Below are 144,179 nucleotides of genomic sequence, written 5' to 3'. Positions count from 1 at the left end.
CCAACTAGTCCACCAGGTCCCTCCAGTAAGTGCCACAGAGCTGTGTGGCAGAAAGGTGGTCTGAGGACATGCCTCTTTTTACACGTCTCTGCGTGCCCCCCCCACAAAATATAAAAATGGCCCGGGGAGGCAGCAGTATCTGGGGCTGCAGGGGCCCCCGTGATCCCCGTGGGCCCCCACTATTACTTTTGCGCATGCCTCTGGGACTTGGCCCACCCGGGGGCTCAATAATAACCAAGCACAAAGCCCGCGCTTCATTTAAAAAAAAATATTATCTGCAAGATTCGCGCACCAAGCGTAAATTCTGCCGTTTAAAACAAAAATGTTTTTTTGGGCCCTGGGTGTCCTTGTGGTACCCCCTGTGCAGGACTCGGGGGTCAGGGTGTTTCTACCCTGGCCCCTTTTCTTGTTTTTTAACGTTTGTTTTACTGTTTTCTTGTGACTCGGTTCTACTGAGTCACAAGATGGCTACCAACACTTTCTGGTTTGGAGTGTTAGCAGCCAATCAGAGTGAAGCTCGTGCCTGGGAGGGTTCCCGATCCCTCCGCTGCGCCAGATATCTAAACTTTTTCTTTTTCTAATTTCTCAGGAACTACTAAACGGATTTACACCATTTAACAAAAAGGGCTCTTTCTGAACGAAGGGCTACCTTTTTGCCAAATTTGCTGTAATTCCGTTCAGCAGTTCAGGCTGTAGCTTTGTCTAAAACGTTCTATGGAAAATAACATTGGGAAAATGCGTTTTGGACCCCCCTTTTTTCTTGGCTGGCGCTTGACGATTCACCCCGAAACTTTCAAGACAGGAGCTGACCGGAGCGCCTCACTAGTTTAGAAAATTTGACGAAGATTCGTCAACCGGCATCAAAGTTATTGGGAAAAGCAAAAACACTTTTTGAATAGGAACAAGGTCCTAACTATAACTACCTACTGGCAACAGCTAATATATATATATATATATATATATATATATTTATACACACACATTTAGACTTACCTTAATCTTAACTAGACTTACCATATGTGGTAAAGGCCTGCGTGGTAAAGGCATATGCGTGGTAAATGTTGCATGGTAAAGGCAGTGTGTGCTAATTTCTGCATTGTAAAGCCTGTTTCTTCTCTGATACTACTCTGGCACCCTGGAAAGGAATCTTGCATGCTGAAGCATGTCTCATCAAAAACCTGACATAATTTCTTTTCTGATAGCCTTGTATGAGGAACAGCTGGTTTTGACAGTGAAGAAGGCTTAGACAGGGGAATCAGTGTTAATGAAGAGACTCCAACCTTTAGAGTAGGGAGAGCTATTTCGGATCTTTGAAAACCATCTTGAGGTACTGCCTTATACATGGATTAGATAACAGCACATAAAGGGCGTGCCAATTAAACACTGCCCCTAGAGCACCGAGTCTTGCTGTAGTCAGCACACACCATAGCAGAAGACCTGTATTGGGCAAGGTTCACTTGTGTGGTCCCCTAGGACTAGTTATGTTCCTTTACACTTCTTTATGACACCTGTGAGATTCATATGTCTTACCGGTTTTGCGTGCTCTTGATCATACAATACATGAGATGACACTCTCATTATGAGAGCTAAGCCCAATACACTTTGATTATCTGGCCAATTGCCTTAAAGTCTATTGTTGATGTTCAGAAATTTCCCTCTGCCTTATTGATCAAGATTAAGAATAGGTGAATGCAGACGGTGAATGCAGACCTCATAGCAGTCTACCAGTAAACATATCACTGCAGCCACCCCAATACTAGCAAGTATATCTCTGAGACCAATATGAAACACACAGTAACCAATAAAGATATTGCTTTAAAAAGTTACGAATCTTTAAATAACAAAAGATAGAAGAAGAAGGAAGGAAAGAGGAACAAAATAAAAATAAAAAAAGAAGAAAGAAAAAGGGAAGGAAGAAAAGAAGGAGAAAGAAGAAAAGAAAGACGAATGATTAAGAAAATAAAAGAAAGAAAATGGAACCAAAGAGAGATGAGAGAAGGAAAAACAGAGAGGAAACAACAAGAGAGGGAAGAAGGAACAGTGGGAGCGAAAATGAGAGGGGCAAAAGAGAGGAAAAAAGATGGAAGGTGAAGAAGATATCAAGAAAAGAGAGGAAAAGGAGGGGATGGAAGGAGAAAGAATGGAAAGAAGGAAAAAGAGAAAAACGGAATGAAGAAATGAAGAAATGAAGGAAAGGTAAAATGTAATTTAGAAACCCATGATTGGAAGCAAATAACAAAGTAGAGAACAAAAGGAAAGGACAAACAAAGCAAGAAAAAGAAAGAAAAGAAAGAACATAGGTGAGATGGAGACAAATAGAGAAGAGGAAGACCAAAAGAAAGAAAGACACAGGAAAGGAGCAAGTATTAGAGCAAGTGAGAGAAAGAAATAGAAGGTGAGCATTAAAACATAATGAAAGAGAAAGAAGAAAAACATAAACAAAGATAAAGAGAAAAATACAGAGAAAGAAAGAAGAAAGATTTAAATGTAATGTAACTCTCTACCAAATATATTGCTGTCATTGGCAACAGCCTTTTCACCTTTCTGGGCCTCACAGCGACCTATTCTAAACCAGCCTGACAGGCAGACGAGCTACTCTAAGACAGTCTGCGAGCTACTGGCAGCTCTCAAGTGACCTATTGGAGACTCCTCATGTAGATCCGTAAAAGTTGGCAAGAATTGATCCGATTTTTTCAGGCCTTTGACAAGCCGTGGTGTACTATGAAGTATTTCTTTTATTAGGTTCAGTGTTACAGTGGGGAGGATATAGAGCAAGGCATTGCCGTTATCATGGTGCAAGAGGATGAGGGCTTGGATTGTTGTTCTGAAGTTGATTTCAGGTAGAAATCGTGCAAAGTGTTTCAATTTCATCAGGAGAGGGAAATGGTTTAATGCTGTCTTTCCTTTCCTAGTTATGTGTGCTTTGAAAGAGAGGTCAATACTGAGGATTCATACATATATTTTAAATTGGATATCAGTTTTGGGGTTTTTATTTTTTATTTTTTATTTACTTTATGCGTTTTTTTATACTGCTGACTTTACCCGAAGGTGTCAGAGCGCTTTACAATAGGAACAGAACTGATACATGAGGAGAACATTAAAAGTGAACAAATTACAAAAGCAAACGTTAAGTTACATGAGGCAAAAGTGACAATTGTGAGCAAACAAAATACAAGAGGTAGGAAACGGTGCATTACAGGAGGAAAAAGTTACATGTGTGCAGGTTACAAAAGCGTACAAAGTACAAGTAGAGGTATAGTACTGCAATATATGGCAAACACTCAAACACAAGAACAAACGTTAACTAGGCAATGGTGGCACTTGTGCAAGTATCTAAAGCAAACAAAATGTGAGAGGTAGCAAACAGTGTGTTACAAGAGAAAAGTGACATGTGCATGTTACAAAAGAGTACCAAACACAGGTAGAAGGATAATACTGCAATAAATGGCAGAACACACTGGGAAAGCACTTCCAAAGTCATGGAGAAAAGGATTCTCTATAATGGAAGGTCTTCCCTCAGATAATAGAGAGGGTGTGAATTAAATTTGGAAGTGTCTTTGAAGGAGGAGAACTTTATAAATGCTTTAGAAATAACAAGGTCCAGGATTGAGCCCATAGAGTGTGTTGATTCTGTGCAGTGTTGGATAAGATCGTTTGCAGAGAGGAAGGTGGCCAGCAAATTCGTGGAAGAGTCTTGCGGTAAGCCCCAGTGGAGATTGAAGTCACCCATGAAGGTCTGATAGTCACTTTGCGAGTATTGGTCGCTGATGAAGTCAGTGAGTTCCTCCATAAACGAAGGGCCGCTGCCAGGCGGGCGGTAAATGGCTTGGAATGAGATGTGAGCGGTGGTGTAGTTGAAGCTCAAGAGATAGGCATTCAAAAGTGTGGAAGGAGCTGATAGGAAAAGCCTTAAGTTGAAGGGAGTTTCTAAAGATGACTGCAACACCTCCCCCAACTTTGTCAGTTCTGACATTCCTAAAAATAGAATAGCATGTGGGTAATAGGAGATCAAACATAGAGTGAGAGGTATCGTTGAACCAGGTCTCTGTGAGGAAGAGCATGTCAAATTGTGAAGGGTGATGGTATCGGAGATTTCAAGTTTGTGTTTTATTGCAGATCTGCAGTTGTGGAGCAGACAGCGCAGCTCTGTCAAGGCTGTTTTGGTGACGGGGGCACTTGGACTATGAAGGGTGATAGGGATATTGTACTTATACGGGGGTGCACGGTAGGGTTTAGTTGGATGCTTGGTTCTGACAGAGGAAATGGTCGGAATAGTGTAGATAGTTGGGTTACTCGGAGATGGAAGTTGAAGAAGGGTGGCGTTCAAGGGCTTGTGTGAGTTAACGATGTTTGCAGATGACTGGTTATGCTTGGCTATACTGGGGTGGGGTTGGGGGGCGAGGTGCATCTCGTGGGAAGGTGAGAGTTTTCCAGAGGGGCTGAGGTGTAAGGAAAAGTCGATATCTTGGAGCTTAAAAGTGAAATGGTAGCTACAAGCTGGGAGATGGAGGTGATAAGAGAGCCTAGCTTATTTTCCATGGAGAGTAGGGCAGAGCACGGAAGGTTGGGTGGCTCGATGGAAACAGGAGGGGGTGAAATTGGTGGTGAAGGGCGGGGAGAGGTTGGGGGACAGGAGGAGAGTTGGGGTATGGGGTTCATTGGTGGGGAAAAGTTGAGATTGAGAGCGGGAGTTGGTGTATCAGAGGTGAAGGGCGGGTTGTCTTTGTTGGCGTTGCAAGTAGGAAAGGAATTAAGGACATATTTAGGGGGAGATGGGTGCAGATCAAGGCAGTGGGGTAGAAGGAGAGGAGAGGACTGTGTGAAATCATAGGGATGTAGGAGATTAGGCCAGAAAAGAGGGGAGGTGGTTGGCGAGGTCCTGTCAGCTAGGAAAGGTGGATGTGAGCGGAATCCCTATGCCATACAGTAGCAGTCGCTGGTGTCGTGGGGCATGAGGGCCAGGTCCCCCCAGGGTACGGCCCACCCCGTAGAGGCTTCTCAATCGGGGGCTATTCGGGGCTGACTGCAGGTTGCTGTCAGCAATACAGAAGGAACACAGTCCTAACCCGGGGGCCAACCGGGAAGCAGGTGAAAAAATTAGTGGGGGAGACAGCAGGTCCCGCGGGAGGCCGAGGCAGGTCTCAAGCAGGCCTCGCGCGGCCTGGGTTTGAGGGTGTTTAAGGCTATTGGTAAACAGCAGGAACTCAGTCTTAGTAAGTTTCACTTTGGGACTGGACATGCAATAATGAATGAGATTCAGGCTTGATTTGACCCGCTGACTGTTCCAACCAGTGGGATTTTCAGGTATACTCAGACAACTGGGCCAGGGTTACCCTTGTGTGTAACAAGGCTTTAACATCTAGAATCCCGATAGACAGAGGAATAAAACAAGGGGGCATGTTGATCCCGACTTTATTTAATCCATGCCTAGGAGACTCGAGTGCACAACTGGAGTACACCCGCTTCCATCAACCAAAGTTAGGCCAACAACTAATAACTATACTCAGATAATATTGTTTTACTGAATCTTTCAGGCATAGGTTAGCAAACTTTGTTAACCTCTTTGCATTAATACTGCTCAACCAACAACTTGACCAGAAACCTTGACAAAACAAAATTAGTCGTCTTTGGTAAAAGGAAAATCAAGAAGAAGCCCTGGTACCCTGGAGGAAGCCAAATGGGTAGAAACAGGAACTACAAGTACCTAGGTAGGCTGCAAGAATGCTTGTCCCATCACCTGCACATAAACACACTAAAAGTGTGGGTGGCATCACAAATTGCAGCACTTTAGTCCCTGGCAACTAAATTGCAAAGTACAACTTGGCATGCGCAGCTAACAGGAATAAGGGCAAAGTTTTTACCAATGCTGACATATGGACTAGAAATGTGCCTTCAGAGATAAGAATGAATGCAAGAAGGGTCTTTCCTTAAATACGCATCGTTACTGGGGCAGGAAAAACTAAACACACTAAGGGCCAGATGTATGAAAGCATTTTGCTTTCACAAACGGTGGGAATCGCTAAATTCTGCTGTTTTCAAATGCAAAATGGTCTTTCCTTATGTATGAAATGCTTTTGGTTTTTGTAAATTTAAGTAATCACATTTTTTAGTGATTGCAATGCACATGTAAGAAGCCTTTCCTAAATGCGAACTGTGCATTTAGGAAACACTATTGCCATCAACTTCAAGTTGATGGTAACCATGTGCAAACTTTGAAAAATACACAAAACATAATTTTTCAAAGTGCCATGTTGCGTACACATGCGCTTCACAACAGCCCTTTAAGGCACAGGGGCACTTCAGGCCTTAGGTCCCTGGGCACCATTGCCTTTGTATTACCTAATTTGCGATTACCAACTAGGTAATTACAATTTAGGGAACACAAGACCATTCTCACCTATCGGCCTTGAGGCCCCAATGAACAAATGGAGTCGCAATTACAAATAGTGGTTCACTAATTGCGTTTGCGATTTTTAAGAAATCGCAATTAGGGAATTGCTATTTCCTGTCTGTTTTGTTACATCGCCTTTTGCGATTACCAAATAGCAATTTCTTACATTGGCAAGAAATAGTATCAAACAAGCCCCCAAATCTAAACCTTAGGTCAGGAAAAATAATAGCATCAATTAACATCTGGAAGCAGAATAGCTCTGGCACTAACCTCACTAGTTTATAAAGCTAGTGCGAAACAAACAAATGAAGCAGATCTCCTGGTGAGGAGACAACGGCAAATTCAGGTTGCACAATCATGCATCGATGACTATAAATACTTAGAAGGCACTGATTGCACTAGTGTACATGTACGTTACTTTAAGAGATTATATCAAAATAAAAGTGCTACAAGGTGAATTTCCAGGTCGGTGGCAGCGCCTGAGATTGGCTGGGGGATCCTGTGTTAGTGTGAGCTGATCCTTCATCTACGAGCTCGCTATTTACATTTAAAAGCTTGTCAGGCTACTCAGTGAGCGCAGGCATGATTTAGATGCTGGCGCCAAACACCTTTTTAAAAATTGTCACTTACTATGTTTGAGCACTGATTTTAATACTGGTATCTTCAACTGCATTTTTTGCACATTCTCGCTCCTTCTGCGGCCTCCCTCGCCCCGTTCCACCGCAGCTGACTGTGCTGTTTGAGTAGAGGGCGAGACGCCATCTTGGGCTGTGTTGTTCCTGAATCCTGGCCGGAGTTAGCGGTCTAGCGCTTTTGGGGAGGCAGGGCATAAAATGACAAGCAGCGCAGGGCTCACGGTGAATTTCCAGGTCGGTGGCAGTGCCTGAGATTCGCTGGGGGGATCCTGTGTTAGTGTGAGCTGATCCTTCATGTACGAGCTCGCTATTTACATTTAAAAGCTTGTCAGGCTACTCAGTGAGCGCAGGCATGATTTAGATGCTGGCGCCAAACACCTTTTTAAAAATTGTCACTTACTATGTTTGAGCACTGATTTTAATACTGGTATCTTCAACTGCATTTTTTGCACATTCTCGCTCCTTCTGCGGCCTCCCTCGCCCGTTCCACCGCAGCTGACTGTGCTGTTTGAGTGGAGGGCGAGTCGCCATCTTGGGCTGTGTTGTTCCTGAAGCCTGGCCGGAGTTAGCGGTCTAGCGCTTTTGGGGAGGCAGGGCATAAAAAGACAAGCAGCGCAGGGCTCACGGTGAATTTCCAGGTCGGTGGCAGCGCCTGAGATTGGCTGGGGGGATCCTGTGTTAGTGTGAGCTGATCCTTCATCTACGAGCTCGCTATTTACATTTAAAAGCTTGTCAGGCTACTCAGTGAGCGCAGGCAGGATTTAGATGCTGGCGCCAAACACCTTTTTAAAAATTGTCACTTACTATGTTTGAGCACTGATTTTAATCCTGGTATCTTCAACTGCATTTTTTGCACATTCTCGCTCCTTCTGCGGCCTCCCACGCCCCGTTCCACCGCAGCTGACTGTGCTGTTTGAGTGGAGGGCGAGGCGCCATCTTGGGCTGTGTTGTTCCTGAAGCCTGGCCGGAGTTAGCGGTCTAGCGCTTTTGGGGAGGCAGGGCATAAAAAGCATATGTGTTTCCGGGAGCGCAGCAGACGGGCGCAGCGGGCGCGACGATGGCGCGCCAAAGGTGCGCCTAAGGTAAGCCCGTCTGCGCCCGTCCGCGCCCCCACAGCACACAGGGCCAGAAACGCTGCGCGTATAGGGTACCACCATTCAGACTCTCCTATTACATACAGTCGAGAGCTACTTTACTCTCTTAATAAATATCCGTGTGGCAACTGTACGACATGGAAGGTTTCATACTCCATAGATAGGGTATGCCCGGTTTGTCAGTTTCAATTTAGTACATCTGCCCCCACTCCTACCTCGCCAGTTAACGGTGATTCTTGTTCCAGAATTCGCGCTGCTCTCATTAATTTGCGCTCTTTAGTTAAGCATACAGAGGAGATCCGCGAGCTGATAATTGATAACTCGCTTGACCTCTTGTTCGTCACAGAGACATGGCTACATACCTTCTGTGCTCCGACGATTGAGCTAGCTATACCCAGGGGCTTTAAGATAGCAAGGTTAGATCGTAGTTCGGGCAAAGGGGCTATAATTTATAGGGACAAATGGTCCCTGATGAAGCAATGCTCAGGTGCCATTGAGGACGGGGAAGCACTGGAATTTTCGATTGCTCTCTCTTCGCAGTTCACCTTGGGTGGGTTGCTGATCTACCGTCCCCCAGGTCCTTTGGGCTCCTTTATCAAATCTCTGGAGGAGGTAGTCGCCCAGGGAGCATTGAGGTTCCCCAAATTTCTGCTCTTGGGGATCTTAATAGTCATATGGATGTTCCTACAGCCCAGGGGGTTAGGGATCTGGGCGAGCTTTGCGACCTGGCTCAGCTTAGGAAACAGTGCCAGGACATTACTCATATTGGAGGGCACTGCCTTGATCTTGTCTATGCCAATTTCAATATCAAGTCTGATGTCCCTCGCCCATTTACGTGGTCGGACCATTTCTTGGTGGGCTTCTCCTGGGAGATGGACGGTGCCGCGCCTTAGCTAAAGAGCATCAGGTCCCCCTTCCCCAAAAAATTTGTATTCCAGCTTTAGCAGTAGCCCTGACCCATTCTCTTCCGGCCAAGTCTGATAATCTAGAAGAAGCCGTTGAGAACTTCTCGACATGGATTAGCGCCTCGGTTAGCCTGCCACCACAGCTCAAAGGTACAAAGCGGCCTAGAGCCTCCCCTTCCTCTCCTTGGTATACGGAACGACGCCTTAAAAACTTAAAAATTGGCTGTAAAGAGCGGGAAAAGATTTGGAGGCAAGAGTACTGCCCAGTAGCTAAGGCGGAACTCCGAGCAGTGCAAAACGACTACTATGCTGCAATTAAAAAGGCAAAGGGAGACCACTATGCAGACAGGATTCGTAGGGCCAAAAACAACAGCAGAGAAATTTTCTCTATTGTCAAAAGTTTTACGTCTCCAGTAGCAGAAACTTTGTCAGCCCCTATATCTGAGGGCTGGTGTGAGAAACTGTCCACCTACTTTATAGAAAAAATTTAAAAAATTCAAGAGAGTCTTAATCCTTCTGATTCAGGCTCCTCCCTATCTGCTCTGGGGGCCCGAGATCAAGAAGATTCTCCTGTCTCTTTTAACTGTATAGAGTCGAAAGACGGGATGTGCTCTTTTAAAAAAGCTGAAGAGAAGGATGTTTTTGCCATCCTAAAAGCTCTGAAGTCCGGGTCTCCAGTCGACCCTTGCCCTGCTAGAGTTTTGAGTGGTGTGGCAGAGGTTATTGCTCCTATAGTAACTGACTTTGTTAATGAGTCTTTACAAACAGGCGTGGTACCCCCTCAGTGGAAACAAGCAAAACTTCTCCCACTGATCAAAAAACCTTCAGTGGACCCCCTGATTATTTCTAATTATAGATCTATCTCCTTGCTCCCGGCTTTAGCCAAGGGCTGTGGAAAGGCTGCCTTTTGGCAGCTGGAGAAGTTTGTGGAATCATCGGGGGCTCTACATCCTGCCCAGTCCGGGTTCCGCACCTCCTTTAGCACTGTGACCGCGCTCGTGGAGGTCACCGAGGCCATTAGAGACTGTCTGGACAGGGGCGGCAGAGCGGCTCTAATTCTATTGGACCTCTCGGCCGCGTTTGATACGGTTCCCCACGTCCAGCTTCTCTCTAGCCTGGAGGATATTGGCATCACGGGCGCGGCTCTCAGCTGGGTCAAATCTTTTCTCACAGACAGGTTCCAACAAGTATGGCTGCCCCCCTACCACTCATCGAACAGCAGGGTAGATACAGGAGTTCCACAAGGGTCGACACTGAGTCCCCTGCTTTTTAATGTTTATTTGACTCTCCTTGTCTACTTGGCTGAGAGCTTGGGTGCGAAAATAATGGCTTATGCCGATGACAACCAACTTCTCTTCATTTGGGACAACAATAATCTCTGTACCGATGGTGTCCGGCAGTGCCTGTCCTCAGTGTTTGCCTGGCTTGCCCGGGCCTGCCTCAAGTGCAATGAGGACAAGTCAGAGATTCTTCTGTACGGTCACTTCCCGGTGGCTTTTAAGGAATCCATTTGGCCTAGTGGATTGCCTTGCCCAACTGGGGGCTGTGGGGTTGCAAAAAACTTGGGGATTTGGTTCGGAGCTGATTTATGCTTCCGGGAACAAATCATGCGACTGGCGGGTACTTGTTTTGGGACCCTAACCACTCTCCGGAAGTTTTTTCCTCTCCTTCCCCAAGAGGCAAAAGAAACAGTGGCCAGAGCACTCATTCTCTCACGTCTGGATTACGCCAACGCCCTCTACATCGGTGCACCTGACTTTTTGCTTCGCAAATTGCAGGTGGTCCAGAACGCGGCAGTGAAGCTCCTCTTTGACATTCCTAGGAGACTCAGCGTACGCAAGCAGCTCTCACAGCTACATTGGCTTCCAGTTGCTCTAAGAGTGCGCTTTAAGATCTTGGTTTTGGCCTTCAAAGCCTTACATGGCCCATGTCCTTCCTACCTAAAGGACAGATTTGCTTTCTACCTCCTCGTCAATTGCGATCTGCCACCCTTAGATATCTGGTCACTCCCAGATTTAAGAGAGATCGTCTAGGGGGACAATCCTTGACGGTTAGAGCTGCTCAGCTGTGGAATAACCTTCCCGATGCCCTCAGGCATACGACAAACTTCACATATTTTAAAAAACATCTGAAAACTCACTTATTCAGGCAAGCCTTGTAGACTATCTGCTTTTATTTTAGCTGGCACCTTGATCCTCTCCCGTGCCAGGACAGTTTCGACTAATAGTGCGCATTACAAGCAACTATATAACATAACATAACATAACAAGACATATTTGGGTTTCTACCATCAAGTGATGCTCTTCCAAAATGGCACAAGCCACTGGTAAACAAAGAGTGTAGCATTTATCACTATCCACCGGAAGACTTTCTTCATGTTCTATGCATTCACCCTGTTTTACTGTCTTGGCGCAAAATATATCTTGGAAACATTTTTCTTTTAGATAGCATTAGATATTGTCGCCAAGCAATCCTGTTCTGCATGAAAGGTTTGCCACCACAAACCATGGCATGTTTTGCAAAATGTATTTTAAAGCGGAGTTACTCAATAAACAGTATACAAATTAAACTTGCAGAACCATGAAGGAGTCAGCATATAAGCTACCTTCATGATTTACTTTTATTTGAGTTTTATATAGTGCAGGCTACACCCGGAGGTATCAGAGGGCATTACATGAATATCCACATTGTTACAAAGTTACATCAGTTACAAGTTACATCTGTTGCAAGAAAACATTTAAGGAGCATAGAAGACGAAATAATGGAGCGTAGAAGGGTAGGGGAGTAAGGTAAAAGGGTATGAGGGAGATTCAGTGGAGATACGAAGGAGAGTCTGTCCAAAATCTTGGCATTACTTGTTTCCTGAAAAGGAAGATGCAAAACCTGCCGGTAGGTTGACACAACTCAACTTGCCATCACTCGAGCAGTTCAGACTTTGCGTTTTACATAGATATCTGCTGCAATCTGTTATGACCATAGAGTTTTCATGCTTTTAACTTTAGCAGACACCCATGCGACCTTATTGTTAAACATATCTCTCATGTTTTTTCAGATCCACGCACAAGTAGAAAATCCAGTTAAGGTTTTTAGTATACATTACGGGAAGTGCAGTCCTGATTTTATACTGGGAGAAGCAGGGCCACAAATCCCAGAATGCAAACCAAAAACCTAGACTGGATGACATGCTGCTAATGCGTTGACCTGGGAACCTTTAGCACTGTTTGAGTGGCTCCCTTGGATATGAAAATTGATGGCTAAGTGCCATTAGTAGTTTCTTGCTTGTACCTTTGTTCATAATTAATGCGCCTGAATAATCTTCCTAGTAAATGAAATTGAATTGTTATTGTGTTAAGATTAGGTTCCATTAAGAATTGTACCTATTGCTGAGGACAGAAATCCAATATGGCAAGTCTGAGGCCATCTTGGATGGGGTGTGGCACTGGTAATGAAGCTGATTTCCGAAGGCCTGCTCTAATATTGATTGGTCTTCCTAAGAAAACAGTAAGGAGACTGTAGACAACAGCTGTACGCTTGTAACAACAGTGTGTTGTCACCTAAGGAACTCATTTAAGTGCTGCTTTCTTTTTGGAGTCATTCTGGCTTTGTGTCAAGTAATTTGGTACAAGGATGTGATGCTTGCATCTGGCTTGTTTCTTACTTCTCTATTATTCACCATTACTTCTCTTAAAAAATAATTAAACCAGTTGAATAGGGTTTCTTTTGCAATTATTAGGTGAGTGGGATTCTGACATGTGTACTAATCGCTCCCCAAAAAAATAGTTGTCTTCTCTTGCAGGTATTGCAGGCGTGTCTTGGGTACACGGATAGGGTTTGATCATGTCTGCCACGTATGGTTGTCTGAAAGTCGTTCCTGTACAGGACGTTGTCCTGTCATGCACATCAATGTTCATAAGTCAGAACGGTCACGGCATTGCCATACCTTCAAAAAGGTATTCATTCTTGCGGTCTATTACCTATGGTTTCATCTCTCTAGGTAACCGCTTCATCTTTCTTTTCCTGCCATCAACAAGGCTGACTCAAATGGGAACTATTCCCACAGTTCAAGTAAGTGATAGGTTCCTTTGCTTCGTTACCTTACTAAATTGACCCTTTATTGTTTTTGCCTCTTAAAACGTCTAGACAGAAGGCACATGAAGTATTTTACTATTCTTTGCATAGCATGGAAGGCAGAGTCCAGTTTTTAAGGATTGATCATTTTAGTGCTGTGTGACAATGCCTGTAGGTGCTCTTCTTGTTTTTGTGTCTATGGTATGTGTTTGTTGACCTCTCTCTCTTGATACAGCAGATGGAGACCAGTGCTCATTTTACTTCCTTCTGAGGTTCCTGCATGTTCCTAGCTTTGATGATAGATCCCACATCAGATGTTAGCAGTTTGGTTTTGTCACAGGTGTCCGGTTGTGTGCTTTCCAGAGGATCCGAAAGGCTAATACAAGGGCAGCTCTATATCTAAACCAAGGTTGTCAGGATTACTAATGCCTTGTCAGTCCCTTGAAAGCCAAGACCATGTCTTGGGTTGGCTCTTTGTTGCCAAGCAGGAATCAGTAATGGGTCTTTTTGAAACCTGTATCCATAGTGAGGTGCTTTGAGTAGTAGAATGCTGTTGTACAGTTAAGTCAGGATCCTGTCCTCTATGCCATTTTAGTGTAGTGTGGTACTGGTGTCACCAAGTGGTCTAAGGTCCATTGAGAACTTTGTTCTTTAACATGAGTGCACTCCCTTTTTATGCTTGATTTTTTAGATCTTTTCTACAGTCACTGACACCTTTGCTGTCCTTGGTGCTTCTTCAAAAAAAAGGACTGTAACAATGAGGAAGACAGGCATGGCGGTAATGGTCCAATTACTTACTGGTAATATCCATTACCAGAGTCCACCCCTTCAATGTCACAGTCCTTCGTTTCATCCCTTCCATAAGGGTGAGTTCAGCCTCCTCGTGAGCGGTACTGGAAACATATATAGTACAGCTAGCGAACCCTGACGATTCCTAGATGGACCGAAATGAAGGCACATATGGGCATATTTACAAGATAATAACGGAGTGCAGAATTGCGGCAAATTTTGCTGTGCCACGCAACGCCATTTCCAAATCACAGGAATGTTCAGTATTTACAACAACACGGCACACCACTGCGTTTTCCCGAGTGCTGGTGTTAAAAATAGCTGCCTAGCGCCAATGCAGACACCCTTGCGCCATAGTGCAAGGGTGTCTGCGTTGCAGTGAATGGTTGTTTATGTGCAGGAAGGTGTCCCTTCAAGCACATAAACAATTCATAATGGAGATAAATTACGTCTATGTATTCTTTAGCACACATAGAAGTACCAAATTGCTATTATTTGATGATTATTTATGTGCAGAATAATACACCTTCCTGCACAGAAACAATACTTAATGGCACTTTGCTCTTTTTATGTGGGCTGCACACATAAAAAAATCAAAAACGGAGAGAAATAAAAGTATTTCTCCTCGTTGCATCATTCTAACATCTACTATTGCATGGCGTTAGGTTTTGGCACTGCCTCAGATTCACACATCCTTGTAAATCTGGGGCAGCGTCAAAAAGCAATGGGTATTGCGGTGGAATACCCACAGCAACACCCATTGCACACCCCTTTCACGCAGATACATTAGTAAAAGGGTACCATATTTACAAAGCTGCTTTAAGCCACCAAAAGTGGCTTAACATCACTTTGTAACTATGGAACAGGGCACTGAGCCCCGGATGGTAAAAAAAAATGACATTCCGGTGGCACAATCCCCTTGTAGATATGCCTCTTAGTTTAAGAACAACTTCGGAAATTTGCAGGAAACATTTTTTAAGAAGAATGGGAAGTTGATTTTCTGTCTATGGGGTGAGGACTCGCCTCGTGAGTAAGGACACAAAGGAGTAGCTCTGATAAGAGGCCCTAAGTATATCTATAGGACAAAAACACTATTCCACGTGCCATTAGGGAGATGACAATGATCTCTGTGCATCGCAAACATATGTTTTTGCGACATCAAGCAAAGCAAGCAAACTATAGAGACATTGGCCGCACAGATGCACTTTATGTAATGAGCTAAAATGTCCTTTCCTGTGCTTGTATCATAGCTCTCCTCAACAAACGACCCTCTGCTTTCAAGGCTCGGAAACAACGCTGTTTGAGGAAAAAACATTGCATTTGGACAACGCACATTTTTAATGGTGTGACTACTTGGAAAATTCCTTAGTGAAGTCGTGAAGAGAGCCCGCAGAAGCACGAGCTGAAAAGGGATTTGTGTGATTGATGTTTCATGATTATATGTTATTACACCTATTAACTTGCGTTTAAATGCGCACCGAGGATTCGAATCGTGTCAGACGTGTGTGTTCTTTTAAAAACAGCCTGCTGTACCTAGTGCTGCTCGACGCCCGAGGTGGGAGCAAGGGTGACAGGAGCGCGTGGGCGGGATGAGGGTTTACTCGTGTGCGTGCGTGGGCGACTCCCTCCAGTACGTGCGTGCAAGAAGTGTAGGTGTGGCGTCGCATATGTCACTGTGGCTGCCTGGTGTGTGTGCGTGTGGGTTGGTGCTGTTAATGGCACTGCCTGCCTGACCGCGTCTTTTTCGCAAGGGGGACTTGAGTGTGAGAATTATTACAATATTCAAACACTCTTCGACACGCGGCTTGGTCGCAGAGGCATGCTGTTGTGACACACGTTTTTATTTATTTGCATCAAATTTGTTGTCAGGTTTTGGTAGCTTTCTAACTAAAATATAGCTTAACCGAATCTTGCTTTGTTTGTGCCGCACATGTGTGCTGAAAGTGCTGCCCTTCCTGTCATACTTTCCCGTTCTACCTGTCCTTCTTTTTTCTGTTTTTTTCATTAATTTTCTCTAATTTATAATAACCTATCATACAAATTTGAGGTAATTGAGAAACAAAATAAAATGAAAGATAAAACATCACACTTTTTAATAGACAGGGAGAAAACTGTTCATGTTGAAGGTCAAAAGATGTCTTATTGCTTTGTGGACTTCAATATGCCTTTGATTCTGATACATTCTCTTGGGGTACCCGCTTCCACCAGCCCCCAGAGCCACTGATGTTAGAAGATTTCTAACGTCTTGGCGCAAGGAAAAAGTCAATGTGCCAATACGAATTAGAAATCCAGTTGGACTGCAACTCAGTCAGTCAGTCAAAAAGGCTTTATTTCGATAAAATTTATCATAAAAGCTTCATAAGAAGTACACAAATTCATTAGAATATAGTAAAATATACAACAATTTAGTTATATCAGGCTTAAAAATTTTAGTGTTCCAGTAAAATAAGCATATCAAAGATATTTAGTTTAAAAAAGAATTAAACATTTTCATTAAGCCTTTTGCATCTAATGCACCAAGCTCAAGATAAAAATTTTGAAAGGGTGCAAGCATACAATGGACGTGAATCTGATATTAGAATGCGCAATGCCTCGGCATGGTGTCTAGTCCCCAGCAAACAGCACAGTTGTTTAAGCCATGTTCGTCTTGGACGGGCATACTCCTGACACTCAAACATGAAATGTGCCACTGTCTCCTGTTTGAGTGGGCATGAGGGGCGCAACTCAGTAGTCTGAGCCAGCGGTTTCCACCGAGATGTAAAGGTACGCAGAGGAAGAGTTCCAGTTCTAAATTTAAAATACAAGGACCTGTCAAATGGTTTCTCAATGATCTCTAAATATAGTTCCCGAATTGGCAAGTCCTTGAATCTCAAGAAGTCCTCCGTCAATCTGCCCAGTGTGCAATTGTTACTTCTTTTGCTCATAATCCAGTTCCAGTACAGGGTCTTGAGTGTTGCCTTTGGTGGAGATGTCTTGTTAATCCAGGCTTCACTCAAACCCAAATCATATAGGAGGGATTTCATATCTCTTAACCACTTGATTTTATGCCATCCTGGTAGAGACATTATTTCAGAAAGGCCTTTCGCATAGTTAGCAAGCTCCGGGACTCGCCACAACCGGGCCCATAGAAGAAGGGGCCGGAACTTTGCTAGGTCTTCGATAGATCAGCAGCCAAGATCGAGCATTAATGGGGTCATGGGAGTGCCTTGGGGAAGTGACATAATTGCTCTGCAAAACTTCCTCTCGGATCTTGTCAATTCATTAATTTTTCATGAGCCCCATAGCTCTGCCCCATACAGAGCAGAGCTAACTCCCCTTGCTGTATAGATGTCGAGGACAGGGGCTATAGGTCTTATGGCCCAAGATCGTTGTTCCTTCAAGAGGGCCCCAGTTACCCTCTTATGGGCTAACAGCATTTTATCTAGGTGGGGAGCCCAGTGCATATTGTGTGACAAATGGATGCCTAGGTAATCAAATACATCAACCCTCCCCAAAGGTATACCATTCAACTTAGGGGGGCGTACAGTCTTTTTGGGGGGATTCATTACAAGATATTTAGTTTTATCGGTATAGATTACCAGGCCCCGTTCTACACAAAAGGTCTGGAAGTTGTTAAGCAGTTTTTGGAGGCCCATTGGGGATTTGGACAGGAGGAGCGTATCATCAGCAAAGAGGGGGGTGGGGATACGCTCCCCCGCCAGGGATGGTTCATCAGAAGGGTCTTTCAACAGGTGCTCAACCACTCCATTGATGTACAGGGAAAAGAGGGTGGGAGCTAGAACACATCCCTGGCGAACCCCTCTCTCCACTGGAATGCTGCTGGTTTTTCCCCCCCTGTACCCCATCTGATTTGGGCAAAGCTGTTGTCGTGGAGCCTAACAAGTAGTGATAGAATATAAGGCGGTATCCCCAAATCGACAAGAACTCTCCAAAGGGTCTCTCTAGGTACAAGGTCAAAGGCAGTCTTTAAATCGATGAATGCGAGATAAAGACTGCCCTTGCCTAAAACCACCACCTTCCAGTACACTAGCATCAATCTAAATACTTGCTCAATTGTGCCAGTACCAGCTCTAAAACCTGCCTGATAATCAGAGAGGATATTGTTGTCAATAATCCAGTCCAATATTCTAAACAGCAGTACCTTTCCGACCACCTTTTGGCTTATATCCAACAAGCTTATAGGCCTATAGTTGGACGGGTCGTCCCTAGCGCCCTTTTTAAATATAGGGACGACCTCCGCCCCTTTCCAAGATGTGGGAATTGGTGCACCTCTACAGATGGCAATAAGTAGGCAGTGAATAAATTTCCCCCATAACGGGATGTCTGATCGCAAGAGATCCCCTGGAATGCCATCAGGACCAGGTGCCTTTTGGGGCAAGATGGTACTAATGGCATACTCTACTTCTTTTATCGAGAAGTCTGAGTCTATTGGATCTGCATCCCAGGCCTTTTGGGTCTCAATAGAAGCCACTTCCCGTTTCTGGACCTCCTTGGGAATGTCTAAAGTGTTATCTCCAGGTTGACGGGTGTATAGTTTGGAAAAGTGGTTGACCCATGCTTGGCTGGTGATATTACATGTTATAAGGTCACTATCTGGTCTGTTTCTGGTTCTGATTGTATCCCAGAAGCACCTTGGATCTTTCTTAACACTTGCCTCTTTTAAGGTGCACCAGAACACTTCTTCCCACTCCTTTTTTGCTCTGGTCAATGTTCGCTTGTGCTCTTTCCTGGCTTCCTGTATCTTAGGTTGGGATTTGCCTTTGAGGGCCTCAATCAATAGGGATTTGGCATGTCTGCATGCAGGTGTATACCAATCATGCTTACCCCTAGAGCTACGGGATACTATGTTCCTCCCCTCACACCCCTTTTTTAAGAATATATCCCCTATGGACCTAAGAGTGTTTTCAAAAATAGATGTCGCCCTTCCTGTTACCTGGGTTGGATCAATAGTATCCAGTTCCATTTGAGAAGTCACAAGTAGTTCGTTTATTATTTTAAGTTTGACTTCATCGGTGGAGATTTTGTTCCACTTTAAACGTCTCCCACAGGTAGAAACAGAAGTTTTGTAAGGATGTTTAAAGGGATTTTCAGCTGGTTCATTGGGCCAGGGGTTTGTTAGCGATAGAGAAAGCGAATTGTGATCGCTTTTTACCGTGGGTAAGACTACCATGTCTTGAACTAGTCCCCATAGCTTGAGATCTAACAGGATGTAGTCGATCCTTGAGGTATGGTTGACTTTATTATATGTAACCGCACCCAGGAGATCTGATGGTGTGCGGCCATTTGCAGCTCTTAGCCCAAACTCCAATGTCAGAGCGTTTAACTGGATCGCACTGTGAGACCATCTTTTGATCTGGGGAATAGTTAGGGCTGGAATGCCCCTTCTGATGTCATCCTCACCCAAATCCAGAATGTCGTCTGATGAGAGTGGCTCATAGGTGCAGTTGAAGTCTCCTGCAACTAAGGTTTGAGCAACCTTGGTGTTTTCTCTTAGTTCTGTTTCGAAGATGGTTACAATCGGGGACATAGACCCATGCTTAGTACCTCTGACATAAATATTGAACAAATCAAGTGTTGGCCCCCTGCGCAAACCTTTTAAGGATAGTCCTAAAATATCTGGACAGTTAATCTGCTTAGATTTTATACAGCAATTGAGGGAGATGCTTACCCAGGTAAGCAAACCCCCTGAAGGGCGTCCCTTACCATTTTTATGTTTTTCCGCGGGCACAAAATATGTGACATAGCCGACACGATGGAGTGGCTCTAGGCTCCAGGTCTCTTGGAACAAGCAGATTTTATGCGCCTCCACCAAAGAGTTCCACTCTGGTGACCCCAATTTCCGATGGATACCTGCTAGGTTCCAGCTAAGGATCATTAGTGCACCCTTAGGATCATAGCTATTGTTATTGTTATTCCGGTGGTCCAGAGCTTCACTTGGAGGCTTGGTCACTGGAAAAGATTTAGCCAGGGCATTATTAGATTCTAATGTGGGAATAGAGGGGGGTGCATACAGTTATATTTTCCGTTGGAAAATTCCCTTCCATATCCAGCCTCTGGTCCAATGGCGGGGTATTGGTTCCCTCAAATTTGAGTCAGTCCACCTCATCTAGTGTGCAGAACCTATTCCAGTGTGCGTACTGTGTTAGAAAGGGATCATAATTGTGGATACCTTGCCAAGGGGGTTGCCATTGGGGGAGCCTTTGTTGGGATACTTGCTGGTATCCTCTGCTCATGGGAATTCGATTTCTTGGTATTTGCCTTTGGTGTATAGTTGGATAAAAGTATGAAAGGTGTAGAGGGTAGATCTGCGTATTAGTTCCAGAAGAGGGTGCATTGCATATATATTCCACCGCAGCCATGTCTCTAAAATTAACAGTTATTACATCCCCTGCTATAGTTTAATACTTCTGCCTATCCAATCCCCTCGTCTGACCGTAAGTATTTCTCCAGAGATATTAGGGGGTAGGGGTCTATTTAGCTGTAACCATTGGACACATGTGTTCCTTAATTCAGTTTGTGTTTCCTTTTTATCCTCCCTCATGGATGGCACACCGGCTAGTACAACCACAAAGGGAAGGGCTTCAGGCGGAAGATTAATTGTCCTAAAGCATGCCAATTTTGCCTTCTCTGCTTGATTGTCTATTTGTGCAGTATCTATGATTGTATTTTTCTTGAGATGTTGGCCAGTTTTATCAGCTAGGGGTGTAGCATTTCCCAATCCAAGGCCTTGCTGCGGTTGGGCCTGTAAAATGGAAGTAGGAGCACTAGGGTTCGGGGGCGCGGGGACTTTCTTCCCAGTCATAGTGTTAACTTTTTTTGCATCCTTAGGTTTACTAGCTTGGGGTTGATTAGCTGTTGTGACCTTATCATTTGAGGTGTTATTAACCATGCCCCCTTGTGATCCCCCTTTGGTTAGTAAACCCTCATTTGCAGCTTGCCTAATAGGACCCATCCCTTTGTTATTTATTAGTGACGTCAATCTGTCAATTTTTGACATGAGTGGCTTAATATGGGCTATGATCGTATCTTCAAGGTCTGCCTTGAGGTCAGCTACCATATTTGTTACCCAGCAAGGTATTCCTGATGTCGAATTGGGGATTGGAGCAACTAAATTGTGGTTTGTCAAAGTGTTCGGTCCCCCTTTTTTTTTCTTTTTCTTATGTGCGGAGACATCACTAGTTTTTTTTTACATTAAGCTGCTTAAGTTTAAGTTCAGCCTCTCCCCATCCCGTAAAGTACTCAAGTTAGACTGGGAGATTTCCATATCCCCTATTAGCTCAGTCGGAGCCTGGGCACAAGGGAGCTCAGCAAAGGAAGAGGTGACACCAAGGCTTAGGTCTAAGTCATCAGTGACATTTAAGGTGGTTACCAAATGATTAGTGGCTACATCTTGCAAGTCTGGGGCAAGTATTGTCGGTGGTAGGGACATTCTCCTTTCTGTGTTGGCTATTGCAGTTGAGACTGCCCCTATGGTCTGCTGCAACATTATATCAATTGCAGTGAGTGTAGGGACAGATTGAGGGGCAGCCGCCTTCGATTTAGAGTTTGACCATAAATTGGGCATCCTGGTCGTTTTGGTGACCTTTCTCATGTTACCCAAAATCAAACACAAAGAGTGGATTGCCCCTGGAAGATAGGTAATTTTTGGTTGATGCTGAGGACGGACCGCCCACGTACAGTAGATAATAATTAGAATGTCAAATTGCTTCAGGTAAATACCTTCTTCGTTGTAGTGGTGCAGTTAGGGGGGTAGCCCAGCCCAGCCTCTTCTGGCCGCTGAGGGCCGTAGAGGGCCCGCCCTTTGCCCGGGCTTAGCGGGGCGCTCCCGCGCGCTCCCGCAACGCGGGTGTAGAGGCTTGTTCTTAAGCGCCGCCTGGCGCACTGGTTCTCTGACACCCTTCCGGTCCCGGTGCAAGGGCAGCTGGGAGATGTGGTTTCACGCCCTCTCGCTCTCCCTCACTCAGCGGCTGCTAATGGGCTGCAGCGGCGGAGGGGGAGCGGAATAGCGCACACAGGTCCGGGGTCGAGATTCAAGTTCTACAGGGCAGGGCAGTGCAGCAATACGGTGAGTCCAAGTAACGATATGGCCAGAATGCGTCCCTCGCTCCACCGGTGTGGAGGCTTGTTCTTAAGCGCCGCCTGGCGCGCTGGTTCTCTGACACCCTTCCGGTCCCGGTGCAAGGGCAGCTGGGAGATGTGGTTTCGCGCCCTCTTGCTCTCCCTCACTCAGCGGCTGCTGATGGGCTGCAGCGGCGGAGGGGGAGCGGAATAGCGCACAAGGTCCGGGGTCGAGATTCAAGTTCTACAGGGCAGGGCAGTGCAGCAATACGGTGAGTCCAAGTAACGATATGGCCAGAATGTGTCCCTCGCTCCACCGGTGTGGAGGCTTGTTCTTAAGCGCCGCCTGGCGCGCTGGTACTCTGCCACCCTTCCGGTCCCGGTGCAAGGGCAGCTGGGAGATGTGGTTTCGTGCCCTCTCGCTCTCCCTCACTCAGCGGCTGCTGATGGGCTGCAGCGGCGGAGGGGGAGCGGAATAGCGCACACAGGTCCGGGGTCAAGATTCAAGTTCTACTGGGCAGGGCAGTGCAGCAATACGGTGAGTCCAAGTAACGATATGGTCAGAATGCGCCCCTCGCTCCACCGGTGTGGAGGCTTGTTCTTAAGCGCCGCCTGGCGCGCTGGTTCTCTGACACCCTTCCGGTCCCGGTGCAAGGGCAGCTGGGAGATGTGGTTTCGCGCCCTCTCGCTCTCCCTCACTCAGCGGCTGCTGATGGGCTGCAGCGGCGGAGGGGGAGCGGAATAGCGCACACAGGTCCGGGGTCGAGATATGGCCAGAATGCCAGACTGCAACTCATACACAACCGTCTAAGAAATACTATGAGGGAAGTCCTGGTAACAATCAGATCCACAAAATGAGTTTAGGGTCCCAGTAAAACTCCAATTGCTCTTTCATTAGTGAATAACACACTCAATTACATCACTGATGACATTATCTACAGAACCACTCAAACACCCACTTACACCACATACATCTCAAACACCCACTCCTCTCCCACACAACCACTACTATACCCTTTCACAGACCCATACAAACACTCACACATCACCTCACCGATCCATAGAGCCAATCGCACATCAACTCACCCATACAGCCACTAACACAAGCAGTAACTCACATATACAGCTACGTATGCAACCACTTATTGACCAGTACACCCACTCACACATCCAGTAATACAGACATACAAACACTTACACACCCACTCATATTCCCATACAGCACTCACACACTGAATCGGTCATCCATACAACTACATAAACACCTACTCGTTCACCCGTACAATCAGTTACTAACACACCCATTCACTTACTAATACATATACTAATGCATATACTCACTCATCTATACCGTCACAGAGACAAGCACAAATGGTCCCATACAACCTCTTTCACACTCACTTACTCACCCATACAGCCACTCACACACATCCACTTGCACTTACAGCCATGCATACACCCACTTACACGCCCATTATTGCACCCATACAGCCACTCATTTACCCTCTCTCACCCATAATCCATGCACTTGTGTACCTGCTCAGTCACCCATATAGCCAATCATTCACCCTTTCATTCACCATTACAGCTACCTACACAGCCACTCACTCACCCATACAAATACTCACACAGCCACTCACTCATACACCCACTGACTCACCCTCTCATTCACCTATACAAAACTCACACACCCACTCTTCTATACACCACTTACACATTCACCCATACAAACACTTACACAGCCTCTTACCTTAGTATATATGTTTAACACTCAGTGACTTTTAGAAAACACACACAATCACTGGATGAGTTCATCAGTGATGTCATAAAAGTAATGTCATTTGAGATGTCACCAGGATGTCATCAGTGATGCCACTGACCATGTCATGAGTGATGTAATATGTGAGGTCATTAGCAGTGCATTGTGTGGTCTGAAATTCATAGTTAGCTCAGCTAGCTATAACTGCTAATGTCTCTGGTTTTGTATGAGTTAAATGTGAGCCTAATTATAAGGTGTCTGTAACCTTTGTTTTTTCAGTGAATATATATATATATATATTTATACATATACACACATTAAAGGTATTTAGAGTTTAGCTGCAAAGTTAAGAATCTAGGTCCCCTGCTCACGGTGCCTTAGGACTCAAACTGAACATCACTGACAAAGCCTACGTTAGTGAAACCGCTCTGGTTATGTTCCAATCTTTTTGTGTCTCCTTCTTTTTACCAATAGGAACTAAATTTTTCCTTATAATTCTGTCCCGTTACAATGTACTATATATGATTTTTTTTAACTATATTCAATTTTAATGTATTATGACATGTTTTTTTGATATGGACCATATTGGTCTTCTTTAATGTCTGCTGTATTTAATAAATTTGTGATATGTATTCAGTATATTTAGAATTGTTGCATTGCCTTCTATGATTACTACATATATACCTAGCATAGTGTGACTTGTAATTTGATGTGAGTAGTTTTACTCAAATTTATGTACCCAAGGGGACCTCTACTTTTTGACGTTTGTCCAATCTGTAGGTGACCTGGCCTGGCAGGTCAGGCTGGACTGTTCCTATTGAATCAGGACCAATATTTAGCTGCATATGATTAATCTATGTATAGAGTGGCATATTGAGAGACAAACTGTGGCCTGGAATGCGGCATGAGGGATCGCCAGTGACTGAGATTAAATTAAGCATTCCTATCAATGCTTTGCTGTTTTTGTAGTAGACCTCCAAAGTGTGACGTGTATGTCTAGATCCAGGTCCTTTGCTCACTCTGCCTCAAGACTCAAGATATACCTCAATGATGAGACCAAAGTAGGTAAAACAGGTCTGGAGTTGCTTGTATTTGGTCTCTCTCTAGATAGGCATAGTGGGTGAAAATGATAGACATGAATGTGACATGTGTGATAATGAGAACATTAAACCATTGCTTCCATCTGTTTGCTGCAATGGCTGCACAAATCGCACCTTCAAGCTCTATGTATTAAAGGCAGTTAGAAAGAGTCTGATTATGCAATTTCAGAAGTCTATTGTTTATGAAAATATATTTAGCAACTTCCTTCAGTTTATTTTTCCATTCCGCTGCTTTCAGGTAGATTCTGAGAAGGGCAGAGTGGAAGAGTTAAAAGTTATATAAATCTCATAATCACATGCTGCGAGCGACAGCAGTGTGTGATAAATCCTGCAGGTTCACAGAGCAATGCGACTGATGAATTGCACAGAGCTTACAAAATCAGCGAGCAGACATGTTACACCAATTTTACCTGTGCATGCCAATGAAAGCAACAGTAATAGAGCGTAGACACCTTTTGTCCCAATAGACATCATGACGAAATGCTTTCACACGAGTCCTGAAACAGCAGTTTTGACAGTAAATGATAGTAAAATCAGCAGTAAGACTGTTGAGCTCTGGATGATCTGTCCTAAAATACCAGCTTTAATTACAATTCTGAACTATCCCTCTGGAATGCAAGGATGTTTTCTATCAACATCAGTTTGCCAGTTTATTAAAATACGGGCAATTCATTGTGAAACACAGATATTGCGTTTTGGATAAATAATTACAACCCTCCACCTAAAAACTGCATTTTTGTCCCGAAATCCCAGATCTTCATTTTTAGCCAATTCATGTTTGGTATTCAAACAACAGCTTATTTTCTGCAGGCACTCACATGTGCTGTTATCGCACAGGTACAGTTTCTGCCTATCTTGCCCATTTGTCATCATCATTATCATAAAATACCAAGGAATATCCATGTAATATCAATAGGAATTTTCACCACCATTACACCTGGGATAGCCACAATCATCTTAGGAATGGCGACCATGAATGAAGGATGAGCACCTTTCTGAAAGTGCCCCCACTACGTAATGTATAGACACAGTTATGCCAAAAATATTGGCAACATGGCATGGATGAGCACTGAAATTAACAGGGATAACCAGAATGTTGCCAAGCATGCCCGATAGGGCACATCGCCATAGATGTGCCACCAGTATGCCAAGGATAGGCAGTAGCCTGCCAGGATGCCCACCATGTCAAGGTTGGCCCAGTATTAGGCAATGGAAGGAGTACCAAATTTGTTGCAAGGAAGGTGCACTGCATAATTCCAGTGGTCCTGCGTATATGTATGGCAGATGCAGTTGTAGAGGTAGGCAGGCTAGGCGAGGCCAAGCAGGTAGGAATTAGGAGGTAGGCTAGCAGTAGTGTATATGGAGGTAGCAGTCACCCAATATCATATATGAGTGAAAAGGACCCATTACCATTCATTACGTGATTATTGCAGGTCACGGAGGAGTTCAGTGACTAGATAGGAGCATGAGGCAGAAGATAAAACTGCAGAACACCGAGGGCATTTGTAATATCTGTGTAAGATGTTGTGAACTCGAGTAGTGCAATAAACAAGCATACTACAATAAATGTCTCCTTGTAATATGTCAAATCTCAGGAGAAAATATTCAATAAAAAAAGAAGAGAAAAGCTAAGTCTTTCATTGTTCGAACAAAATATTCACTTCTGCTCAGTGACCTACCTTTCACAGTATCAATGGCATTGTTTTATTACTTTTGAGCAGGAAAGTCACATGTAGACTGCAATAAGAAAAATCGAGGCATATTTAACACAGTTTGACAGGGTTTCATGCATTATGTATGATCTAACATGAATAAATAATTAAGCATACACACATGTCTATTTCTAATAAGTTATTTGTTAGATCTAATAGAATTGCCACAGATGTATTTCTCTCTCCAGTGATTTACTGTTTTGTTTGTATGTATGAAGCAGTCAAATACATAATTATGTCCTTGTGGAACAGATGAAACGTAGGGAGAAGGTTCATAGTGGTCTTGCAGGTAGAAGGAGGGTGGGGAACACCAGGGATCTTTCAGGACAGGCAGCGGGGAGGGGGAGTTAGAGAAGAGGATAAGCTACTTGAGGGCCATGAGGCAGCAAGCAGTGCCCTGGCCTGAAGTGGATTTTAGGGAAGTATACAGCCAGTGGATGGCTGCGAGTAATGGAGAGTTAGGGGGTAGGCGGGGGGCGGGTGGGGGGTTCAGCAGGTACAGGGCTAAGGTTCTGGGGAGGGGGAGGGCCAGGATATCAACTGGGGCATTGACACCTGGCTGGACAGGGCTCGGTAGGGGCCAGGGATAGGCTGCACAAGAGGTTTATGGTGGGAACCTGGGGAGGACTAGTTGGCTCAGAGGGGGAAGGGGTCTTGGTCGGAGGCTTAAATAAACCGGCGATGGGATTGAACAGCCTGGAGTGGAGTGAAGAGGAGGATCAAGAGGGGGGGATTTAGAGGGTAGGCACAGATCAGAGACCTTGGTCAGCCTGTGGGAGGTAAAGCCACTGGGTAGGGTCTATGGCAATTCCTGGCACAGGGGAGCGCAGCAGGGCCTGTTGGATGAGACTCTGGTAGGGGGGCGGCAGGTACACATGGTGTGCTCGGCCACGGGGCGCTAGTGTCGCTCTGGACAGCTGCACGCGTGAGAGGTTAGGGGAGCCCTTAGTGAGGTGGTGTAATCTGACCACACACTGGACCATGTTTCTCTTTTGCAGTGTGAATTGCAAATGGGCGGCCAGACTCGGATGAGCCACATGCGGCTCAGTGGCCCGAGAGTCAGTGAAGCCCCTTGCGGCTAGCTGGCATTCACCACTGGACCCCAAGGTCACTGCCACACGTGGGTACAGTGCGACCCCGGCGGTGCGATAGGTAGAAGGATTTGGAGCACACTCCACCACCACAGATACCGTGACTATGCGTCCTGCAGTGGTAAGAAGGTGGGGAGGGCAAGGCACAGCCCCTCCCGATACATGTACCAGCGACATTGTTACATTGTCTCACACCCCCTTGAGGGGTTATTGTGACAGTAGCAGGTGCGGGCAGTCTGGGGTAGATTTTGCACTGGTAGTGCTGTATTATGATGAAGTGATGAAGATAGTCTATAGGAAGGGGAGCTGTGGGATGAAACTGAATCTCAATGGTGGGAGGAGGAAGCGGTGGGTGGGTCGTCTAATGTTTATGCAACCAGTGTATTTCAGAATATGAGGGACCATCAGTGGGGCAAGACAGACCCAGTCAACAGATTGCGGTGAAGCAGCAGGCCACTGAGCAGGCACCAAACTTGTTGCCAGGTACGAGGAAAAAACAGGAGGTGCATGAGGTTACCTATGGTCATGAAGGATCCAGCGAGAGAGAGCGCCAACCCGGCGGGGAGGCCCGCATATGGACAGTCTAGTGGGGGGTGAGGCCAGGAAGCCTCTGACCAGTAGGGAGGCACACTTAAAAATGGTGTCAGTAGGGGTGGAGGCTGGAAAGCCCCATGCTAGCAGGGAGGCCCGCTTAAGAAAAATACACCACATGCGGTACACTGGTGTTGGGATGAAAGACCATCTGGTGCGACAAAGAGGAGCCAGCACACAAGAAGATAAAAGAAAAAGTGGGAAGTCAGGGGGAGGACAGGAGGTAGGGTAACAGGGCGACCAGCAGGACATGGGAGACAAAAATAACCAGTAAGGAAGTGAAATTCAAGAAGTTACCATACATGGGGATATTGAAACCTTTGGGGGCACACCTGATGCTGTGGACAAACTAAAGGATCTGTAAAGGGGAGTATGTTGAGATATTAAAACTATTAAATAGGGAGCTCAGGTCCAAAGAGGGTTCCAAAGAGGAGGAGTTAGAACTGTCTAAGCACCCAAAGGTGCCGGTGACGATTGAAAATTGGACTGCTGTATTTCTCATCTACGCTAGTGTCTCCTGTAAAAAGTTCCAAGAGAGTGAAATTGCAATATTTAAATACATAGATGTTATCAGGAAGATACGCCCCCATATCTTTGGGGCATATGCTTGGGCCCAGTACGGTGAGGAATTTCAGGCTCCATTAGCAGTGGACCTGGATGCCCAATGGGGAGAGCAAGACATTAACTTATGGCTGCATACAATGGGTCCTGCGAATTTCGGCACACCCATATTCACAGCTAGTGGTTTGCCAATAGTGTATAATCCGTTGGCCCTTTCAGGGGTGCCGGGTGGGAGGTGACAGCAGGAGCCAGGGGACACAGAATGGGGCGTGCTGGGACTAAAGCAAAAGCATGTGTATGAGTAAACTCTGCAAATTCTGGCATGACTGCTCAAAGTTTTCGGGCACTGAACGCCTGCTTTAGCATGGGCAGTACCAATTCTGCCTTGGGATATGAGCAACAGCAAGGTAACACGGTTGTTTAGCCAGGCACAGTTCAGGTGAAACAGGACGGGCAGGCAGGGTGCTTCAGGTCTGGTAGGGGGGCACAAGATTCTGGCAGGAAAGGCTTACACAGCCATTAACCGGGACAAACTCTCATTTTGGCTTTCTTTTTATGACAGAACTGACAATGCTAGTGTATTGCTGCAAGGCTTCAGGGAGGATTTCAGGCTTGGGTGTGATGACCGAGATTACGTTGTTGGGCTCCCAATCTTATATCTGCAACAGAACTTTCACAGGTGGTTCAGGGAGAAATTCGTCAAAAAAATACATGAGGGAAGGATGTCCAGTCTATTTGATGCATGGCTAATGGACCAGTTCATCGTGTCCCCCGTTGGGGTATTGCCTAAGAAAGAACCAGGGCAGTATCGATTGAGTCAACACTTGTCTTTGCTGGAAGGTTAGTCAGTGAACAACTTTATTCCAACTAAGCAGGTAACAGTGATGTACTTGTTAGTGGACATGGCATTAGTATTAGTGGAAAAGGTCAGACAGAGCGACATCAGGTCAGTCTTCTGTTTGTTGCCGGTACCCCCTGCCAATTTTCAATTGTCAGGCATTCAGTTGGAGGGCCAATGGCTTATGGACAAGTCACTTCCAATGGGTTGTTCCATTTTGTGCGCTCCGTTTGAATGTTTTAGTACATTTCTGCAGTGGCTATTTACCTAGCACACAGGGATTGAACACATGAGTACTTGGATGTCTTTTTTTTGTTGAGTCAGCAAGAGCAAAAAATGCCAGCGATTGCTGGACAAATTTCAGATTTTGATGTCAGACTTGGATGTTCCCTTGGCCCCAGAGAAGACAGTGGGGGCCTATGACAGTGTTGGCCTTTTTGGGTATCAAGATTGATTCTGTGGCTATGGAGGGCTATCTGCCAGAGCAATATGCAGACTGTATTAAATACTATGTTGACTAAAAAGAAAGTGTGAAAGAGGTGCAGTTGCTTTTGGGGCACCTGTACTTCACCTACAGAGTGGTAAGAGGGACATTTTGGAGGTGGTTAGTGTAATGTCTTACTTTGCTTATTAACACTTGCCTCCTCATAGAATGTAGATTCCTCACTTGTCATGATTCTGAGAATGTAGAATGTTATGTGGGACAGTTGGGACTTTGGCTGTTCGTGGATGAGGCGATTAAATTGCTCCAGAACTTACCTCTTGGTATCTATCCTTATTTACCTCAACAAATAACTATTTTACACTGGCGACGATCCTACCTCTTTGCCTCAACACACAGCCGTCCCTGACACCTCTCCAGCAGCTGAACGAACATTGAAGGAAGCGTAGTCTTCCCAGCGGCCGATCGAGTGAATCTCCACCGTAAGAAAAGAAAGACTAGTACGGTGAGGAGTACAGCGGGAGGTTAAATAGAGGAAAGGGACTTGAATTACTTAAAAAAAATATATATATATAAGCGAAAAGAAAGGAAAATAACAAAACTAAAGTCGCGCGCTACCTTTCGTTTTGAAAATTGCTCATTCACTCGCGCCGACTGTTTACTCTCTCGCGCTACAAAATGGTGGTGCGTGTCAATGACGCTTAGCCTCGTTGTGTAAAAAGTTCAGCCTCGTTTTGAAAGGGATTTGACACACAAAACGGGGATAGAAGTGCACGTCAAATGAACAAAGAGCTTTATGACGTTTAAAGATTCCAAATGAGTGGACACTGCTGTGAGGCAGAGTTTTATACATGCCTTGGAGAAAGAAGGCATTGTGAAATATAATAGAATTTCTACAAAGTGAAAACTCTCATCAAAAGAACTTTGAGAGTGTATCTTGAGAACTATAGAATTGTGACATCAACAATCAATTTTATTATTCCTTTGATAAATAGCACTGCTAATATACCACAAGGAGCATTAAAATATAAATAAATAGCTAAATAACACTACTATTATATTACAAAGAACATTTTGTTAAAAATAGCAATGTGTATGTACATAAGCGGCGTTCATTTGTGTTCATAGCACCCCTTGTTGTAAGCAGAACGGATATTGCGAAAACACTGAGTGTGTTATTCCGCCAGCATAGATCCATGCACACATGTACATGACAGCCATTTTAGGTACCATGGTCTCCCTGTTCACGATCGCTCATCAGCGCACTTCCCTGACCCTGCAAGCATTCCCCCATGCACCCTGACTGCCCCCCTCTCCCACATGCGCGAGTCACGAGCCCGCCCCTCCCGCATGACTCTGTCCCTAAGAATCGCACCCCGCGCCTGACCAACACCTCCTGTCCCTCCGTGAATACCCCTCCTTTGATGACCTCTTCCTCCGAGCCTGAATGTTTGCACGGACCGCTGGTCATCCCTTAGCCCGAGGATACGGTTTATTGCCCACTACTTTATGAACTCGTCTCTCTTGGAAAAAGCTACTATTGATCATGGCCACCCCACCCCCTGAGACTCGATCAGGCACACTCATTCCAATGGAATCAGCAGAACACTCAGCCGCATGATAGCCCCCTCCTATTTGCATGGAGAATAAGGGCCCTACTGTAGCCACGTGTTGGAATACCTCCATACTATACAATGTGTTGATTGTAATAAAAGACGAAGCCTCAGAGAAACTTGTTAGAGCACCTCCCGAAGACACCATGCGAGTGTCCCAAAGGACATGCTCTCCTCATGAGTAATAAACTCTGTTCTTGTTTTCCTACTTCCAGTGCCCGTCTCCTTATTTGGTAATTATTCAAGGTGAGAACGAAGAGTCGCCCTGCACCAGCAGCCTGGGCATCGGGTGCGATAGGGGCTGACTTTTTAACAATTGGCGCCCAACGTGGGGCCCATCAGCGACATAAGGTCCGGTAAGAGAGGTCCAGACGATGGGGTGAACATCTAAATGATTGGAGTATACCTGCCTTGAGAGGGCCCTCGTCCGGCTGCCGATTGAATGAGCTTCACCGATTCCGAACGGACCTCTCTCAAGTGACCTATTGTCCTGACTGGAATCCCACAGGAATGCTGCGGTAAAAACATGGAGAAAGAGAACGATCGTGCGCTGGAAAAAGGAAGGCGAAGAACTGTCCACATGGTCCGGTCCGGGTAAGGTCGTGACACACGACAAATTGCAAAATTGATTGATTGTTTGAAAATACTAGTATTGCCTATTGATTGCTTCTGGGAGATTCTCTATTTGCAAACAAACACAGAGTCGCCATACTCTGTTTAATCTTTGCAGATAGTGAAGGGTAGGCAACGCAAAACTTTAACACGTCGTGCCTATTTTTTCCTCCCCATTGATTGATTGATTGAATCGAGCATTAAATTGTTCGAAGTTGGTTCTCTTAAGGATCTTCTCTGCCTACAAACGGGGAAGAATAGGAATATTCTCTCTCCCTTTGCCGACAGTGAAGGGTAGGTAACGCAAACCTTTAACACGTCGTACCTATTTCGTTTCTCATTGATTGATTGTATGTCCAAACATTGACTGGAATTGGTTCTTTTTGGAGGTATTCTCTATTTTTGCAAACAAGCACAGGAGTCACCATACTCTAGTCTTTGCAAGTAGTGAAGGGTAGGTAATGCGGACCTTTGTCCCCCGTTGTAATCTGTCATACCTATCTACTCCCCACTGACTGATACGCCAGTCTCACCCGGACCATTTACTGGAGGTAGGTCACCTGGCCTGACCAGAGAACACCCCTAGTAAAAAGGACATATACAATAATAACAAAGTGATCACTGTAACCTGTTAACAGAAAAACTTTAGCATGAAACAACCTGGAAAGAAGGGAATAGGAAAATGAATTCAGTAGGCCACTGATGAAAAACGAACTTTTTATTAAATAACGAACAAGGAAAACGATAACAATACTTAATGGTAAAACCTATTTAGTAACCCGTAATAAGAAACCTGAAAACAATAAGAACGATAAACTGGGGAAAATGCAAGTCAGCAGAACATCCGCCCCCACTCTAGAAACTTCCAAAGTGGAGCAGGGTTGCGGCCACGCCCAGCCGGAAGCAACCCATATAAGGCGGGTCCTGCTGCCAACAGTCGGCCAGGAGATCGTAACGTAGGGTGTAGCCGGAGGAGAGGCCGAGGCCAGCGGGATCCGGTCAGGGGATTGCCTTGACAATGCCGGAGAGTTGCAGGGGGGGAATGTCTATGTCCTCGACCCTCCCCTCTCTCTCCCAGTCCGGCCGCGGTGGCCCGTGAGAGTTGCAGGTAGTCCCGCCACATTCTCTCCCGGCCCGGCCACCAACGACCGGGGGCAGGGGCCGACGAGATCCGGCTGCAGCCGATGAGCCAAGGAGCCCGTTCATGGGGCCAGAGCAAGGGGCGTCCGGCCGACATCCACCGGAGGCCCGGCCCAAAGACGGACGGGACATTGTTTCTTTTCTCCTTCGTAATGGCAGCGACAACACGCCAGACATTTCTTCTTTCTTCAATAATTGCTGCGACAACTCTGGGGGGGGATGTCTTGCACATGCCTCCGACCCCCCGTCCTCATCGCCTGGTCCGGCCATAAAAAATGTCAAACGAGACGCCGTGGGGTGCACTGGGAGGGAGAGACGGTGCGAACAGGCCTCTCCCGCCTCCCCAGGTGGAGGCTTCCCAACGGCACCCTCAGCGCTCCAGGCGCCCGGAAAAGGGTTCTTCCACTGTGGCAATGCTGCAACGCCTCGCTCGGCAGGTGGGAGCCCGTCCGCTCATTTGACCCCACGATCGCCGGTAGCTGCCGAACTCTCAAAATGGCGATCGACCTGGCAAGAGCGGGCCCAGCATGAAGGAATGGCCCGGTCACTTGTTGACTCCACCGTCATAGTTCTCCACAACCTTGAAGATTCTAGAGGAGCCACGGGAGTCCCCGACTCCCGCAAATACCCCCGATGGGGAGTGACTGCCATGATTGCCCACGGAACGATAGAAACGTAGCCGCAGGACGTCGGCGCTCCCATGCTGGCGCCAGTCTCAGTTTGAATGACTAGAGTCCTATAGACCACAGTTCGGATCAGTTCCGGTGGAAGCACAGTATGACCCGGTAGGAACATTGTTGCCTCCCTCCCCCTCTTTTTGACTGATGGTTCAAACCACCGATCCCTTCTTTTTCCCCTTAACGGAACTTTGGACTGCCAAAGGAAGCTCTGGGCCAACCATGACTTAGTAGAGATTTAGACTATGCCTGAATCTGCCTGACTGCACTCAAAAATGGCGCCGATGCAAATGAAACTTTCAACTCCTTGTTGTACCCCGATTGTTCGGCCCTGGTGTCATGAGATATGTATGAAGGTTTTTTTTTTAACCACATGAATTGATATAGGATGTGTACAGATTATATGTTCGGACAATTAATGGATTTAGGATGTATACTGTCAGTTCGGGAAATGAATTGATATGGGATGGGTACTGGTTATAGGTTCGGACAATGAAGTGATATTGGATGGGTACTGATTATGTGTTCAGACGGCGAATTGACATTAAATGGGTATTGATTGAACATTCGGACAATGAATTGTTGTTTAAAATTTTGCACATCATGATTATTGAAAGTTGGAAGCCCAACACTTATGACACTCGCTCACACTGAAGTCTCGACATGATTTTATTGCGCTTTTCGCACTTTTATTGTGAAATAAACGACCACCGACTCCGCTCCAGCCTGCTCCGTGGCCGGTCCACGGGGTTGTAGGCCCGTATTTATACATCGACATTCTTATTAAAGATTTTTTGAGAAAGCAACTATAGTTGTCCGTGTAAATTGATAAAGTCTTGAATGAATAATCCCTATTTTTCTATATAACTGAAATGTAGGTGGAATGAATAAGCTCGGTTAGATAAAGGGCTGAAAAAGGTATAACGCGTAGAAATATTACAAATATGAAGGGTCGAATTTTAGTTGTGTATTTTTCCTTTTTATACAGCCAAAGGCAACCGCTGGAGATCCAGGTATTTAGCCCACACTTTATATGCTACCTATATAAGAAAAATCACACTAACGGTCCACCTGGGCTTAAACGCCCCACTTGGCAGTGACTGCATCCTGTGGAAATAGGCCGAGTACGCAGTAAGTAAAAACCTTTCTGGGTTTATGCGCGCGAGTGCGTATCAATATAGCTTGCTCTCCCTTCCCTCCTTTTCTCTCTCTCTCTGCAGGTCACCTCGGAATGCCGACGAAAAACGGCGATCCAACAGACGAAGAGACGGGAAAAGGGGTCTGATTATAGTACCTAACCACGACAAACCCCGAATAAAGTAAAGAAGAATAATGTACACACATGATTAAGCGTTCTTACGTTTGACTAAGTAGGGAAAAGTTTAGGGTATTTCGAGGTAGGGGTTACACAAGTATCCTCCGCCGAGAGGACTAGGGATATTGCCAATATTTGAAAACCTACTACCTCCTTTTCCGCATCCTCATAGGCATATAACTAAAAGCTGCCCCATTGCTCTCCAATTGACACCAACTGTTGTCTCAGCCTGGAAACGCACTTGCTAATAATGACTCGAATAAACCTCCGTGAGCATTAGCCCGACCAGGTTAGTCCATGACCAGTGGCCAAAGGCGTAAGTGTGTACAATCAAAGTCACCAGCAAGAGGCAGCCAACGAATCAAAGATAAGAAAAAGGTAAAAAGAACTTAGGATGATAAAGATGCTCAGCTCACAGAAAAGGATAATTGTGGCCAATAACTGTTTTATGTTTTGTCTTGGATCTTTTTATGTAATACCTGTACTGTCTCCCCCGTCTGAGTTTGTGTGTACGTGATGTATGGATCTACGTCGTCCCTCCGCTTGTGTTTACGCATTACTTAACCCCTGCTGTTCTAAGTTGTGTGCGCACTGAATGGACCATTATTGTACACGTCTCTCTCTCCTCACGGCATACGAGTACCGAATGGTTCGTTTAGAGTACGACTCTCTCTCTCTCTCTCTCTCTCTCTCTCTCTCTCTCTCTCTCTCCCTCTCTCCAGAAGCCCCCCCGTTTCCTCTTTTTCTTGTATGATGGCATTGTGTCCCTCCGACACAAACATAATTGGGTTTCCTCGAACGCAAAGGTGTTCAGCAAAATTGACCAAACCCAAAACGATTGAGACTTACCATATTACTACCTCTCCCTTCTACAAACAATAGAACCCGAGTTCGTAATGAAGGAAAGGACGGGTAAGACGACGGATGTCCCCTAATCTGGCATTTTATAGGGGAACTATAACGTCAATGGTCTTCTGTTTCTCAGTTCGTTAGAAAATGCGATCCCCAATGTCCCGATTGCCCCACCCCCTTGTACCTAAGTGCGGATGTCCAGAGTACCCCACTTCCCCCGATCGACCCTAGCTCTCTGTCCAAAAGCACCCACTCACCCCCGATCAACCCTATGATAATGCCCCTGCTTGCAAGAATTAGCCGACCCCGAAAGGAGATGTGATATTGTCGATACTTGGGTTAAAGGGAAGAACGAGTCTCTCCATAAGGACTCGATTTTTTGTAACGTAATACATTGTGTACAAAAGTTCAATTTCTCTTATCATATATCGCGAATGAACGCCAAACAAGTCTATGAATTCAATATGCAATGCCCTTCTACAGACTCCGTAAATAACGACCTCTGACTGTGACCGATGAACCTATCCCCACCTACTCAGGAATAGGGAAGGAATTGAGATGTATATCTGTTCTCCCGACCAGTTTGTCTAACAACTTGTTTTTCACCCATTCAAAGATACAATCGCCAAAGGAGAGGAGCTGGACGTGACGCACAGCCTGGCCACAGATCATGGAGCACGTGTGACGACCAAAGGTGGAGCCGCAGAGCAACGAGACGCGGGACGAGGCACAACTTTCAAGTTCAGCTGATGAAGGAATAAGGGGCTGCCTTGAAGCCCTCGACTTGCTGACCCACTCGTGCCTGAAGTCCCCGTCCCTTTTTCCGACTGATGGGCCTGCCTGCTCATTGTCCTTTGCTCCCTTGGTCCCTTGATGTGTTCGAAGATCTGGCCCCACTCCGCCCTCTCCTCCCTCGATTGTTCAACAAACTCTTTCATATAAAATTTGACTATGGACTGGGATTTTGTCACGGAAAAGGAAAGACACGCAGGTGCCCAGCATAAGGCACCCCTAAGACAATAAGTTAGGAAACAGGACTGTGATCTTCTAACAGCAGAGGACTGATCGCACCCTGCAACGTGTAAGGACGAATCCGAGCTGGACCTATAGCTCCACCGCCGGTGCTCAGCAGCGCCAACAAAAGAAGACGGACTATGTTAAAAGACATTGCGACAAAGACCCTCCCCCCTTTCCAGAACTTTCTATTCGCCCCTGACTAAATTACTTGTATCAAATTGAATACCTCCCTCAACCATTTTGTATTGCCTTTTAAGAAATGTTTCGTCGGTCACTCATGTGGTTAGTTTTCCAAAATCCCCTATAGTACTGACAAGTCGGAAGGTATCAGAGCGTTCTTCCTGTATGTTGATGTCACTAGAGAGAAAATGTGAAGCTGATTTTTATGTATCGGAACATTTTTCTTGGTTCTACACCGACTAAACATTATGCCGATCTCTAGGCTTGTATGAAGAACCCGACAGGTGTAAATTAACATGTATTGCATTCCGCCAATCACATCGACTAGGTAGAAATTGAACTTGCTTATGTAAAAAGCGGCGACTGTTAAAAATAGCAATGTGTATGTACATAAGCGGCGTTCATTTGTGTTCATAGCACCCCTTGTTGTAAGCAGAACGGATATTGCGAAAACACTGAGTGTGTTATTCCGCCAGCATAGATCCATGCACACATGTACATGACAGCCACTTTAGGTACCATGGTCTCCCTGTTCACGATCGCTCATCAGCGCACTTCCCTGACCCTGCAAGCATTCCCCCGTGCACCCTGACTGCCCCCCTCTCCCACATGCGCGAGTCACGAGCCCGCCCCTCCCGCATGACTCTGTCCCTAAGAATCGCACCCCGCGCCTGACCAACACCTCCTGTCCCTCCGTGAATACCCCTCCTTTGATGACCTCTTCCTCCGAGCCTGAATGTTTGCACGGACCGCTGGTCATCCCTTAGCCCGAGGATACGGTTTATTGCCCACTACTTTATGCACTCGTCTCTCTTGGAAAAAGCTACTATTGATCATGGCCACCCCACCCCCTGAGACTCGATCAGGCACACACATTCCAATGGAATCAGCAGAACACTCAGCCGCATGATAGCCCCCTCCTATTTGCATGGAGAATAAGGGCCCTACTGTAGCCACGTGTTGGAATACCTCCATACTATACAATGTGTTGATTGTAATAAAGGATGCCTGTGTGCCATAAACCTGTGTATAAAAGACGAAGCCTCAGAGAAACTTGTTAGAGCACCTCCCGAAGACACCATGCGAGTGTCCCAAAGGACATGCTCTCCTCATGAGTAATAAACTCTGTTCTTGTTTTCCTACTTCCAGTGCCCGTCTCCTTATTTGGTAATTATTCAAGGTGAGAACGAAGAGTCGCCCTGCACCAGCAGCCTGGGCATCGGGTGCGATAGGGGCTGACTTTTTAACAATTTGAACCTAAAAAAAAAAAAAAAAAAAATGCAGAACGTAACACAACCTGCATTCTTTTTAACAAGTCCAGGTGAGCCAAATGTAAAATGGCAAAAATGGAAGAAGATTTTTGCAAATTATGCAAGAGTATGTGGCACGAACTTAAGTGCAGAAAGAAAGCATTCGTTACTACTACACTGTCTGGGAGGAGAAGGTCAAGATGTTCTAGAACATTTACCTGAACTTACTGCATCTGAGCAAAGGAATTTGAACGAATACGAAATAGCGATTGAGCAGTTAGATTGACATTATCTTCCTAGATTAAGCATGATAATGGAAAGGTATCATTTCGGCTTAAGAGGACAAAAGAAGGACGAATCAGTTGAGGAATATGTTTCTACACTAAGGAAGTTGGCCTCATCGTGCAAATTTGGACAGACCTTGGATGAGAGAATAAGGGACCAATTTGTATTGAAATGTGCTCATGACAGTATTCGAAAGGAACTTTGGCTAAAAGATGAACCACCATTGGAAGAAGTTCTTGTTATAGCAAAGCAAGTTGAGCACATGACAAAATGCGTAGATGAGTTAAAAGAGGAAAAAAAAAAATGAATGAACCTGAAAAGAAAAGCGAACCTAAAGTTGAGGAAGTTGTCTGTCAAGTGAAGAAAGAAGAAAAATCGTCTGGTGAAAAAAATGAAAATGGAACGAATAATTTCAATCCGAATTTTAATGTTTCTAGTAAATTTTCATGTTTTAGATGCGGAAATAATGGGCATTTAGCTAACTCTCCGAATTGCCCTGCTTTGAAATCTATCTGTAACAACTGTGGTAGAAGAGGTCATTTCTCAAAATGTTGTAGGACTAAAAGTAGTAAGAGAGATAATGTATATAAAAGATGGTCTCAACCTCAGGTGAAGACAGTGACTTTCCAGGTCAATAGTGGTTCTTTGGAACATCCCTCACATTTGGTAAAAGTTGATGATGCCATGATTGAGTTTAAATTTGATTCATGTTCCCAGATCACCATGATTGATGAAGAATTATTGCGTAAGACTTTTGGAGAGAAGGTCAAACTCTTCAAAAGCGACATAATACCTTTAGGTTATGGAAAAAAACCTATCAAAATATTAGGTTATTTCATGACTACTCTTGAGTTGGGAAGTCGCATCATACCTGGTAAAATTTATGTAACTAATTTTGGTGATGCCTTGATTAGTTGGAGAGACCAGCGAGATTTAGGAGTAAAACTTGATCCTAATGCTTCACCTCAGGTGCAGATACAAGAGGTGGAAAACTTGTCTGAAATGTTTGCAGGAAAATTTCCTGAGGTGTTTAAAAAACAATTAGGATGTTTAAAGGGCTACAAGCACTGCATAAAATTAAAAAAGAATGCCATACCTGTTGTAGCAAAGGTAAGAAGGATTCCCTTAGCAGAACAAAGTAAAGTACAAAAAGAGATTGAAAAATTGATTGATAATAGCATTATAGAACCAGTAGAGGCTACAGAATGGTTGGCCCCAATTGTTATAGCTAAGAAACCTACAGGGGAGATTCGCCTGTGTATTGATTTAAGGGCGCTAAATAAGGAAGTAATTGTTGACAGATTTCCATTGCCAAACATTGATGAGATTGTGGGGACGTTAGAAGGGGCAAGGTATTTTACTACTCTAGATCTAGCATCTGCTTACCATCAAGTGGAACTAGATACTACTTGCCAAGATCTGACTGCATTTATTACCCCTACGGGTACCTTTAAATTTAAAAGGATGCCTTTCGGTTTAATCTCAGCAGCCTCAGTATTTCAACGAATCATGACTCATATATTAAAAGGTCTTCTAGGTGTAAAATGCTATCAGGATGATTTATTAATTTATGGTGTCAACATTCGAGAACACAATGAACGGGTGTGTGAAGTATTGAAAAGATTGTCGGAAGCTGGATTATCTCTTAAGAAAGAGAAGTGCAAGTTTGGGTTAGAGGAAGTGAATTATCTTGGTCACTGTATTAGGAGTGAAGGTGCTTTTCCTAAGTCGGAGTTGGTCACATCGATTGATAACATGGTGGAACCTGTAAACAGAGATGAATTGTTGTCATTTCTTGGTATGGTTGAGTTCTATGGGAAATTTATTTTACATTTTGCGGACAAAACAAAGAATATGAGAAGACTCACAAAAAAAAATGTGACATTTGAGTGGTCAGATGACTGTAAAAGAGAATTTGATGAGATCAAGAAACAGTTGAGAAAAGCTCCCTGTCTTCAGGCATTCGTTCCTGGTTTACCGACTTTCGTGTATACCGATGCTAGTGACAAAGGTCTGGGAGCTGTTTTGGTACAAAACAAAGGTGGTAATGATTCCCTTATTGCCTGCGCTTTAAGATGTCTTCGTGGTCCAGAGCTTAATTATTCAGTAATTGAAAAAGAGTCGTTAGCTATTTTTTGGGCTCTTAAAAAATTTAAGAATTTAGTTTGGGGTACAAAATTTATTGTAAAGTCTGACCACAAACCCTTGAAAGAATTTTTTTGTAAAAAAGGGTTAGAATCGATTTCTTCAAGGATTAGAAGATGGGTAATATCTTTACAGGAATATGATTTTGAGGTGCAATATTTTCCTGGTGTTTCAAATAAGGCAGCAGATTGTTTTTCTAGGCTGGTAAAAAGAAGTAATCTCTACAGTGATGAAGTAATGGTAGATGAAGAGGAGTTTCTTGATGTTTGTGAAGTTACTGAGGGTGTTGTTGGGAAAGATGAGTGGAAAGAAGAACTACTAAAAGATGAGGAGCTAAGTAAGGTGATGGTCTCACTGAGGGATAATAAACGTTTAGATAAACCATGGTCTCTGGTTTCACAAGAATTATCGATAACTGATGACTTACTTACACGAGGTTTGAGACTTATTCCTCCCTATACTTTAAGGAAAAGATTGTTGTTACATGCACATTCTGGACATCAGGGTATAGTAAAAACTAAGGAAATGTTACGCACTCAGTTTTGGTGGCCGGGGATGGATTTGGAGATAGAACGAATGGTCAGGGATTGTGTAGAGTGTTGCGCGAGTGACAAAATCCTAAAAACCAGACAGATGCCTATGGTTTGCAGGGCGTTACCCAATCATCCTTGGGATGAATTGGCTATTGACATTTTGGGACCTCTTACTGGTGTTTCTGACACTCCTTATCTAATAGTTTTAATTGACCTTTATTCTCGTTGGATTGAAGTGAGTGCTGTCAGTGAGATTACATCCGAGTCCATCATTAAATTCTTGTCTGAGATTTTTATGAGAGACAGTTTTCCAAACAGTATTTTATCAGACAATGGCCCTCAGTTTTGTTCTGCGCTGTTTGGTGTCTATCTTACTAAATGTGGCATATTACACAAACGGTCCTCTTTGTACCATCCAGAAACTAATGGTGCAGTTGAGAGAGTTAATAAAACGTTAAAAGAATGCATCCAACTTGCTAAGGCCAATGGTTTAAATTGGAAAGAGGCACTTAGAGAAAGAATTGAGGCTTACAGGTGCTCTCCACACTCCACCACTGGTAAATCCCCTTTTGAGTTATTTAAAGGAAGGGTACCCAACACTATGTGGTGTCCTGGTTGGATGAATTTGAACAAAGGGTTCGTTGATAATCAGGTTGGTGATTGGAGGGAGAGGGAGTTAGAAAAACAAGCTTGTAGAAAGGCTTATTTTGATAAAAAGAAATGTGTTCGTTTTCAAGAAGTTAAAGTAGGTGATTTAGTTAAAATAAAAGCACCTGTTGGGAGGAGTTCCTGGTCGAAATATACAAATGTCAGACCCGTTATCAAGGTGTTTGGTAATGCCATCAAGACACAAGATGGAAGGATCTGGAATAAAAGTAGAGTAGTTGTGATTAAGTCAAGAAATATTATTCAACATACATCTGATACTGTTTGTGAATCTTCTCCCACATTCAAGCTACCTGTATCCAGTTCCAATAATTCTGTTTCCCCTTATATGAGGAGTCAGAGATTACGCAGAGCACCTACTTATATGAAAGATTATGTCTAATCTTTCTTTTGTTTTCACTGTTAAGAGTAATTTGTTTTTCTTACCTTTATTCTCTTTTCTCCTTATTTCTTTTAGTACATTTATTATTATTGTACAGAAGGGAGATGTGTAATGTCTTACTTTGCTTATTAACACTTGCCTCCTCATAGAATGTAGATTCCTCACTTGTCATGATTCTGAGAATGTAGAATGTTATGTGGGACAGTTGGGACTTTGGCTGTTCGTGGATGAGGCGATTAAATTGCTCCAGAACTTACCTCTTGGTATCTATCCTTATTTACCTCAACAAATAACTATTTTACAGTTAGGTTTGTCTCTGTCAGGTTTACCCTTGCCTCACCACCATGTCAAGTTATCAGCGGGGGTCAAAGAGGATCTGCAGATGTTTTTTTTTCTTATAGTCTTTTATGTTATCCCCCCGATGTCACTGGTGGACATGGACTGGGACGCATACATTTTCTCTGATGCAGCAGGAGCTTGCGGTTTCAGCTTGTAATGGCAAGGCCATTGGTGCGCCGAGGAATGGCCCCCAGCCATTGAGGGAAGGAAAACGTAGCATCACCTTTATGGAAATATTTCCCCTAGTAGTGGCAGTCATACAATGGGGGGCAAAGCTAGCCCACAAGAGAGTGCTTTTTCGCATGGACAACATATCTGTAGTGCAGGTGATCAATAGACAGCCTGCAAGAGAGCCACAGTTGTGGCAGCTGTAGCGAGTCTTCATCTTGCAGTGTCTGAAATGTGATATTGCATTCAGAGCCCAGTACGTTCCCGGTGTAGACAATGACATTGCGATGCTTTGTCTTGTTCGCAGTGGGAGCGGTTCCATGGGCAGGCCACGGAGAGGATCGGGAGAAGACTTGCCTGCTGCAGAAGCTATGGTCTGTAGGAGAGAAAGGATGCTTGCTACATTTGGTAGCAAGATCTTTAGCCCTTTTTTACTATGAGGGCAGACCTCCAGGCATGGGGGGAATTTTTGGAGGAAGGGGCTAGAAAGATCAGGAGTGGGAAAGGTTAGAAGATGGGTACCAGTTCAGCAAACTTTAATCACTGCAGAACGCTGCCGTACGATTGATCCAAAAGCTTCCAAATCGCCATTCCACCACTCTGGGCAGGAGAGCATTACACTGGCTCCCTGTCCATCAGAGAATTGAATTCAAAGCACTGTGCCTGGTGCATAAAGCACAGTATGGGGGAGGTTCGGACGACTGTCAGAACAGGATCAGGCCTTATATGCCGTCGCGTGACTTATGCTCGGCTAATCTCTGCTTGATCTGTGTACCTAGAATTAGCAAACTTTATAATACGTAGGGGTCCCCTGTTTACAAAACAATAATTTCTCATGGCCTGTCCATGAGGGGAATTTTTGTCTCTTAGACATATAAGTCATTTATAAAATAATGATTACAGCTTCTGTTATTATGGATGTACTGTGTCTAGGTGATACACTTGAATACTAAGAGTTCTCTTTCTGTGTTATACACCTTCTTCCTCTCTTGCTTTTCCCTCTCTTTTTCCCTAAAATTCATTTTCTTAAATCCATCTATTTTTGACCAAGTAGACTAACAAATTCACTTAAATTAAACCTAATCCTGTAGCACCTTGTACCCCGCTAAAAATGGCCACACTCAAATCTTTTGGCTTTACAGAAGAGGATTTTGCCTCTATGGTAGGATCCACAGTTCTTGAGGGGAACATAGGTTCGGCAATTAGACACGCCAAAGAGAACTTCGAGTTTTGGGGCACGCTCCCGTTGTCACTCATGGGGAGAGTGGCACTTCTTAAGATGGTGACCCTACCACGGCTGCTTTATTTCTTTAGGACCCTCCCGATCTGGATCCCGGCGATCGTTAGTAATCGGCTTCCTATGGGGGACGGGCAGACGCAGGGTGGCGCACAGCACACTTCTTCGCCCTAGAGAAGAGGGTGGGCTAGCGGTACCGGACTACGAGCTGTACTACCTGGCGGCTCAGCTGCAATGGCTGATGCAATGGGTCGCGCGAGCCAGGAGAGAAGACGATGGATCCGTGGAACCGGCGGGCCCGGTTCAGGTGTTATCCAGGATTGTTCTGGGGCTCCCGATGGGAGATTTCCACCTCACACAAGAATTTGCGATGGCCCGGAAGTGCTGGAATGGATACCGCCGAAGGGGCCGCATTGGGGTGCCGTACGCCCCTGAGATCCCGCTCCAGCTGTGCGGGGCACTGCCGCATGGGGGCTCGTGGCACGGGCTAGGGGATTGGGAACAACAGGGACTCAAGTAAATAAATAAAATAAATGTAAATGTCGGAATTTGTAAAGCGCACAGCTACCTCCACCGGAGGTGTCCCGGCGCTGTCCATATACCGCTTAGGAACCCTTCCTGGCTTTCCTGGGAAATGTCCACTCCTGGGCACCCCCCAGGTGCAGCCAGGCATCCCAGCGCTTTTGGGGCCGTTGTGGAGACTAAGCAAGCTATTGCCCAGAGTTGCAGCGTGCGGCCCATGATCAGAACAGGTACTGAGGCGAGAATATCCAGTCAGGGGAATTAATGAGTCGGAGACCCGCCGAGGCGGGAATCGAACCCTGGTCCCTGGCCAGAGCTCTGCATCAAGGTCTGCCTGCTCTAACCATTGAGCCACACTTCTCCACATGGGGTCCATGGGGGACCTCTATGAGGACGGGGCGATGCTGCCTTTCGACATACTGAGGGACCGCTTTGAGCTGTCGGGGGGGGACTTCCTCCTTCACGCGGCGCTAACGTCGGCAATCCGCAAGCACTGGAAGACGGGTATGACGGAGCCGCCACTGTCTCTGAGATGCCAGTACGTGGTGATGATGGCGGGGACGGTCAAGGCAGTCACGTGCCTATACAGACGCATGGTCTCAGAGACTGTTGCTCCTCTGCTGGCCCTGAAGATGAAATGGGAGGCGGATCTGGCGATGGAGATCCCTGACGAAGCGTGGACTGGCATTGCGGCACGGGCCCAAAGCGGAACGCGCAACGCTGGATTTCAGCTGATGCACTTCTATGTCCTACACAGGGCCTACCTGACACCTGACAAATTACATAAATACTTCCCAACCCATCCGGCGGCCTGTCCGCGATGCCCGGCAACCTTAGCTGATTTCCAGCACATGTTCTGGTCCTGCCCGGAGCTGGGTTCCTTTTGGCGGGAGGTAGTAGACACCCTGAGGGAGGTTACGGAGAGGGACTTGCACCTATCCATGGCACACTGTATCCTACACTGGTTCCCACACACATCAAAGAACAAGATTACTAGCAAGTTCTTGGACCTGGGTCTGCTCCTGACGAAACGAGCCATAACATCCCAATGGAAGGCGAATAGGGGCCCTGGGGTGGAGAGGTGGAAGGCTGAGTTGCTCAAATGAGCCCGGTGTGAAGGAGAACTACGTATGCAGGCTGCGCTTAGAGCAGATAATGACACGGCGCTGGAGAGGGCCAGGGCATGGGAGGGACTGATCTTGGACCTCACACTTTCGGGCCTGGAGGAGGAGGACACCACGGCACATAGCCCTGCCCCGGCGGACCACTTGCCCGGAGAGGTGGCGACCTAGGCTTCCTCCCTTGTTCCCCTACTTCCTGAGTGAGGACTAAGAGTTGTTTGTTGGTTGCTCCTGATGTCCTACTTCGGGACTGCATTGGTCGGGATGAATGTGATCTCACACTGGTGATGAGCTGGCACGCCTGGGGGGTGTGGGGGGTGGAGTTGGGGTGAAGGGGGATAGTTATGGGGAGGGGGAAGGGGTTGAGGGGGGCGGGCGGATTGGGGAGGTGGGGAGTTCTTGCTCGGACGTGTAGAAGAGGTCTTCCTGATTTTACTGGACAATGCGCTTAGGAGGGGGAGCGAGAGGACCGAAATGCAGCACTGTCTTTCCCTGAAAGCTGGTAACAACTGATCAATATTATTCCACCCTACACACGTATTTATCTACTATTGCGCTGCTCGACCTCCGGGGTGTGAGCTAAAGAGCTGTGTAGCACGACTATTGAAAACTATCAGGGGAATGATCACCAGTGGAAATGGCACAAATGATGTGAATGTACCATTAACTATGCTGCAATAAAAAGATATTTACAAAAAAAAAAAAAAAATGGTAGGATCCATAGTAGATTTTGATTCTAGGAACACTACCAATACTGAACAGAACGAAGATCTAATAAATTTGTCATTTCTTAAGAAAAAGGCTAAAAGAGTAGAGTTTCATGGCAGATTCATACTAGACTATTTAAAAGCGGGAACGATTCCTCTAGGTCTTCAAATCAAAAACATCCCTGGTATTTTCATACACCTCAAACACTTTTTGGAGCGATGGTCCCTCATTTCCAACCGCTGCTCGAGGGTCCATATGATGCTCATCGTAGAAACTGCTAAGGAAGTATTAGAACAACTTTTTAAGGACATTTCTGAGCTGGAAGATAAAATTAAATCATCTACCGTAATACTTGACATTAAAAAGAAGTTAGATGATATTGCAGCAGATCTCAACTCATATAGTGATTATTTATTCAAAAGAAAATCGGATAAATTACAAAAAGACTTACGTATTTTCAGTAAAGAAAAAATATACCCATACTTAGCAGATAATTTCTATGCACAATCAGATACATCTAATCAGGACAATGCATTGGATTACCACAATCAGGCTCCCAATAAATATACCACTTTTTCTAATTCCTCAGACTCTGGTAGTAATTCCAGTTTGTTTAACAACATATTGCCTACATCTGTAAAAACATCGACCAAAATTACGTTATGTATATGTCTTTTTATATATTTTTTTCTGTCTATGTTAATTTTATGTATTGAAGGGAAAAATAATTTTTTATGAAATAAGAAAAGAAGAAAAAACTAATGGATAAAATAATAATCTTCTAAAAAAAATATCAAAAATAAATTATATCTGAAACCCAGATTGTACTTATTATGTGCTTTATTTGAACGTTTTTTGTTATATGTAAACGATATGTGGATCGTATTAGGGCAGTAGATATCCTAATGTTTGCTAATTAAGTTCTTTACTTACCTAGGTACAGGCGAACCAGATGGGGGGGCCGCTCATTTTCCTGCTGTGCGGCCCAGCTTTGGAACAAACTACCAGTTGCCCCGAGACTGCAGCCAAACCTTCTATCGTTCAGGAAAATCTTAAAATCTCGGCTATTTAACGCCTGTTCGTGTCTTGGTCCCTCTTCACGCCCTGCCTCCTTCACACATGCCAGCGCCAAGACGCCTTGGCATTCGATCGCTTTATAAACATTTATATAACATAACATAATATAACAGAAGATGCAGTTCAATTAATTCTCTGTCTCATAGAGAAGGGTCAGTCCGGAGTGACGATATCAGAAAAACTGGCTGGCATCGCCTTCATGGGCAGGTTTTTATGGGGCTATGACCCTTCGGCAGGGGAGCTGGGGAAAAGAATCCTGGACGGTTGGGCAAGGGAGGTGGGTCTGATGGGGCACAAGCGTCAGCCAATGACGTTGGACATCCTGGTACAAGTGATTCAGTCGCTTCAGACTGTGTGCACTAGTGTCAGGGAGACATGATTATTCTCAGCCTGTCTTGGTGGTTCTTAGGGGCATTCCTGGTTTCAGAACTCTTAGGGTAGGGGCAGTTGGGGCCTATACTGGGATAAGGTGTCTTTCTTAGACAGGGGGTACAGGTGTGGCAATACAAGTCCAAGACATACCAGAAGGGAGTAGACAAAGCGGTTCTCTTGAAGTATTACCCAGTAGCGGGCATTTGCCTGGTGTGTTGGACTTGAGACTTTGTGGGGTGAGTCGGTTGACAGGGGGAAAGCTTTCCAACACGGTGAAGGGTAGCCCCTCATAGCCTTTCAGCTTTTAGCGGTTTTATGTAAGATGTTGAAATCATTGGGCCTAGAATGCTGTTTGGGACGCATTCTTTCAGGATCAGGGCAGCAACAGTAGCCAGTAGAAGGGGTTGGGGACCCAAACAGATAATGGACCAGGTAGATGGAAATTGGGTTACATTCGGGGCTATATTAGGGAGGTGGGAGTTGGGGGTCAGTAATCGACAGATCATGGGCCTCTCTTTCGTCAAGTGGGCAGAGCGACATGCTAGGGCGAGCATTCATGGTGTTAATTTGGGCTTCAATTTGGACTTGTACTTTATCTCATGGATAGGTAAAGGTGGGACCGTGTTTGAACAAGCTGCTTGTGGGTGGGAAATGTCCAGAAGTGCTCATTATTCATTTGGGGGGATAGTGGTTTTGCAAAAAGTGGTTAGCACCCATGAAAGCAATCAGAGAGGATCTCTGGCAGCCTTGTGAACCCTGGGAAGGCTGTTAGACAATGTGGACGGAGATTATCCCAAGGAGAGTATGGCGCAGGGCAGTAAAATCGCCTGCCATAGACAAAGTTAGGAAGAAATTAACCAAAGAAATGAGGGTCTTTTGCAGGGACAACGGAATTCGCAGACGAGAGCATTCAGATTTGAGGTATGAGAACGTTGAATTTTTCAGAGGATTTGGGAATGGAGCTTAACCCGCTCCAGTTGAAGTTGACGTTAGCCATAGTCTTGGGGGTCGAGTAATCAGGGACATTTCAACTTCAGCTTTGTAGCGGACAGTTAAGCAGGGGGACAGAGTTAGGAGGGCATCTCCCCTCCTTACTCTGGGTGGTGGTGGGCTGAGAAGCTGCTATGGTTAAAGGAAGGTTATCATTTGTCAGCAACAGTTCTGGCTGAGGGGAAACGGGTAGGAAGTTCATGTCTGGATGACATTGGAAGTTTAAGGCTAGGGAGGTAGTTCAATTAGGTTCAAAGGTTGGTTGAGGTAGGAAAAGGGAACAGTTTTTAGATCTCCCACTCTCATTGAGCAGCTCTGATGCAAGTATGTTATTTAAGTTTGAAGATGTTATTGGGGAGGGTTAAATTAGGGGTGGGCGTGTTTTATCCTAGGTGAGTAAAGATGTATAGTGAGGCTATAGTTTTGTAAGGCAAAGGCCCAGGTTAGTTTATGATGTGTACCTGTTTCAATAAATTAGCCTTTTTCACACAACCCAAGTATCAGTGGTCTGTGCTGTCCCCTCTCTCCCAATGAGGTTTTGGGTGGCAGCTGACCAGAGGATGGTCTGCCCTCGAGGTTTTTGGGGAAGTGGGACAGTCCATGGGACTGCGCGGTGGGTTTGAGCTTTCATTGGGCTACGATATAGCCCATCATATAAAGGTGCCCCCATTTTGGGTGCCAGCCAGCATTTTATCATGGTAGCATGGTGGCTGACAACCCTTGGTAGTTTTTGTCCTTGCCCCGTCCGCCCCTTTTGGTAGAGGTTAAAACCAACACTTTTGGGGGATTATATTGTGTTCCCCCGTTTTCAGTTGTTTCCATTGGTACAGGTGCACAGGGGGAGCTACGTGTTCAGTTGTCGCTTGATTTATGTGCACTAGCCGTTGGCTGAGAAGTTGCAATTATTTACAGAAGTTTATTGTTTGTCAGCGGCATTTCAGGCTGAAGGGGTATGGGTAGGAAGTTCACACCTGGACGACATAGGAAGTTGAAGGGTATGTAGGAAATTCAATGAAGTTCAAAGGGTAGTTGAGGTAGGAAAAGGGAACAGTTTTTAAAGGTCCCACTCTCCTTTAAGCAGCTCCGATGCAAGTATGTTATTCAAGTCTGAAGATGTTATCGGGGAGGGTTCATGTAGGGGTGGGGTAGTTTATTGTAGGTAAGTAAAGATGTATATTCAGGCTATAGTTTTGTAAGGCAAAGGCCCAGGTTAAGTTGTAATGTGCACCTGTTTCAGTAAAGCGGCTTTTTTCACACAACCCAAGTGTCAATGGTCTGGTCTGCTCCCTCTTCCCCAATGTGCATTGTTGTTTATGCATGCTCAGTTTCCCATACTTTGCGCCTGATTCTGATGCAGGTTAGAAAGGTTCCCTAGCGAATCGGTTTGGAAATGGTTTCTGACCCACTCGGATCGGGAGAGTCCGACCGACGGAGAACGATGCATCCGGATGCTTCCAGATATGATTTGGTTGGACTCCCATTTACTTCAATTGGAGCATATGTTCCTAACCGCATCATAAGGTCGGGAAGACATGTCCCCGATCCAATTTGAAAGGAGCGAATGCCATTAGGAGGCCTTCCTAACCGCATCAGAATCAGGCCCTAGGTGGGAATGCTTTCCTAAAAGCATCAGAATCAGGCCCTTTGAGAAAACTCAAACCATCTCCTGCAGAATAACAAGTGTTTTAGGTTTTACTGCCTATGAGGAGGTGTGCTGGTTTCTGTGGAAACCTCCCACCTCCCTTTGAATCCTCATTAATTAGCACTTCCTGCTACAGAAAGCTAAAGAAATGGGGAAAACTGTGCATTTGGCTCCAGCTTTATTAACTTTCTCCTAGAAGTTGTTGGTAACATCTGCTGTTTTCTGACTTTCTTTAGAAACTTAGACGAGCAGCTGTCAAGCTTTTCTCACAAAGCTCCTTGACAGATTTCTGACGTTTGTTGCTGCCCCATTTGCTTTGCTGTTTGTCTCAATACTACGTTTAAGAAAGCTGAATTCAGCTGCATTTATTTTTCTGTTAGTTGAGTAATTCTTTGTTCAATTAAAATGCTATTGAAATCTGCATTTCATGAAAGGAGGCACCATCATAAATCATTATTAAATTGTCCATATTTTGAAGCATTCACCCAAAACACTAATATGGTGGCATATTTATAATGAAAAATGATAAATTTCATTGAAGCCCAGTACTAATTTAAATAATACCACAATTACTGTTCACTGTTCAACTGTTGCATAGTTAATGACTGGTAATGTACGTAATTATTTATAATAACGGAAAGGGTTGATATAATGACATAAGACTCAGAGTACTGCCATATCCTTAAATTCCATACCGTAATTTGAATGGTGAACAGTCACAATATCGAATTTTTAATATCGAAATGGCAAAATACAGAGTTTTAAATATCGAGTGGACATAACATTGAGTCACAAAAATATAGCGGTGCAGAATATCGAAATTCAGGTAAGAAATATCGATTTTCATAATATTGAAGTTAGTAATATCGCCAGTCATAATATGGTTGTTAAAAAAATCGATTTTTTTATAGTGTTTTAAGTGTTAGTATATGTGTTAAAAATATGTATTAGTTTGTAATGTATGTTTGAATTTTTTTAAAGTAATGAATTTTATGTTGTTTAATTTTTGCGTAATTTAATTCCGTATTGGGTTGTGGGTTCATAGGGGAATAGGGTGGGAAGTAATTTAATTAATGTAAATTAAATATTAATTTTTAGGAATTAGTAAATATTTTTAATTTAATTTTGTGTTTTAGTTCTGTAGTTGGTTGTGGGTTTATAGGGGAATAGGGTGGGAAGTAATTTAATTGTAATTAAGTAAATATTTATTTGTAGTTATTGGTATTGATAATTAATTTATTGTTAATTAATTATTAATTGGTAATACATTTTTATTGATTGTTAATTCATTTTAATTAATTGATTAATTGATAATTATATTATTTGTATTAATTTATTATTCGGAGCAGGTTGTGGGTTCATAGGGGAATAGAGTGGGAAGTAATTTAGAGTGGGAATTAAGTAATTCATTATTTTTATTTATTGGTATTGATAATGAATTTATTGTTAATTAATTATTAATTGGTAATTATTTTTTATTAATTGGTAATTCATTTGCATTCATTGATTATTTGATAATTATATTAATTGTATTCATTTATTAATCGGAGCGGGTTGTATGTTTATAGGGGAATAGGGTGGGAAGTAATTTAATTGTAATTTAGTAATTATTGAAATTATTTTTGTGTAATAATAATTATTTACAGTTAATTAATTATTAATTGGCTTTTTTTATCATTTATTAATTTTGGTATGGGAAATTAATGTGTTGGTAATTAATTATTAATAGATAATCAATTTCTAATGATTAATATTTATTGTTATTTATAATTGATTAATTTGTAATTGGTCATTCATTTCTAATAGTTTTTTATTGGTATTGATAATTAATCTCTAAATATTTAATTATTAAATCATTACTTTCCCTACTGTTGCACTCCTTGGAGGGGGAATAGTAATTTTTGCCCCTACGCTATCCAACACTTTCTCTACTGTTGCACTCACTGGAGTGGGAATAGTAATATTTACCCCTATGCTATCCAACACTTTCCCTACTGTTGCACTCTCTGGAGTGGGAATAGTTATGTTTACCCCTAGGCTATCCAATACTTTCCCTACTGTTGCACTCACTGGAGTGGAAATAGTAATTTTTACCCCTATGCTATCCAACACTTTCCCTAATGTTGCACTCACTGGAGTGGGAATAGTAATTTTTACCCTCCCGCTATCCAACACTTTCCCTACTGTTTACTGTTGCACTCACTGAAGTGGGAATAGTACATTTACCCTCCCGCTATCCAACACTAAAAATACTGAATATTTTTTAATAATATTAAGTAAACATATATATGTATTAAAAAATAAAAATGCATGTTTCTTTTTTTATTTTCATAAATTATTTAATCATTTTAAGGTTATTTAAGTATTTTTAAGTGTGTTTTACTTAATTATATTCATTATTTCATTATGTTACATTACTTTTAAGACAATTAAAAAATTTGATATTTTAACAAACTATATTATTTACAAATATATTTTGGATTCGATATTTTTGTGCTTACCTGTTTGTAGATAGAAAGTCGATATTCTGTCATTCTATATTTTTTCATCGATATTTTGGCAGGTCGATATTTTGCTCCTCGATATTCTGTCAGTGATCCAATTTGAAAATCTCACTCAATGTGACATATCAAAGGTATACTTTCTAATCTACTTCTCCCAGCAGGAGAAAACCTATATTGACAGACATGAGCTGAGTTATGATGTCACAAATGCCTTCTTTGGGAGCTAGCCTAGGAAATCAGTGAATGGATAAACATCTCCCTGCAAACAATTGATAATAACATTTAAACATTATATTAGGTTTGAAAGATAGTGTGCAGCCATTATCTTAGAAGACGACAGTAAATGCCTATCTCCAAGACCTCCTCAGGTTTTTTCTAGTAAAGTGCTAAAGTTTGGGACAAGGGGAACAAAAATCTTCCTTTCACGCACATCACATTTTAAAACATAGCAAGTTTGCTTATGGACTACATTGTTTAACAAGCATTGGAAAAGTCAATAGACTTGGCATTTCCTCGCATTGTTTGTTGAGGGTTTCAGTCACACATTTATCTGCTCACCATCCACCTATTAGATGGTGTAACCATCATTACATACTCGTCTGCTTTCTCCTGCAGTCCTTACTATGTGAGTGTTAGGCCTTTCTCAAGTGACAGGTCTACCCTACTTACCCACCTTTCTATTTCCCTCTTATAATTTTACTTCTCACTCCCAAAAAGAAGGAACTTTCTGTTTAGGTCTGTCTGCTGAGAGAACGCTTTTGGACTCCGAATAAGGAAATGAATGAAATACAATAGAGATCCCTTCCTAATCGTCCCTTGTTTAATAACAGGATTGCAAAGGCCATTACCTCCAAATGTGGTGGGGCAGTTACGACGCACCACAGTGGGGGGCAATTCAGCCCGACATCTCAAAGCCCCAGTGTGCATGCCCTTAGGTGGTATCCACGGTTTGTAGGCTTTAGCCCGCCTCTAGGGTGCTGAATATATTACCTTTCGGTAACCAGAGTAACACTGGAAAGCCAGAGACATCTGGATATTAAAGTCCGCTCTTTCGAGGTTGAAGGGAATCTCCAGGCTACATTAGCAACTATAGAAAAATCAGACCGCAGCAGAAAGTGTACTGGGAAGAGAAATCATTTAGATAACCCAGTACAAGAATCTAAAGACACTGAAATGTCACCCTTTGTAATATCTCTTTCCTGATGAATTGCAGTCCATTGTGGGTAATGGCATCCAGCAAACTATACAGAGACATCAGTAATACTCAGGATGCACAGAATGATAGCCAGGAGGGATAAACGGAATGGAATATGCCCAGGAGAAAATAAGTGCAAGGGGCAGGGTTTCTGGCTGTCTTGGTGTATTTGAAAGAGAACCTGGAGCTCCCTTCCTTCTCCCAACAAGACAATCAGGAAGATTTTTTGTCCAGATTCAACCATCAGGATTCGAAAGCTCTTCCAGTTCACATTACAATACAAAGTATCCTGGAGAAAGAATGGGAAGTTATAGAAAGACAGACTTTTCGTCATTTTTTAGTAAGAATGTATCAATTAGAAGGGTTTGATACTGAGGTTCATTCTGTTGCAAATGCGGATTCCTTATTAGCCAGTGCCTCTGATCACAGTCTTAGCTACAAAAGACTCACTGCCTTTAGATCCTATTGAGGTACCCCCCTCTGCTTCAGTTTTGGTGCTTTGAGAAGGAACATATGCTACCTATACTTTAGAATCCTTGATAAAAGGCTGTGATGTATTAATAAAATAGATATACAAATCTCTAGCACATGCTATCTCCAGGATACAAGTTAAATAGACAGTCTAATAATACACATTAGACAAGGTTGGTGCCCTTTGTTCGGGTAGCCTCTCTTTTCTTTATTCTTTTTGTCACATTTAGATTCTTTTCCTATTTCTGAAGCCAACACACGTTTCATCCTAGAGAGCGTACCCTAAGACTTCTTCAGAGCTACAAAACAATAATGGTTTGTTCGAATCAACACAAGGCTATTCAATTTAAATAGCTAGACGCTTGTTGTTGAATTAAATATATTTTATCATAATACTGTGGCTAGTTACATGAATTGGTGGTCATGCAATGTCAGTAGCCACAAGTGGTGGAAACCCGTGCAGAAACAGTGTCGGAATTATTGATACTATTTCCAGACTATAGATGCTGATACAGTGAGACCACAGGTAACGTGGCATACCATTGTGTATAGGTGAAATATCCCAAAATATCACCAGAGAACTGGTATTCAATGTGCCAAAACCATGAGAAGGTTTTTTGTAAGAAATAATTCAACAGTACCAAATACTTGCAGTCCTGTTATTCTTGCAAATTCTGAAACCTGTTTAGTTACCGGAGGTCAAAATTTGTTTTACTGGTCGCATACATCCGATGGCCCTTTTTCAACTGATAAAATGCTTCGTACATCTGGGACAAAGGGCCATATGTATCATTGAAATTCGCATTCACAAAGGCCGAAATTCGCAGATTTTCGGCCTTTGCGAATGCGAATTCGCAAAATGATATGTATGAAGGAAATCCAGATGCAAAATAAGGAATTGCAAAATTTGCGATTCCTTATTTTGCGATTGCATTTAAGGAATCGCAAATTTTGCGATTCCTTAAATGCAATGTAAGAAGGCAAAAAAATTTGAAGAATGGCCTTAAGGAATCGCAAATTACCACCAACCTCTAGTTGGTGGTAAGTTGCGAATTCCTTGAAAAATGCAAATTTTTGCATTTTTCAAAGTGCCATGTGATGCACATACATGCCCTTAGGGCATGTATGTGCACCACATGTGCACCTATGCTTATTTCAGGGGTGCAACAGGATGTCCTTTGGACACCCCTGCACCCTTGAAATTATTCTCAATTTGTGATTAGCAAATTGCGAATCGCAAATTGAGAGGAGAAAATTCCCATTCCCTTCCTATGGGCCTCCTGGCCCATAGAAATGAATGGGAAAGTATTCCTTAATTGCGAATTCGCAATTTGCGAATTCACAATTAAGGAATATCAAGAAATCGCTAAAAAATTTCATTTTTCTTGATACATACCATTTTGCGATTCTGAAATAGCGATTTCTTAAAAATCGCTATTACAGAATCGCAAAATTGTTCCTTGATACATATGGCCCTTAGACTCTAATGGGCTATTATGTGTGACATTCTGTAAGGAGATGGACCACCTTAACAGTTTGGTATTTTCACCTTTCATTTACATTAGACATCTCAGAGGCCTACCAAGTATGGCCTCAGCTTCTTTATGGACCAAACTACAGAAAAGGCTTCCCTCTCAATGGTACTCCAACACTGCTCTCTAGGGAGTAACCTCCTGCTAATAAAAGCAAGAGGTTGGTCAAAGCCATCATCATTAGTTTGGGATAGGACTGCTCCTGACCCATGTTCAGAGGCATCTGTCTTCACTACAAACTGCTTTGCATAATCCGGTCATTTTAGAATTGGTGCTGAGCACATTATTTCCTTCAGAGTGACAAAAGCCTTTTGACAGCTACTGTCCAGTTAACTTTCTTTGGTATTTTTTGGAGGTCAGTTTTTGTGGGTACCATATAGTACCATACTACCTCACAAACCTCCTGTAAGGCCCAGTCAAGTCAAGGAATACCCTGACTTGAGTCTGGGTGGTTGGAGTTACCCAGTCCAGAATTGTCTGAATCTTAGACTGTAAGGGTTGCACTTGGCCTCCACCTACAAGGTGGCCCAAGTGTACATCAGAGCCCTGCCCTATTTGGAATTTGTTTACATTGATAGTGAGAACTGCCCTTCTCAGAGCCTCAAGGACTTTGCCAAGGTGGATCAGGTGATCTTGCCAGGTGAAACTATAAACAGCAATATCATCAAAATAAGGTGCACTAAAAAACTACAGTCCATAAGGGACTTTGTTTATCAACCTTTGGAAGGTGGAAGGGGCATTCTTGAATCCAAAGGGCATAACAGTGAACCAAAAATGCCCATCTGGGGTCGAGAATTCAGATTTTCTTTTGCTCTTGGGGTCAAACCAATTGCAAGGATACTGACGTCAGATCAAAAGTACTGAGGAATTTGGCTGCCCCTAGCCTGTCAATTAATTAATCTACCCTTTGGATTGCGTGCGCATCTGTCTTTGTGATAGTATTAAGGCCTCTATAGTTCACACAAATCCTCAATGCTCTCTTTCCATCCTGGGGTTGAGGTTTGAAGACTAATACCACTGGACTGGCCCTGGGACTTTCAGAGTGCTCAATTACCCTTAACTCCAGCGTCTTGCTTACCTCAGCTCTGATGCTTTCCCTTACTTGGTCGCACTGTCGGTACAGTTTACTTTTGACAGGCAGACCGACACCAGTGTCCACATCATGGACACACCAGTTAGTTTGACCAGGGGTATGGGAAAAGAGCTCAGCATATGCATGCAGTCAGCTTGCTGTTGGACAGAGAGGGTGTCTGAAAAGATCACTCCCACTACTGACCCATCTTTGGGACTGTTGGGGAGGAGGTCAGTTAGAGGATCACTCCCTTCTTCCTGATCCCTATCAGTGACCATCAGCATGGTCACATCAGCCTTGTCATAGTAGGGTTTCAGGCGGTTTGCATGAATGACCCTCTTGGGGTTCCTGCAACTGCCAAGGACCACCAGATAGGTGATCTCCCCTTTTCCTCCCTGGACTGGGCAGAGTCCACTTCATTTGTCCGGGAAGGCCCTAGGAATCACATGCTCCAAAACGCACACCTTCTGCCCTGATTGGACCTCCACCAGTGCAGCCTTTTGGTCATACCAGAGCTTCTGGAGCTCTTGGCTGCCCCCAAGATTTTTGGATGCTTTTTCTATGTACTCAGACATTCCTGGAACGAAGCCCAAGTATATAATCCACAATGTCCTGTTTAGGCTCTTTGAGAGGCCTCTCCCAGCCTTCTTTCACAAGACATAGGATGGCCAAACAGAAGCTCAAAGAGGGAAAACCCTACTCCTTCTGTGGCACTTCACTGTAATAAGAAAACATGCATGGTAGTAAAACATCCCATCTCCTTTTCAGGGAGTCCACCAATCATACCATTCATGGTCTGTTACATCTCTCAACAAGAATATGTGTTTGTGGGTGATATGGGGTAGTGAACATATAAGTCACTCTACCTTCTGCCCACTTTTGTTTTCGGTAGCCAGATATAAAGCTTGTACCTCTATCTGATACATCCTCCTTTGGAAAGCCCACTCTGGTAAAGATACCAATGAGGGCCCAAGCTACTGCAGGAGAGGTACTAGTCATTAGGGGAAATGTTTCAGTAATGCCTGTTACCATGATCAACTACTACCAGTTTCCTGATGCAGTTGGAGGGTCAAGGGGACAGACAATGTCAATCCTCAACCTTTCAAATGGACCCCCAACCACTGGAAGTTGAATTAAGGGGGTGTTTAGGTGGCCACCTGTCTTGTCACGGGCTTGACAAGTGGCAAAGGCATTGCAAAACTCTATCACCTCTGGGACCTGCCTAGCCAGTAGAAGTGGGTGACTAACCTACTCCAAGTTCTGACCAAGATGCCCAGCTAGGGGATGTCATGGGCCATTGTGAGAAGAAACTCTCTATACTGCTGAGGCACTACCACTCTCTTAGTTGTACCAGGTTTAGGGTCTCTGGCGTCAGTGTAAAGTAGTCGCTCCTCCCAATACCCAGTAAGTCCTGTGGCAGCCACTGACATCTCCCTTTCACCGATCAGCAGAGAAAGGACAGTCACTCGCATTGGACTGGATCAGGGAAGACAGGACTCAATAATGAAGATAACAGGTAATCATACTTTTGTGATGGGTGAGTAACAAAGACTGCAAATTCCACAATAAATTAGTCTGTCAAACGTAAGGCCAAGGCTGTGAAAAATAACTTGAATGAACCCTGTGAACACACTGCACTTAGATCACAGGGTTCTCCACTTCTCTTCATAAAAGTTAGGTAACTTTTTGCTTCACTGATGGATGCCTGAAAAACATCCTCTTTTAACATTGGCTCGGTATAGTGCTGTTTATTTTAATCGCTTTGAGGTTCATTTTATGTCTGACTGCAACCCCAAATGCCTGCAACCATTAAAAGATTTTCAAAGAACTAATACAAGTTTTTGTCATCTATTTTTCTTGGGAGCATTCCTATTTACCAAACTCCCCTATTTTTTTCATTTTAAATAATGGCAACATATGTAAGTCAAACTACTTATCCCTAATAAATGACGTCAAATAATGTGCAAAAACTCAAGAAGAGTGTTTTAAAAAGTGGGGTATCACTGTTATTAATAAACCCGAAGAAGCAAGTGCTGTGAAATCGAAGAATTTAAAGAAATGCTCATCACATATTTGAAAATGAAGGGAACATGTGCTAGAGTTGTTCATGTTGTTTTATAAGAAAAGGAAATACGTCCATATAAAAATGTTGCGTGAAATATCCTCATGCATTTCACAAAATAGCTGCTGCATTAGAAAAAAGTTAAAAATAATAATAATTTTAAGAAGCTATAGGATCTGATAAGCTCTATATTAGGCTCGACGTCTTCACAGTATTTGGGAACATCTCCTCTTTATTTATGCCTGGACTGTAGTATATATCATGGATGCATGGAATGAGTCCTCCACTTTAAAGCCAATCACAGCTACAATCTGTACTTTATAAGCCTTTTTTAGCGACTTCACAGCCGGTGATGTGGTTGTACAGTCTTGATTGTGGCTAGAGACTGATTGTGTACTGTAGTATCACACATGTGCACAATCTATACCTTTCTCACAGTCAGCATTACCCTCAACCAATCCATCCCCTGGACAACGATATATAGCTAGTGTCCTGAAGAGTAAGATGTCCAGGCAGATGGGACACTGTTGGTACAACACTTCGAATTCAGTGGCAGCACCTGCCCAAAACTAGTATGTCCCCGCAAATTAACAGCCCACCTCCTGGATAGCAATATAGACACTTTGCATAGACCGCTAATTGTGGAGTACTCTCTATACTATACGTGGACAGCCAGCACTCTATACTTCGGCATCTCAGTAGGCTTGAGACATTTAATAAATGTGGACACAGAAGAAAGACTAGCAGAGGGGATCACAGTAACAGAAAATGGAGAAAATGGAGTCTTGCTCCAGGAGCCTCTGAACAAGAAGGAAACGTAAAGCATCAACTGAAAGATGACTTGTAACACTTGAAGTCAGGTGATGGGGGTGGGCTGTGTTCTCAAGTCCCTAAACAAAAGCTGACAAAAAAGATTCCACCTTTCTTTTGCTTAAAGCCGTACACAGCTACTGACCAAGCAATAATGAACTTCTCGAAGGTTAGCCCAAAGGTCTTCTTTCTATATGTTTTTGCACATTAGCTCTGTCAGACCTCTAAAATTGTCTCTACCCAGACCTCAAAATCTATGTTTGACAACTGAATGAATGTATATTTGCAGCTTTATTTTCTTTATTGCATGGATGACACAATGTGTACATATTTGCCACAGGGCATTCTCTTTCTTCATAGGGGTATGGCATCAAGTATTGAAGCGAGGGTAAGAGTGGCGGGCGACTACAAATAAAGTAGGATCTACTTCATGTAAAAGGAAAATTGCAAGTCACCTCCGCGTACGTGGTAGAGGTTAATTAACTCCTTAGAAAATATTATATTATAACAATGACGTGCATAGTGCTTTTTTATTTTATTACTGAAAGTCAACATCTTTATTAAACCTGAGAAAGTCTGAAAGAGAAAATGGATCTGATCACATAAAGTACATTTGGGAAGAGTCATTTTAAGTTATGGTTTTTAGACTGATGAAATGATGTTGAGCTGGCGGCGCTATGCTGGCTTGACGTCTTCGGCAGTGAGTATTCTTTTGCACTGCATTCTACTTCAACAAGCTACTTCTGGTTGGAAATATTTCAGCCTTTACTGAATTCTCTATAGGAGGCTTCATGTCACAACAATAACAGAACATGAAACACAACACAATATCACAAACAAAACAGCACAAGAGATCATCTACACAAGAAAATAACACAATAAAGCAGCACAAGAAACCAGCATTAAATGCATATGTTACACTGGAGCATTAGGGTCAGGGTAGTTGTGGGTAGATCAGATGTTCCACAGGAAAGGCCTTTTTTAAAATAATTTTGGTACAGTTCGACGAATCTGCTTATCACTTTCCCAAAAAATTACATTCACTTTGGGTTCTTTGTTGTAAGTATTGTGGATATCCGTCAAGTGGGGCCAAGAAAAAAGGGAGAGTCGAAAAGTGCCATTTCCCTTCTTAATTCCCATAGAATAATTTGCTCTTTGATACAGAAAAAACAGCTGAACGGTATTACATCAAAGTTGGCACAAAGGTAACACTTTATTACAAGATTGTGCTTTCGTTGGTTTGGCGTAAATCCATTCAGTAGTTTGATAAATTAGCATGTAGAAAGGTGCTGAGATTGGCTATGAAGAAGTTAAATCTTATAGCTGGACTTTTAATTTGCAGTCCTGGTGGATCCACTATGGATTAAGTGACTCCATTATAAAAAATAAAGGCACCCCAAATTGGACTACGGAGCTTTTTCTCTCTTTGAGCATTGCAGATTTGTGAATACAGATCTGGATTCAGGAACCTGCTGTGTTCTGATTGGATGGCCGTCAGAGAAACATTTCTGTTTCAGCTACCATTACACAACATGGTGCAACAAGCACTATGTTGGGAAATAGAAAGATAACCACTCAAAAAAGAGGGCGCCCCCGTATGTAGGATAAAGGTAGAAAAAAATGGGGGAAATCAGCAGACTACTCAAAAAGGGGAATTCTCTACCTGTTTAAATACCAGAGTGCATAGCGTCACAAGATTGCAAATGTCTGAAATTCTGTCCAACTAACAGGGACCAACGTAGAAATATCAAGTCATATCAAAATAATTTTTATTGTTTTTGATTCATAAATAGATAAAGGGTTTCAATAAATGACAACATAATAAAAAATAAGGCACACTCAATCATCCAAACATCCAGTTGCATACCCACACATACTCATACGTCCTGAAGCTCAGGGATCCAGTAATGCATAGTTAACAATTGAGAAAAATAAGTGGACCAATTCCCCTCATAGACATAAGTAACATCAATGTTTGTTACAAAATGATCTATATAATATTTGCTGTGAAGAAAAACATGAACAGTATAAACAGTAAATAGAATGTCCACAATGTATCAGCAGATTACATGTATACTTAGAACCAATATTATAACAATGACTCTCACCTTCCTCAGGGCAAAATGCCATAAGAGAAATGGCCTAGGGACGTGGTTTAATTCAACAAAGAAAGGCGGTAGCAAGGATTCAACACGGATAAATATAAGCGGGGGTCCAGACGAAGACCACTCGAACATAAAGTGAGAGGTTCAATACTCAAAACAGCGTAAGGGCCATAATCAAAAATTCGGCTAGGTCAGGTGATTTCAAGTGTCTCGTGTCTGCATGAGGGCACTGATACGTTGCTCTTGTGATGCAGAGAACTCAGCAAACTAAGCCGCCTCAGAAAGGCGCTGTCCGCGTAGTCCACACAAACTCCACAGAAGGTGAGAATGCTTCCAGTATGGACCCTCAGGTGGGGGCGTCAGCGTATGAACATGCACCAGTGTCAATGAAGCGAAAGAGGGCTCTGATGTGTTGGTCTCCGTACGATGAGCAGATACTCCACCAGCAGGTAATCGGTGAATGCGAGAAAAATAAACAGAGCTTAAGGTATAAGTGGGAACCTACCCTCTCCATGTGGGGAGGGGGCAGTGGGCACAAAGAGAATTCCTTCAGGTATTAAAATCAAAATTAAAACAATAACTACATAAAAACAATTAATTACATACAAACACCCCACAGTTGCTTCTTTAAGAGCAAAATAATTAAATGTTTGTAGGGATAACTTGATAATTTCTCGAACTGAATTCTATTTGATCTTCATCACCATAGTAGGAGTATCAGTTTCAGTTGAGTGCAGTCACAGTCAAAAGTAGCTCGAAAATTAAAATGCCCCCCCACTTTTTACAAAAACTTTGATGGCACCAAGCAGAGTGAAGCACGTGCATGCAACCTTCCCGAGAAGAGCTCTTCCATCCACGCATTATCTATTCACAATTCCATCCACCTGCTGATATCCATGATTCCATCTTTACATTCTGTCATCCAGTCACTTTTCCAGTTATCATTCAAACTTTCCCCACTCAATCCATCGGCCATTCCATCCCTCCATTCATTCCCACATCCATCATCAATACATGTATCCATCCAGACATCCATCCATTGACTTACACATCCATCAATAAAGCCTTCCATCTATCTATCCATTCTCTCGGATTTCCCTTTACTCTTCTTTCACCTGTTCATCCACCTATCCATTCACTCTTCCTTTCACCCACTCATCCAGCTACACACTCACTGGTCCACCCACTCATTCATCCTTCCTTTCACCCTTCCGCCCAATGTATATTTCTTTCTTTTTTCTCTTTTCTGTTTATCCAGCTTGGGTTCTTCCTTGCTCCCTCATACTCTCCTATTGGCGCTGATAGTCCTTCATAGGGTTAAATTTTGAGCTTTTGTCTGGTGATTTTCAGACAGATCATGCCCATAAAAAACCCCAACCCCACTGTTACTGCTAAAGCGGGGTGTTCATGATGTCCATGGTCACAATATAAGCTCTTAATAGAAATTCAGGCTGTTTGACGTTAATTGTTTTTATGAAGTTATGAATATAAAGATCAAGATCTATGGTCATCCATGAATGAAAAAATCTTTTTATAAAAATGACAATTCCCAGAGAATTATTGATGGATTGATTTTCTTAAACTGTTAAAACTGTGCTGGACAATTAAGATAAGTGCCAGGTAATGATCTTACTTTTGTGTGCAGAGTTGCCATTGGGTAGTTATAGTTAAGAACACGTTTCCATAGGGAAAAAATATTCTGTGTCCCTAATAACTTTGATGTCATTTGATGCATCTTCACAAAGCTTTACTCAAAAAAAGTTCTTCCACCTTAGATCCTTCCTGGTAAGTTTTGCAGTGATCCATCAAGGGGGTGTGAGAAAAAGGGGGAAGTCCCAAAACCTGTTCTCCCCATTCATTTTTCCATAGGAACTTGAACACATCTACAGCCCAAACCACTCAACGGGACAGGACAGGGAAACAGATATTGCTGCTGCCTGAAGGGAGCATGCAAAGCAGATGCTCCCTCTGGGTGGGAGCAATGCAGGCACGCCCACTATGTGGGGAGCTGGATGGGACTGTAGGGGCCCAGTGACTCTCCCTGCAGCTCCTAACTAGTGGTTTGTGGGTGCCCATTTCTGGCCCTGAGGTTTGGGCCCCCAGGCCTCAAGAGCACTTGGGGAGTGGGCCACATGCCCTCTTTTCCTTAATAATGCAATTCAGCCCCGGGTGATGGGGTCCACGCGCCTAATAAGACTTGGAGAAGGGGAATAAGTTCCCCCTCCCCTTTACAATGGAATTCAGCTCCCAGGGCCTCTAAAGGTTTCGCGAGGGTGGCTTCGTGCCACCTCCCCTATTAATATTACTTTTTAGCTCAGGGGTATGAGGTCCCCGGGCGCTCTTACGGCTTGGGGAGGGGGCCACGAGCCCACTCCTTTATACTTTATATATGGCCCTGGGGGATAATGTCCCTGATGGCCCATTTCAGCTCAGGCAGAGGGGCAACGTGCTTCCTTCCTCTAATATAAATATGTTTGGCCCAGGGGATGGTGGCACCAGGTCCTAATAAGGCTTGGGGTGAGGGGCTGGAAGGCCCCTTCTCCCTTCTGGTATTAAGCCATGGGAGATAAGGTCCCAGGGACTGTTAAGGCTTGGGGAGGGAGGCTGCGTGGCCTCCTCTCCTTTCTGGCATTCAGCCCATGGGGATAGGGTCCCAGGGCCTATTAAGCCTTGGAGAGGGGGACTACCCGGCCCTTTTCTTCTTTTCTATGGAATTCATCTCAGGGATGGGTCCCTGGGGCTTAATAAGGTGGAAGGGGACTGCATGGCCTTCTCTCATTTTTTATGGAATTGGGCCCCACGGGATTGGGTCCCCGGGCCTTTTAAGGCTCTGGGACAGGGTTTTTTAACTCTATCACCTATATTTAAGTAATGGCCCCGGGCGATTTGGTCCAAGGGGCCACTGTTGGCTCAGAGAGGGAGGGGGATGTGTGTGGCCTGTGGTTGGCTGCCTGCGGGGGCAGGGTTAGGCACAAGGCTGGGCACAGGCCAGGCCCAGTGACCAACCCTCGCTGCATACAGTCAAAGGCAGTGGGTGGGGGGTTGGCTTTATTTATGGTAACAAAATATTACTTAACATTAAAAAACACTATCATTTTACTGAAAAAACCAAAGGTTAATGTAACATTATAATTAGGTAAGAATTTCAGTGACACCATAACGTTTTAAATGTACAAAACCACTGAAATTCACCAGTTATAGTTTACTTTTAACTCGTTCTCTAAGAAACTTATAACTCACACCCTCACCATGCACTGCTAATTAACCCACGTATTCTATCACTCAGGACATTCTCTATGACCTCATTGATATCACTGCAACATTCTCAATGAAATTATTTTGAGAAAAATGTGCATGGTGGGGGCGTGAGATATAGTTACCTTAGGGCACACGGGGTGCTTGTAACGAGAAACTGTTTAATACGAGCATATATAGCCATCGAGAATTTTTAACATGGCATTTACTATTCATTGATTTACTCTCTTTCAATGTTTTGAGGAATGTTTGTTTTTGCTGCAGATAATGTGCTGATATTTAAAAATACGTTTTATGCAACAATGCATGTTATTGTGACTAACATATTCAATACAAAGAGCATTGTAAGGAAATGTAAAAAAATCATTATAAAATGTGCTTTACTTTTATAGTACATTGACACTACAGAATAGGTTTAACAAGACTTATAACAAGACATATGTAAAGAAAGTAAAAAAAAATGCAATGTGGAACAGTGTACCTTTGTGCTGACAGGGTACTGTGTTTACAATGTTTATTTTCACACACTGGGCAGGATTTGTTAGAAGAAGATTGTATCATGGGTGTACCTGCAGGGTTTGTTTGGCAGATGTGCTGATTAAGGCTGTAAGAGCAGCAGCCTCCCAGTGAAAGTGTTTTTCATCAATGGTGACAGAACGAAAATATGCTGTGTTAGCCCACCATTTAAAAAACTGGTATTTAGAGAAGTATCCCAAAAATGGATTCAACACTGAATTATGGAAAATATTTCTGTGAATATGAACTTTGATTGGTAATTAACGAGCTCTGGGGTCGCCGCCAGTAAGTTAGAGGACGAAGACCGATTCTTCTCTAATATGGATCTAATGCCAAGATCCATTCTCATAAAGTTATTCTCGGTTTTGGACATGCCACCAGCGGAGCAGTGACCCCATAACTCAGCCCCGTAGAGGACAGCACTCCTGGCTTGGACTTCATAAATTTCTGCCACCGAGACTGCCGGTTTACAGTAGGAGTTCCTTTAGGTTTTTAATATACCCCCACCACCTGTGCTAGTTTAATGCTTGCTTTAGCAATTTGAGGGCCCCACTCAAACTTTTCACACAGAGTGACACCAAGGTAATTAAAGACAGAGACCCTCTCTTACATGGTGCCTTTTAAAGAGGGGCTGGGGCGGGAGGTTTTTGCTAGTTTAAATACCATAAATTTGGTTTTGAGTGTGTTTATCTCCAAACCTCTTCCTATACAGAATGTTACAAAGCTATCAAGGACTCTCTGAATGCCCATAGGATACTTGGAAAGGAGTACGGTATCATCCGCAAAAATCAAGGCGGGCACCTTGCTATGTGCCAACTTGGGGGCATCGTTGTCAACTGCCTCATTAAGATGAGCTATCAGAGCTTTGATGAAAAGACAAAAGAGGGTTGGAGAAAGCACATATCCCTGCCTTACACCTCTGGTTACTGGAAAATGAGGGGTTAATTCCCCATATTTCCCATACCTTACTTGGGCATAATTATCCGAGTGCAGTCTCATTATCAATGTCAAGAGATAGGTTGTTGCAAAACCTGCCACAGTTTGTATCTAGGAACCAAGTTGAAGGCCGTTTTCAGGTCAGCGAATATCATATAGAGGCTGCCACCCCCTATTGATACCAACTTCCAGTGCAATAATTGTAACCTTAGAACTTGTTCAATGGTGGAGGTATTTTTCTTGACACCGGCTTGGTAAAGACTAAGTATTTCTCTCTCCTCTATCCTTTATATGAACTTTGAAGTCACTGGAAAACATTTCATACCATGATATATATATATATGTTTTTATTACCAACTGGCAGTCGCCAGTAGGTAGTTATAGTTAGGACATATTTTCCATAGGAAATCTGCAACATTCTATTAGTAATAACTTTGGCGACAGTCGACGAAGTCTCGGGGTGATTCGTCAAGCGGGGGCTGAGAAAAAAGGGTGGTCCCAAAACATGTTTTCCCCATGCAATTTTCCATAGGAACCTTTAAAAGCAGCTACAGCCCGAACTGCTGAACGTGATTACACCAAATGTGCCAAAGAGGTAGTCCTTGGTTCACACTCGTGCCTTTTGGTTAAATAGCATATATCTGTTCAGTAGTTTTTGAGATATTAAAGGAAAATATACATATATATATGGGCAGAGCCTAACGATACATCTCATCGTGAGATCTGATTGGCTGTCACTTCATCCAAGAAGTGCTGGCAGCCATCTTGGGACCAATATACATGATGGCACCTCATTAAAAAGCATTGAAGTTAATAGAAGGTTTTAACACTTTAGTTACATTATAAATCATTTGTTGATGGTTTAATACTCATTTTAGGAATATTGGTGTGTTCTAAGGTGATTTTACCATGTGAAAAAAACTTCTGCTGGGATATCATGAATCATGTTTGAGAGAAAACAATGTTCTCATGCTTGTCCCACAGAGGTTTGGAAGGTGATCTATAAGCTAAACTGAGAAACTGAGAGCATATTTTCTGTAAATTCACATTATCTTTCTCAGTCATGTGAGAATGAAGTCTGACATTCTCAGTAAAACATGAACATCCAACAAGGACAGAGACTGTCAGTTGATTCCTTTGTGTTCTACTGCAGCTTCCCAGAGTGTTCTAAGGAACAACTAGAGTGCTAAAAGCCTTACTTATGACAAACGTATAGCAAACCTGAAACCATCTTGATTGGAATACAGTGGTAACTCTTAAAACATTTAATTTAAAAAGGAAGAAAATGAGGGGGTTCATTTTGCCATAGAAAGTATAATTAGAGCTGCAGAAAGAAAAACGAGGGCACATTTTGAGTGACTTCTCAAATCCTCTGACATGCAGACTGAAAAATGTACTTTCAATACCAGCCCCAGACTTCCCTGGTGAGCAGTAGCTTTACTACAGTGTTCTAATGAGCAACTAGAGTGCTAACGTTAAGAATTTATGGCAAATGTGTGACACATCTGAATACCTTCTTGATGGAACCAAAGTAAAACACTGAAAGTATTTCCTACTGAGGAGACTGTAGTAAATGAGGAAATTAGGAATCTTCATAACAAATAAGTCTCCCAAGATGGCCGCCAGAGACAAAAGAGCCCAAATGTAGCACAAATATCACCCAGGTGTAGCCCAAGTAGAGCCCAATGACACAATGTCCCAGAGTGTTCTAAAGAACAACTAGAGCGCTAACAGTCTTACTTATGACAAAAGTATGGAACACCTGAAGCCATCTTGATTGGAATAAAGTGGTAACACTTAAAACATTTAATTTGCAAAGGAACAAAATGAGGGGCTTCATTTTGCCATAAAAAACTATGATTAGTGCTGCAGAAAGAAAAATTAGACACGATATATAGGGTGTTGCACATTATTAGTCGAGTATTTAGATTATTGATTGTTTTTCTGTCATGTGAATGAAATATGTTAATCCGGGTTTGCTCGTAGGATCGTGTACATTGACACAGACTGATGGGAGATGTAGTTTTAGAAGGGAAACAGGTAGACGAGTGAGAACACTGGAAGGCTTCTGACACTTAATTAGATGCAATCTAGTTTAGGTGATTAACACATCGGGAGCAAGAGGCGCGAAACGGAGTGTTTAAATTGCGCAGTGAACAACATTAGAGCTGCTTGAGAGGGAGATGGAGGTCGTAGCAGTGATTATGTGCCGGCAGTGTTTGGAAGGAGGCAGGTGAGAGGTCATTTAAAATCTGGAAGTAGTAACTATGGGACAAAGAGATAGGTTTAGTGGAGGGGAGAGGATTCGGGCAAAGTAGTTTGGTGCAGATAAAGGGTGTAAACTTTTTGCACGTTAGGTTTGTTTTGATAAATGGGGTGGCTAGTGTTTACGCTGTAACGCGAATATATGGGCAGGTTTTACATCGAGGAAGGTGTGGGGGAGGTTATCGCGTGCAGTAAACGCAGCAGATTTAGCACATTACACAGTATGTTAGTTAACTGTTCACGGGGTGATTTCTGGAGATTCACAGATCAGAATGTCATGAATACATTTGGGTATTAGAGATAACGTTGTGGTACTGAGGCTGGTAAAAATGTTTCTACTCTTTTAAACTTAACAGCTTCCCCTGACGAAGGGCCAAAAGAAGTGCCCGAAATGCATTGGGATTTTAATTAAAGCTGTCTTTCATGAATTACATATCCTTGACGTGAAGTAGTACGAGGCTTGGATGGGCACAACTATTTAATGTGAAGCTAAAGGACAATTGGACTGTTCCATCGTGTTAAAGCAAGAAAAGTTTGATTATATGTGGAAAATACGACAAAATAAAAACAAACCAGAAACTAAATAAGACTGTGATGTGCTCTGTAGAAGCTGTGCGATTGGTTTTGCAGCACAGGTGTGCTGCTATGTATGAAAGAAAAATTAGGGCACATTTTGACTTCTCAAATCCTTTTTATATCATTAAAAAATTCTAACACGCAGACTGAAACTTGCACTTTGAATACCAGCAGCAGACTTCCCTGGTGAGCAGTAGCTTTACTACAGTGATCTAATGAGCAACTAGAGGGCTAACATTCAGAATTTATGGCAAATGTGTGACACATCTGAAGGCCCTCTTGATGGAACCAAAGTAAACAGGCATTGAAAATGCAATAGTTCTCACCCTCGTTTAACCTCATCGCTGCTTGAGAGTTTCCCCTGCTGTGCTGGACAGCAATGAAAACGGGTGTGGTCATGATGAGCTCAGCTCGTCATGAGCACCTGAGAGGTATATGCCATGACGAGCTGAGCTCGTCATGAGCATGGAAGGGGTTAAGTTAGAGCAATTCTGTTTGTAATTAGGTGGCTTTTTAGCTTTGCTTTTATTCGTGTTTTTCAAAATTTCATGTACATAACATGCATATGTATGCATATATGTATATGTATGCATGCATTTATATTTGTATTTATATAGATATGCAGATTATATATATGTTTATATATGTATGTATATATATATATATACACATACATATATATATATACATGTATGTGCATATATATATATATTCACTGAAAAAACCATAGGTTATAGACCATATATAGTTAGGAATTAGCATTTAAAAAACCTTATTTTACTCACACAAAACCATTGAAATTCCATATATAGTTAGTTGCACTAACTATATATGGCGCACCCGCAATCCACTGCTGATCATGTCACATATTACATCATTCATGACATGGTCAGTGACATCACTGATGACATCACTGATGACATCTCAAATGACATCACTGATGACATCACTGATGACAACATCCAGTGACTGTATTTTTCTGTAAAGTTAAAATATGTCTTGAGTGGATGTATAAGTGTCTGGATGAAGGATTTAGTAGGTGCATGACTGACTGTATGAGTGAGTGATTAAATGTGTCTCACTGAATGCATGGGTTAGTGACTAAACTGTCTTAATTTGTGCATCATTATGTCTGTTGTTCTGTAAACTGCTGCATGTGTTGATCATTAGCTATACGAGAGGCTATATGTGTTATTAATTGGTTGCCCAAGTATTTCTATGGGAGATTGAGTTTGTGTGGGGGTGGCTGGAAGGTGTGAGACTCTATGCATAGATGTGTGAGCAGTTTATTCACTAGGTGTATGAGTTCAAGAGTGCATGTGGAAACAGCTACATGGGCAGTTGACTGTGTGCATGAGTGTATTGATGAGTGAATGGATATCTCAATGCTACATGTCATAGTAAGTACATATGTAAAACACAGTACATGTGAGAGTTGGCATATATAAATAACTGTGCATGAGAGCCACTGAATGAGTGAGTGGTTGTATCGATCATTGTGAACTTGTATCAGGGATTGTATAAGAGAGTAAATATGTGTTAGTATATGTTTCAATAAGTAAGGTGTGTTTAACTGTATAGTTGAAGAAATGGAGGTGAGATTGTTTCTTTGCATGACTGACTGGGTGTGTGAGTAACTCCATGGATGAGTGGCAGTGTGTGAGTGTCTGTATACACTGAGTGTATCTAAGGTTATATTAGAGTCTGAAGAGGTTTATCGTATTAGCACAAGAATGATGTCAAATGAGATGTCATCAGTGATGTCATCAGTGATGTCATTTGAGATGTCATCAGTGATGTCATCAGTGATGTCACTGACCATGTCATGAATGATGTAATATGTGACATGATCAGCAGTGGATTGCGGGTGCGCCATATATAGTTAGTGCAACTAACTATATATGGAATTTCAATGGTTTTGTGTGAGTAAAATAAGGTTTTTTAAATGCTAATTCCTAACTATATATGGTCTATAACCTATGGTTTTTTCAGTGAATTTTCAAGGTTTTGTAAATGCTAATTCCTAACTATATATGGTCTATAACCTATGGTTTTTTCAGTGAATTTCAATGGTTTTTTAATAGCAAATATCATAAGCTGTCGAATGTCAAGTACGTGGTAAGTAAAAACATTTTCGTGTTTATGCACACTGATCTGCTTTGAATGCTGCCCCCCACCCCTCATTTCTATTAGGAGTACTCTCTCTTTGCAGATAGTGAAGGGTAGTTAACGCAGCCCTTTGCCCCCTTTGTAATCCGTCGTGCCTGCTTCTCTCTCCATTTGATTGATTGTTCTCTTTGGTTCATTCTCTATTTACAAACAAGCACAGAGTCGCAATACTCTGTTTAGTCTTTGCAGATAGCGAAAAATCGTGTAAAAAAACAAAAGGAATCGAGCAAAATCAGTAGGCCACTAATGGGATCTCTTTTTGACCTCGCTAAAATAGAAACATTAGGAACAACCTGTTGAAAATAGCAATGCGTATGTACATAAGCGGCGTTCATTTGTGTTCACAGTACCCCTTGTTGATTGTTTCAATCGAGCATTGAATTGTTCGATGTTAATTCTCTTAAGGATCTTCTCTACCTGCAAACGAGGAAGAATAGGAATATTCTCTCTCCCTTTGCAGATAGTGAAGGGTAGGTAACGCAAGCCTTTAACACGTCGTACCTATTTCATTCCTCATTGATTGATTGATTGTCCGAACATTGACTGTTTGGGAATTAGTTCTTTTTGGAGGTATTCCCTGTTTGCAAATAAACGTAGGAAAATCTTTGCAAGTAGTGAAAGGGTACGTAATGCGGACCTTTCTCCCCCGTTGTAATCTGTCATGCCTATCTACTCCCCACTGATTGATGCACCTGTTTCACCCGGACCATTTACTAGACATACGTCATCTGGCCCGACCAGAGAGCACCCCTAGTGAAAAGGACATATGCAATAATAACGAAGTGATCACTGTATCCTGTTAACAGAAACTTTAGCATGAAACAACCTGGAAAGAAAAGAATAGGAAAACGAAAATCAGTAGGCCACTGATGAACATGAACTTTTATTAAACAACGAACAAAGAAACGATAACATAACGTAATGATAAAACCTATTAATGTCCTAGAAACAAGAAAACGTTAAAATATGCCAGTGGTGAGAGACCAGAAAAACAGTAAGAGAAACCAAATCACCCCTCGCTGTCCCACCGCCTGCCACGCCAAAAAAATCGATAGACTAGGGAAAATGCAAGTCAGTAGAACATCCGCCCCCACTCTGGAAACTTCCAAGGTGGGGCAGGGTTCCGGCTACGCCCAGCCGGGAGCAGCCCATATAAGGCAGGTCCTGCTGCCACGCCTCGGAGATCCTAACGTAGGGTGTAGCCGGAGGAGAGGCCGAGACCAACGGGACCCGGCCAGGGGATTGCCTTTACAACGCTGAACAGTTGCAGGGGGGGGGAATGTCTCCTCGACCCTCCCCTCTCTCTCCCAGTCCGGCCGCGGTGGCCCTTGAGAGTTGCAGGTAGTCCCGCCACATGCTCTTCCGGTCCGGCCACCAACGGTCGGGGGGCCGAGACCGACGGAATCCGGCTGCAGCCGATAAACCAAGAAACCCGTTCATGGGGCCAGAGCCAGGGGCGTCCGGCCGACATCTACCGGAAGCCCGGCCCGAAGACGGACGGGACACTTCTTCTTTCTTGTATAATTGCTGCAACAACCCTGGGGGGGGATGTCTTGCACATGCCTCCGACCCCCCCCCCTCGTCCTCATCGCCTGGTCCGGCCATAACAAATCTCAAGCGAGACGCCGTGGGGTGCACTGGGAGGGAGAGACGGTGCGAACAGGCCTCTCCCGCCTCCCCAGTGGAGGCTTCCCAGCTGCACCCTCAGCGGTCCAGGCGCCCGGAAAAGAGTTCTTCCACTGTGGCCATGCTGCAACGTCTCGCCCGGCAGGGTGGAGCCCGTCCGCTCATTTGACCCCGCGATCGCCAGTAGCTACCGAACTCTCAAAATGGCGGTCGACCTGGCAAGAGCGGGCCCAGCATAAAGAAATGGCCCGGTCACTGGTTGACTCCACCACCGTAGTCCTCCACGACCTTGAAGATTCTAGAGGAGCCGCGGGAGTCTCCGACCCCCGATGGGGAATGACTGCCATGATCACCCGTGGAGTGACGAAACTGTATCCGCGGGACGTCGGCGCCAGCCTCACTTTGAATTACTAGAATCCTGCAGACCTCACTTCCGGTGAAAGCACAGTGTGACCCGGTAGGAAAAATTGTTGCACCCCCTCCCCTTTTTGACTGATAGTTCAAACCACCGATCCTTTCCTTTGCCCTTTTAACGGAACTTTGGACTGCCTCCCCCTCTTTTACATTTTCTAGAGAAAACAAAACATTAACCACTACATTAGCATAGCAGTTGACACCAGAACTGTTTTCAAATTGAAAACCAACAACATCTTCAACAGAATCCTTTTTGTTTCTGCTGTGACCCTGCTCCAGCACAGGCATTGTCCCCAGCAGTAATTCTGCAATGCCGGTAAGAATAGCTGTGGTGCCTACTGGACTCACTCACCCCCGCGGCGCCCCACGCCGTTATTTGCTGGGCGGCAACTTGCTAGACATCACCTTCGTGACATCCAGATTTCAGCGCGTTCTGCTGCCTTGGAACTATTCGCACAACAGACCGCTACTGACAAGAATATTTCATTATTGGTGCTGTCAATTTCAATAAATCTATTGGATAATTCAAAAGAAATTGCCACGGTCTCTTCGTTGTTTAAATGTTTTTACTGTTTTTGTTTTGTTGTATATATTTATATGTTATTAAAGTTTTATATTCCTACTACTTTGTTGGAGTGCTATATATTTTTTATGTGACACATAATTGTAAAAACTTTGATGTACAAAGAGTCATTCCTGGAATCTTCCGCTTCAGGCTCGGTCCCCTCCCCAATCACAATACAGGATAGTTTTCAGATAGTAGGAACACGTGTGGTGTGACGGATCTCATCGGGTGTGGGCCTTGATCTACTATAACTCCTTTGAAGAGGGGTGATTCTTTACAGCTGGGGCCATAAACTACATCTGCAGGGCTAGCTGATAGCCTGGACAATCGGACACAGAGGAAGAGGAGTGTCACAGGGTGCGGTAGTGAATAGGGCGAAAGGGAGGTGTCGGGCGGGCACAGTGTGATTCTCAGGGAAGAGCAGCGCAGATGGGGGGAGGTTTATTGCCCATGCATAAGACAGAGAGCGGGGGTGACCAGTGCCTGGGGAAGATGCTTGCGAGGGTGAGGAGCCATGCTACGAATCGACAGCGTGCAGAGAGTGGGTCTGGTCAAGACATCTAAAATGGCTGCCGTGCACGACAAAAGTGTGGCATTTCAAAAAAGGCAAGATGGCGCAGACAATGTTTTTCAACACTTCCTCATTTCCTTCGAATCGAACGTTAACAGACGTTGGGGCATATTACCAAAGTTAAGCGATATTTATCGCTAACGATGCTTACCAACCAATTTTTTACCACTAAGCATCGTCAGAAATTATCGAAGATAAACCTTACTATTATCAAGGTTTATCGCAAATGCGATAATAAACGGCCGCAATGCATGAATATCGCTAAAAACTCAGCGATATTCATGCATTACCGAGCTAATACTCTTAGCCATGTTATCCACCTCCCATTGGATAACATGGCTAAGAACTGCTCAGGGCAGGTGTTACTTTTTGGAGATATTCGCGCTTAGCGCGAATATCTCCAAAAGTTGGTAATAGGAGATAGATATCTTGCATGTTGTAATGCAAGTTATTGTGGTATATGGAACTCATACCATAATCTCTCAGGAAAGCAGAAACTGATCCTTTTGGGACCGCCTAAAAAGGCCTAGGGGGTGAGGAGTACTCTACTTTGCCCCCTTTTCACGTTCCGAACTATTTTATTTTACTCTCTTCTGTAATTACACAAAATACCAGCGATAAGATGCATCGGAGACACACAGTGAGAGAAAGGAGGCCGGAGATGAAGAAGACATGTCAAATACACATTGGAGATAATATAGTGGCAGAAGGGAAGTAAATATGAGTAAACTTACCATGTAACATAAAAATGTTGCACTCTATACTATAAGTCTCATTTTATACTACAATCACTTCGCTACAACCTCATAAATTAAAAATAAAAATAAATAATGTCTCAAACAATTTTTGATTTCTAAATATAAATTTATTCTTCAGAATTTTCTAAATTTGAAACAACTAGTAACATGTCCTCATCAGTAATTTCCTCTTCAATCATCTCATCTGGAATCTCCTCATTAAAAGTCTGCAATGATGATTCTTGTAACTCTATGGTCTCCAAACACTCGATAAATTCGCCATCAAGAGATTGATCAAAAAAATCATTCAAGTCATCTCCTCCTTCTGACAATATTTCATTATTGGTGCTGTCCATTTCAATCAATGTAGTGGAATCATTCAAGTCATCTCCTCGTGACAATATTTCATTATTGGTGCTCTCAATTTCAATCAATGTAGTGGAATCATTCAAGTCATCTCCTCCTTGTGACAATATTTCATTATTGGTGCTGTCCATTTCAATCAATCTAATGGAATCATACAAGCCATCTCCTCCTTGTGACAATATTTCATTATTGGTGCTCTCAATTTCAATCAATGTAGTGGAATCATTCAAGTCATCTCCTTGTGACAATATTTCATTCTTGGTGCTGTCCATTTCAATCAATCTAATGGAATCATACAAGTCATGTCCTCCTTGTGACAATATTTCATTATTGGTGCTCTCAATTTCAATCAATGTAGTGGACAATTCAAAAGAAATTGCCACGGTCTCTTCATTGTGAGCCATTTTATTTTGAAATTGCTTGCTGTAAATTGCAGAAAAAAATAATCACTTTCATTTATCGTTTTTAGTAATACATAATATAAAACTAACTTCATCAAGTATTTAGTATAACAGAAGGACTGCAAATAAATAACAGAAAACATTTTTCAAATTATCTTCAAGTGTACAACATAGTTCCCCTTACAAATTAACAACTCACCTTTTTAAAAGTAGCAGAAGTGTTAGTACTGTGTAAATCAAACACCAGAAATTCACCACCAAAAATTCCTCACAAATGTACCTCAGACAGTAGTATCACAAAATGGCTGTGGTTTCCTCTCATTTGACATATATACATAACCAATTAACTTTCATCACACACAAATACAAAACCAAAGTAACATTTTAATTGGTTCTAAATTTCAACACTTTCAAATGTGTTTTCCCCATGCAATTTTCCATAGGACATTTACATACGTCTACAGCCTGAATGGCTGAACGGAATTACACCAAACTTGGCAAAATGGTACATCAAACCTAAGAGGTCAGGAAGGATCTACTATGCCCCCTTATGGTCATTTCCCCCTTCGCTTTGGCCTCCTCTTGTCTCTCAATCCTACCGAGAGACAAGATGGCGGCCGCTACGGACTGTTTGGAATGTTGACAGACGCCGGAGAACCAATCAGCTTCGCAAAGCTCCGTAACGCGAAAAGTACGCGAAGCGGAGCGCTGTTACAGATATATATCTTTTTTTGAACGTTAATTTCTCAAAATCCACTGGAGCACATATATTGAGACCTAGCAAAGGCACATCGGGCTACCAGTCCCTAATATTTTACCAAGTTTCGTGCAAATCCATTCAGCCGTTCGATTATTATTATTATTATTTTTTTTTGCCCCGCGGGGCCCTTTTAAAACCTCCACATCAAACCTAGGGGGTCAGCGAGGATCTACTATTCCCCCTTATGGTCATTTGCCCCTTCGCTTTCGCCTCCTCTTGTCTCTCGATCCTACCGAGAGACAAGATGGCGGCCGCTACGGACTGTTTGGAATGTTGACAGACGCCGGAGAACCAATCAGCTTCGCTTCACAAAGCTCCGTTGCGCGAAAAGTACGCGTCCTGGGACGCTGCCCGGTCCGCTGTTACAGATATATATCTTTTTTTAAACGTTAATTTCTCAAAATCCACTGGAGCACATATATTGAGACCTACAAAAGGCACATCGGGCTACCAGTCCCTACAATTTTGCCAAGTTTCGTGCAAATCCATTCAGCCGTTCGGGCTAAAAGTGAGGCCAACCGCCCTATGGAAAACTCAATGTTAAAAACACGTTTTGGGACCCCCCTTTTTTCTCGGCCCCCACTGGACGAACCCCCCCCAAATTTTCAAGGGCTGCTCAGAAACAAAATGTGCCATTTTCCTGAAAATTTCAGCCAATTCCGTCCACAAACGCCAAAGTTATTAGACATAGAATTTTCAAAAAACCCATAGAGAAAAAATCCTAACTATATATACCTACTGGCGACCGCCAGTAGGTAATATATATATATATATATATATATATATATATATATATATATATATATATATATATATATATATATATGCATATGTGTGAGTGTAGAGAGGTAGAGAGGCTAGAGGTGTAGAGGTAGAGGTGTAGAGGTAGAGAGGTAGAGGTAGAAAGGTAGAGGTAGAGAGGTAGAGAGTAGTAGAGGGAGAGAGGAAGAGAGAGGTAAAGAGGGAGGGCAGAGAGTGAGTAATAGAGAGTGGAGAGTGAGTAGTAGAGAGTAGTAGAGAGTAGCAGAAAGTGAGTAGTAGAGAGTAGTAGAGTGAGTAGTAGAGAGTGAGTAGTAGAAAGTGAGTAGTAGAGTGAAGTAGAGAGTGAGTAGTAGAGAGTGAGCAGTAGAGAGTGAGTAGTGCAGAGTAGTAGAGATTAGTAGAGAGTGAGATGTAGAGAGTGAGTAGTAGAGAGAGAGTAGTAGTGAGTAATTAGTAGAGAATAGTAGAGAGTGAGTAGTAGAGAGTGAGTAGTAGAGAGTAGTGGAGTAGTAGAGAGTGAGTAGTAGAGAGTAGTACAGTGTGAGTAGTAGAAAGAGTAGTAGAGTGAGTAGTAGAGAGTAGCAGAGAATGAGTAGTAGTAAGTAGCAGAGAGTGAGTAGTAGAGAGTGAGCAGTAGAGAGTGAGTAGTGGAGAGTAGTAGAGAGTAGTAGAGAGTGAATAGTAGAGAGTGAGTACTAGAGAGAGAGTAGTAGAGAGTAGTACAGAAGTAGAGAGGGAGTAGTAGAAAGTGAGTAGTAGAGAGTAGTGAAGTAGTAGAGAGTGAGTAGTAGAGAATAGTACAGTGTGAGTAGTAGAGTGAGTAGTAGAGAGTAGTAGAGAGTGAGTAGTAGAGTGAGTAGTAGAGAGTAGAAGAGAGCAAGTAGTAGAGAGTGTGTAGTACAGAGTGAGTAGTAGAGAGTAGTAGAGAGTGAGTAGTAGAGACAGTACTAGAGAGTGAGTAGTAGAGAGAGTAGTAGGAAGTAGTAGAGTAGTAGAGAGTGAGTAGTAGAGAGTAGTAGAGAGCGAGTAGACGAGAGTGAGTAGTGGAGAGTGGGTAGTAGAGAGTAGTAGAAAGCGAGTAGTAGAGAGTGAGTAGTAGAGAGTGAGTAGTAGAGAGTAGTAGCGAGTGAGTAGTAGAGAGTGAGTAGTAGAATAGTAGTAGAGAGTAGTCAGTCAGTGTCAGTCAGTGTCAGTGTCAGTCAGTCAGTGTCAGTCAGTCAGTTAGTGTCAGTCAATCAGTGTCAGTCAGTGTCAGTCAATCAGTGTCAGTCAGTCAGTGTCAGTCAGTCAGTGTCAGTCAACCAGTGTCAGTCAGTGTCAGTCAGTCAGTGTCAGTCAATCAGTGTAAGTCAGTGTCAGTCAGTCAGTCAATCAGTGCCATTCAGTATCAATCGCTCAGTGTCAGTCAGTCAGTGTCAGCTAGAGCAGCTCTGTCGACCTGGTTCTCTGGCTCTAAAGCAGCTCTGCTGACCTGGTTCTCTCCCTCTAAAGCAGCTCTGCTGACCTGGTATTTCTGGCTCTAGAGCAGCTCACCTGACCTAGTTCTTATGCTATAGAGCAGCTCTGCTGATCTGGTTCTATGGCTCTACAACAGCTCTGCTGACCTGGTTCTATGGCTCTAAAGCAGCTCTGCTGACCTGGTTCTCTCCCTCTAGAGCAGCTCTACTGACCTGGTTTCTCTGGCTCTACAGCAGCTCTGCCGAACTGGTTCTCTGGATCTAGAGCAGCCCTACTGACTTGGTCCTTAGACTCTAGAGCCGCTCTGCTGACCTTGTTCTCTGGCTCTAAAGCAGTTCTGCTGACCTGGTTCTCTGGCTCTAAAGCAGCTCTGCTGGCCTGGTTCTCTGGCTCTAAAGCAGATCTGCTGACCTGGTTCTCTCCCTCGAAAGCAGCTCTGCTGACCTGGTTTCTCTGGCTCTACAGTGGGTAGTAGAGAGTAGTAGAAAGCGAGTAGTAGAGAGTGCGTTTCAGAGAGTGAGTAGTAGAGAGTGAGTAGTAGAGAGTAGTAGAGTGAGTAGTAGAGAGTAGTAGAGAGTGAGTGGTAGAGAGTAGTAGAGAGTAGTAGAGTAAGTAGTAGAGAGTAGTAGAGAGTGAGTAGTAGAGAGAGTAGTAGAATAGTACAAAGTGAGTAGTAGAGATGAGTAGTAGAGAGAGTAGTAGAATAGTAGAGAGTGAGTAGTAGAGAATGAGTAGTAGAGAGTAGTAGAGAACGAGTAGTAGAGAGTGAGTAGTGAAGAGTGAGTAGTAGAGAGTAGTAGAGAGCGAGTAGTAGAGAGTGAATAGTAGAGAGTGAGTAGTAGAGAGAGAGTAGTAGAGAAAGAGTAGTAGAGAGTAAGTAGTAGAGAGTAGAGGAGAGTAGTAGAGTGAGTAGTAGAGAGTAGTAGAGGTAGTAGAGAGTGAGTAGTAGGGAGTATTAGTAGAGAGTAGTAGAGAGTGAGTAGTATAGAGTGAGTAGTAGAGAGTAGTAGCGAGTGAGTAGTAGAGATAGAGTAGTAGAGAGTGAGTAGTAGAATAGTAGAGAGTAGTCAGTCAGTGTCAGTCACTGTCAGTGTCAGTCAATCAGTGTCAGTCAGTGTCAGTCAGTCAGTGTCAGTCAATCAGTGTCAGTCAGTCAGTGTCAGTCAGTCAGTCAATCAGTGTCATTCAGTATCAATCGCTCAGTGTCAGTCAGTCAGTGTCAGTCAGTCAGTGTCAGCTAGAGCAGCTCTGTTGACCTGGTTCTCTAGCTCTAAAGCAGCTCTGATGACTGGATCCATGTGTCTCACCTGAAGAAGCTGCCCCTCCCGCTTCCTTATGATCAGCAGCATCCCGATGGCATCCTGGATGACCTAGCCCCTCTTAAACTAAAAATAACTCAAGTCAGAGATAAAAACCCATGGTTCACTGGTTCCCTCAACGACGAGAGAAGATCCCTCCGACAGCATGAAAGAACCTGGAGACAGCAGCCCTCAACAGACCACCTAAAACTCCTTCGCCAGGCCAGAAATATCTACAACAAGAACATCGTCAACTCAAAAAAAGAATTCTTCAGAGCGGAACTAGGAAATGCCCAAAACAGACCTCGCAAACTCTTTGAGATGGTTAAACTACAATCGAACAAACTGTCCAAAACTGTGAAAGAAAACCCCAAGTCTCTCATCTCCTCTGAGGCTTTCTCCTCATTTTTCACAAACAAAATCAAAACCTTGGATACTGAACTCAAGGCCGCCTCCTTCCCCCCTCCGAACTTTGACCCTCTGCCTCCTCCTTCCTCGCCGCCACGATCCTTACCAAAGAATTTATCTCACTGGTCTGAATTTGCATCCTATGACGAAGTCACTGTCGCGAAAATCCTGGCCTCCCTGAACCCCAACAACCACTTCAATGACCCGCTCCCCTCAAACTGTCTCGCGACCGTTACCAAATCCATCATTCCTAGGTGGACTGCAATCATAAGTTGCATGCCTACGACAGGGATCAATACCGAACTCGCTGAAAACAACCCAAAGTCCTATCCATTCTGAAAAAAACGTCGCTGGACCCAGCCTCCCCAGACAACTTTAGACCAATTTCCAACATTCTGCTCCTGGCGAAAGTGCTGGAAAAGTGTGTACAATTACAGCTAAGTCACCACATCAACAACTACCATCTACTCGACGACTGTTAATCAGGTTTCCAACCCGGACACAGCACCGAAACCACCATGCTCCACATTGTTGATGATGCTCTTCAAGCCCTTGACCAAGACAAAGCCTGTCTCCTGATCCTCCTTAATCTATCATTGGCCTTCGACACGGTCAACCATGCGATGCTACTCGAACGCCTTAAACTCAGGATGGGATTAGAAGGCACAGTCCTCGACTGGTTCAGATCCTACCTCCAGAACCGATCTCAGAGATTTCTAGTCAATGGCGAACTGTCCGCTCCCTCCGCGGTCACGGTGGGAGTCCCTCAGGGATCAACACTGTCCCCAACCCTCTTCAATCTCTATCTGGAACCCCTTGCCGAAGTCCTGCGTAATGCAAATATCTCCTTTCATATGTACGCTGATGACACTCAGATCTACATAAAAATCTTATCTCTGGCAGAGATCCTCACCCTGAATGAAGCCCTGAAGCTGACCGCCAGATGGCTCTCCGCCAATCAACTAAAACTTAATGCCAAGAAAACTGAGTTCCTTCTAATCTCCCCACCCAAGAACAACCCCGACATCCAGACATGGATTAAAGCCATCACAGCCTTAAACTGTTCCCCGACCGTTGTGAATTCAGCCAAATCTCTGGGAATCACCTTGGATTATAACCTAAATATGCGAGACCACATCAACACAATGACGAAATCGGCCAGATTCCACCTGAGCTACCTATGGAAATTGAAACCCTTTCTAGACGCTTCGGCCCTCAAACTCGCTGTCCAATCATTAGTCATCTCTCGACTGGAATACGGTTGCTCCACCCTCTCTGGCTTACCTAAGATCTCGCTGGCACCCTTAAAAGCCTGCCTCAACGCAGCCGCCAGACTACTTACAGGCTCAAAAAAATTCGATCACATCACTCCTCACTTGAAAGCGTTAAACTAGCTCCCCCTCGAGGCGAGGATTCACTTCAAGCTGGCATGCATCACGCACAAGGCCCTTCACTCTAACTCCCCTGCGTATCTTCCTCAGAAGCTTGTGTTATCTGGAGGAAACAGAAACTCAAGGTCGACCAAGGCCCTCCTACTCCGGCCTGCACGCTTTAGGAAAAGAACAACCTACAATCGGGCTTTCACTGGAGCTGCACCAAGAATATGGAACTCCCTCCCTTCCGACATTAGAAAAATCCCTTCCTTTGCTCGCTTCAAAAAAGAGGCCAAGGCCTTTCTCATGGTTAAATTCCTTGGCTAATCTCATTCCCTCAGCCACCTGAGAGACTGTGGCTCTATCCTGCGTCCTTGTACATCACCTTTCTTGTTCATTGTACTATATTTATCCTGCTGTATAGCCTATCGTATCCCCCAGGTACAGTACCTGTCTGCTATCCTGTCCCACCTTAACCCCCCCCCCGATTCTCTGTAAGCTCTCCTATGTACTAAGTTTTTTATCGTTTTACCTGGTCTTTTTTGTGTGCTATGACCATGTATTACTCTATTGCATCTGTAAAGCGCTCTTATACCCTCACGGGTCATGTTCGCGCTCTATAAAACCTTAAAATAAATAGATAAATAAATAAATAAGAGAGAGCCACCAGATTTGTTCCTTTTTCCGACGCCTGTGAAATAGAGCAGAGGCAAGAAGAAGGAGTGACAGGATCGGGCGAGGCAGCAACAGTGGAATCTGCAATTGCCCCTGATCCTGTCACTGTCACTGCTGTTAGCAGTGGCTCTGATGAAGGAAACGCACCTTCTCTTGTGTTATTTTCTGATCAGGAAGTCCCGGGTCATGTCCGTTACAACCTGCGGCCAACATGATCTTAGCTTATATCGAGACACACCAAGGTTTTGATCCAGCAGGAAATGATGGGGAGGAATCTTTGGATCCAAATGTCTGTATGAACTTATACACTACTCATGAAAACAGTACCTGGTTGAAAAATGAACTTTATGATTGCGCTAACTTCAATCATTCGCAGTATTTTCAGCAGTTTATTACCAGAAATGTCACTAGTGAGCGAATTATGCCCGTACCCATTCTGAATACCTCCTCTGCTTTCTGTGTGCAAGGAATGGGACACGTGCAGGTCGGGAATAGTGTCTGTAACTATACTTATAGAATGAAGATTTTCAGCAGCCCGCCGTTATTGACTCCTCCAAATGTTTATTTTGTATGTGGGGAAAATGCTTATACCTGGTTACCTCGGGGATGGGCAGGCCAATGTTATTTGCCTTTCTTGTACCCCATATAGCACCTTCAGACTATCATAAAACTCACCAATTATAGGACTCTAAGGTAGTTCCTAGTAGACGCAGGAGGAAGCTCGGAATGTCCGAAGTTGATCAGACTGACACTTCATTACAACAGTTTTATGATGTTGCCAAAGGATTATTTCCAATCTGGGGTCCAATATTCACTAGTAGAGAAGTTAGGCGATTGTCCAGGGTGGTGGAAAAGTTCATCAATATTACTATGGATATTATGACAAATATGACGGAAGAGCTTCAGGCCACGAGACTTGTCTCGCTTCAAAACCAAATGGTTTTGGACGTTATCTTGGCTGATCGAGGAGGGGCATGCCGCGTGATTGGCAGCTCCTGCTATGTTTACATCCCAGACTCCGCCCCCACAGTTCATTTAGCAATTCAGAAGTTACATCGCATAGCCTCGGAAATACACACAGACAATGGGTCCTGGTCACTCGCTGGTTGGCTCTGGGGACTCTTATCAGCTTGGGGATGGAAATTATTGATGATAGTGGCCGGGGCTGTAGGCATTCTGTTCACTTGCTGCCTTTGTATGCAATGTGGTCCGGCATGTTGCTCTTATTGTGCTACTAAAATTACAGCTTTGGTTGTCCCCTCTCCCATCCCTTCCAAGACGCAGATGCTCCAACAGGAGATTCGTGAGTTGATGGCCATTGATGAGGAGGTTTTCCAGGATTAGTCCCTAATTAGTTAGCTACATCATGCTAAAAGGAGGGTTTGAGGAACTAAAATCTGAATTAGGCCCTGTGAGTAAACCGAAGACACACAGTATTATTTAGAAATTAGTGTGATGTACCTATTCAGTCCAGTATAGGTGTCTGTGCGTTAGTGGACTTTGCATACATAGTAATTTAGTAATTGCTACACACCCTATATGAATTTCTGCCTTCTGACGGGTATTATAATTTAACCCGACCCGCGCCATTTTGTGGCCTAGCCTGCTAGTAGCATTAGCAGAATCCAACCATAATAGTCGGTGAGAGTCGTTCTCTCGTGAAATAGCATGACAACTGTAACAAACTGCTGCTCCTGCATGTTAGGCCCATCAAGGTTATAGGTGGGGGTAGGCCGGATAAGCACATTCCAGGAGGCGCTGTGCAAACCCTCCTAAGACAGGCAGAAGGGAGTTACCTTCATCGACCTTGCTATAACGAGCTGAGCTAAACTGAAGTTGCTTTGTGTGCCATATATGGTCTTTCCTTTGCAGCAACCTGTACCAACTTGTATTTTTCCTTCTTCGGTAACAGTTTCGAAATGTAACAGTATATATGTGATCTCTTGATAATGTGCCAGCAGTCTTCTTGGCGGACCTCGAGGGGTTAGGTCGCGAGAAGCTCCTCTAGCAGACTTGTTGTTTAATAAACGATTGAACCTTCTTCACTGCCAACTGACTGGTTATTGGTAATTGGTATTGGGGGCTATTAGTAAGTATAGCTCTCTATGGTTTTATTTATTTTTCGGTACTTCAATCGCGTTGTTCTGACATACATCCAGTAAATAGATATACAGAAGTGTTAACCCTCAAAACCTACTGGACAGATTTACACCAAATTAGATCAAGCATTTGCAATGCAATCAGTCTCGCCTGTGGGAGCTTATATGTATTTAGCTAGGGAAACATCCTTTACAACGAAGTCTTAACAACGACTTACGTTTACCACAAAGTCTAAACAACGAACCTTCCTGAACCACGAAGACTGGAACAACGACGACTGGAACCACGAAGAATGGATAAACGATTTCTGCTCTAGGACTGCATCACTCTCAGAGTATAAAATAATGGAACAACGTTGCCTGCAGCCACGAAGACCGTCCGTGAAGAAAGTTAGTCCCGTCACTTCTTTGCGCCACCATAAACGTAATCTGCTCTTTGAATGGCTAGTCTCAGAGTATTACGTCACTAATCTCCGTCTCCCAAATCTGTATTGAACTTTATTGATTCAACAAATGGTAGCTCGGAAAGGAAATAGCGTTTTACGGGATTAACTGGCATATGAAGTCACTTGTAAAAAATGGAATACATTTAATTCCTAATTATTAATTCTTTATTAGAGTCATTATATTTTTACTTAGAAATAAAATAAAAAAAATGTATTTGTTTCTTAAAGTATTCTTTTTTAATTCAGATATCTTTTCGTTTTGCTAATGAAAGTTAAGAGGATAGTGGTAGTGGGTATGGGATGTATATTTGTACTCAAGTATATTTAAATGTATATATATATATATATATATAATAAATAAATACATTTAATTAAATATAATTGTGCTCGTTGTTGCACACAGCTGAAATCAAGACTTTTCGAAACAATAATATGGCCTTAATAGAAAATGTGTTAATAAATCTTTTTAATTAGTGGTTTAGGAAGTAGTTGTTAAAATGTAGTGGTTCAGTACTGTTCGTTGTTTAGCCTTCGTTGTTCAGGAAGCAGTGGTTTAGGCAGTAGTTGTAAAGTCATAAATTCATTTAGCTATGCAGCACATTAGCCTGAGTGCAGAAACATCTTCTGTTCTTTAACATGGAGGGAAAGTAAGCACCAAACTTCGGAACACACCAGGTATGGGAACACATGGAGAGAAATATTGCCTATCAGCTGGAAATGGTATAATCCAAAGGTCTGTTTTTAATATAAAATTGAGGCTTTCCGTGGTCATATCACTGAAAATACAAGATTTGAAAAACAATTATTGTCTACAGGTGCTTGTGGAAGAAAGGTTTCTATGGCCTGAAATCTAAGGAATGGTAAAGTGATTCTGGTATATTAATGACCCCTGCTGGTTGTTTTCTATCAAGAAAGTTCAATGGAGGCAGTTGCCAGAAAAAAAATAAAAAGAAAGTCCTTAAGCAGGAAGCAATTCTGGCATTTTACTGACCTCTACTAGTCGTTTTCTATGAAGATAGTTAAATGGAGGCAGTTGAACAGAAACAATAGTCCCTAAGCAAAAGTGGAAGCAGACAAGTCCTGGACTGATCTCCAGAGCCCACAAAGTACAAACCACAGATCTTCCAGACAGCGCAAGCGCTTTCTAGGCTCGACCTAAAAAGCACACTTTCTGGGTAAAGTTATACTTTCATGCCAAATTTAGTATAAATCCATTCAGCGATTTTTGATGCATCTTTCGGCAAACTTTTCTGTCGGAGCTAAAATGGGAAATGATGGTATTTTTCACACTCCATTAACTTTTTTCCCATGGATCGTTCCAAACGAAAAGTGGCATGCCACAACTAAGCTTACTGAGTTAGTAGACTGGCAGGTTTAGTGTAAATTCGTCCATGGGGTCAAACGTTATAAGCAATTCAAAAAATGCCTTTTCGGTGGAAAGTATGGCTGACCCATATTAACCTTCAACCTACGGAAGGAATGGCGTTTCAAGTAACAAGCTATGCAAAAGTGTTAACCCTTAGAAGCCCATCTGGCACCTTTTTCATATGTGTTTCACACAATGCACAAGATCTAGTATGGCGGAACAGAGTTAAGTAAGCAAATAAATAAATAAAACGAATTACATTGCGTGCGCTGCATCGCAATCGGCAAAGCAGCGCGCGCAATGTAATTTGTTTTATTTATTTATTTACTTATAATAGTCCATACTCGTTAATTCTTTGGGCCCTATGTCAAGACTGCCAATAGGAATACCACCTGTAACTCGATTGTCGCAGTTTTGCAGAAGAGGATGCTACAGCAATTGCAATTACATGGCATTATGGTTGCATTATGCAGAGAAAGGGGTACCCGTGTGATCATTATTGTAGACAAGTATGACATCATCCAATTTATTTACATTTATAAAACACATTTGTGAACTAAATGCAGGTACGCAACATTATGTTCCCTGGTGCAAAATCAGTGCAGATAAATCCTGAAAAGAATGTGGTACTCTGAGACTTATGGCTGCACACAAAAGTCACAATAAAATGTGTAAAAAATTAAGGTAGCACCAGAAGATGCTTCAATGTCTGTTTGGAATTTTGAATCCCTGTTGCCAACTGTTTCTATTCTTTTCGGAAGTGACCATGAAACAGATAAAACTTTTCATGGGGATTAGCCTCTTCAATTGAGAATAATTGTGAGCAAGTCGTAGGTCTGAATAGACCTAGGATTGACAGTCTTGTACTCTTGGAAGTTTAAATAACGCACAATTTTCTTTGGGGTGTAAACATTTGCATTTTACGAATTTTTGTCGAAAATGATTTGGAGAAAAGTGCAAAAAAAACCTTTAATAATAAAACTCAGCATTTATTTTTTCAAGATGTGCACTTTTTTAAGTCGAGCATTTATTTCTATTTCTCTTTGGTCGCTTCAAGCAAGCAGTATATGATATGGTATACAATGTTAATGTTATTAACGGTTCCTACTTGTGCCTTGATATTGCAGAAGTGGCACTGCATAGTAACTATATGGTCGCAAAGCAGCAAAAATCTCTGAAAGTAATACGATTATGCTGGAGGGTTTTTGCCGATGCCAACGGGGGAGGGTGGGGAGGGAGAAGGGAGTGAAATGACTGGTGTTTCAATGGCACTGCTTATAACAGCGGTGGCAATCCCTTTGAGGTTGCCAACTTCACCAACAGCATCTTGGAAACGTTTCATGTTTTAGAGTATCTGCAACTACGTTTCAACCAAACCATATCGCGCATACAGACATGCACTTAGTTACACACAATGCATAAGGGCTAAAACATACACTTTGAATGCCAACATCTGCAAAAAGATATATATTAATGCGTACATAATAAATAAATGCTGAATCCACATCTGGAACGTCAAGAGAATGGGTAGAGCATGAAAGTGAAATGAAAAGCAGAATAAACTGAGCATAATATACCCTTTTCACTTTATTAACTTTGCAGTAGGCATTGAAATAATTAACCGCTTAATGTAACAAACAGCGGAGACGTCTGCTTACATTTTGACTTTTCAGTTCAGATTGAAACCTCTAGGCAAAATGGAGACTGCCAGGAAAGATTAGGGAACAATAGAGGGAATGGAGAGATCCATGGGAAGGTCAGGTCAGATGATGAAGGAGAGAAGGGCTGGAATAACAGTATGAGAAATATGGAAAGAAGGGCATTTTGTTTTTTACAGAGTAAAATGAAAGAGCTGTGTAGAGGGGAATGGGAGAGAAACGTACTGACAAAGATGAGATGAAGATTAGAGAGAAAAAAAGAGAGAAAAAGAGAAGAACTTTAGAGAAATCAGAGCTCAGCAGGCTAAGCTACATGCTTTGCTTACTTGTGTTCTGGGTCACTAATATACCATCCGTGATCTGGTCAGTCTGACTACAAGACAGATGGGGATGATTGAGATCCAGAGAGCCTGCAAAAGAGCAGGGATGGATAATGGAAGTATATTTCTCAAGAAGGAATATCATGCCAATCATGTGAATTTCGCTCCTGATTTTGTTACTTGACTCCACCCATTCCCATTTTTCAGAGTGAGTATGGCTGGGTTCAATAAGTCTTGTTAACCAAACTCGCCCTGTGACAAGTGGTAAAGGGCTGGATGGCTGCCGTGACTGATGCTGGCCTCACTCAGGGATTCAACCAGTGCTTCCCGCAGGCCACATTCTATCGAGCGTCACTATTTTTCCACTGCGCATCAATACACTCCGTCCGTCCGCGAGCCCTGAGTAGGAGGGAACGTCCGCATGTGCTGCGGCGGTCCCTCCTGTGCAATTTGGATGTGACCACCACCCTGGCGGTCACATCCTCTATTTTTAACATTGCGGCGGGTGAGGCTTCAAGCTGCACCCGCCGCAATGTTAAAAATGCATGCATTGCATTTACATGCACAAAGCGGCAGGCACCGCGCGGTGCCTGCCGTTTTCTGCATGTAAATGCAGGGGGGTACCATAGGTACCCCCCATGTGCACCCCCCACCTCCCTTCACCCAGGGGGCCCGGAAACGGGCCCCCGAAGTGAAGATCCGTATGCTTTTGCACGGCAGAGAACCCGCCGCGGAAAAGCATGTCTGGGAAGCCATCCTAATATGTCTGGGGATGTCTGAGAGACACCGCCACCGTATTAGAGCTTTTCCGCCGTGAATGTAAGCCGACCGTGGCGGAAAAGCGGCAGACTGAAACCAAGACTCACCAGCCATCCTAATTTGGCGGTGGGTCTTTGGTGGGTCCGCAGCGGATTTTCCGGATCTTCCGGGCCGGCGGTGGCTTCCGCCGGCCCGGAGGATGCAGAAAATCCGCGATCCTAATCGACCCCTAAGTGCCAGGCAGATCAGACAGAGAAAATTAAATTGCCAAAGAAAACACTGCAAGAAAAAAATGATTAATGAAAGAGGGTCTAAAATAAGAGGGTCAGAGGCCCAATACTCAAATGCATGAACTGCCACTGACTGTCTTGTGCTGTTGGTTGTAAGAATTCATATACATACTTTAAGAATTTGGGTTACTGGTTGAGGATAATGCAACCCTACTCAAGCAGCAACCAAAACCCAAGAAAACCCCCAAATTAGCATGTGGTCAACCCCCTGGTAACTTGATACAAAGCAGTCAGGCTTAACTTAGTAGCAATGTGTAAAGTATGCAGCACTTCAAACAGTAATGCAGTGAAAACACAACACAAGAAAAATCACACACCAATTTAGAAAAATGAAGCCAAATGTAAATAAAAAATCAAGACCAAAACAACAAAATCCAATCAGTAGACCCAGAGGTATGCAATTTTAAAGATTTAAGTGAAAACAGTGCCAAAAAGCCCAAAGAGTCACTTTTGGCAATCTGGACATGCGAGACCAAGAGAAGGTCAAACATTCAGACTGATAGCGATGTAGCAGTGTCCAGAAACAGGGAACAAATTAATCCCACAAAAAAAGTTACCTTCTCAATCCAGCACAGAGAGTCCCAATCGCCTTGGAGGGTGCCCCAAGGAGCAGCAAAGTTTTGTGCACGGTCGTCGCTGTAGCACGACAAGTAGACCAGGTCTGGCATATTGTTATTAAGCATGGGCGTAAAATCCGTTCCGCTCGCGGATTTTTCGGATTTTCGGCAAATTCGCAATCCGTGAACTCTCGCGAATTTGTCGAAAATCCGTGAATTCGCTCGCGGCGGATTTTTTGCTTGGTGATACAATATTGCGGCGCGCGGCGTGGTGCACGGCGTTCACTTTCCGTCATTCAGCGTTTGCTGAGTTGTTTTTCTCGATCATATTTTGCGAGTGCTGCGCCATTTTGGATCTTGCTGCGGGATCCCGCGGGAGTTTGGCGCCCGCGAATACGTAATCGCGGCTTGCCACCTTGCACAGCACGCCTCGCGAGAGTTCGCAATTGCGAACACGTAGTTGCGGGGGAAAGGAACAATCTTGCACTCGCGAAATAGAGATTTAGCAATTCTGCACAAGAAATCCACCAGCAAACAGGATAAACCTTCAGAAAATGATGATTTTTATCAGAATCACTCCTCAGGTTGACATTTGCATGGCCTTTTTTTTGCAAGGAGTCCATTTTTTGGGGGGGGGAGGAAGGAAGTGCCCCACAGTCTCCAACTTCCTGTTCCTGTCCAGCAGGCTCCTCCCAGTGCTTTCTTCATGTGCTGGTCACTTTCATTTGGACCTTGACCTGGAAGGATTACTTTTTGTGGGTGCTGCTGGATATTTGGATTTGAGGCCTTTTTGACTTTCTTTGGATCACTTTTGGATTAGAAATCAACTTTCACAAGTAAGTTTGTTTGGGGCATTACAGTTGCTGCAACTAAAATTTTGGAACTTTATCGGAACATTCAATAAAATATATTGTGGGTAGCCACAGTATCCAAGAGGACCAGTGTTGGTTATGGGTGCATGATACAACTGTTTTGTTGAATTTAAACACCATTGAGGCCATGGATGGGCTGGGATTGTGCTGATTTTTGTTGTTTTTGTCGTTTTTATGGGGCTGCTGGTGGGGCCCTTTGCCCAGGGGTGGTGAGTGTTGCATGGGCCTATTCTTTCTGTGGGGTGTCTTCTTGAATGTAAACACCATTGAGGCCATGGATGGGCTGGGATTGTGCTGATGTTTGTGTTTTTGTCGTTTTTTTGGGGCTGCTGGTGTGGCCTTTTGCCCAGGGGTAGTGGTGCTTGAACTGAGTGTGCCTGTGGTGTGGTCTCACTCTCTTTAATGTAAACATCCTGGATGGCATTGGATTGTGGTGATTTTTGGGTGTTTTTCTGTTTTTTGGGGTGTACTGTTGATGTGGACTGGCCATGTGGGTGGTGGTGGTGGCCATCTTGAGTGCTGGCTGGTACAGGCAACATGTGCTTGGGGTGCAAGGGGCCATTTTGAAGAGAGGCAGTGTCTGAGGCCTGCACTTATTTTGCCTACTTTTCATCCATTATCCCCAGGGGTAGTAAGTGTTGCATGGGCCTAGTCTTTCTGTGGGGTGTCTTCTTGAATTTAAATACCATTGAGGGCATGGATGGGCTAGGATTAGGCTGCATTTTGTGGTTTTTGTCGTTTTTTTGGGCTGCTGGTGGGGCCCTTTGCCCAGGGGTGGTGAGTGTTGCATGGGCCCAGTCTTTCTGTGGGGTGTCCTCTTGAATTTAAACACCATTGAGGCCATGGATGGGCTGGGATTGTGCTGTTTTTGGTGTTTTTTGTCGTTTTTTGGGGGCTGCTGGTGTGGCCTTTTGCCCAGGGGTAGTGGTGCATGGACTGAGTGTGCCTGTGGGGTCTCACTCTCTTTAAGGTAAACATCCTGGATGGCATTGGATTGTGGTGATTTTTGGGTGTTTTTCTTTTTTTTGGGGTGTACTGTTGATGTGGACTGGCCATGTGGGTGGTGGTGGGGGCCATCTTGAGTGCTGGCTGGTACAGGCAACATGTGCTTGGGGTGCAAGGGGCCATTTTGAAGAGAGGCAGTGTCTGAGGCCTGCACTTATTTAGCCTACTTTTCATCCATTATCCCCAGGGGTAGTGAGTGTTGCATGGGCCTAGTCTTTCTGTGGGGTGTCTTCTTGAATTTAAACACCATTGAGGGCATGGATGGGCTAGGATTGTGCTGAATTTTGTTGTTTTTGTCATTTTTTGGGGCTGCTAGTGGGGCCCTTTGCCCATGGGTGGTGAGTGTTGCATGGGCCTAGTCTTTCTGTGGGGTGTCCTCTTGAATTTAAACACCATTGAGGCCATGGATGGGCTGGGATTGTGCTGTTTTTTGTGTTTGTTGTCGTTTTTTGGGGGCTGCTGGTGTGGCCTTTTGCCCAGGGGTAGTGGTGCATGGACTGAGTGTGCCTGTGGGGTCTCACTCTCTTTAATGTAAACATCCTGGATGGCATTGGATTGTGGTGATTTTTGGGTGTTTTTCTGTTTTTTTGGGGTGTACTGTTGATGTGGACTGGCCATGTGGGTGGTGGTGGTGGCCATCTTGAGTGCTGGCTGGTACAGGCAACATGTGCTTGGGGTGCAAGGGGCCATTTTGAAGAGAGGCAGTGTCTGAGGCCTGCACTTATTTTGCCTACTTTTCATCCATTATCCCCAGGGGTAGTGAGTGTTGCATGGGCCTAGTCTTTCTGTGGGGTGTCTTCTTGAATTTAAACACCATTGAGGGCATGGATGGGCTAGGATTAGGCTGAATTTTGTGGTTTTTGTCGTTTTTTGGGGCTGCTGGTGGGGCCCTTTGCCCAGGGGTGGTGAGTGTTGCATGGGCCCAGTCTTTCTGTGGGGTGTCCTCTTGAATTTAAACACCATTGAGGCCATGGATGGGCTGGGATTGTGCTGTTTCTGGTGTTTTTTGTCGTTTTTTTGGGGCTGCTGGTGTGGCCTTTTGCCCAGGGGTAGTGGTGCATGGACTGAGTGTGCCTGTGGGGTCTCACTCTCTTTAAGGTAAACATCCTGGATGGCATTGGATTGTGGTGATTTTTGGGTGTTTTTCTTTTTTTTGGGGTGTACTGTTGATGTGGACTGGCCATGTGGGTGGTGGTGGTGGCCATCTTGAGTGCTGGCTGGTACAGGCAACATGTGCTTGGGGTGCAAGGGGCCATTTTGAAGAGAGGCAGTGTCTGAGGCCTGCACTTATTTAGCCTACTTTTCATCCATTATCCCCAGGGGTAGTGAGTGTTGCATGGGCCTAGTCTTTCTGTGGGGTGTCTTCTTGAATTTAAACACCATTGAGGGCATGGATGGGCTAGGATTGTGCAGAATTTTGTTGTTTTTGTCATATTTTGGGGCTGCTGGTGGGGCCCTTTGCCCATGGGTGGTGAGTGTTGCATGGGCCTAGTCTTTCTGTGGGGTGTCCTCTTGAATTTAAACACCATTGAGGCCATGGATGGGCTGGGATTGTGCTGTTTTTTGTGTTTGTTGTCGTTTTTTTGGGGCTGCTGGTGTGGCCTTTTGCCCAGGGGTAGTGGTGCATGGACTGAGTGTGCCTGTGGGGTCTCACTCTCTTTAATGTAAACATCCTGGATGGCATTGGATTGTGGTGATTTTTGGGTGTTTTTCTGTTTTTTTGGGGTGTACTGTTGATGTGGACTGGCCATGTGGGTGGTGGTGGTGGCCATCTTGAGTGCTGGCTGGTACAGGCAACATGTGCTTGGGGTGCAAGGGGCCATTTTGAAGAGAGGCAGTGTCTGAGGCCTGCACTTATTTTGCCTACTTTTCATCCATTAGCCCCAGGGGTAGTGAGTGTTGCATGGGCCCAGTCTTTCTGTGGGGTGTCTTCTTGAATTTAAACACCATTGAGGGCATGGATGGGCTAGGATTTGGCTGAATTTTGTGGTTTTTGTCGTTTTTTGGGGCTGCTGGTGGGGCCCTTTGCCCAGGGGTGGTGAGTGTTGCATGGGCCCAGTCTTTCTGTGGGGTGTCCTCTTGAATTTAAACACCATTGAGGCCATGGATGGGCTGGGATTGTGCTGTTTTTGGTGTTTTTTGTCGTTTTTTTGGGGCTGCTGGTGTGGCCTTTTGCCCAGGGGTAGTGGTGCATGGACTGAGTGTGCCTGTGGGTCTCACTCTCTTTAAGGTAAACATCCTGGATGGCATTGGATTGTGGTGATTTTTGGGTGTTTTTCTTTTTTTTGGGGTGTACTGTTGATGTGGACTGGCCATGTGGGTGGTGGTGGGGGCCATCTTGAGTGCTGGCTGGTACAGGCAACATGTGCTTGGGGTGCAAGGGGCCATTTTGAAGAGAGGCAGTGTCTGAGGCCTGCACTTATTTAGCCTACTTTTCATCCATTATCCCCAGGGGTAGTGAGTGTTGCATGGGCCTAGTCTTTCTGTGGGGTGTCTTCTTGAATTTAAACACCATTGAGGGCATGGATGGGCTAGGATTGTGCTGAATTTTGTTGTTTTTGTCATTTTTTGGGGCTGCTGGTGGGGCCCTTTGCCCATGGGTGGTGAGTGTTGCATGGGCCTAGTCTTTCTGTGGGGTGTCCTCTTGAATTTAAACACCATTGAGGCCATGGATGGGCTGGGATTGTGCTGTTTTTTGTGTTTGTTGTCGTTTTTTTGGGGCTGCTGGTGTGGCCTTTTGCCCAGGGGTAGTGGTGCATGGACTGAGTGTGCCTGTGGGGTCTCACTCTCTTTAATGTAAACATCCTGGATGGCATTGGATTGTGGTGATTTTTGGGTGTTTTTCTGTTTTTTTGGGGTGTACTGTTGATGTGGACTGGCCATGTGGGTGGTGGTGGTGGCCATCTTGAGTGCTGGCTGGTACAGGCAACATGTGCTTGGGGTGCAAGGGGCCATTTTGAAGAGAGGCAGTGTCTGAGGCCTGCACTTATTTTGCCTACTTTTCATCCATTATCCCCAGGGGTAGTGAGTGTTGCATGGGCCCAGTCTTTCTGTGGGGTGTCTTCTTGAATTTAAACACCATTGAGGGCATGGATGGGCTAGGATTTGGCTGAATTTTGTGGTTTTTGTCGTTTTTTGGGGCTGCTGGTGGGGCCCTTTGCCCAGGGGTGGTGAGTGTTGCATGGGCCCAGTCTTTCTGTGGGGTGTCTTCTTGAATGTAAACACCATTGAGGCCATGGATGGGCTGGGATTGTGCTGATGTTTGTGTTTTTGTCGTTTTTTTGGGGCTGCTGGTGTGGCCTTTTGCCCAGGGGTAGTGGTGCTTGAACTGAGTGTGCCTGTGGTGTGGTCTCACTCTCTTTAATGTAAACATCCTGGATGGCATTGGATTGTGGTGATTTTTGGGTGTTTTTCTGTTTTTTGGGGTGTACTGTTGATGTGGACTGGCCATGTGGGTGGTGGTGGTGGCCATCTTGAGTGCTGGCTGGTACAGGCAACATGTGCTTGGGGTGCAAGGGGCCATTTTGAAGAGAGGCAGTGTCTGAGGCCTGCACTTATTTTGCCTACTTTTCATCCATTATCCCCAGGGGTAGTGAGTGTTGCATGGGCCTAGTCTTTCTGTGGGGTGTCTTCTTGAATTTAAACACCATTGAGGGCATGGATGGGCTAGGATTAGGCTGAATTTTGTGTTTTTTGTCATTTTTTGGGGCTGCTGGTGGGGCCCTTTGCCCAGGGGTGGTGAGTGTTGCATGGGCCCAGGCTTTCTGTGGGGTGTCCTCTTGAATTTAAACACCATTGAGGCCATGGATGGGCTGGGATTGTGCTGTTTTTTGTCGTTTTTTTGGGGCTGCTGGTGTGGCCTTTTGCCCAGGGGTAGTGGTGCATGGACTGAGTGTGCCTGTGGGGTCTCACTCTCTTTAAGGTAAACATCCTGGATGGCATTGGATTGTGGTGATTTTTGGGTGTTTTTCTGTTTTTTTGGGGTGTACTGTTGATGTGGACTGGCCATGTGGGTGGTGGTGGTGGCCATCTTGAGTGCTGGCTGGTACAGGCAACATGTGCTTGGGGTGCAAGGGGCCATTTTGAAGAGAGGCAGTGTCTGAGGCCTGCACTTATTTAGCCTACTTTTCATCCATTATCCCCAGGGGTAGTGAGTGTTGCATGGGCCTAGTCTTTCTGTGGGGTGTCTTCTTGAATTTAAACACCATTGAGGGCATGGATGGGCTAGGATTGTGCTGAATTTTGTTGTTTTTGTCATTTTTTGGGGCTGCTGGTGGGGCCCTTTGCCCATGGGTGGTGAGTGTTGCATGGGCCTAGTCTTTCTGTGGGGTGTCCTCTTGAATTTAAACACCATTGAGGCCATGGATGGGCTGGGATTGTGCTGTTTTTTGTGTTTGTTGTCGTTTTTTTGGGGCTGCTGGTGTGGCCTTTTGCCCAGGGGTAGTGGTGCATGGACTGAGTGTGCCTGTGGGGTCTCACTCTCTTTAATGTAAACATCCTGGATGGCATTGGATTGTGGTGATTTTTGGGTGTTTTTCTGTTTTTTTGGGGTGTACTGTTGATGTGGACTGGCCATGTGGGTGGTGGTGGTGGCCATCTTGAGTGCTGGCTGGTACAGGCAACATGTGCTTGGGGTGCAAGGGGCCATTTTGAAGAGAGGCAGTGTCTGAGGCCTGCACTTATTTTGCCTACTTTTCATCCATTATCCCCAGGGGTAGTGAGTGTTGCATGGGCCCAGTCTTTCTGTGGGGTGTCTTCTTGAATTTAAACACCATTGAGGGCATGGATGGGCTAGGATTTGGCTGAATTTTGTGGTTTTTGTCGTTTTTTGGGGCTGCTGGTGGGGCCCTTTGCCCAGGGGTGGTGAGTGTTGCATGGGCCCAGTCTTTCTGTGGGGTGTCTTCTTGAATGTAAACACCATTGAGGCCATGGATGGGCTGGGATTGTGCTGATGTTTGTGTTTTTGTCGTTTTTTTGGGGCTGCTGGTGTGGCCTTTTGCCCAGGGGTAGTGGTGCTTGAACTGAGTGTGCCTGTGGTGTGGTCTCACTCTCTTTAATGTAAACATCCTGGATGGCATTGGATTGTGGTGATTTTTGGGTGTTTTTCTGTTTTTTGGGGTGTACTGTTGATGTGGACTGGCCATGTGGGTGGTGGTGGTGGCCATCTTGAGTGCTGGCTGGTACAGGCAACATGTGCTTGGGGTGCAAGGGGCCATTTTGAAGAGAGGCAGTGTCTGAGGCCTGCACTTATTTTGCCTACTTTTCATCCATTATCCCCAGGGGTAGTGAGTGTTGCATGGGCCTAGTCTTTCTGTGGGGTGTCTTCTTGAATTTAAACACCATTGAGGGCATGGATGGGCTAGGATTAGGCTGAATTTTGTGTTTTTTGTCATTTTTTGGGGCTGCTGGTGGGGCCCTTTGCCCAGGGGTGGTGAGTGTTGCATGGGCCCAGGCTTTCTGTGGGGTGTCCTCTTGAATTTAAACACCATTGAGGCCATGGATGGGCTGGGATTGTGCTGTTTTTTGTCGTTTTTTTGGGGCTGCTGGTGTGGCCTTTTGCCCAGGGGTAGTGGTGCATGGACTGAGTGTGCCTGTGGGGTCTCACTCTCTTTAAGGTAAACATCCTGGATGGCATTGGATTGTGGTGATTTTTGGGTGTTTTTCTGTTTTTTTGGGGTGTACTGTTGATGTGGACTGGCCATGTGGGTGGTGGTGGTGGCCATCTTGAGTGCTGGCTGGTACAGGCAACATGTGCTTGGGGTGCAAGGGGCCATTTTTAGAGAGGCAGTGTCTGAGGCCTGCACTTATTTAGCCTACTTTTCATCCATTATCCCCAGGGGTAGTGAGTGTTGCATGGGCCTAGTCTTTCTGTGGGGTGTCTTCTTGAATTTAAACACCATTGAGGGCATGGATGGGCTAGGATTGTGCTGAATTTTGTTGTTTTTGTCATTTTTTGGGGCTGCTGGTGGGGCCCTTTGCCCAGGGGTGGTGAGTGTTGCATGGGCCTAGTCTTTCTGTGGGGTGTCCTCTTGAATTTAAACACCATTGAGGCCAAGGATGGGCTGGGATTGTGCTGTTTTTTGTCGTTTTGTTGGGGCTGCTGGTGTGGCCTTTTGCCCAGGGGTAGTGGTGCATGGACTGAGTGAGCCTGTGGGGTCTCACTCTCTTTAATGTAAACATCCTGGATGGCATCGGATTGTGGTGATTTTTGGGTGTTTTTCTGTTTTTTTGGGGTGTACTGTTGATGTGGACTGGCCATGTGGGTGGTGGTGGTGGCCATCTTGAGTGCTGGCTGGTACAGGCAACATGTGCTTGGTGTGCAAGGGGCCATTTTGAAGAGAGGCAGTGTCTGAGGCCTGCACTTATTTTGCCTACTTTTCATCCATTATCCCCAGGGGTAGTGAGTGTTGCATGGGCCTAGTCTTTCTGCGGGGTGTCTTCTTGAATTTAAACACCATTGAGGGCATGGATGGGCTAGGATTAGGCTGAATTTTGTGTTTTTTGTCGTTTTTTGGGGCTGCTGGTGGGGCCCTTTGCCCAGGGGTGGTGAGTGTTGCATGGGCCCAGTCTTTCTGTGGGGTGTCCTCTTGAATTTAAACACCATTGAGGCCATGGATGGGCTGGGATTGTGCTGTTTTTTGTCGTTTTTTTGGGGCTGCTGGTGTGGCCTTTTGCCCAGGGGTAGTGGTGCATGGACTGAGTGTGCCTGTGGGGTCTCACTCTCTTTAAGGTAAACATCCTGGATGGCATTGGATTGTGGTGATTTTTGGGTGTTTTTCTGTTTTTTTGGGGTGTACTGTTGATGTGGACTGGCCATGTGGGTGGTGGTGGTGGCCGTCTTGAGTGCTGGCTGGTACAGGCAACATGTGCTTGGGGTGCAAGGGGCCATTTTTAGAGAGGCGGTGTCTGAGGCCTGCACTTATTTAGCCTACTTTTCATCCATTATCCCCAGGGGTAGTGAGTGTTGCATGGGCCTAGTCTTTCTGTGGGGTGTCTTCTTGAATTTAAACACCATTGAGGGCATGGATGGGCTAGGATTGTGCTGAATTTTGTTGTTTTTGTCATTTTTTGGGGCTGCTGGTGGGGCCCTTTGCCCAGGGGTGGTGAGTGTTGCATGGGCCTAGTCTTTCTGTGGGGTGTCCTCTTGAATTTAAACACCATTGAGGCCAAGGATGGGCTGGGATTGTGCTGTTTTTTGTCATTTTGTTGGGGCTGCTGGTGTGGCCTTTTGCCCAGGGGTAGTGGTGCATGGACTGAGTGTGCCTGTGGGGTCTCACTCTCTTTAATGTAAACATCCTGGATGGCATCGGATTGTGGTGATTTTTGGGTGTTTTTCTGTTTTTTTGGGGTGTACTGTTGATGTGGACTGGCCATGTGGGTGGTGGTGGTGGCCATCTTGAGTGCTGGCTGGTACAGGCAACATGTGCTTGGGGTGCAAGGGGCTATTTTGAAGAGAGGCAGTGTCTGAGGCCTGCACTTATTTAGCCTACTTTTCATCCATTATCCCCAGGGGTAGTGAGTGTTGCATGGGCCTAGTCTTTCTGTGGGGTGTCTTCATGAATTTAAACACCATTGAGGGCATGGATGGGCTAGGATTGTGCTGAATTTTGTTGTTTTTGTCATTTTTTGGGGCTGCTGGTGGGGCCCTTTGCCCAGGGGTGGTGAGTGTTGCATGGGCCTAGTCTTTCTGTGGGGTGTCCTCTTGAATTTAAACACCATTGAGGCCATGGATGGGCTGGGATTGTGCTGTTTTTTGTCGTTTTTTAGGGGCTGCTGGTGTGGCCTTTTGCCCAGGGGTAGTGGTGCATGGACTGAGTGTGCCTGTGGGGTCTCACTCTCTTTAATGTAAACATCCTGGATGGCATTGGATTGTGGTGATTTTTGGGTGTTTTTCTGTTTTTTTGGGGTGTACTGTTGATGTGGACTGGCCATGTGGGTGGTGGTGGTGGCCATCTTGAGTGCTGGCTGGTACAGGCAACATGTGCTTGGGGTGCAAGGGGCCATTTTGAAGAGAGGCAGTGTCTGAGGCCTGCACTTATTTAGCCTACTTTTCATCCATTATCCCCAGGGGTAGTGAGTGTTGCATGGGCCTAGTCTTTCTGTGGGGTGTCTTCTTGAATTTAAACACCATTGAGGGCATGGATGGGCTAGGATTGTGCTGAATTTAGTTGTTTTTGTCGTTTTGTGGGGCTGCTGGTGGGGCCCTTTGCCCAGGGGTAGTGAGTGTTGCATGGGCCTAGTCTTTCTGTGGGGTGTCCTCTTGAATTTAAACACAATTGAGGCCATGGATGGGCTGGGATTGTGCTGTTTTTTGTGTTTTTCGTCGTTTTTTTGGGGCTGCTGGTGTGGCCTTTTGCCCAGGGGTAGTGGTGCATGGACTGAGTTTGCCTGTGGGGTCTCACTCTCTTTAAGGTAAACATCCTGGATGGCATTGGATTGTGGTGATTTTTGGGTGTTTTTCTGTTTTTTTGGGGTGTACTGTTGATGTGGACTGGCCATGTGGGGGGTGGTGGTGGCCATCTTGAGTGCTGGCTGGTACAGGCAACATGTGCTTGGGGTGCAAGGGGCCATTTTGAAGAGAGGCAGTGTCTGAGACCTGCACTTATTTAGCCTACTTTTCATCCATTATCCCCAGGGGCAGTGAGTGTTGCATGGGCCTAGTCTTTCTGTGGGGTGTCTTCTTGAATTTAAACACCATTGAGGGCATGGATGGGCTAGGATTGTGCTGAATTTTGTTGTTTTTGTCATTTTTTGGGGCTGCTGGTGGGGCCCTTTGCCCAGGGGTGGTGAGTGTTGCATGGGCCTAGTCTTTCTGTGGGGTGTCCTCTTGAATTTAAACACCATTGAGGCCATGGATGGGCTGGGATTGTGCTGTTTTTTGTGTTTTTTGTCGTTTTTTTGGGGCTGCTGGTGTGGCCTTTTGCCCAGGGGTAGTGGTGCATGGACTGAGTGTGCCTGTGGGGTCTCACTCTCTTTAATGTAAACATCCTGGATGGCATTGGATTGTGGTGATTTTTGGGTGTTTTTCTGTTTTTTTGGGGTGTACTGTTGATGTGACTGGCCATGTGGGTGGTGGTGGTGGCCATCTTGAGTGTTGACTTGTACAGGCAACATGTGCTTGGGGTGCAAGGGGCCATTTTGAAGAGAGGCAGTGTCTGAGGCCTGCACTTATTTAGCCCACTTTTCATCCATTATCCCCAGGGGTAGTGAGTGTTGCATGGGCCTAGTCTTTCTGTGGGGTGTCTTCTTGAATTTAAACACCATTGAGGGCATGGATGGGCTAGGATTGTGCTGAATTTTGTTGTTTTTGTCGTTTTTTGGGGCTGCTGGTGGGGCCCTTTGCCCAGGGGTGGTGAGTGTTGCATGGGCCTAGTCTTTCTGTGGGGTGTCCTCTTGAATTTAAACACAATTGAGGCCATGGATGGGCTGGGATTGTGCTGTTTTTTGTGATTTTTGTTGTTTTTTTGGGGCTGCTGGTGTGGCCTTTTGCCCAGGGGTAGTGGTGCATGGACTGAGTGTGCCTGTGGGGTCTCACTCTCTTTAATGTAAACATCCTGGATGGCATTGGATTGTGGTGATTTTTGGGTGTTTTTCTGTTTTTTTGGGGTGTACTCTTGATGTGGACTGGCCATGTGGGTGGTGGTGGTGGCCATCTTGAGTGCTGGCTGGTACAGGCAACATGTGCTTGGGGTGCAAGGGGCCATTTTGAAGAGAGGCAGTGTCTGAGGCCTGCACTTATTTTGCCTACTTTTCATCCATTATCCCCAGGGGTAGTGAGTGTTGCATGGGCCTAGTCTTTCTGTGGGGTGTCTTCTTGAATTTAAACACCATTGAGGGCATGGATGGGCTAGGATTGTGCAGAATTTTGTTGTTTTTGTCATTTTTTGGGGCTGCTGGTGGGGCCCTTTGCCCATGGGTGGTGAGTGTTGCATGGGCCTAGTCTTTCTGTGGGGTGTCCTCTTGAATTTAAACACCATTGAGGCCATGGATGGGCTGGGATTGTGCTGTTTTTTGTGTTTGTTGTCGTTTTTTTGGGGCTGCTGGTGTGGCCTTTTGCCCAGGGGTAGTGGTGCATGGACTGAGTGTGCCTGTGGGGTCTCACTCTCTTTAATGTAAACATCCTGGATGGCATTGGATTGTGGTGATTTTTGGGTGTTTTTCTGTTTTTTTGGGGTGTACTGTTGATGTGGACTGGCCATGTGGGTGGTGGTGGTGGCCATCTTGAGTGCTGGCTGGTACAGGCAACATGTGCTTGGGGTGCAAGGGGCCATTTTGAAGAGAGGCAGTGTCTGAGGCCTGCACTTATTTTGCCTACTTTTCATCCATTATCCCCAGGGGTAGTGAGTGTTGCATGGGCCCAGTCTTTCTGTGGGGTGTATTCTTGAATTTAAACACCATTGAGGGCATGGATGGGCTAGGATTTGGCTGAATTTTGTGGTTTTTGTCGTTTTTTGGGGCTGCTGGTGGGGCCCTTTGCCCAGGGGTGGTGAGTGTTGCATGGGCCCAGTCTTTCTGTGGGGTGTCCTCTTGAATTTAAACACCATTGAGGCCATGGATGGGCTGGGATTGTGCTGTTTTTGGTGTTTTTTGTCGTTTTTTTGGGGCTGCTGGTGTGGCCTTTTGCCCAGGGGTAGTGGTGCATGGACTGAGTGTGCCTGTGGGGTCTCACTCTCTTTAAGGTAAACATCCTGGATGGCATTGGATTGTGGTGATTTTTGGGTGTTTTTCTTTTTTTTGGGGTGTACTGTTGATGTGGACTGGCCATGTGGGTGGTGGTGGGGGCCATCTTGAGTGCTGGCTGGTACAGGCAACATGTGCTTGGGGTGCAAGGGGCCATTTTGAAGAGAGGCAGTGTCTGAGGCCTGCACTTATTTAGCCTACTTTTCATCCATTATCCCCAGGGGTAGTGAGTGTTGCATGGGCCTAGTCTTTCTGTGGGGTGTCTTCTTGAATTTAAACACCATTGAGGGCATGGATGGGCTAGGATTGTGCTGAATTTTGTTGTTTTTGTCATTTTTTGGGGCTGCTGGTGGGGCCCTTTGCCCATGGGTGGTGAGTGTTGCATGGGCCTAGTCTTTCTGTGGGGTGTCCTCTTGAATTTAAACACCATTGAGGCCATGGATGGGCTGGGATTGTGCTGTTTTTTGTGTTTGTTGTCGTTTTTTTGGGGCTTCTGGTGTGGCCTTTTGCCCAGGGGTAGTGGTGCATGGACTGAGTGTGCCTGTGGGGTCTCACTCTCTTTAATGTAAACATCCTGGATGGCATTGGATTGTGGTGATTTTTGGGTGTTTTTCTGTTTTTTTGGGGTGTACTGTTGATGTGGACTGGCCATGTGGGTGGTGGTGGTGGCCATCTTGAGTGCTGGCTGGTACAGGCAACATGTGCTTGGGGTGCAAGGGGCCATTTTGAAGAGAGGCAGTGTCTGAGGCCTGCACTTATTTTGCCTACTTTTCATCCATTATCCCCAGGGGTAGTGAGTGTTGCATGGGCCCAGTCTTTCTGTGGGGTGTCTTCTTGAATTTAAACACCATTGAGGGCATGGATGGGCTAGGATTTGGCTGAATTTTGTGGTTTTTGTCGTTTTTTGGGGCTGCTGGTGGGGCCCTTTGCCCAGGGGTGGTGAGTGTTGCATGGGCCCAGTCTTTCTGTGGGGTGTCTTCTTGAATGTAAACACCATTGAGGCCATGGATGGGCTGGGATTGTGCTGATGTTTGTGTTTTTGTCGTTTTTTTGGGGCTGCTGGTGTGGCCTTTTGCCCAGGGGTAGTGGTGCTTGAACTGAGTGTGCCTGTGGTGTGGTCTCACTCTCTTTAATGTAAACATCCTGGATGGCATTGGATTGTGGTGATTTTTGGGTGTTTTTCTGTTTTTTGGGGTGTACTGTTGATGTGGACTGGCCATGTGGGTGGTGGTGGTGGCCATCTTGAGTGCTGGCTGGTACAGGCAACATGTGCTTGGGGTGCAAGGGGCCATTTTGAAGAGAGGCAGTGTCTGGGGCCTGCACTTATTTTGCCTACTTTTCATCCATTATCCCCAGGGGTAGTGAGTGTTGCATGGGCCTAGTCTTTCTGTGGGGTGTCTTCTTGAATTTAAACACCATTGAGGGCAAGGATGGGCTAGGATTAGGCTGAATTTTGTGTTTTTTGTCATTTGTTGGGGCTGCTGGTGGGGCCCTTTGCCCAGGGGTGGTGAGTGTTGCATGGGCCCAGTCTTTCTGTGGGGTGTCCTCTTGAATTTAAACACCATTGAGGCCATGGATGGGCTGGGATTGTGCTGTTTTTTGACGTTTTTTTGGGGCTGCTGGTGTGGCCTTTTGCCCAGGGGTAGTGGTGCATGGACTGAGTGTGCCTGTGGGGTCTCACTCTCTTTAAGGTAAACATCCTGGATGGCATTGGACTGTGGTGATTTTTGGGTGTTTTTCTGTTTTTTTGGGGTGTACTGTTGATGTGGACTGGCCATGTGGGTGGTGGTGGTGGCCATCTTGAGTGCTGGCTGGTACAGGCAACATGTGCTTGGGGTGCAAGGGGCCATTTTTAGAGAGGCAGTGTCTGAGGCCTGCACTTATTTAGCCTACTTTTCATCCATTATCCCCAGGGGTAGTGAGTGTTGCATGGGCCTAGTCTTTCTGTGGGGTGTCTTCTTGAATTTAAACACCATTGAGGGCATGGATGGGCTAGGATTGTGCTGAATTTTGTTGTTTTTGTCATTTTTTGGGGCTGCTGGTGGGGCCCTTTGCCCAGGGGTGGTGAGTGTTGCATGGGCCTAGTCTTTCTGTGGGGTGTCCTCTTGAATTTAAACACCATTGAGGCCAAGGATGGGCTGGGATTGTGCTGTTTTTTGTCGTTTTGTTGGGGCTGCTGGTGTGGCCTTTTGCCCAGGGGTAGTGGTGCATGGACTGAGTGTGCCTGTGGGGTCTCACTCTCTTTAATGTAAACATCCTGGATGGCATCGGATTGTGGTGATTTTTGGGTGTTTTTCTGTTTTTTTGGGGTGTACTGTTGATGTGGACTGGCCATGTGGGTGGTGGTGGTGGCCATCTTGAGTGCTGGCTGGTACAGGCAACATGTGCTTGGGGTGCAAGGGGCCATTTTGAAGAGAGGCAGTGTCTGAGGCCTGCACTTAGTTTGCCTACTTTTCATCCATTATCCCCAGGGGTAGTGAGTGTTGCATGGGCCTAGTCTTTCTGTGGGGTGTCTTCTTGAATTTAAACACCATTGAGGGCATGGATGGGCTAGGATTAGGCTGAATTTTGTGTTTTTGTCGTTTTTTGGGGCTGCTGGTGGGGCCCTTTGCCCAGGGGTGGTGAGTGTTGCATGGGCCCAGTCTTTCTGTGGGGTGTCCTCTTGAATTTAAACACCATTGAGGCCATGGATGGGCTGGGATTGTGCTGTTTTTTGTCGTTTTTTTGGGGCTGCTGGTGTGGCCTTTTGCCCAGGGGTAGTGGTGCATGGACTGAGTGTGCCTGTGGGGTCTCACTCTCTTTAAGGTAAACATCCTGGATGGCATTGGATTGTGGTGATTTTTGGGTGTTTTTCTGTTTTTTTGGGGTGTACTGTTGATGTGGACTGGCCATGTGGGTGGTGGTGGTGGCCATCTTGAGTGCTGGCTGGTACAGGCAACATGTGCTTGGGGTGCAAGGGGCCATTTTTAGAGAGGCGGTGTCTGAGGCCTGCACTTATTTAGCCTACTTTTCATCCATTATCCCCAGGGGTAGTGAGTGTTGCATGGGCCTAGTCTTTCTGTGGGGTGTCTTCTTGAATTTAAACACCATTGAGGGCATGGATGGGCTAGGATTGTGCTGAATTTTGTTGTTTTTGTCATTTTTTGGGGCTGCTGGTGGGGCCCTTTGCCCAGGGGTGGTGAGTGTTGCATGGGCCTAGTCTTTCTGTGGGGTGTCCTCTTGAATTTAAACACCATTGAGGCCAAGGATGGGCTGGGATTGTGCTGTTTTTTGTCATTTTGTTGGGGCTGCTGGTGTGGCCTTTTGCCCAGGGGTAGTGGTGCATGGACTGAGTGTGCCTGTGGGGTCTCACTCTCTTTAATGTAAACATCCTGGATGGCATCGGATTGTGGTGATTTTTGGGTGTTTTTCTGTTTTTTTGGGGTGTACTGTTGATGTGGACTGGCCATGTGGGTGGTGGTGGTGGCCATCTTGAGTGCTGGCTGGTACAGGCAACATGTGCTTGGGGTGCAAGGGGCCATTTTGAAGAGAGGCAGTGTCTGAGGCCTGCACTTATTTAGCCTACTTTTCATCCATTATCCCCAGGGGTAGTGAGTGTTGCATGGGCCTAGTCTTTCTGTGGGGTGTCTTCATGAATTTAAACACCATTGAGGGCATGGATGGGCTAGGATTGTGCTGAATTTTGTTGTTTTTGTCATTTTTTGGGGCTGCTGGTGGGGCCCTTTGCCCAGGGGTGGTGAGTGTTGCATGGGCCTAGTCTTTCTGTGGGGTGTCCTCTTGAATTTAAACACCATTGAGGCCATGGATGGGCTGGGATTGTGCTGTTTTTTGTCGTTTTTTAGGGGCTGCTGGTGTGGCCTTTTGCCCAGGGGTAGTGGTGCATGGACTGAGTGTGCCTGTGGGGTCTCACTCTCTTTAATGTAAACATCCTGGATGGCATTGGATTGTGGTGATTTTTGGGTGTTTTTCTGTTTTTTTGGGGTGTACTGTTGATGTGGACTGGCCATGTGGGTGGTGGTGGTGGCCATCTTGAGTGCTGGCTGGTACAGGCAACATGTGCTTGGGGTGCAAGGGGCCATTTTGAAGAGAGGCAGTGTCTGAGGCCTGCACTTATTTAGCCTACTTTTCATCCATTATCCCCAGGGGTAGTGAGTGTTGCATGGGCCTAGTCTTTCTGTGGGGTGTCTTCTTGAATTTAAACACCATTGAGGGCATGGATGGGCTAGGATTGTGCTGAATTTAGTTGTTTTTGTCGTTTTGTGGGGCTGCTGGTGGGGCCCTTTGCCCAGGGGTGGTGAGTGTTGCATGGGCCTAGTCTTTCTGTGGGGTGTCCTCTTGAATTTAAACACAATTGAGGCCATGGATGGGCTGGGATTGTGCTGTTTTTTGTGTTTTTTGTCGTTTTTTTGGGGCTGCTGGTGTGGCCTTTTGCCCAGGGGTAGTGGTGCATGGACTGAGTGTGCCTGTGGGGTCTCACTCTCTTTAAGGTAAACATCCTGGATGGCATTGGATTGTGGTGATTTTTGGGTGTTTTTCTGTTTTTTTGGGGTGTACTGTTGATGTGGACTGGCCATGTGGGGGGTGGTGGTGGCCATCTTGAGTGCTGGCTGGTACAGGCAACATGTGCTTGGGGTGCAAGGGGCCATTTTGAAGAGAGGCAGTGTCTGAGACCTGTACTTATTTAGCCTACTTTTCATCCATTATCCCCAGGGGTAGTGAGTGTTGCATGGGCCTAGTCTTTCTGTGGGGTGTCTTCTTGAATTTAAACACCATTGAGGGCATGGATGGGCTAGGATTGTGCTGAATTTTGTTGTTTTTGTCATTTTTTGGGGCTGCTGGTGGGGCCCTTTGCCCAGGGGTGGTGAGTGTTGCATGGGCCTAGTCTTTCTGTGGGGTGTCCTCTTGAATTTAAACACCATTGAGGCCATGGATGGGCTGGGATTGTGCTGTTTTTTGTGTTTTTGTCGTTTTTTTGGGGCTGCTGGTGTGGCCTTTTGCCCAGGGGTAGTGGTGCATGGACTGAGTGTGCCTGTGGGGTCTCACTCTCTTTAATGTAAACATCCTGGATGGCATTGGATTGTGGTGATTTTTGGGTGTTTTTCTGTTTTTTTGGGGTGTACTGTTGATGTGGACTGGCCATGTGGGTGGTGGTGGTGGCCATCTTGAGTGCTGACTTGTACAGGCAACATGTGCTTGGGGTGCAAGGGGCCATTTTGAAGAGAGGCAGTGTCTGAGGCCTGCACTTATTTAGCCTACTTTTCATCCATTATCCCCAGGGGTAGTGAGTGTTGCATGGGCCTAGTCTTTCTGTGGGGTGTCTTCTTGAATTTAAACACCATTGAGGGCATGGATGGGCTAGGATTGTGCTGAATTTTGTTGTTTTTGTCGTTTTTTGGGGCTGCTGGTGGGGCCCTTTGCCCAGGGGTGGTGAGTGTTGCATGGGCCTAGTCTTTCTGTGGGGTGTCCTCTTGAATTTAAACACCATTGAGGCCATGGATGGGCTGGGATTGTGCTGTTTTTTGTGATTTTTGTTGTTTTTTTGGGGCTGCTGGTGTGGCCTTTTGCCCAGGGGTAGTGGTGCATGGACTGAGTGTGCCTGTGGGGTCTCACTCTCTTTAATGTAAACATCCTGGATGGCATTGGATTGTGGTGATTTTTGGGTGTTTTTCTGTTTTTTTGGGGTGTACTCTTGATGTGGACTGGCCATGTGGGTGGTGGTGGTGGCCATCTTGAGTGCTGGCTGGTACAGGCAACATGTGCTTGGGGTGCAAGGGGCCATTTTGAAGAGAGGCAGTGTCTGAGGCCTGCACTTATTTTGCCTACTTTTCATCCATTATCCCCAGGGGTAGTGAGTGTTGCATGGGCCTAGTCTTTCTGTGGGTTGTCTTCTTGAATTTAAACACCATTGAGGGCATGGATGGGCTAGGATTAGGCTGAATTTTGTGGTTTTTGTCGTTTTTTGGGGCTGCTGGTGGGGCCCTTTGCCCAGGGGTGGTGAGTGTTGCATGGGCCCAGTCTTTCTGTGGGGTGTCCTCTTGAATTTAAACACCATTGAGGCCATGGATGGGCTGGGATTGTGCTGTTTGTTGTGTTTTTTGTCGTTTTTTTGGGGCTGCTGGTGTGGCCTTTTGCCCAGGGGTAGTGGTGCATGGACTGAGTGTGCCTGTGGGGTCTCACTCTCTTTAAGGTAAACATCCTGTATGGCATTGGATTGTGGTGATTTTTGGGTGTTTTTCTGTTTTTTTGGGGTGTACTGTTGATGTGGACTGGCCATGTGGGTGGTGGTGGTGGCCATCTTGAGTGCTGGCTGGTACAGGCAACATGTGCTTGGGGTACAAGGGGCCATTTTGAAGAGAGGCAGTGTCTGAGGCCTGCACTTATTTAGCCTACTTTTCATCCATTATCCCCAGGGGTAGTGAGTGTTGCATGGGCCTAGTCTTTCTGTGGGGTGTCTTCTTGAATTTAAACACCATTGAGGGAATGGATGGGCTAGGATTGTGCTGAATTTTGTTGTTTTTGTCATTTTTTGGGGCTGCTGGTGGGGCCCTTTGCCCAGGGGTGGTGAGTAATGCATGGGCCTAGTCTTTCTGTGGGGTGTCCTCTTGAATTTAAACACCATTGAGGCCATGGATGGGCTGGGATTGTGCTGTTTTTTGTCGTTTTTTGGGGGCTGCTGGTGTGGCCTTTTGCCCAGGGGTAGTGGTGCATGGACTGAGTGTGCCTGTGGGGTCTCACTCTCTTTAATGTAAACATCCTGGATGGCATTGGATTGTGGTGATGTTTGGGTGTTTTTCTGTTTTTTTGGGGTGTACTGTTGATGTGGACTGGCCATGTGGGTGGTGGTGGTGGCCATCTTGAGTGCTGGCTGGTACAGGCAACATGTGCTTGGGGTGCAAGGGGCCATTTTGAAGAGAGGCAGTGTCTGAGGCCTGCACTTATTTTGCCTACTTTTCATCCATTATCCCCAGGGGTAGTGAGTGTTGCATGGGCCTAGTCTTTCTGTGGGGTGTCTTCTTGAATTTAAACACCATTGAGGGCATGGATGGGCTAGGATTAGGCTGAATTTTGTGGTTTTTGTCGTTTTTTGGGGCTGCTGGTGGGGCCCTTTGCCCAGGGGTGGTGAGTGTTGCATGGGCCTAGTCTTTCTGTGGGGTGTCCTCTTGAATTTAAACACCATTGAGGCCATGGATGGGCTGGGATTGTGCTGTTTTTTGTGATTTTTGTTGTTTTTTTGGGGCTGCTGGTGTGGCCTTTTGCCCAGGGGTAGTGGTGCATGGACTGAGTGTGCCTGTGGGGTCTCACTCTCTTTAATGTAAACATCCTGGATGGCATTGGATTGTGGTGATTTTTGGGTGTTTTTCTGTTTTTTTGGGGTGTACTCTTGATGTGGACTGGCCATGTGGGTGGTGGTGGTGGCCATCTTGAGTGCTGGCTGGTACAGGCAACATGTGCTTGGGGTGCAAGGGGCCATTTTGAAGAGAGGCAGTGTCTGAGGCCTGCACTTATTTTGCCTACTTTTCATCCATTATCCCCAGGGGTAGTGAGTGTTGCATGGGCCTAGTCTTTCTGTGGGTTGTCTTCTTGAATTTAAACACCATTGAGGGCATGGATGGGCTAGGATTAGGCTGAATTTTGTGGTTTTTGTCGTTGTTTGGGGCTGCTGGTGGGGCCCTTTGCCCAGGGGTGGTGAGTGTTGCATGGGCACAGTCTTTCTGTGGGGTGTCCTCTTGAATTTAAACACCATTGAGGCCATGGATGGGCTGGGATTGTGCTGTTTGTTGTGTTTTTTGTCGTTTTTTTGGGGCTGCTGGTGTGGCCTTTTGCCCAGGGGTAGTGGTGCATGGACTGAGTGTGCCTGTGGGGTCTCACTCTCTTTAAGGTAAACATCCTGTATGGCATTGGATTGTGGTGATTTTTGGGTGTTTTTCTGTTTTTTTGGGGTGTACTGTTGATGTGGACTGGCCATGTGGGGGGTGGTGGTGGTGGCCATCTTGAGTGCTGGCTGGTACAGGCAACATGTGCTTGGGGTGCAAGGGGCCATTTTGAAGAGAGGCAGTGTCTGAGGCCTGCACTTATTTAGCCTACTTTTCATCCATTATCCCCAGGGGTAGTGAGTGTTGCATGGGCCTAGTCTTTCTGTGGGGTGTCTTCTTGAATTTAAACACCATTGAGGGCATGGATGGGCTAGGATTGTGCTGAATTTTGTTGTTTTTGTCATTTTTTGGGGCTGCTGGTGGGGCCCTTTGCCCAGGGGTGGTGAGTGTTGCATGGGCCTAGTCTTTCTGTGGGGTGTCCTCTTGAATTTAAACACCATTGAGGCCATGGATGGGCTGGGATTGTGCTGTTTTTTGTCGTTTTTTGGGGGCTGCTGGTGTGGCCTTTTGCCCAGGGGTAGTGGTGCATGGACTGAGTGTGCCTGTGGGGTCTCACTCTCTTTAATGTAAACATCCTGGATGGCATTGGATTGTGGTGATTTTTGGGTGTTTTTCTGTTTTTTTGGGGTGTACTGTTGATGTGGACTGGCCATGTGGGTGGTGGTGGTGGCCATCTTGAGTGCTGGCTGGTACAGGCAAAATGTGCTTGGGGTGCAAGGGGCCATTTTGAAGAGAGGCAGTGTCTGAGGCCTGCACTTATTTAGCCTACTTTTCATCCATTATCCCCAGGGGTAGTGAGTGTTGCATGGGCCTAGTCTTTCTGTGGGGTGTCTTCTTGAATTTAAACACCATTGAGGGCATGGATGGGCTAGGATTGTGCTGAATTTTGTTGTTTTTGTCGTTTTTGGGGGCTGCTGGTGGGGCCCTTTGCCCAGGGGTGGTGAGTGTTGCATGGGCCTAGTCTTTCTGTGGGGTGTCCTCTTGAATTTAAACACCATTGAGGCCATGGATGGGCTGGGATTGTGCTGTTTTTTGTGTTTTTTGTCGTTTTGTTGGGGCTTCTGGTGTGGCCTTTTGCCCAGGGGTAGTGGTGCATGGACTGAGTGTGCCTGTGGGGTCTCACTCTCTTTAATGTAAACATCCTGGATGGCATTGGATTGTGGTGATGTTTGGGTGTTTTTCTGTTTTTTTGGTATGTACTGTTGATGTGGACTGGCCATGTGGGTGGTGGTGGTGGCCATCTTGAGTGCTGGCTGGTACAGGCAACATGTGCTTGGGGTGCAAGGGGCCATTTTGAAGAGAGGCAGTGTCTGAGGCATGCACTTATTTAGCCTACTTTTCATCCATTATCCCCAGGGGTAGTGAGTGTTGCATGGGCCTAGTCTTTCTTTGTGGTGTCTTGAATGTAAACATCATGGATGGCATGGGATTGTGCTTATTTTTCTGTGTTTTTCCATTTTTTGGGGTGTATAACTGAACTGATGTTCCTCTTTCTTCCATTGCTTTTAGGTGCACAAGACTCTAGAGAACCACCAGTGCCAGGAAGAAGTCCTGCAGTGGTGTGTGTGTGCAGCATAACGTCACGCGACGTCACGTCTGGACACAGACAACTCTACAACTCGTGCAACTGCTGCCTGCTGTTCTGAAGAAGATGGCCCCAAAAAAAGTTACCCGTAGCTCCTCTAGCAAGAAAGTTGCCAGTAAGGAGCAGAAGAAGCAAGTTACCAAGGAGACTGGTGTGCCGGCCGCCCCTTTTTTTGGGAGTAAAAAAAAAGTATGCCTGCAGCAGCAGCGGGATCTGCTGGGGACCAAGCTGGGAGCAGCACCCCCGCTCCATTGGGCTCAGTGCCACCACCACCACCACGCCAACTTAAGTCCAAGCCCTTCAGTGCTGCAGAGGCACTTAGTCTAGTTGTTCAATCACCTTCGAGCAGTGATGTTGGCTCATCGCAAGAAAGTAGCAGCAATGTCCCTCAATCAACACAGGTTGTTGTAACTCATCTGACGAGTGTTGAACAACCACAGCCGCAACAAAAACCACATGTGCAAGTACAAGCCCAAGTACATGTGGAAGGAGAGGCAGCGCAAGGAGATGTGCAAGCAGAGGTGCATGGAGGGTCACAAGTGCCCACAATAGTTGTTCCTCCCGAAGTAGGGGCACATCAGGAAATCGACAATCAAGACAAGGTATCATTTGAGGAAGACACTCCTCCTGATGATCATTCATTGTCTTCCACACCCCTAGCAAGGAAGAGATCAAGGGTGGTGTCTACATCTTCTTCAAGCACACCTCCTTCTGATGATACGGATCAAAATTGGGAACCAGCACCACTGCCGTCTGAGAGTGAGGCACATGATCTGACAAAGGTAGTTAAGCGTAAAAGGAGGCTCGTCCAAAGTCTCAGAGTTATGGAGTGTGATGATGAGGCTCAACAAGAAGTGGCGGATACTGCTGCTGATGAAGACTCTGACAATGACGACCCAGTCATCATAAAGGTCACTGCAGCCCCAGCGGGCATGCAGCAAACAGACATTTTGACCCTAGCCCGAAAAGCTGCTGAGCGTGATGATGATGATGTTGTCGACGAGGAGGCAGTGGAAACACCACAATCATTGGAGTTAAGTACACCAACTCGTACCGCTTCCATATTTCTTTCTCACAAGAAGGGACCTCCATCCAAACCACCTTAATTAGTGGCGGTGAAAGTGCACAACGTACAAAAGTTGGGCAATTCAGATCCTCCACTTCATCTGGCATTAGCAGCATGACCACCACCACCAGTATCGCCGCCTCCTCCAGGCCCCACAGACACTTCAAGTCCCCAGTTTTGGACTTCTTTACTGTTTGCCCAAAAAGGGAAAAGTTCGCCATTTGTACCCTTTGTAAGCTTGCAGTTAGTCGTGGTAAGTCAGGTACCAACTATGGTACCGGAGGCCAGAGAGGTCATCTTGAGAGACAGCACACTGTCCTATGGTTGGCGCACCTAAATGCGATCAAGGAAGCCCGAATTGGAAGTCAAGAAAACGTTGATGTTGCATCTGATGATGACGAGGAGGAAGAAGACGTGTCAAACACTTCACTTACACCCAGTACCCCTGTCAGCAGCACACCCCATGTGAGGCACACTAAGAGTGTTGGAGCGAGTGAGACACCAACGCACAAAAGTTCACCAGCGAGCATAATTGGGTCAACGAAGTCATTATCATCCCGTAAATGCTTGGTCCAGGGCAACATCAGAACCATGTTTTCTTCATACGCGCCATATGAACGCAACCACCCGCTGACGCGTCTGTATAACACTAAGCTGGCTAAAATGCTAGCTGTGGACCTTCTCCCTTTTTCTTTTGTAGAAGCGGTAGGTTTTCTAGAATTAGTGGCAACGCTCTGCCCTAAATGGAAGGTTCCTAGCCGGTTCTATTTTGCCAGAGTTGCGGTTCCAGCACTACATGAAGATGTGCTGGAGGCGATTGGGGCAGCTTTGCAGAAGAGGGCTGTTCACACAATACATCTGACAACAGACATGTGGACCAGTGGCGCAGGCGCTGATTACATGTGCATCACTGCACACTGGGTCTCTTTTTCAGGTGTTAAAGCAAAGCTAAACGCAGGTGTTGACCCGGACCAAGTTTTTAAAGCTGCTCGTAAACATGCAACACTAGCCATGTTTGGCTTGGAGAAAAGTCACACATCACAAAACATTTTGGACGAGTTTAACAAAAAGGTCTTTCACTGGCTGTCCCCAAAAAAACGCCAGATTGGTTATGTTTTCACGGATAATGGCGCCAATGTAGTTAAGGCCATGGCGCTGGGTGACTATTTCAGAGTGCCGTGTTTGGCGCACTGTATCAACCTGGTAGTTCAAAAATTCTTGAGTGATAAAGACAGTCCAGCGTGCGAGGTAATGGCCACCTGCCGCAAAATGTGCACCCATTTCAGCCATTCTTTTAAGGCCCGGAAGCATCTGAGGAGCCTGCTACTTGAACGTCGAATGCCAGTGAAAGCACTCATCCAGGAGGTGGCAACACGTGGGAACTCAACCTTCTACATGCTTGAGCTTCTGTATGAGCAGTATACGGTACTCGATCACTATTTCTTAAAAGAGGGTACAGCTCAGAAGGACCTGCGGATGGGTGCGGCGCAATGGGACATAGTTAAAAGCCTGACAGACATGCTTCGTCCTTTTGAGTTCTTCACGCGTGCAGTCAGCCAGGAGGACTGTAATTTGGGAAAAGCTATCCCATTGTTGTGCATGCTGGAGCACCAACTGAAGGCGGTGTCTTCTGAGTTAGAAAAAGATGAAAAAAACAAAGACCCTTTTCTTTTGTTGGAGAAATTATTAGAGCGCCTACGTGGTGATGAACGTCTTAAAAAGATCAATTCAGAACAGCATTACATTTGTGCTACTATTCTGGATCCACGCTACAAAAAGGCGCTGGCAGGCCAAGCATTCTTTCCTTTTGCTGATGAAGATGTTAAAAAGTACAAACGTTGGCTAGCCTGGTCAGCCAAGAGGTTTGAAAAAGAACGGCAGGATATTGAAGGAGAAGGCAGTACATCAGCATCAGCATCAGCAGGCCATCCCCAGTCAAAAGAATCCACTTCTGCACCTGTGGCTGTGGCACAAGTGACATCTCAGCTGTTAAAGACACCGGCAACCGGATCATCTGCACCACACACAAGAGTAACAGTGGCTGCTGAAGAGGATTGGCTAACTTTGCTTGGGTATGGTTCTCGAAAAAAGGTCACAGGCACAGCAAAAAGTAAGCAAAGTGGAGGAACCGTTGAGGACCTTGAGTCGATGGTGCAGGACTATCTGAATGACTCAACAGAGGTCTTTCTTAATGATGAGCCATTGCAGTATTGGCATGGGAAAAAACAATTGTGGCCACAGCTCTCCAACCTGGCTATAAACTATTTGTCTTACCCACTCGCAAGTGTGTCTTCTGAACGTGTTTTCAGTGCTGCTGGTGGCATTGTAAATCCCAAACGGAGCCGCCTCTCGCCCAAAAATGTGGAGAGGCTAACAATGATCAAGATGAATCAGCACCTCATACCACCAGATTACAAAGTACGAGAAAGCACGCCGCATGAAGACGAGGAGGACGGCAACGTAGATGAGGGGATTTGTTCTCTGTTCGGTGACGCTGACCTCATCCTGCCTGAATTCGCAGAGTATGATGACGAAATCTTCTTCTTATCCCTGACACCGAGCCCTGAAAATGAGACAATGAATCAATAACTTTCTTTTTCGTCCTTATTCACTTTTATTCCTGTGTGTCTGTCTTTCTTTGTTTTGCACAGTTAATTTAATTCAAACTTTAATCACCTAATCCCAAAAACAAGCCCATCAGCAGAACTGTCTTCACTTGTTTGCTTATTGATTTGAAGGTGTCGCAGTCTACATTCCTCAGGTACACAAGTTCAGAAGAACATGCTCCTCTATCCTCCTCCTCCTATTTCCCTCAAAGCAGAGGGCTGGATTACGCCCAATGAAGAAAGACTCAGCACTTGTGGGGGTGTTCTACTTCTTTGCGGGTGAGTTGACGGCTCTGGGCCCATTGCTGTGAAGCTCTAATAACGGATAAAAGTGTTTTGGACCAAATATGAGGCGGAAATTTCTTGCCGTTTTTGCTGACTTGCTTGCCTTTGAGGTGCTCTTTGGCGGGGTTCCGGGTGTTTGTGGGTGAGTTTTGGGGTCTGGGAGCACTGCTGCGACAGTCTAATCTTGATTGCATTTGCTTTTCAGGAAATCTGTGGTGGAAAACAGGAGTTATGATGATGACCTAGCTGCACAGCGCGTTTGGACCGAAGGCCGAGAGATATTGTAAGTATGAGATTTTGCTTTTTGGCTGTTTGGGGGTGTTGTCGCGTGCTTTTTTGCGGGTGGGTTGGCGGGTCTCTTGGGGCATTCCTGGGAAGGTCTAATACCGGATAGAAGTGGTTTGGACAAAATCCATAAGGAAAAGCCTTTTTTTTTCTATTTCTTCTGACATCTTGCTCAATGTAGCGTTTTCGGGGGCCTGTTTGGGGGGCTTCCTGGTGTTTGTGGGTGGGTTGCGGGGTCTCTGTCGAAGCACTGCTGCGACAGTCTAATCTTGATTGCATTTGCTTTTCAGGAAATCCGTGGTGGAAAACAGGAGTTATGATGATGACCTAGCTGCACAGCGCGTTTGGACCGAAGGCCGAGAGATATTGTAAGTATGAGATTTTGCTTTTTGGCTGTTTGGGGGTGTTGTCGCGTGCTTTTTTGCGGGTGGGTTGGCGGGTCTCTTGAGGCATTCCTGGGAAGGTCTAATACCGGATAGAAGTGGTTTGGACAAAATCCATAAGGAAAAGCCTTTTGGCACTTTTTGTAACTTAGGGTTCGTTAGGGTTAGCCCTAGCAGCAGGATTGCATGTGTTTCGGGGTGTTCTAGATTTTTGCAACTGAGTTCTGGGTTCTTAGAGCACTCTTGGAGCGATGCTGGCTATGGATACTTTTGCTTGCGTGCAAGTGGTTTGAATACAATCCACGGTGGGTAAGGGTGTATTTGGGCCTACTTTTACTTTCAAAGTACGTTGTGTCACCATTTTTCTGCTAGGCCTCGTTTTTTGAGATCTGATTGGGGGTCTTCTACATTTTTGCGACTGGCTTTAGTAAGGGTCTTGGTGGGAGCATTGCTGGGAAGGTCTAATTTTGTTCTAAAACACAGTTTACAGTACACCTAGCTTGAGGGGAAAGATCCGCTAAATTAATTTGGCCATACTTATTTATCCTTAAAAAGGTGACTCAGACAGATTACGCAATTTCAAAAATATTGTACTGTCTATTAGGAAAATCAAAGTGTGACTTTTTGCACCACACAGCGTACATACCTTATATTTATTTATCAGTGGTATTGTAATAGCACTTCCTGTTTTCCGTTCAATAATTACAGGCCGGGTTTCAGTCAACATCCGCCAGGCAGGCAGTGGACAGGGTGTCTTCTGTCAGTGGTCACTGGTCACCAACATTGATGGACGAAGCGTCAGCTGGAATGGAGGAGTGCTGCTAATAAGAGGAATTGTTTGCTGCATGCAACTTACTTACCAAATTCAACAGGACAACTCCAACAACATACAGAATACAGATACAGTATCCATTGTTTTCTTCTATGAGTGTGACTGCATGTGGTTAGCTTTAGTTTGTACCCAAAGATTTCTTTATCTTCAATTATTGTTTGTCCATGCTGTGCTTTTTTTTTCTTCTCTCAACAAAACCTACCCAAAAAGAAACCCCCATTCCCATCCATTTTCCAAACCCTAACCCTCTTCCCCCGGGCTGTGTGGTTTTGCTTGATGTCTGACTAAATGACATCAATAATTCCACACACTTGCTGGGGAGGATAAGGTCATAGCAACAGGCTGGTGAAGGAATACGAGGATATATTCTAGACTTACTCAGCTTCAGTACTATTTCTTGTAGTAGTAGGAGCCAATGTCAAATAAATTCAACGCAAGTACTAGTTATACTTGCAATACTTTACCATTTGTTAGGCTACATTGTGGCACTGTTCTAGTGTACTGTCACCTGCTATATTCTCTATCGTACCGTAACCGTTGTAATGCTACAGTAAGGACAAATCAGGTTTCGTTTTCTTTTTTTCCATAGGCATGCAACTGCCACTGTGTCACACCACTAGTACCACCGCAACGAGGAAATTTCATCTGCCCAGGATTGCCAACCTTAATCCTCATTTCCCGTGGAGCCAGCCCTGGGCCTAGCCCTAATTTCTAACACAAATTACAGGTAAGATAAGCGTTTGGTGGGAGGTAGTATAATGGAGTATTAGGACTAGACGAGAGATTGACGGTAGTACTACTAAAGTCCTAGGACTCTTCAGGACAACAAACTTACTGTTAAACCCCCACCCACCAGACTGAAAAGCATTAAAAAACAGGTATGGTCAGATAAAGTTTAAAAAAGTATATTTATGTAGCCCTAACAAAATAATCTCCCTCAAGACCCTCCCTAACCCCAACGATTGTCTTTGAAAAGTCCCAAAAAGAACCCAACTCCCAAATCCCACCCCCCAAAAGTCTCTAAAAAAAGGGCAAGGGAGACTCCACTACTGGAGGGTGCTGGTGAATTTTGCTGCCAGGGCATCATACTCCTTGCGGAGGGTGGCATGGTCGAAGCGGAGGCCCTCCACCAAGTTCTTGTACCTAAGGTCCTCCTGCTCCAGGTAGGACATTCTGACTCCTAGGCGGCGCTGGCGTGCCTTGCAACTCCTGTGGGGGGCAGCTGGTCTTTTTGCTGCTTGGCGGTTGGCTTTGTTAGCCCGGCTCCGTACCGCTGGAGCACTGCGCTGGCTGGCAGCCCGTGGGTGCACGGAGGAGGATGCAGCTGTCCCAGTGAAGGATGTTGTGGTTCCACCGGTTGACTGCGTGTCCTCCTCCTCCAGGGCCACCAGCCGCCGATATTCGGCGACAGTGGCATCCAGCCTCCGTTGCCGGGCCATTCGAGCCTGCTCCCTCCGTGATGTCGATTTGGAAGGAGCAACTATATGAAGAAAGAAAGACATAGTCTGTAACCAATGCTCCTTAACATTAATAACACAAAGTGATTGAGCCGAAAGTTGTGTCACAGTACAAGTAGCAAATTGAAAGCACAGTACATAACTATTGAGGACAGTATCTATCTAACCTCCCACTTCTGCATCCTTGCTCTAACATTAGTGGGAGTTTAATGAACAAATTCTACGACCACTATGGACTTCCATTACAGTCGACTATGACAGTACACCAGTCTTATTCTTCTTCTTCTCTCTTGTTTAGGAAAATTGGTACGTTATCTTATGCAAGCCGGCAGAATGCCAGCGCAGTGAACTTGCACCCGAGAAAAACAGACGCACACCATGATGAGTGAGACAGACTTGCGTTACTGTACCGGTCCAGTACATGCAGGTGGTGAAGCTATTACTTTTCTATTACGGGTGGCACTGAGAATACTCTGTTACAAGGGCTACTGCTTAATTAATTTACCTTTCACCCTACAGTGCAAATGAGTACTAGAAAAGGAAAATGAAGAAGCTAAATAATTTGATTATCTATCACTTCACATGGGATGTATTTGATGACATATGGGATGACTTTAGGTGCTTTGCTTATTATTGAGTGAACAGTGATACACCCACACATGAATGAGGTACTACTACTAAACTAAAGTTATTAAGAGAGGTACGGAGTGTCCACCGTAATAACCGGATATATGCTGTGCTTGCAGTTGCAATACAAACTACTGCTACTATTCATGGTAGTATTGGACAAATTTACAATTTATTTTCCTTGCCTTCCCTACACTGGAACGGACGTGCGGGTTACATGCTCTTCAAGGTAACACTTAGTTCATCCAGTGACCATCTACTCTCTCTAGATACACATGTGCTATCTAAGAGTCAGATAATACCATGCTCCAGGCATCCATCCATTCAAAGTATATGCACACATACAGTTTCTGTTTCACCCACCCAGGCTGTTGTCCTTCCACCCATCCTTGCTTCATCATTGACCCAGCCATGCACCATCCCATATTCTTTCCTTCCCAGCCACCTCGGGGGCCAAGCAAACACATATCATTCTTCTTTGCCAGCCATCATAAAATTTCTCGTCCTTCCACACTTACTTACACCCTTCTTTCGCTTTTCGTTCATCCCATCCATCAAGTTCATCTAAGATCTTATTGGGATTCTTCTCACCAAAAACTTCACAGCTAAGTCGAAGTACATTTAGAGGAGGCTACTACCTGGTTGATTTATAATACACCCGTGCAGAAAACACACTATGCAGTCTTCAATCTCAATAAGTAAGGAATATATAGCTTACCTCTTCCCGCCACCACCGTGCGAACCCTCACAGGAACGTCCGGCACTTGCACCGCCTCCTCCCCAGAGTCCTCGCCCAACACCACCACCTCCGCGCTGGCCCCGCCACCAGATGTTCCACCTACAAAGTACATTTAAGAATGTTAGAATACACCACTCACTACTATATAATATTTGGTCTAGGAGGAATAAACAAATGTTAAAAAAACGAAATACAATGTAATAATTTGTAACTGTCTACTCTAAAGTAAAAATTTCCCTTTTTCCACAAGAAATGTGTCCAATTAATCGTTAGCACTAAGCACTTTTCCATTTTCAGTTAAACGTTTACTTTTATGACAAATTTGATTTTAATAAATGTGTTTACTTTTAATAAAGCTTTTATACTTAAATAGACTCTGTGGTTTTTGGTCCTCCAGACTAGAGTGGATGAGCTAAAGGTTTTGGAATTTTTGCAAGCATGAGTGCCTCTGGCACTTCTTGACTCTGACTCCGTACTCTTGTCCTGCGTTGGATAATCTAATGATCATTGGGGATCAATCATCGGTGACTTTGGGAGCTAAATGACTCTGCCACACTATCTAGTCATTAAGGAGATTGGGGGTTCTTCAAAGTCTGATATCACTGAGGTATGTGGAAAGAAAGTCTACCTGCGCCTATTATAATTGATAAACAATGCACTATTTAGTGTTCATAGTTCGGTTTGTGCAGATTTGTCCCTGCAACAGTAGTAGAATGGAGTGTCCTCCTATGCAAACCAAAAGTAAAGTAGTATCTTATTCTTTCTTGGTGGTCATTCACCTTTTTATTGTTGGCAATTGTCAAAGCATAAACATTTAGAAGACTTGAAAAGACATTATGGACAATCGCAGAGGACTGCACTCAGTGCATAGAGCTATTGCTGACTAGAATGGGAGTCCAATGGAATTGCCAAATGTGCAATCTTAGTTAGCTACACAGACAGACTAATAAGAATAATCTAGTAATACCAAAGGGAGTCATAGTCGAGGCAGGATAAGAATTTAGATCCAGTCTACAAGAAGATCAAAGACGATTTAGAAAAAATCGAATGAGGAACGCTAGGAAAAAATAGGTACTCTATATTAAAATTAAAACTTACTGGGGCCAGCAAAGGAGCCCTCGCCTGCCCGATCCTGGCCTGCATCCTCCTGAACAGCACCCTCCTCCTCCTCCTCCTGTGTCCTCTTGCCCTTGGGGGGAGATGATGTACAACATGAAAGAAAGAAAGACCAGAAAACATGGATGAGATTTGTCAACCAAATCAATCATTTCAAAAGAACAATAACAAAATATTTTGGAGAAATAGCAAATAGATAGACAACTATTCCACGGGATATATTGACCTATCTCATGTGGTATACTACGTTATTCGTATTGCCTGATTTGCGGACCGTTGACTTTGAAAGTTCCTATGTAACTCACTAAACAGACTACTAAAAAGGTTTGCCTAGGCCTGGCAGGCAGCAGTCCGCAGCACGCGAAGTGACAGACAAAGTCCATCCTGCTTGCAGATCAGTGAATACTCAAACTATCAATCCACCGACCACCACCACTATTTCTTCTTATAGCCATGTGTCTAAAGGAAGGACTGGACTTCAGTCTGTTGGGGCTGATTTAGAAGTCCCTTGCGGCTCATTTTCCTCCATTGTTGCGTGACTTTTGTGACGCAGCGGCAGAACAAAAGAGTCGCCATGGTGCGGCGTATATATAAAAAAAACGCATATGGGAGATGCATCACGTTGTAAAGCCCTGCGCCATCAGGGGGCGTTCCGGCGCAAGGGAGGGCGTTCCTGCGCAGGAACGAATCCTAAAAGTGGCTGAGGGAAATCTACAAGATGTCAATCAGTCACTTTTAGGACAATGATGCGTGACTCAAACCCTGCGCCTGCTTGAAGCCGACGTACGGCTTGATGCAGCATTGGGGAGATAGGGCGCCCCAGAGCATTGCTGGAGCTGCGCCATCGTTGGCACGCAACTCCAGCAATGCGCCGCCTTTATGGCACAGATGCGTAAGGCTTCTGTGACGTTTTGGGCCAATGGGTGGTGGTGGCATGGCGCACAATTACTGCCGCATCCCTGCTACTTTGCAGGGATGCGCCGGTAATTGAAAATATGACCCTTAGTGTCTAGCATTACGCAGTTCTTTACACTACACTCATACATAATTTCTCAGGCCAATGAAATGAACACAAAATACAAAAGAAATAAGCATAGTAGCAAGCAAGGCTACTGAGAAGGAGAGCAGAGCACCTGAAAAGCATAGAAGATTTTGAAATATAATTTACCTACAATGTAATCGGCAGCATTATTGCTCTTGGTAAAGAACAAAGATTTGCAAATAACAGAGCCGGATAAAACAGATTAGTGATGAAATAGCTAGAAATAGCTACTACTACTCACCAAGCCCGGGGACCTCTACGCCGAGCGCGTCCAGCAAGTCCCGTTCCCCGTCCATGACATCCGCCCAGCGGTGGGTGGCCTGGTTATAGGTGCGCCGGACCCCAGAGAGCTTAAACATGGCCCGGCACACCTTCTCCCACCGCTTCCGGCGCTCCCGGATGCCATAGCCGGTTACGATCTTGCCGCCTCCCAGGATGGTCTTGGGGAGGCAGCGCTGGACGTGGAAGATGAGTGCGGCCACCTCCTCCGCGCTAAAGATCTCCCGTGGCATCACTAGCTCCCCCCTCAAACGCCTGCACGGGAGCCGGGCACGGGGTGCGGGACCCTTCCCCTTCTCAGGGTGCTTCCCGGCTCCCTTTACCATGGTCTGGGCAGAAATGAGTTAAATAATAAAGAAGAAATAGAATAGGGAAGAAGAAAAGAAAAGAGTTTAAAAAAGTAGTTTAAAATTAACAAAAAGTAGCAGAAAACACAAAAATATAGAGCTAGAAAAATAGAGGGATAGATAATAAGTAAAATAGATCAAATAAACTTCAAACAAGCAAAGGATGGCAGAGATTCAGAGAGGATACAGAAAGCATGCCCAGAACCATAGCAATGAATGAGAAACAAGATGGCCGCGCCCATTCACGACCGCGTGGGTAAGTTCGCGCGAGATTTTCCTCGCAATCACGCGCGAAATTGTACTAGCGAGCAGCACACTTTGCGAGATTACACATAGCGGCCGGAAACGGAATTACGTCACGCAAACAAGATGGCCGCGCCCGTGTACGACCGCTAGGGTAACTTCGCAAACGTATAGCTACAAGCGCCTTGCGAACACGCAAAAAATCACGCAAACATACGCGCCGCAAAAAAAAAATAGTGTATTCGCACGCATTCGCGGCTTCCGAAATCGATCTCGCACGGATTCGCGCCCCGCAAATCGCGCGAAATTGCAGAAAAACGATTTTTGCTAAACTGAAAGCAATCAGCAGGTGCAAAAGTTCAAACTTAACATTAGTAACCATTCACTCTAGTGCTTCCTGAGGGGCCCCTCCAGAGTTCAGTTGCCTATTTGCAACTATTCCATGACCCCGCTATGACCCAAACAGCAGGCTCATAGAATAGCTACAAGTAGACCATAAAGGTCCTGTGAAAAAAAAATTGCACTGCAACAGAAAGCAAATTACAGATAAGGAAGGAAGCAGGTGCCAGCCAGACTGGAAGTTTCAAAATTACTGACACATTAATCACCCCCTAATTAATTCATGGCAGTTGAAGAAGGGCAGGTGTGCTTGCTTTCACTGCAACAGAAAGCAAATTACAGATAAGGAAGGGAGCAGGTGCCAGCCAGACTGGAAGTTTAAAAATAAGTGACACATTAATCAACCCCAAATTAATTCATGGCAGTTGAAGCAGGGCAGGTGTGCTTGCTTTTTTTCACCCCCATAATCTACAGTGATAAACATACCTAATGGGTGGCAGTGAGGATGTACCAGAGGGTGGCATGGGTGTACCAGAGGGTGGCAGTGGTGAAACAGAGGGTGCTGTGAACCTGTGATGATAAACCAGACGTAGAAACAACATAGTCGCGGCCGTTGCGAGCCGAAAAGTAAGTTTGCAATTGCGAAATGGTCCACAAATCCTCGCGAACGCTCGCCAACACAAAAAACTTAAAAATCCGCTAATCCACGAGAGTTCGCGGATTTTGCGTATTGCGAATCCGTTAATTCGCAAATTCGCGTACGCGAGATCCGCTAGATCCGCCCATGCTTAATTGTTATTGCTGTAGTGCTAAGATCTTGTTGTCATTGCAAATGCGGTAGAGAGAGACCCTGAGGTACCGATTAATAGGCATGCCAATCAGGGGAAAATAGCACAATGACGTCTCTCTGACTGTTCGCCCTAAGTGTGGCAGGGTATGCTCAGACGTGAGTCCCTTGCTCACTTGGCCACTGGATTCAAGATAGCCTGGCTGATGAGGATTATGAATCCGAAACCGGTCCCAGGATGCTTGTTTCCGGTCCATGGAAGACATGGTTTGGCAGTTCGGGCTGGACTGTTCCCATGAGGCACAGGGTAAGACTGATTTGCATATAGCCATGTCTGAAATGGGGTGGCTGAGTGGGCTAAAGAATGGTGATGGATTAAACCCAGATCAGTTGACTGGGGGTGAGTGTTTGATTTGCTCAAACGCTCCGTCCATCATCCCCTTTTGTATCGCTTTGTTCGCCCTAAGTGTGGCAGGGTATGCTCAGACGTGAGTCCCTTGCTCAATTGGCCACTGGATTCAAGATAGCCTGGCTGATGAGGATTATGAATCCGAAACCGGTCCCCGGATGCTTGTTTCCGGTCCATGGAAGACATGGTTTGGCAGTTCGGGCTGGACTGTTCCCATGAGGCACAGGGTCAGACTGATTTGCATATAGCCATGTCTGAAATGGGGTGGCTGAGTGGGCTAAAGAATGGTGATGGATTAAACCCAGATCAGTTGACTGGGGGTGAGTGTTTGATTTGCTCAAACGCTCCGTCCATCATCCCCTTTTGTATCGCTTTGTTCGCCCTAAGTGTGGCAGGGTATGCTCAGACGTGAGTCCCTTGCTCACTTGGCCACTGGATTCAAGATAGCCTGGCTGATGAGGATTATGAATCCGAAACCGGTCCCAGGATGCTTGTTTCCGGTCCATGGAAGACATGGTTTGGCAGTTCGGGCTGGACTGTTCCCATGAGGCACAGGGTCAGACTGATTTGCATATAGCCATGTCTGAAATGGGGTGGCTGAGTGGGCTAAAGAATGGTGATGGATTAAACCCAGATCAGTTGACTGGGGGTGAGTGTTTGATTTGCTCAAACGCTCCGTCCATCATCCCCTTTTGTATCGCTTTGTTCGCCCTAAGTGTGGCAGGGTATGCTCAGACGTGAGTCCCTTGCTCACTTGGCCACTGGATTTAAGATAGCCTGGCTGATGAGGATTATGAATCCGAAACCGGTCCCAGGATGCTTGTTTCCGGTCCATGGAAGACATGGTTTGGCAGTTTGGGCTGGACTGTTCCCATGAGGCACAGGGTCAGACTGATTTGCATATAGCCATGTCTGAAATGGGGTGGCTGAGTGGGCTAAAGAATGGTGATGGATTAAACCCTGATCAGTTGACTGGGGGTGAGTGTTTGATTTGCTCAAACGCTCCGTCCATCATCCCCTTTTGTATCGCTTTGTTCGCCCTAAGTGTGGCAGGGTATGCTCAGACGTGAGTCCCTTGCTCACTTGGCCACTGGCTTCAAGATAGCCTGGCTGATGAGGATTATGAATCCGAAACCGGTCCCAGGATGCTTGTTTCCGGTCCATGGAAGACATGGTTTGGCAGTTCGGGCTGGACTGTTCCCATGAGGCACAGGGTCAGACTGATTTGCATATAGCCATGTCTGAAATGGGGTGGCTGAGTGGGCTAAAGAATGGTGATGGATTAAACCCAGATCAGTTGACTGGGGGTGAGTGTTTGATTTGCTCAAACGCTCCCTCCATCATCCCCTTTTGTATCACGACAGAGGAGCAGCAGGGCAGCAGGGCAGCAGGGCAGCAATAAAGCAATGCCATAGTCTAGCAAGGCAGTAGTCCAGCAGGGCAGCAGTCCAGTAATTACCAGTCCTTCCAGCAGCACAGCAGCCCTTCTTCCTGGTAAAGTTGAACTTTTCTATTAAACGATGAGTTATTCCAAATCTGCGACTGGCCAACACACAACAAGGGGGAGATCCTGGACCTTATTTTCAAAAAAACTGACGCAATTTCCCTAGAATCTATTAGCCCCTTTTACTGAACAGACCATTATCACATCAACTTCCTCATCAATCTAAAGATGATCCCTAAGCATGTACAACCAAAGAAAATAAAACAATGGAAAAGGGATCTTCGTAAAATAAACCAAAATGATCTAGCTACCCTATGCAATAATACCTTGATCTCACAGACCAACATGGAGGATGTCAATGCGCTCACTGACTACTACAACACTTCCACATTGAAAGTCATGAACTCCATCGCACCTCTTCAATAGAAAAACATATCAAATAAAAATTCAAAACCCTTGTTCATCGACAACCTAAACAAAGAAAGACGTAATCCGAGAGCAGCACAAAGAGCTTGGAGATCCTGACATCCCTAGAATTGCTAAAACGCCTAAGAACAATGAGTAATACTTACAATAGAAGAAAAAGACAAGAGAAAGCTAATTTCTTTGGAATACAGCTTGACCAAGCCAGAAATAGGCCGGGCAGTAATCACGTAACACATATAACTCGGCAGTCTCCGAAATCAACCCCTGCCAAACTGCGAAGAAATGGCCACCTTCTTCAAAGCAAAAGCTTTGAAGATAGAGAACAATCTTCAACTAGAAAAGGAACTACTACCAACTACCTGATGCAATTTCTCGTATACCTCCCAGATCATGGAAGGGGATGAAACACCCTGGCCCCCCTCAAAAAACAATGCATCCTGGAACACCTTCTCCCCAATCAACGAACATGACATGTACAACATTCTCTCCTCCTTAAACCCATCCAACCACTTCACGGACCCGCTACCTCCTTGCATAGTCAAGGAAATCAAATCCTGTCTTATCCCTCTATGGCCCAAGTTTGTAAACAGCTCACTATGCCAAGGCACTATCCCTGGCAGCCTAAAAGTAGGACAAATAACTCCGATTTAAAAAAAACCTTTGGCAGACTGCTCTGATCCTAACAACATCTCTACCCTGGCAACGCTCTTAGAAAAATTTGTTCAGAATCAACTAGGCAACCACATAATCAAATATCAACTCCTCGACCAACACCAATCAGGTTTAGTCAAGATCACAGCACCAAATCAGCCCTTCCTCATATAGGGGATGACATACTAAAATTGCTGGATCAAAATGAATCATGCCTTCTGATATTGCTTGATTAATCAGCTTCCTTAGATACCGTCAAACATGATAATCTATGAACTTACTGGAACAAAGAATGGGCATATCAGGGGTCGTACTTCAATGGTTTGCTTCCTTCCTACAAAACAGATCCCTAAGAGTAAAAATGAATCAATCGCTGTCTAATTCCCATGCAATAACGCTTGGCGTTCCTCAAGGCTCTGCTCTTTCTTCCATTCTATTTAACCTATTCCTTGAACCACTGGCTTACCTCCTAAAATCCTCCAATATCCAATACCACATGTACGCTGATGATACTCAGCTGTATCTCAAAATTGCCTCCCCAGAGGACATCATATCTCTCAATTCCTTCTTACAAAACACACACCTGTGACTCAATGTTAACCATTTCAACCTCAATGCTGCCAAAACCGAATTTCTTCTCATCTCCCCACCGAAACACAACCCAAAAATTGATCTTTGGTCGAAACATCTTACAGCCCTCAAATGCTCGCCCCACATCATAGACTCTGCTAGATCACTAGGTATCACATTAGACAAACACCTAAATATGCAGGATAACATCAACGCAGCCACTAAAGGAGCGAATCATCAATTAAGCATACTGCGGAAACTTAAAACCTATCTGCCACAAGAAGACCTAAAACAAGCCCTAGTATTACTACCTTAATAAAAACCGGTCCCTCTAATAACATCCCTCAAAGCTGCAGCCAGACATGTCCTTGGAACAAAAAGAAACACACACACGTCGCCGGATCTAAATTCACTAAACTGGCTACTGTATGAGGCAACAATCCAGCTGAAATTGCCTGCATGATGCAGGAGGCATTACACTTCAATAGCCCCAGCTACCTGGCTCAAAGTTTAGAAAAATCAGGGGGCATCAGAAACTCACCTTGCTTCTGAAACACCAAAGTACTCACAAAAAAACGGGTGCCAGAGCATTCTCTGCTATTGCACCCAAGATATGGAACTCTCTACCACCGGATGTCCACCTAATATCTTCTACATCCTCCTTCAAAAAAGAAGCCAAATCTTTTCTACCGAAGAAGTTTTTATCTTAAGACAATATACTGGTCCCCCTGATAATGTATAGTCAGCAAACTCTTTTGAGGATTATCCCCTCTTATTACTGTCTAGACGAATCTGCGTTATACTATTATACTTTACGATTTGTTTGATTCCTCATGCATGTATTTCCTGGTTTTTGTGTTTTTACCAGACCAAATTTTACACTATTCCCTGTCATGTAAAGCGCTCTGATACCCACTAGGGTCACGTTTGTGCTATCCAAACTTTATAAATAAATTAAGTCTCCAAAGGTCCGGAAGTACACTGTAGAGTTGGTGTCTGAGGTCCAATATTGATACTTGGTGCCTTTTTTGAAGTGGGAGAAGCTTCTAGTGGTTTCCCTTTGAAGTGCACAAGCTTCCTGCTTCCCCTGCCCTAGCTTCAGAATAACTGCAGGAGGTACGCAGCCCTCAAGGTGGGGGCAGGACACAGCCTATTCAAGTGTGAGTGGGACTGTGCCCAGTTCTTCCCTCCCATACTGCCAGTGAAGTCCTATACCTAAGCTCTCTATTTTGTGTGACTGTCTAGGAGAAATACACAAAGACCACTTACGGGCAGAGGTTGCCTGTGCACACCGTTTGCCTTGCATTGGGAATGTGGGGTGCATCAGCACGCTCCAAAATCACACGTGAACGGCACTACGCGGTTCTTAAGTGTGTGCTTGTGTTTTAAATTGTGTGCGAAAAGCACCACACGCTTTGCATGGGCACGGTCATCTTGTTTTTCTGCTTTCTGTAATGGTGCTAGGCTTACATTTTATCTGTCCTTAATCTTTGTAATCCTCCTCGTTGATTACTTTTTGACCCCTAATATCTATATTTTATAATAATGTGTGTCTTTGTTTTTTTAACGTTTTTGTGTATTATTTTTGTGTTTTTGTGACTTTTTGACTTTATTTCCCCTACTTTCCTTATTTCTTTCTTCTTTATTTTCCCTTACTTTTCATTCCCATTATTTCTACCCCACCCAGCGCCATGGCAGAGGGACGACTTCCTTGAGGGCAGCGCCCCGCCCAGGTATGCAGCCCCAGGGAATTGTTGGAGAGAAGGAGGTGGCAGCACTAGTTATTTTTATTCAGCACTACCTCCCTTCTATGCTGGCAGCAGGCGGCAGGCCCAGTAGCGGCTACCCTCTGCGGGATCGTCCGCGGTGCAGGGGGATGTGCACCAGTGCATGTGGAGCACCAGCCAGGTTCGGCGCACCGCCCAGCAGCTGACACACAGCAGGGTGGAAATTCTGGACCAGGAACAGGACCTGCTCGATCTGCTAGGCGGCGAGTTACCGGGACTCAGTGAGTATTCATTATTTGTTGTGTTTATGTACTACAATACTAAATTTTTTTTGAATAGCTTGCTGCTCACACTCAGAGGTAAGTTATGTTTAGTTTACGCTGGTATATTATTGTGTAATCCAGTTTCTAGTTTCTGTTAGGCAGGTGCTTGGTGCTACCTAATCGCACTCATCTGGTGCTCGCTGATTAAATAAGAAGTCATTGCAGACTGTTCTCCTGTCACTGTAGTGAATCAGTGAGTATCGGGTTCTCTCTGTGGCTTTGTTTATGTAGCTCTTACAGTTCCAGGTTATTTAAAACAACTCACAGTGATGTGAAGCAGGCATCTATGCAGTGCAAAAAAGGGAGACTGAGTTGGTCCATCAAGGGTGTTGAGAAATGGGAATAGAATCAAAGATCATTCACTACAATACATTAGTTCCAAATGTAGTTTTTGTTTAGGACATTTCGGAATATGGATTTAACGACAGTCGATGGACTCGAGTCAAAATTAGTAGTATTATAGGTGATCTGTTTTAGCAAAGTATGTGTCTGCGTTTGCTTTTCATAAAACATTATGTGGAAATTATTAACTAAACCACTAATCTATTTTTATAATTTCTTTATCAGCACCCAAGGACAAGAAACGGGACGTTTCTGAGGGTCCAGGAGCAGCTGGTCAGCCGGCATTGACCACCAGAGTTACTGCAAAGGGCTCTGCTGATCCCAGTAAATCCTTTTATGATAGCTTGAATCCAGTGGCAAAGTGAGCAAAGGACCCACGTCTGGTGAAGTGAGCTAAAGAATGATGATGGATAAACCCAGATCTGTGACTGGGGCTGAGTGTCTGAAAAGTTTCAGTGCTCAGTCCATTATTTCATTGTATTTGTTCTGTTTGCCCTAAGTTGGCATGGTATGCATTACTTGGGTCCCTTGCTCACTTTACCAATGGATTTAAGCTAGCCTGGCTGATGAGGGGTGACAACCTGAAACTGGTACCAGGATGTTTGTTTTGGTACAGGGAAGACCTGGCTTGGCACTTCGGGCTAGATTGTTCACATGAGGAACAGGGTCAAGACTTATTTGTATAGGGCTAGGTCTGAATTTGTGTGGCGAAGTGAGCTAAAGAATGATTATGGATAAACCCAGATCTGTGACTGGGGTAAGTGTCTGAAACGTTTTAGTGCTTTGTCCATCATGTCCTCTTCTTCTCTTTGATTTGCCAACTAACACCATATGTCTTTCATTGACCATTATTCCACGCTTGGCTAGTCTAACTTTGTGAACCAATCAATTAAATGTCTAGAGTGATATTTGAAGATACTGACATGCTAACTAAGCTGTGAATCTGTATTGCAGTTGTTATTGGGGTTGCATATATGGGATCTAAATTATGTGTAATGTTTTATTTTAGCCACTTAGAACATCAGTGATGCCGGCTCCAGTACTTCTACAGGAGGAGATGGGCCAGTTGAAGGGGTAGAATCGGCAGCAGGGACGGGTACTGCTTATTCACATAATTTCTTGCAATTACTATGCTCACAAGCGTTTACCTTGGAGTCGCTCGTCATCATCAAAAATGACCGTGAAGTGATCCCCCCAGCTTTACCAGACACGGCGGTGGTTGAGTTAATATGGCCTCTTCTATCTGCAACACAGCCAAATCTCACGTAATGAGCTTTGATAGCTTGAGGGATACATGCAAGAACAGAAGGTAACTTAAAAGAAAGAAAATGGTGTATGAGTGAGAGGAAGGTGGGTGAAAAGGTGCGCAGTGGATAGAGGGATGGATGGGAGAAAGAATGGTTTGAAGAAAGGGTTGCTATTGAATGGGTGGATAGTGTATTGAAAATGTTAATGAAAGACTGGATGGGAAAAGTGAAGCTTAATCATGGTGGCTATGGGTGAATTAGAATCAAAGGGTGAATGAATATTTGGATTGTTTGGATGAATAAGCACGGCAGCTATTCCTCTCATGAGGAGCATGCTGCTCACCTACTTTGCTTACTTGGTTTATGTTGGGTTATCAATATCATTCATAGCTATGGTTCTAAGTGGGGATTATTTATTTTAACTTGTTGTTCTACTCTCTTTACTCGCTGTATTTATTAAGTGAGCCAGATCTATCCTACCTATCATTCATCATCTCCATGGCATTTTTGCCAACTATGACTGCAGTGGTGACTGTGTAATGTGCATCTGCTTCAGTTAATGCATGTTTTCCATCCATTACAAACCAAACACACAAGGTGTTTTGTCCCTTTGCCCACTCATTCACCTCTTAATACTTCACTCCTTTATTTTTTTCCAAATTCTTCCATCCCAGCCTACCAAATTGAAAAATCCATTCCTGGCATATGCCACCTTTAATGTGTCAACCATGTGACGTGATTACAGAATATATTTTATGGTTTACCATAACTGATTTAATTTACAATTGTTTAGATTTTTCCCTTTCGAATTGTACCGTGACTGACTAAGGCAAAAATGATGAATCGATGATCAGTGTAGTGGCCCCTCAACTATATATAATAAAATTCTACCCTTTTCTAATCCCTCTTCTTATTTACTATTCATCTGCCTCTTTGGAGATAGGGTAGAAAGAGAAATGCATTTGGCGAAGAGCAGGGCCATTGGAATTAAAAATATATAATTGTTAACTACAGCTGCAGACAGTAGTCAACTAGCAGAGGCGCTGGCTATCAATGAGTATGGCTTTATTATTTTAGCACAACACACAACTTGTACTCCACATAGTGCATAATGCCATACTCATTCATGAGAAGTCTTTAATTTTTTAACTCAAAGTGCCTGACTCTGTTGATAGTTACTTGAAAAGCCTTTGAAGAAAAACAATAAACAAGTTACTGTTTGTTTATCATGGGTTGTTATTCTCTGTCTGTTAATAGTTTTCTGCCACACAGTCAGAGTTTTTCATGCTTGGCAACATGTGTGAGTAAAACTTAAAATTGGCCTTGTAACTCTACTAATCATAATCACTTCAAATACATTCCAATGGCTCTAGTGCTCCAGCAATGTACTTCTACTGTGCTACCCAGTAATTTACAACAATTGTTTACATAAAGCACTATTTCCAATTTGTCTTTTTTGGTTTTCTCTACATAGCTGCTTTTGTCTGGTCTGGCCAGACTACCTAACAGGCAAGAGATAGCTGCCCATTTGCAGAACACCTGGAATACCGGTGGCTGGTGGTCCTGGCTGAGGAAGAGGAGGAAATTAATGCACAACAGTCGGGCCCCAGTGCAGCCGGTCCCCCTCAGCCTCCAGCTTCCCGACCATCCCATTGCCAGTGCCACTGCCAGCCACTTGCTGCCACCCAATCATACTGCAATAGGACTTTGCTGAGCTGCATCCTGAGTTTCTGGACACCATCGAGGGCCGGCTCACCACGATGGAGCAGAGCCTGCGCCAGCTCCATACCGACATTCATAATGCCCCCTTCTCGCCCTTTTTAAAAACAAAATGATTTGGTGGGAGGAATTTGTTGTTTGTTGGGGTTGGGTGAAGAGGGTGGGAAGGGAGTTGGGACTGGAGAGACTTTTTCTTTGACATTTTGAGTTTTGGGGCTTGTGTCAGTTTTGTATGGGGAGAGGGGCGGGCATGTTGTTTGGGTGGAGAGAGCAGGTTTCATTGTAAATAAATAAAGAGGAAAACAATATTTTTGCCGAAAGTAGTTTCTTTTACTTTTTCTTTGCACTGCTGCCTTCAAGTGGTTTTACGGAGCCTGTTTATGTGCTTGTAACTTAAGAGAGAGCGTAACACTTAGTTAAAGAGTCTAGGCTTATACTTCTCTAACTATCTTGATCATTATGGGGAATGCTGCCATGATGACCTATATTGTTTACAACAATGTAAATAAAAAAACAGTAGCAGTTAATTTATTTCTTACTAAGCTACATTTCATACATATAGTTGCATCCCCTGAATATGCATGCAGCAATTTAAAGGGAGGCATCACAGCTTCACAAGAGAGGTCCCACATGCAGTTCCACCCAGTTGAGTTCCAACTGTAGGATTGATCTGAATGATTGATTCATTTTCCATCATAGCCAACTAAATGGAAGTAGAACGACTGAGAAAGTAGGTTATATATTTATCAAAGATTTACAAAGAATTGACACCACCAGAGTACTATGTAATGACAAAATGAGAATGCCTGAATGTGCTAAAATTGAAAAAATAGCGATTTGGCTAATGTGGAGCTAGGTATATTATTTGTGCAATATACAAGTGATAAAAAAATGAACTCATAGGGCCTGATTATGATGGGGTCCACTGCTTTATCGCCGATTGGTAATTGTTCCGATTGCCAGCCTGGCAGACTTGGGGCACAATATGGTGGCGGTGCCTGGCAGGCACCACCATCCATATTATGATGTGTGCGGTGTAAGGCCTTTCCATGGCGGCAATGCCGCCATGGAATGGCTGGCAGGGATATGCTTTGGGGGCCCATTGCAGGCCCCAGGGGAGTGGGGGGCTGCACTTGGGGTGTAACTATGGTACCCTCCTATATTGCCATGCACAAGGTAGCAGGCACTGCGTGGTGCCTGACACGTTGTGCATGGCAATGCACAACATGGCATTTCACCATTGCAGCCAGCAGCACCCGCCGCAATGTTCAAATGCTTGATCGCATCATGATTGGGGTGGCGGGACCGCCACATGGCAGGCTGGTGGTCTGGTTACCGAAGTCCCCCTGCCATCCTAATCACCCCCAAAGTGTGGAGTGGACAAGCTTAGGCTAGGCGTTTACGGTTAGGCAATACAAGGCCTGAATGATGATGCTGACGATTTATGTTCTTAATTCTATATCTAAAAAGAAGGATAATTTTTAATGCGTGGGTTGGTAATGGGCTGATGTGGGTTACTGCTTAGAAAATTGTACAGTAGGTTGGTATTGCTTTCACCACATCTGCCCCACCACGTGTATGATCCATTGACTGTGTAATTTAAGCCACACCTCAATAGATCACACAGCTGAGGGAAGATAATGGGATTTGGGGAAAGGTTTGACAAAGACAAACACAACAGCACAATGCCAACATTTATCTGGGCAATAAACAGCAGCACATCATATGCCATCAATCTGTCCTTTCTTCTAGATTAGGGAGTGAACCAACTCACCCACTTCTCTTAGTTAATATGATTGTTAAAAGAAAAATTATAATGTATTGCAAAATTGGGTGGTGCATCTGCATTCTCCTCGGGAATGTCCACTCTTTGGGGCCTGTCTGCATTGGTTCGGTAGGTAAGCAGGAGTGTTGTTGGGCTTAGCAAGCTTTCACCTTTAGTTCATGAAGGAGACTAGAAGAAGGCCTGCAGTTTGTAAAAGAAAAACTGTAGAGTCAAGGACAGGAGAAAGGTAAGCTTTATGAGGAGTGTATCAAGAAGACTCAGAGGCAGAGCAAGAAAACAAAAGGGGGACACAGAGTATCAGTTTTGCGACATGTCCAACATACACACACACACACCCACATACACACAGAACAGCATTTCACAAACGCACCTCTGTCTATTCCACACAGGTACTAGGCCTCAGACTCTTGGTTTACCTTTGAACTGAATTTGATAATCGATAACTTCTTGCTTCTAGCTGTTGATGAGGTAGTGCTTCAGCTCCTGCCTTCTTCTATGATAATCCTCCTTACTCAGAGTAACGCCATCCCATACCAGTCATCATCATGAATCATGATGAACCGAGCAAGATAGACGTGAAGTGCACTGCTGTTGAAGAACAAGTAGAGAAACAGAAGTGCAGCATTTTGCATAGGTTTTTGTTTGTTAACTAAAGTGACTGTTTTGGCGTTTGAAGTACCAGAAAAAAGCAGAACACCCTGCAATTAAATCTAGCTAAGTGTGAAACGGCTGCTCAGCTACAAGGAAAAAAATGAGCTCCCATCACTCAAGCACCAAATAATACAAATCAATATTCATCGCAAGAAATTTCCTAGAGTACAGCTCAAGACACCCTCCCTCACTGTCTGCCACCACATAAATCATCAATCAACATAAATCATCACTCACGCAATCATTTACTCACCGTTGCAATAGATGGAGTTACGCCATCCAATCCAAGCACGAGTAGTTCAGAAAATTGAAAAAATAGCGATTTGGCTAATGTGGAGCTAGGTATATTATTTGTGCAATATACAAGTGATAAAAAAATGAACTCATAGGGCCTGATTATGATGGGGTCCACCGCTTTATCGCCGATCGGTAATTGTTCCGATTGCCAGCCTGGCAGACTTGGGGCACAATATGGTGGCGGTGCCTGGCAGGCACCACCATCCATATTATGATAATATAAGGCCTTTCCATGGTGGCAATGCCGCCATGGAATGGCTGGCAGGGATATGCTTTGGGGGCCCATTGCAGGCCCCAGGGGAGTGGGGGGCTGCACTTGGGGTGTAACTATGGTACCCTCCTATATTGCCATGCACAAGGTAGCAGGCACTGCGTGGTGCCTGACACGTTGTGCATGGCAATGCACAATATGGCATTTCACCATTGCAGCCAGCAGCACCCGCCGCAATGTTCAAATGCCTGATCGCATCATGATTGGGGTGGCGGGACCGCCACATGGCAGGCTGGTGGTCTGGTTACCGAAGTCCCCCTGCCATCCTAATCACCCCCAAAGTGTGGAGTGGACAAGCTTAGGCTAGGCGTTTACGGTTAGGCAATACAAGGCCTGAATGATGATGCTGACGATTTATGTTCTTAATTCTATATCTAAAAAGAAGGATAATTTTTAATGCGTGGGTTGGTAATGGGCTGATGTGGGTTACTGCTTAGAAAATTCTACAGTAGGTTGGTATTGCTTTCACCACATCTGCCCCACCACGTGTATGATCAATTGACTGTGTAATTTAAGCCACACCTCAATAGATCACACAGCTGAGGGAAGATAATGGGATTTGGGGAAAGGTTTGACAAAGACAAACACAACAGCACAATGCCAACATTTATCTGGGCAATAAACAGCAGCACATCATATGCCATCAATCTGTCCTTTCTTCTAGATTAGGGAGTGAACCAACTCACCCACTTCTCTTAGTTAATATGATTGTTAAAAGAAAAATTATAATGTATTTCAAAATTGGGTGGTGCATCTGCATTCTCCTCGGGAATGTCCACTCTTTGGGGCCTGTCTGCATTGGTTCGGTAGGTAAGCAGGAGTGTTGTTGAGCTTAGCAAGCTTTCACCTTTCGTTCATGAAGGAGACTAGAAGAAGGCCTGCAGTTTGTAAAAGAAAAACTGTAGAGTCAAGGACAGGAGAAAGGTAAGCTTCATGAGGAGTGTATCAAGAAGACTCAGAGGCAGAGCAAGAAAACAAAAGGGGGACACAGAGTATCAGTTTTGCGACATGTCCAACATACACACACACACACCCACATACACACAGAACAGCATTTCACAAACGCACCTCTGTCTATTCCACACAGGTACTAGGCCTCAGACTCTTGGTTTACCGTTGAACTGAATTTGATAATCGATAACTTCTTGCTTCTAGCTGTTGATGAGGTAGTGCTTCAGCTCCTGCCTTCTTCTATGATAATCCTCCTTACTCAGAGTAACGCCATCCCATACCAGTCATCATCATGAATCATGATGAACCGAGCAAGATAGACGTGAAGTGCACTGCTGTTGAAGAACAAGTAGAGAAACAGAAGTGCAGCATTTTGCATAGGTTTTTGTTTGTTAACTAAAGTGACTGTTTTGGCGTTTGAAGTACCAGAAAAAAGCAGAACACCCTGCAATTAAATCTAGCTAAGTGTGAAACGGCTGCTCAGCTACAAGGAAAAAAATGAGCTCCCATCACTCAAGCACCAAATAATACAAATCAATATTCATCGCAAGAAATTTCCTAGAGTACAGCTCAAGACACCCTCCCTCACTGTCTGCCACCACATAAATCATCAATCAACATAAATCATCACTCACGCAATCATTTACTCACCGTTGCAATAGATGGAGTTACGCCATCCAATCCAAGCACGAGTAGTTCAGATTTAAATATTCAAGCATCTTTGATTTAGGCAAAACATTGGAATTTGGTTTTGGCAGGCAGTCTTGTAGATAATAAATGATTTTATGGGACAGCCCATCTAGTGCTAGGTGATGCAAAAAGGGATGGGCATTGGACAATAGGCATGCATGGGAGGCAGGTGTTGTCCCCAATGTCATAACGGAATTGTGTAGGCTTCTTCAATGCACACTGGTCCAACTACAATCCGGCAATATATATGTGACTAATAAAAAAGGTGGGGCAGCATAAATCTGACACAAAAATTATAATGTTCCTGTAGCTATTTTCGTGTTGTTTTTTTTTGCATATAAAGAACTAGGTTCAACGAGAAACAATTTAAAAGTTCCATGGGGGCACCGGCATACTTTGTCCGGGAAGTAGAGTTTGTCCTCAAATTCAGTTGGCTTATCCAGAAGTTGGTGAGCTAAAAGATTTGATTCAATTTCAGACCAATCACCCTCCTCCCCCTCCTCCTCCTGTGCTGTTGTTTCAGGAATGGTGTAATTGTGTGGTATAACATGTTGGTTCATTTTGTTCATAGTCAATCTCTACACATTTTGAGGTGAGATGCTGGTCCTTCTCACTGTGACAAGTGCACCATCTGCACTGCACACATGTTCAGCAGACACACTGGTGACAGGACATGCCAGACACTTTATTGCCAGCTTGTTGAGCTCTGGCCATTGGTACATCTTCCCATACCAATACATCAATGGATTTTAATCCATATAGACCTCTTTGGATCATCCAGATATTCCTGGAACATCCTGTGGATGGGCATTGGTGCTGCCACTTGCTCAACCTGTTTTGTCATCACCTCTGCACTGGACTTGAGTCCTTCCAATTGAAACAATTACAATGCTGACGTTGGGTCCGGTCCTTCTGTTGCTGTTGTGACCAGTGTTTCTGTTGATTGTGTTGTTAGCTGCTGTGAGACAAGACAGCCCTCTCTGGAAGTTGAAGGGGCACCCCAGAACTGTGGGTGAGACTCAAGCTTCCAGACGTTCTTCTTCCATGTCTCTGGATTGCTCTACAATATACCTCTTGTATTTTAAAACATTCCCTTCAGAAAAAGGAATAAAAGTGGGCAGAATTTATTTGTACCGTGGATTAAGTACTGTAGCACAGATGTACTCTTTGGACTCGATGATGTCATGTTGCAGCCTTACATTAGAAGCCAAGCAAAGGACTAAGGTCTCAACCAAGGCATGTGCTTCTGTGTTTCTGTGTCAAGGCTTTAGCTGGTGCTCTATTATTATACTTAATTATCCGCAGCTGCTTCCTGGCTATAAAAGAATGGCTGAAATGAGTGCAGATTCTTCCGCAGGTGGTCAGTATTTTGCTTACAATGTCTCCCTTTTTGAGGAAGTCTTGCACCATTGGGTTGATGCAATGTGCCAAACACAGGACCCTGATATAGCCTCTGTCTGAAATGGCCTTGACTATGTTACTGCCATTGTCCGTGGCAACACATTAAATTCTAAGACTGTATGCGATTTCTCCATCGCAAACATTGCCACTCTCAAAACCTTTTTCAGGGCCAAGAGCTGAAGATATCTTTAACTTTACTCCCACAACAGAGATCCAGTGTGCAGTGATGGACGTGCAATCAGTCATCTGAAAACTGGTCCACATGTCTGTCATCAGCTGGATGGTGTGAACAACACTTTGCTGCAAAGTTTGTCCAACCAACTGTAGCACATCGTGATGCAGCGCTGGAACAGCCACTCTTGAAAAATAGGTCCTATTTGGTACCTTCCATTTTGGGCAGATGGCTGCCATAAATGCTAAGAATTCCACTCCTTTCACAAAAGAAAAAGGGAGGAGATCCAGCGCTGACATTTTTGCCAGCCTCCCATTGTACAAATGTGTGGTCGGGTGGTTGCACTCGTAGGGTCCCCCCTGCCTAAATATGCCTGTAATAGTAGCTTGGATTTTCTTCTTTACTTGGGGCACTGAGACAGGCGTCTTTCGAGAAGTAGATGCTAGTGGTAGACTCAATGTGCGTCATGAAGGTGGGACAGTCACTGTATGCCGTGGTGTCTCCATCTCACTCTGAGTCTATTTGTGCACATTGGTAGGGACAAGGCAACTTTGCATGAAGATGTCACCCTCTTCTTCCTCGTTGTCACCTTCCACCGTGATTGGACTGCGAGCTGATGTTACCCGGCTCTCCCCACAATCTTTTAAGTTGCTCCCCCCACTTGATTGCTAACTGTAAAAAAATGTCCCAAACTGGGGAGGAGGACATTTTTACTGAGCCACTAACAATGCCTGAAGAAGAACTGGAGGTAGGTTGGCATGCAGTCGATTGCCTGTCTGCTTCTCCTGAGAAAGGGGTTGGTGCAGGCCTCAGTTGGAGCTTTGCAAATCTGGGTACTGGTGGCAGTGCTACCTGTGCCACATCTCTCAGAGCTAGTAGAATAGCACTGTCAGATTCCTCTGTGTCACCTTCCACCGTGACCACCTCATCAAGTCTTTCTGGTACATTTCTTTTCCCTTGCCTCTCCTTTTGTCTCCTGGACTCTATTGGGGTCCACTTCATGTCCCTATCATCATCACCAGAAGTGGTGCAGTAGTATCCTTCCTTTTCCTTGCTGGAAATCTAGGAGTCAATGATTCTAAAAGAGGAGGTTCAAATTCTTGCTCAGAAGGAAGCTCAAACTCCTGCTCTGCTCCAACATCAGACAAGCGCACTATTGCTGGCTACAGTTGCTGTCCACTTTGCTGTGTTTCCTGTACTACTTTGCGAAAGGGACAAATCCAATTCAACATCACTACTCATTGGCGCCGACATGATTGCACAGGCTGCCTCACTGACAGACATTGTCCTGGGCTTAGGTTGGGGTGTGACACTGTTTATCCAGGAGTGCTGCTCTCAGCTTGCTCACCGGAGGCCAATGCGGCAGGCACACATTTCCTGAAAACGGTTGCAGCCAGCACGCCAGTGATAGAAATCTGCTTCTTCTGCTTCCCTCTAGCCACTTTCTTGGCAGCACCTTTCTTTGGGGTCATCTTGAAGCTGTAAGTTGGCAGTGGCACTTAGCTTCACAACAAGCTGAAGAGATGACAGTGTTGCTTAGTCAGTCATGCGTCACGTCATGCACAGGCATTCTGTCTGTCAGTACTGTGGGTGATGTCTCTTCTTTTGTGCACCTAAAAGCAAACAAGCAAGAAAAACATCAGTGGAACGTGGGATTGTTGCAGTTTAATTGGTAGTACAAACAAACAATATCATTTAGTGTGGTGGCTTAGAATTAATACAGTCTACCTATCCATTTGTAAAACCACACCAACAAACTTTCATTGTGTGTAGTACCCTCAGCAAGGATCAGAAAGAGCAACAACAACAACACACAGATGTCACTTTTTGCTTTATGGGCATCACGTTTCGATGTGACACTCAGGGAGGTGCAAGTGACAATTGAATAATCCTTAGACAATGAATGCTGCTGCACAATTTCAGTCATGGGGCTGATGTTATGAAAATGGAAAAAAGTTTTTTTAGATCGCAATAAAACAAATTTAAATAAAATAAATGTAAATAAAAAATATTGAAATAACTATTTATGAAGAATTGTTTTAAAAAGTTTAAATTTTTTTTAAATTAAAACTAAAACTAAAAATGTAAATTAAAACAAAACAAAAAATGTAAATTAAGGAAACTGATAAGTGTTGAAAAATGAAAGTAAGAAAATGTGAACAATTTAAATAAAAAAACTACAACAATTTTAAATTAAAAAAACAAAAATTTAAAAAATGTAAATTAAAAAAATGAAAGATAACTGACAATATCCGCAAGCATATTAATTTATTAAACTGCTTTCATTGTCAACCATTCATGCAAGCCTATGGCAAAGGGCCACACTGGCTGGATGCACAAAATGGCTGCCAGAAAGTACAACATGGTCATCAACAACTAACACTGAGCAAGGAGGCATGGTCACAATTTTAGAGAAGACATGCAGGTTTATGGCAAAAGCACACTGGCTGGCTACACAAAATGGCTGCCATCTACATGATCAGAACAACAACACTCAGCAAGAAGGCATCTCACAAACAAAGAAGATATACAGGGCTCTGGGGAAAGCACACTAGCTGGCTACACAAAATGGCCACCAGCCCGATGGTCACAACAACAACAACCAGCAAGAAGGCATGGTCACAAACAGTGAAGACATTCAGGCCTATGGCAAAAGCAGACTGACTGCCTACACAAAATGGCCGGTAGCGACATTATGACAACAACCAGCAAGACTCATGGCCCAAACAAAGAAGACGTGCAGGCCTATGTCAAAAGCACACTAGTTGGATTCACAGAATGGTCGGCAGTCACATGCTGACACAACAACTGGCAAGGAGGCATGGCCACAAACAGAGGACACATGCAGGCCTATGGCAAAAACACACTGGCTGGCTACACAAAAGAGCCGCCAGCCACATGGTCACAACAACCAGCAAGGAGGTATGGTCACAAACAAAGAAGCCATGCAGCATCCATGGCAAAAGCACACTGGCTGGCTACACAAAATGGCCACCAGCCACATGGTCACAATAACAAGCAGGAGACCTGGCAAACAAAGAACACATGCAGGCCTAGGGTGGACACTGACTATGCAAAATTGTGCCTGGCCACATGGCATGATGAACAACAAAGGCAAAAGATGGCCTATGACAAACACATACACACACACAGTGGCCAGACAAAAGAGGCATGGTAACACAGAGAATACAGAAATAATTCAGCAATTACAAAAATGAAAATTAACAGGGCCAAAAATGTTTACAACAACACATGTCCTCCAAAGCCATTACCGGACCAATACACTGTTTGCAGGGGAAAAAACGTTAAATACCACTAAAAAACACATTTTGTTTTATAATTCAGTGTCATCCATGGCCTACATGATGTTTTAATTTAGCAGACACCACAGAAACAGTT

This window comes from Lissotriton helveticus, chromosome 3_1 (assembly GCF_964261635.1).
Source record: "Lissotriton helveticus chromosome 3_1, aLisHel1.1, whole genome shotgun sequence".
NCBI classification, from domain to species: Eukaryota; Metazoa; Chordata; class Amphibia; order Caudata; family Salamandridae; genus Lissotriton; species Lissotriton helveticus.
Note: the sequence above shows the minus strand (reverse complement) of the source record.